Source organism: Marmota flaviventris, chromosome 2 (genome assembly GCF_047511675.1).
Source record: "Marmota flaviventris isolate mMarFla1 chromosome 2, mMarFla1.hap1, whole genome shotgun sequence".
In the NCBI taxonomy this organism is placed as follows: Eukaryota; Metazoa; Chordata; class Mammalia; order Rodentia; family Sciuridae; genus Marmota; species Marmota flaviventris.
The window spans coordinates 106,702,342-106,846,520 of NC_092499.1; the positions used below are offsets into that span (position 1 = coordinate 106,702,342).

The 144,179-nt window shown below is 39.1% G+C and overlaps 1 non-coding gene and 1 pseudogene across 1 annotated transcript; one reads left to right on the forward strand and one right to left on the reverse strand.

Annotated features, from left to right (window-relative positions):
* Window positions 1–14,430: 14,430 nt before the first annotated feature.
* LOC114082317 (high mobility group protein B1-like) lies at window positions 14,431–82,334 on the reverse strand (annotated as a pseudogene).
* An 11,405-nt stretch (window positions 82,335–93,739) lies between these two features.
* Window positions 93,740–93,811, forward strand: Trnaa-agc (transfer RNA alanine (anticodon AGC)). Its single transcript has one exon. It is a non-coding gene; the product is annotated as a tRNA-Ala (tRNA).
* The last annotated feature ends 50,368 nt before the right edge of the window (window positions 93,812–144,179 follow it).

The following is a 144,179-nucleotide window of genomic DNA, read 5'->3' on the forward strand; positions in this document are numbered from 1 at the left end:
GGGCCTGTGTCCCAGAGAAGCTACAGAGGGCCCTGGGAGGCCTGTGTCAGGAGACAGGCCGTCCTCACACCCCAGGAACTCTGCACATTCTACATCAAGGCCTGCTGCTATCAGAAGCCCTAAACAGAAATGTGACACCCGGGCAAGGATGTAAACATTGAACTTGAACAGAAACTCTCTGCTAGATAAAACCCAAAGGATGAAGCTCTAGCACCCTCTGACTCTAGAAAAGTCGGAGGAAGCCAGATATTCCCACAGTAGCAGAAAGACCTTTCTTGAACTGCTTCTATCTGAATGAGCAGACTGGGAAGAGCCAGCCCTCCGTCAATGGGGATTGCTGAGGTTTTCCTGATCACTGTCCTCCTCACCAGTGGATGGTGAGAAACGAGGACACCAGACCTGGAGCTACCAACCCCAGCAAGTGCGCTCCCCGCCCGCTTGCTGCAGTAACGACACAATCATCCTCAGGTAGGAAAGGGCTATCCGGTTAAATTCCCTTTCTGGTCTTCTTCATCATAAGGATGTTTGACTTCATTGCATTTGAAAATAGTGGGGAGATAAATTCAGAGCAAAATAAATATTTCCTAATTTTAAATAAATATTGCTAATCACAGTGATTGTGTTCCTGAACCCAATGCAGTGGGAGAAATACAAAGATCAAAATTAGAAGGAGAAAAGAGAATATATACATGTTTAAATATAAATCCAAAGTCTGAATTTATTGTGTTCAAAGCATCTGGTCTGATTCTATAAATGTCACCGGCTGCTGCTCACTGTCCATCCAGCACTACCTAAATGGCAGCAGAGGAGCTGGCCCTTCCCTGTGTCCAAATCTGAAGTAAAGATCAAGGACCTCAGCACAGCAATAACAATGACCGTGTTCCATTGAACACCTTTATTCTGCATTTCTAGCAAAGAAATGAAAGTTATCTGAGAGGTGGGAGGTTAATGCTCTATATCCCTCCCCTAGGCTCCCCTGACCTCGTTCTATTTTCTTTTCTTTGTTTTTTCTCAGGGGTGGTTACCAGGGATTGAACTCAGGGGCACTCAACCACTGAGCCACATCCCCAGCCCTATTTTGTATTTTATTTAGAGACAGGGTCTCACTGATTTGCTTAGCACCTTGCTTTTGCTGAGGCTGGCTTTGAACTTGCGATCCTCCTGCTTCAACCTCCCAAGCTGCTGGGATCACAAGCATGCACCACTATGACCGGTCCATTTCCTTTTCTTATTGCAGAATGTATACAGAATGTGCACCCTAAGGAGTCTGGGATATCACTGAGCCTGAAAGGCCTTTTGCCTTTAGGTATGTGCAGTATAGTGGGAAGAAGGGAGACAAGACTGCCTGCTGTCAATGTCATCCAGAGAAGCTGACATTCACTAGGATGTATGACAAATACAGAAAGTGACATAATGTCTATGATGTATGTATATACGTATATATATTCCAGTTCTTCACACATAGATACATGTGCTATTATCCCAAAAAATTTCCATATTGGACTCCTGTTAACCATTAAAACAAGGGTCCTTTAAAAAAAATATGGAGCACATGGTATAAGTTAGGCACTGTGTTTTTGCCTTAGTGAACATCATCATGAGTCAGTTCTGGAAGCATTGTGTGAAATGGAGGTTTTACCTTAATTACAGAGAATAAAGCTGTGCTCCCAGAGAGAATATAATCTTCCCTGGTTACCGTTATACCAGCCTACATCTGCTCTTTCTTGAAAGTGATTTGAAGTAAATAAATGAAATGGCCATTTATCCCTAACAATACAATGGTACTTTTGTACCCACTCTGAACAACTAACTGGGTGAACTCCTTGAAAGAAAGCACTGGAAGGGAGTTTGGAGATCTACATACTTACCACAAAGGGCACGTGCAATGGGGAGAGAGAAGAGAGGTTGTAGCAAGGACTGGGAGCTCTTGTGTCCACAGTGGACACAATTCCATTGTCCAGGGCAGTAAAGAATTATACAGAATTATTCTCACTTGGAAATGCCAACTTCCCTCTTGCACTGAGGAAAATCAAGAGGAAATCAAGGCCCCTAGTTGAGTCCTGGATTCAAGCTCTTCCCTCTTGGTTCAGAATAGTCAGTGTTTCCATAGATGAGCGATTGGAGAAATAATACATTAAGGTAGCTAGACAGACACACAGATAGATATTTCAATGTTGTACCTGCTCTCCTGCACCTTCCACTTCTGTTAATTGGCTCTGAAAATACCCATGGCCATCCCTTATACCTGCCTTCCTCTTGGGGAGAAATATAATTCCTAGCAGTAATTTACACAGATCTTTTTCTGTCCTTCTGAGTTAGGACTTCCTTTCTAGAACCTGAATTCACCAGGAAACTTCAAATCACTCCAGATATGACCCTTCGATTCAACCAACACCTATTGAATATTGTTGGATCCTGAGCTTGGCCCTCATCAGTACCTTGTTTCATGTAATTGCAACTCAACCCTGCAAAGCAGATACAAACTCCAGTATACAGGTGAGAAAACTGAGGTTTTGAGTGGTTTATACCTAGTGACTGACTAAAGTGTCTATGTTTCCAGTGTCTTGTTAACACTCAAATCTCCCCACATCTCAATTTTGTCACCTCTGCGCATTAGTGCCTTCTTCTGCAATGGAAGGAGGGTCATAGGAAGTACCTCTCAAGACTCATTGAGACAGACTTTCTGAAAACTCTGAACGCATTTCCAGGTGAAAATGGCAGACTTTGGTGAAACATGTAATTCACTTGCCAGAAAACAAAAAACACATCCAAGGTGAACTGAAACCTCCTGAGAAAGAGTTGATACAGAGGAAAATCAACAGTGAAGGTCCACAGCCATTTACCAGAACAGTCTTTTTCAGTCTTGCTCTTGCTGTTTCTCTGTCTCCTGTACCACCATCCCACCCCTCATTGGCACTTTCTCTCCCCCCTTCACACACACACACAAACACACACACACACTCACACACTCGCATACACACGGCTATAGATTGGAGCTGAAGTGTCTCCCAAAGCCTCATGCATTAGAGACTTGGTCACCAGCCTGTGGCATTATTGGAATATTGGAAGGCAGTGGAACCTTTAGTAGGTGGGACCTAGTGGAAGGAAGTTAGGTCTCTGGGGATGTGCCCTTGAAGGACAAACCTGGACTGCAGTCTTTTCACTCTCTGCTTCCTGGCCAGGTGAGTGACCTACCCACCACATGTTCCTACCATGATACAGTTCCTTGCCACACACAGAAAGTCAATGGCACTGGTCAACCATGGACTGAAACCACTGAAATTGTGAGTCAAAAACAAAACTTTTCTCCCTTTAAGTTACTTATTTGAATATTTTGTCACAGCAATGGAAAGCTGATGGACACACAATATATAGTATAAGCACACTGAAATGTTAACCTGCACAGGCTCGCAAAGGAACAGGAATGAGGAAGGAAGGAATACATGAAATGAGAAGTGTGATGAACTTCACTGTCTTCTTCTGAGGTTAAACTTTTTAAAGTCAATTTATGAGAGTTTAAAAATATCCTACCAGTAATAATTAAAAATGAAAAAAAAAGACTATGAAGAAAATTCCTAATTAAAAATGACCAAATCCCCAGCACTGACAATTTGTAACTGGGGTGTGGGAATGGGCAAGAGGAAGAAAAGATGAACTCTCCACTTGCTAACAGGAAAGTCCTCCTTAGGAATTCCATAATTATGTGCTATTGCTGTTCATTAATTGCAAGGAAACCAACCTGGCGTTAGCTCTCCTGCCTGCTGGGAGGGCATGACAGAATCACTGACTCACATGAAGGATGGCACTCTAATGGCACCTATCAGCATGCACGGTTCCCGGAAAGAGACTGCAGGTCAGGGATGGTCACCCTGATTCAGGATGCTCTTAATTAAAAGATGTGTGTGAAGTAGATACCAACCCTCAACATTTAAGGCATGGCATGGGCTACTCATTTGAAGCAAAATTCTAATTGTTTTTCCTTTGCTCTAGATTTTAAAGTGATGTGTAGAAATCACATTATTGGCAAAATAAAATGCAAATATGCTATCATGTGGTCAGGGGTTGTGGTGCAGAGGCTTTCTATGACTGTGTAGTAAATACGCATGTGCACACACACATACACACATACACACATACACACACAGCAGAGCAAATAGTCTGACAAATAAAAATGTGAATTTGAGGGCAAATGAGGCATGAAACATATTGGCCAATAAACAACACAAAAGAAGGTCATACTAAATTTCTTATCTAACTAGACTGGGAAGCATTTGCACCAAGAGTACCTACCAAGAAAAGACTTTCAAAGAAGTTGTCTTTCCTAACAAATACAAAGGATTGGTGTTCATTTATTTTGTTGTAACTCAGACACAGAGAAGCCTAGGAGCTCACTGTCCTGTATTTTTAAGATGAGAATCTGTGAAGGCTTAAAACATCTAAAACACATCCTTAACCTATCATGAGAAAATAAAGTGTGCCTCGAGTACTCTGTAATCACAGCTCTTTTTTTGAAAATGTGCCATCCAAGAGGTTCTTAAGTTGGTAAAGTACTTTTCAGTCCACAAAGCTCCTTCAAAACCATCTTGTAAGTGGGAAAGGCAGGTCATATTTTTTCCATTATCCAATGAGAAGATCAGCTCAGAAAGTTCAGGGGATTTTCTCAAGTTCTTGTGGTCAGGGAGTAGCAGAGTCTAACCAGGATCTGATACTTCTGACTCCTAGTCTATCTGTGTCCTGCCAAGCTGTCAGTGCTGTGGTTAAAAGGGCCACGGTAAAATGTGCACTATTTGGTCCCTTCTGCTTCCATCTTCTAAGGCAGAGCTGAACTCAGGAGGTTGTTTCATACCAACGTATCTCTTATCAACCATTCTTATTTTTTCCTTTGATACTGGGGATTGAACCCAAAGGCACTCTACCACTGACTGAGCCATTCCCCCAGTCCTATTTATTTAATTATTTTGGTACCAGGGATTGAACTCAGGGGCACTCAACCACTGAGTCACTTTCCCAGCCCTCTTTTGTAATTTATTTAGAGAGAGGATCTCACTGAGTTGTTTAGCATCTCGTTTTTTGCTGAGGCTGGTTTGAACTCGCAATCCTCCTGTCTCAGCCTCCTAAACCGCTGGGATTATAAGTGGGCGCCGTCGTGCCTGGCAGCCCTTTTCATTTTTGAGAGAGGGTTTTGCTGTGTTGCTCAGGTTAGTCTTTATCTTGTGATTCTCCTGCCTCAGCCTCCAGAGTAGCTGGGATGACAGGTGTGTGCCACAGTTCTGGCTTCACCCATCCCTTTCTCAAAGGATGCAAGGTAGTACCCTGGTGGCTGAGAGCCAGACAAACATGCCTACAAATTCTGTCCTTTTAGATACCTGCTGTAGGGCCTTAGAAGGTATCTAAGCCTTTTGGAGCTTCAGTTTTCTCTTCCATAGTATTGTGATGACAATTTCTGTCTTCCAAAGCCCAGGGCACAATAAGGCTTTGGACCTTAGTAAGCATTCTTGCTTTTTCTCCTCCCCAGTATGCAAGGTAATGCTGGAGAGGTATACTTTCAGGAAATGCTCAGGAGTCATGTACAGGGGAGTCTGGATCTTCTCTTGGAATCTCTAGCAGAAAAAACCAGGAATGCAAACTTTTCTGGGCATAGACTACATCAGACCCAAAAGAAAAATGAGAATGATTGTCTCTGAGAAGCTTCCAACCTACCACACACCCAGAAGCACCTTAGGTCAAAAGAAATGAGATTCTTTCAAGATTTCCAGACCAGTCTGTGCAAAGTGAAAAGGTTTCCAGCCCTCCCACTTCTGAGAAATACCTGAGCTTTGCAAGGCTGAGGTCACTCCATGTTCCTCGAGGGGCAGGGTGGGGGGCTCTCTGCACTAATTAGAGAAAGCAATGTTGTCTCAAAACACTCCCTTCATCTGTCACTCAACTTTGCTTTGCTCCAGGATTTGGGTGGTTGCAGGCCCAGGACCAGTTCATGCAGCCTGCCAGCCTTTCAAAGGTGGGGAATAACAAGCTCACCAAACAGATGGTGATCAGAGACATGCCCAGACTCTTGGTTGTTCCGCCCTGCACCTTCACTCCCATTATCTTTATGATTTGTCAAGCAAAGGCAGGCTGGTGACCCAGGGCTTCCACACCTTCAAAAGGAAATATTGACTAAACAGCAAGTGCTGCTGCTTCCATGACCTCCCTGTACCTGCTGGATACCCGCAGGGACCCACGTCGTCAAAAGAGGAGCTGTTGTTAGACTTGTGTCACTGACATCAAGTGGCCCAAGGGAGAAGAAGACAGATGAAGGGCCAATCACAGGAGGAGTTATGGAACACACAGAGAAACTGGAAAATTCAAAATTAAATTTCAAGGGTAAGAATGTACTGACGGGACCAATTCACTCAGAACCTGAGAAAAATATACTCTTTGTGATGATAGATGAGTCTAAAATTCCCCAGGAATTCAGTATTGATCCTATTGGTCAACAATACCTAACCTCTTTGGAGGACTTGGGTTTTCCCTGTTTCCACATACCCCTAAAACTCTCCACTTCCTAGAAAGTAGGCAAAGGATCCCTAACTTGTGACAGGGATAACAGGAAGTTCTCATGGAATTGACATGACAATGGGTACAAATATAGTGACCAGAGACATCCTCTGCAGGAGAAAAAGAACACAACTCTGTCACAAAATGGGTTTTGTTTTATGAATTACAGAAGAAGTTCTTGGATGGAGCAGGGAGGAGAGAAAGGAAGGAAGCTGGGGTGGGAAAGGAAAGTGTTGTTATTTTCTTTTTCTGGGGCTAAGGGACAACCACAAATTGGATTTGCTCCAGTGCTGTGGGTAACAGGAACTCAAACAAGCCTTGGGGGTTCCTGAAGTGTGTTTATGGACTTGAGCTCATCTTAAGCTAGACACAGTGATTTGAAGATTAAGATTTGAACAGAGGTCAGGTCCCTTTGACCCACTCACTCTTCCTTTAGGTGTTCCCAACTCTCCTCTAGAGGCTTCCTGGAAAACAAACTTCAGGACCATTCTCTTAACTACCAGTTTTGTCCCCCAAGTCACCTCAGTCTATGACCTTCTTTTGGAGACAGAGCTCCAAAAGGTTCCAGAATTTTTTCTGTTCTCAGTTGGACTTGATTGAAGGCAACAGAATATGATCTTTTTATGGATGTGAAGGACATTCCAGCATGGTGGCTCTTGTTGTTCATTTATATATAAGGTTTTCTCTCTCTCTTTTTTTTTCAATGAATAAAAACTTCATCTACCTTTAAGAGTCACCTTGACAGATCTGCTCAAACAATGAGCCCTCACAAATCTGTTTCTCAGTAACAACATGTTTATATGAGAATGCAAAGGCTAATCTGAATAATCACCTCCTCTGAAAAATATAGAGAGAAATGAAACCGCTCTCCTTTATAGTATTAGGTTTCATCGGTAAAGCCTGTGAATTCAGCTAATAAAAGACAGATTAACAGGAGAAAATAAAATGATTTATTTATGTGTGCAATGCAAATACATGTGGGAGAACTTAGTGATGAGTTATGCAAAAGTGTAGCTAGAATTGAGATCTTCTATACCATCCTAACAAAGGGTAATGAATATAGAGAAGAGGCTGGATAAAGGGAAAGGGGCTTGGAACATGGAAGGGTAAATTATGGAAAGCATACTAGGAAATGATTCCTGTACTAGGAAGCAAGGGCTGTTTAATAAAATTATGCAGATAAGAGTCATTCTCTATTTTCTGGTAGAGGGGAATGGAAGACCTTTATAATGGCAATGTATTCAATTTTCACAAAGAGAAATTCATGTCCTGTTTTTAGACAGAAGGGGAGGGGGTAGAGAGAGCTAATTGCTTCCAGCTCAAAATAATCCCTGAAATTTCCCATTTGGGGGTGGCATTCTCTGATCTTCAGTAACATAACTTTGATGTTAATTGACACTGAAAAACTCTCAAATATTTTTTGACATCTTGTTCTCATCGATCTGTCTGCCTCCAGTCTTAAGGAAGAGCTAAAAAAATTAAGAGGTATGAAGGTGTGGTATGCCAAGAATGGGTATTTCTACCCAGCTGGAGATCAGAGAAGGGTTAGGGGAGCAGGTCATGAATGCGGGCAGAGTTATCAGGAGGCCCTCCACATATTTTCTAACTTGCAGTGAGGAGTCAGTTAAGGTACTAAAGTTGATAAAACATCAGTTTAGTATTTTAGTTCTGGTGATGTTCCTGGAAAGGGGAGAAACTAGTGATAGAAGGATGAGACAATCCTTCATTTTTGAAGGAAACACCAAGCACCTGCAGTGTGTCAGGTGCTCAGCCAGGTAGGGAGGATGAGCTGATAGTGAGACCAATACCATTACTATCCTCTCTCTCCCAGAGCTTGCAATCTAGTGGGATATGGGGACAGCAACAGATACCGCTGATAGTCCCAACTGGCTTTTGCAAACCACACAGGGCATGTTTTCAAAGTAGAGAACCTGAGGTGTGTGTGAAAAATTAAGAGGTTTGAGGGACCCAGAAGCAACATCCATTCCCACCAGCTTAAACATGGAAACAGAACTTGTAAAACTAATTTGATCTGCTTTCCCATCTATGAGTTACTACTCAGATAAGAATATTTCCCCTGGGTGAGAGGAAAGTGTCCAAGTATCAGTGCCTAAGTGTTAAGCCCAGGTCTGGGCTGCAGCATGCCCCTTTTATCTACTAGGTAAAGAGTAAAGTGCCTGAAACACAAACCTAGGCCTGAATTCCATTTGTGAAACTCACTACCTGTAACTCTCTGCTATGATTTGGATGAATATTCCCAAAGGTCCATATGTTAAAGGCTTGGTTCTCAGGGTGGCACTACTGGGTAGTGAAGGAACCCTTAGAAGATGGAGCTTAGTAGGAGGTTCTTAGATCATTGGGGGTGTGCCCTCAAAGGGGAGAGTAGGACCCCAGTCTCTTCTTTCTCTTTTGCTTTGGGCTTATGAGGTAAGTGGTTTGTTCTGCTATGTACTCCTGTCATAAAATGCTGCCTTGACACAGGCCCAAAACAATGAGGCCCATTGGTCATGGACTGGAACCTTTAGAACTATGAGCCCAAATAAACCTTTTCTCTTTACAAGATAATTATCTCAGGTATTTCATTATAGTGATAGAAAACTGACTAATTCAGTGATGCAATTCTAGAGAAAAGATGGTTATTTTTGCCCAATGTTTCACAAAAGTCAGTGAGAGATCTGACAAAGAACCATTTGTTGACCATCAATTTACTAGTGATCTTTTCTATATCCCTTCCAGAGTCCAAAAGCTCTTCACCTATGGAAACCATCTATGCTTCATTAATATTAAATTCCTTTAATGAAATTAACATATTTTATGTTTCCCTTATTCAGCAAACCCTCCTTCTCTTTCTATTCTGCTCCAAATGGGTTAGCTAGTCCTTAGCAAAAATAACAGGTTTATTGCTTCAGTTCCCACAATGCACATGTATTTATTAGGTCCTGCCTTAGAGCATATTCAAACATTTTCTATGATCATTTTTTGCAAATGTCAGAGATCTGACAATTCAACTTCAGGATGACTCTTAATATGCAGACTACCATTCAGAGGCAGGTACCCCAAAATTATAATATTTCAGTGCCTTCCAGGTACTCTATATGACCTGCTAATTATCTGTCAAAATGTGGGCATCAGACACAAATCAAACAGGTTTAAAAAAAAAAAAACCTGATCCAATCTCTGCCTTTTCTAGTTTCTAAGCCCCTGAAAACCATATACATCAAGCCCATGTTTTGGGATGGGACAGCACATACTTTAATGTATTCCCCAAAGCCCACATTCTCTGCAAAGAACTGTTTCTTTTGCTGCTGGAATTAACAAGCCAATTCACTTTCCTCATCTGAGAACATCTGAACGGTGTGTAGCTGACCTGGCCCTTCCTTTCTGGAGGGCGTGTTGCAGTGCCATGATAAGAATGTCTCTTGAACTTGAACATAGCACTTTCTGCTTGGAGGGGACTCCTGACGAAGCTGTCTGATTCCATTTATCCTGTCCTATGTGGATACCTGTCCGAGAAGACAAGAGCTGCCTTTGATATTTAAGCTTTATCTCGCTTCCTGAATTCCAGGAAAGTTCTAACATTTGGTAAGCAAACCAACTTCAGTTACTACTACTCATCAGTCAGTCATTCAACCAATATCTATTAAGTGCTGACTCTGTACCAGGTCCTATGCTAGATAGAGTTAATAAAGTAAGTAAACAGACTCAAAATTCTAGGGTAGCTATCAATATTTTCGGAGGATTTTATATGACATTAGTGGCCTTTCTTTGATAAGAGTTTGGTGTACACAACCAATATCCTCAGTTGTAAAAGGTAGTTCACCAATTAAAAAAAATAAAAGCATTCCAATGTATCTCTATCAGGACAGGGAGTTTTGTCCATCTTATTCAGGCTACATCCCTAGCACCTTTACTAGTATCTGACACATAGTAGGTTGTTAATAAATATTTTAAAGGAATTAATGATGTCCTTGACCCACAGAAAGAGAGAAAATTATATCTCACAACTTTTCACCAAGCAAGTATTTGAGCAATACTAGCATTGTCATCTAACTAACCAACTTAGGAAAAAGATGTTGTAGGTAAGTTTTCAATGACATGAACAAATGTCAGTGATATTTAGTCACATGAAAAAGCAATACAAATCAATATACCTTGTATAAGTTCTTTTTTTTTAAAGTCAAAATGTAGATAGTAGCCCTTTTGAGGTTTTGAGATAGTGTAGTTTTTATTTTCCTTTTTTTGTGTTTTTATTTTGTTTTTGTTTTTGTTTTTGCTTTCTGCTTTTTCTAGATTCTCTACAATGAGCATATGTTACTTTTGTAATCACATTTTCAACACTTCTCTAAAAGAAAGCCTATAGTTCAGTTTTGGACCCAATTTTATTTTCGGTTTGCACTTTAAGCCCCTCTATTGAGCTGTACAGGGCAGAAATTCTGCTGTAGGAGAGAGAAGCAGACAGGCTTCCTAACGAGGCTGGTGTTTCCCACCAGGTCTGTGAGAAGAGAGGCGGCTCCAACTATTGCCAATCAATGATCAGTGTCAACGAGTTAATTGTGAGAGTCTGAGCTCTGAGAAGTCCACCTACCCAGGCAGGAAAGATGATGGACCCACAATTAAAAGAATTCTTCTTATGTTTCACCCAAATCCATTAGTCATTAGCTACATTTTAATGGATTCCAGACTTCTAAATATGACAAGGAATAAGAAGCCAATTTAAAAAATATATATATATGATCCTCTCTCTTTCTCTTTTTCTCACCTAGGAAAAAGGTTTAACTAGGATTTCAAAGCCTCGCATGGCTGCGCTTCTCTGGAGTTTGGCAGCTGTTGGATGTTGGTGTCTGTGTGCCAGCTCTTTGCTCTGCCAGCAATGTGTTAGGATAATCACCCACTGAAGGATCTCAACACATTACATTTCCCCAGAAGCCTTTGTCTGACAAGGTAATTTATGACCTGTTCAAGAATCTAGTCTTTACAAAACAGTAAATTCACACTTGCACTGGACTTCAAAGCTACCATTATGAGCCTCAGTAGCAGAAGGCATCCTGCAGCTGAGAGCCAGATCAACAGATAAGTGAGTTTTTAATGATCTCTTTCAGGCCAGCCGAAAAGGGGACAAGACTGACGGCCACTGCAGCATTTGGCCATTCTGACTGCAAAAAAATTCAACTCTAAAGGTGGGTCCTTTTGACAATGTTAAAACCGTTTTATCTGTTCATTTCAGAAATGGGAATCTGTAGAATGTTGGAAGGGTTGGGAAGGAACCAAGTAGTCCCCGTGGGAAGTCAGTTTCTCCAGTCCCTGACAAGTACTTGCTGCGATGCCAACAGAAGCCCACTCTCCCAACCCTACAACCAGCTTTAGCCCAAAAGTCCCTCTTTAGAAAGTAGCGGGTGGGAGGGTAGGTGCCTCAGTGTCTTGGACCATTTCAATAGACTGCTACGTGGAAAGAGCCCCTTGGCTCCAAGAATCTGTTGAAATGGTCCAAGACACTGAAACTCCTCCACAGTCTTTGAAGGCCCTTCCTTGGGGGACCATGGCTAGCAGAATGGAGGGAGTGCAGAGCAGAGAGGCCACCGATATCAAGGGGGCAGGGTCAATGGTGACACCAGTACTCACCTATGGTGCAAACAGGACAGGGAGCAAGGAGGGAACGAAGTTTCTCAAACATTTAGTTCACAGTGCCATAGAGGCAGCCAGGTGAGGACATTTCCTAAGATGTTGGAAATTTGAACCTAGAATTACAGGTAGAGGTCTAAGCACAAATAGCAATATTTCTGCCTTCTTTTCAAATCAGTGGTTCTCAGACATAGCTCTACTTGGGGGATCTTTAAGCAGTACAGGTGCCTGGTTCTCTCCTCTGGATTCTGATGTCATTTGCAGGGTTGTGACTGGGCATTTGCATTTTGAATCTCCCTGGGTGATCCCAATGGTTAGCTCCATTTGGGAATCACTGCCTTTTGCATAGACTAGAGAATTTGTCTTTCATGTAGGCATGACTATGCAGATATAACAAGTTTTACTCAATATATATACCCTTGAAATACAAAAAAAGTGGGGATTTAAAAGTTAATTATCATCATTAGTAATTAGTATTAGTTTCCTATGTTAATTATAAGAAGCTGCCACAAACATGGTGGCTTAAAACAACAGAAATATATTCTCTCACAGTTGCAGAGGCCAGAAGTCTAAATCAGTGTCACAGAGTTGAAATTAAGGTGTTGGCAGGGGCTTCTCCTGGAGACTTTAGAGGAGAAGCCACTGATTGCCCCTTCCAGGTTCTGGTAGCTGCCAGCATTCGTTGGGTCCCTCTCAACATATCCCTGCAGTCTCTGCCTCCACAATCACCCTGACTTCTCTCATGTGGGTACAGGTCTCCCCCTCCTCCCTCAGATAAGGACACACAGGATTGCATCAGGGCCCACTTGGATAATTCAGGATTATCTCTCCATATCAGGATCTTCACTTGACACATATCTGTGATGTCCTTTCTGGACATAAAGTAGGATTCACAGATTCTAGGGAGCAGGACCTGATATCTCTGGGAGACTCATTCAGTCTACCACCATGATCCTTCAGGGTTCATGTTCATCCCATATGCAAAGTAAACTAATTCCCATTTTAAAACCTTCCACCAGGGGCTGGGGATGAGGCTCAAGTGGTAGCGCGCTCGCCTGGCATGCGTGCGGCCCGGGGTTCGATCCTCAGCACCACATACAAACAAAGATGTTGTATCTGCCGAAAACTAAAAAAAGAAATAAATATTGAAAAATTCTCTCTCTCTCTCTTTAAAAAAAAAAAAAAACAACCTTCCACCGTCTCAACCCATTATAACAACTAATTATATCAACTAATGTCTGAAATCTCACATAAACATGACCAACCCCAAAGTCCCAAATGCATCATTTAAATCAATCATATGTGACACTCTATGATCCATCCTGGGGCAGAATCCCCATCTGTTAAGTTACCTGTTTCCAAGAGACAATGCTGGGACTGGTACAGGATGACAGACTTTCCATTCTGAAAGGAGAAAATGGACAGAAGAGAGGAGCCACTGCTTCCAAGCAATTTGAAAATCCAATGGAAAATACATTCGGTTTTAAGAACTGGTAATCATCCTGTCTGGCTCAAGACTCCATCTTTAGGGCCCGTTGCTCTATCCTGAGACTCCACCTTTAGGGTGGGTTTTCCTTTTTCTCAAAAGGAAGCACACATTTCCGGTAAGTAGTTTGTTGACATATTTTCTGCCCATGATGGCTAATCTTAGTTGACAATTTGACTGGATTGAGAGTTGCCTAGAAAATTGTGACGCATACTTTGGGGTGTGTCTGTGAGGGTGTTTCCAGAGACTATTTGCATGTGGGTCAGTGAACTGAGGGGAAAGACCTGCCCTGAATATGGGTGGCACCCTCCAATAGGCTGGGGCCTGGATGCAACAAAAAGTGGAGGGAGAGGGAAGCTTCCCTGCACTTACTAACCTGATTCTTCTTTTTGTTTTTGTTTGTTTATTTTGGCTGCTCCTGTCACCATGGACATCAGACTCCAGAGTCTTCAGCTGGAATGTGGATACACACCAGGGTCTCTTCAGGAAGCTTACAGACTTTCAGCCTCTGACTGAGACTACATCACTGGTCCCTCCTGTAGAATGGATGGAGTTTTCCTTAACCCCATTCTTCCAGTGACACAGACACAGAAGAGCTTAGGTAGCTTGCCCAGGGTAAAGTTACAGAGGAGCCAAAATTTGGGTCCTAACAATATGGTTCTACATACTCATTTAATGCTCACACAACCTCTCGAAATAGAGAATATTACCCCCATTTCACAAAAGAGGGAACAGGTTTAGAGGGCAGACTGGTAACTACTAGGAGCTGGGATCTGAGCTAGGATCTCTCAGGTTCTAAATCCACATCTTTCCACAATAACCTGCTGCCCCTGAAGAACAAACTCCTCGGAGCTGATGTTGCTGGTCTTTCCAGTGTTCTTGTTGGTAGCTTGGATTTCTGTCTCAAACTTGCAAGGCTTGGAGAGTAAGAGTTGGTCTCTGTTAGTTCTCTCTGCAGCAGAAGTAGCTGCAGCTGTTCCCTTCCGGGGGAAATGTGTACTAGTCAATGAACATTGCCCACATGCAGAGTTTGCACAACTAGGGAGTCCTTGGATGATATGATCCAAACTTACTAACTAGTTGGTCCTTGGGCATGTTTTTGGTGCAAGGACTCATCTCTAAGGAATCTGGCTTGATGCAAAGGGGTCAAATCTTTGGGCTGTGGAGTCCCAGCTCTTTCTTTTAGCATTTGGTGACCTTGAGCATAATACTTAGCCTGGGTGAGGTTCATTTCCCTCTTATACAGAAGAGGAGTTACGACAGCATCAAATTCATTGTGTTTATACATTTTAAATTTATATTTTGGATATGAGGTGTGCCCCAATATCTTCTATACTAATAATGCAGGAATGTCCAGATATAAAGAGATTGAATTGTGAGAGCTGGAACCTAATAAGTCCATCCCAGTTTGAATGACTGGGTGGTAACTGTAGGCAGGTAGGACATGGCTAGAGGAGGTGGTTCACTGGGTCATACCCTGGGGGGTGCATCTTCCCTGTGACCCTTTCCCCTCCTCCCTCTTTCTGTTTCTTTGCTGCCACGAGAGGAGCAGCTTCCCTTCTTCATTCGCTTCCCCCAAGATGTTGGAGTCAGCCATTTATGGACTGAGATCTCTGATACCATGAGCCAAAATAAACTTTTCCTTCTATAAGCTTTTCTTGTCAGGTATTTTGGTCACAGTGATGCAAAAGCTGACTAAAACAGAGACAATGTGTAAAATGTTTATTTAGCACTGATCTTACATTAAGCAGACAAAAAACTAGTGGCAATGATCAATAATGGCAAACCTATGATGTAATTCCTAGAACTGAGGCCCATATCAGGTTAGAGGAACTACTAGATCTGTTCATCTTCTAATAGTAATATTGCTAATATTAACTAAGAAATATATAGTTTTTATTTTGTGTCAGGAGCTATTCTAAGTGCTTTACAAACATTGACTCATTTAGTTTTCAAAATGCCTCTGACATGAGTAATATTATTATCCCTGTTTTACAGATGGAAAAACTGAGGCACAAAGTGTTTAAATACCTTGTCAGAAGTCATATTATTGATGAACAGGGGAGCCAGGAATTGAATCAGGCAGACTGGCTCCACTGCCCTTGTTAATAACCACTAAACTGTTCTAGTTTTCACAGTAAAAGGGGTCATCTGTGACATAGCAGGAGTCCATTAAAGCAAACTTTCTAGGCTTAAAAGCTGTGATTGTAGCTAGCTGACTTCTAAAGTCCATCCCAGGTTCTGCATTTTAAGCAGAAAGCAAAGAGTGATTTCTGACTTCCCAATTTATGCCTGGATGGGAGAAATTCAGACTTCAGTGGTTCCGGCTGCCAACCTTGTGCAGACTGTGGGTAACTGAACATGTTTGCAAGTCCCCTCAGTTAACACTGGCACTAACCACCTGGTGGCCAGATTAGTGAGAGTCTGGCCTTCCCACCCAGCCCCTCTCTTTGAACAGGCTGCAGCTGCCTCTGAGGTTGTTCTTTGGCCAGGATGTGGTTGAAAAGTTCACACTTAAAAGCCCATTTAAGAGGATTTAAAAGAAACAACAACAGAAGCAGGTGGAGTAGAAGTGACCTAGTCACCTTTTGCCCCTTGAGCTGCTTCAACAGCTGGGAAGAACTGGGCAAACCAGCAATGCCGGACCATAAACCTCCCTGTGACTCCAGACCTGCTGCTACTTTGAATGGAGCGCCTATCAGGGACTCACTCTGTGGCAAAATAACTGCAATTGGAGAGGGAATTGCTGCTAGAACTCGGAGTAAACACCCAGGGGGACAAGAATCTAATTGAAGAATTGGAATTCACCAGCGAAGGCCATTTAGCCATTTCACTGCCAAACCAAGGAGGTGCTTTTACTGCCCAGTGTAAGCCGGCTGCATAGGGACCTTGGGTCTGATGAGGTGCAGCAAGCCTTGCACAAAGTTAGACTGCCTGTCTGCAATGCCCTTTCTCTCATTCCATAAACAAAGCGGTTCAAGCTTCAAGCTTCTGCCCATCTTAGTGGTTTTGTTAGGTTGATATCCTAGGGCTGGGGAAAAGAGATCCAGGAAACCTGTAGAGGTGGATGTTATTCCAAGGGTTGATAGTGATGCCAATCCCGAACCAGGAATACTTAGATTGGAAAGGAAAATGTGATGTCACCTGTTTTAGATATAACCTGCCAAATTCAAATGACAAATGTTTTAGTATTTCTGTCCAAAACATATTGCATTATCCTATCCTTCGGGTAGCACTCTAAATGTTTTTGAAGAGGCATTGGCTACTTTATATCTAAGGTTATAAGCAGGGCGACCAACCATCTCTGTTTGGGTCTAGGGGAAACTTTTAGTGATAATACCAGGAAAGTTCCAGGCCAACTTGGAGTCACACTTGCTACCTAAAACTAGCAAACTGTAGTGACATAGAATGAGGGAGGTTCATATTGATGTGATATTGTTTATTGACTTTTCTCTTTATTACTATAGTGATATCCAGCCACCTAATATCATAACAAAATTCTCTTATTCATTGCCAACACCTCTTCTAAAATAACTGATGTACTGAAATTACCATTAATTTTCTACACTTTTTCACTCCTTCACATCTTTTATGTGAGGATCATGTCAGTTAATCAAATGGTAACCAAAATATAGCTATTACTTGCTTGTTACATTACTAATGAGCAAGAAAATAAAGCCATTTATCCCATTTTAAAGTAAAAATACCTTTCACAGAGAACATAGACTTATGGTTAAAACTTAAATTTCTGAGGGCTGGGGATGCAGCTCAGTTGTAGAGTTTGCCTGATAGGTGTAAGTAAGGCCCTGGGTTCCATTCCCAGAACCCTCCCCCGCACCCCCCCCCCCCCAAAAAAAAAAACCTTTTGAAAACCAATATCCATTTTCTCATGGTTACTGAATTGAATCTGTGTACAAAGAAGACATTTGATTCTGCTGTCTGACATCCAGTTACTCACATGTACGTGGTCCCACACATACAGATGGTAGACATTCATTCTTTCTAAAGAGTACATATTTAAACAGATTTAACCAATGACATATTAAAAATATATATTCTTTGGGATACAACTAATCTGACCAAGAGAATGCCTAAATCTACCTGAAAATTTTCCTCTAACAAAGGAAATTAGGATTCTTACCATAATCTAAATTATGAGTGATATGCTATAAAATGCTTGCTTCTATAAGATTACAGTGACAACATTCTTGCTATAAAATATCTTTTGTCTTTTTTTAAAAAAAATGGTATCAAGTTGTATCTATTATTTAATTCCACTTTTTACAGGAAATTAAGTTTAAAAAAGTTCATATGCAAACAGTCAACCTCTTTTTTACTGTGGATTAAAATAAACTGATGGGTAAAGATTAATTTTTGGTAACAATTCACAACTTATAAGTGAAAAGATTGGAGGCTTTAGAAAGACACTCTCTTCTTGTACTACTGAAAAAGGGTGACTTCTGCAAAGTTGCACTATTGTGATAAGTATGACATCAGAGGTGACATCATCAAACAAAACCGGCACCACAGCTGACCAATACAGATCTAATCTCTATGATGCCAAATGCTTGGGTATGATGATAAACTATGTTTTTGATAATTGAGAGCAGAAGAACATTGTCCATTTTAACTCTTCATGTTGAATTTGAATCCTAACATGCATTTTCAGCTCAGTGTTCTAATTTACTCAACATAATTGAGTCAACCTTTGATTCCTTATCCTGCATTGCCTTTGGTCAATACACAGTTATAGCAATCTTTTTTGAGTAGTGTGGTTGCAGTAAATAGAGATTAAGCTGAAAGTATGTGTACCAACTGCAGATCAGCCCACTGGGAGTCTAAGTGGTTCTTTAAAAAATCTTGTATATTCACAATAGACTATTAGCCATAAATAAGAATGAAATTATGGCATTTGCCAGTTAATGGGTAGAAGTGGAGACTATCATGCTATGTGAAATAAACCAGTTCAAAAAACACAAAGGCTGAATGTTCTCTCTGATATGCTGATGCTAACACACAATAAGGGTAGGGGGGGAGAATAGAAGTTTATTGGATTAGACAAAGGGAAATAAAGGAAAGCGGGGAGGAATGGAAATAGGAAAGACAGTAGATGCATCAGACATAGCTTTCCTATGTTCATATATGAATACACAATCAGTGTATCTCCACATCATGTTCAACCACAAGAATGGGAGCTTTTACTCCATGTATGTATAATATGTCAAAATACATCCTACTGTCATGTATAACTAAAAAAAGGAAAAAAAAATTAAATTAAGAATAAAATAATCTGTTAATCCAAAAAATCTTGTATATTATTTTTGTTGTGATTTAAGAGTATAAGTGAAAGAAATGTACATTTGCTGAGTGACTATGGTTCTAGTTCAGGGGTAGGTAGTCCATTGTGAGGGATTTTATCCACGTCATCCTCTATGACAATGACCAACAGCTTTACTCTTTAGTGAGGAATCAGAATTAGATATCCCCCTTCCATCAGGTTTGATTTTAAAATCCATGTTCTTCTAATAGTTCATAGGGCAAACCTGCTTCAACTTGTTCTATTCAAAAAAGGTTCCAGAAGTCTACGAAAGAGGAAAAAATGCATGACTATCAAGCCTAAACAAAATCTCCAAAATTAAATAATTAGTCCATGTGAAGTCCGGATCTGTTTAACTCCACAGCACATCATCACTACTGTTCACAGTGGGGTATCATCAAGCCTTGCTGGATGCCAAGTACCAGGGAAGAAAGAAATTCAGTCTGCCATTGTTTTAAAACATTAGCCCTCCATACCACTTGGGAGTTCAGTGTTATCTTATTCCCCAGGGTATTTTCATGTCTGGGTGTTAGGAAAAACGCCCAGTTTCTGGATCTATAAGGCTGAAGACAAGATCAAGGTAAGCAAACCAAATCTTCAACTAGGAGTCATTCTCCACCAAAAGCCTGCTTCAACTATCAACTGCTCCTTCTGTCACAGTCCAGAAAAGAGTTAAGATTCGAGGAAAGGCCATTGCACCCAGTCTCTGATAATCTGGAAAGGATTATCAGAGTCAAGAGACTGGCAAGGGAGGGAGAGTGTCTACAAGGTGCCAAGGCTGAGAAGCTGGTGGGCAAATCAAGAGATATTTGCAGAAGACAAAAGAGAAGCTACCTTAGAGCTTGAGGCACCTGGATGTGTTGTAGACCACAGGAAAGGAGCTAGCAGACAAAGGAGAAGAGAGTCAAAATGCAAGAAAGTAATAGTGTCAGAAGAGGTGAGAGGCAAAAATCTCAAAGAAGTTGGTAGTGGTGGACTCAACAGCGCAGGGGGAAAGATTAGCCTGGGCATGGTAAATGACACTCTTCTAAAATGGAAGAAAGAGATCTGACATGGAAAGGCTTTGAGATCAGAAGAAAACCTGAATCCCCAGTATTAAGACAGTGTTCCAGTTTTCCTGGATTTCTTTACTAAAGATTGCATGAGAGGCTTTAATATACGCAAAGTTTCAAGTCCCAGGAAGTGGGTTTGGGGGGAATATTTGGGTGTAATTCTGAATGAAGAGATAAAACAATAAATTCTAAGAAGCTGCCAGAAGCCATGACTAGAATGCTAGAACATACTACATTGCATGCAAAAAAAGAAAGAAAGAAAGAAAAAACAACAACAAAAAATAAAACCCAGAATGGGATATCCTAAGGATCAGTAACATCTAAAAAGAAAGACAAGAGGAAGAATGTCTAGAAATACATAATAAGTTTTGTGTTTATGTCCACTGGTCCTAGGTCACATAAATATAGAAATTGTTTTACCTTCATCCAGTACAATGAAAGCAGTTTAGAAACTATAGAAAACCTTGAATTCTTGTTAAATAGATGAGTGAGTAGATGAATGGTTGAATGAATAAATGCAAGGAGAGTTGCATGGAAAGGCAAATAGAATACTTAGAGAAGAAATGATAAAATGATCTTATATTTAAATATTTCAAATATGACTCCTGGTAGGAAGATCATCTGTGCCGTATCATTACGATGAAGAGAAAGAACTTTGTTCTTTCCTTTGACTTTCTGATGTGGCCAATATCAGGAAAAAGAGAATGATAAGGGGAATTTTATCTGAAAGTGTTTGCTTATTGAGAGCTAAGAGTAAGAGCTGCACGTGATGAGTAGTTTTCACAGTGTAAATACCAAGAAAAGAAGAACCAGGAGCCTTTTTAACTCCATCATTGAGCAAGGTAGGCTTGACCCCTAGAGCCATGGAAAGGGAAACTTGGAACAGAGACTGTGAGTAACATCCATGAGGAACATAACAGCATTTCTCAAAGCAAAATGAAAAACCAACATTTAGATAAGCAAGAACTGTCATTAAGTTAAATTAGAAAGAGAACATTAAATGAGCTCGAGGGTTTAGAGTTTCTAAATTCTAACTCCTTATGTGATTGTCTTAAGTCTGTAATAGGTCTGTAGATAACTAATAACTGCATATTTGTCTTGCTGTTTTCCTTTTTAAGTTTATAATTCTCTTATGAAAAATTTGCATGTATTCTAGAAAAATCATGATTCAGTATGGGGCTGGAGATGTAGCTCAATGGTACAGTGCTTACCTAGTGTACACAAGGCCCTAGGTTTCATCCCCAATACCACAAAAAATAATAATAGCAATAATTCTGTGTGAATGTTTGAGCTATTTCTTATGTATTAGCCAAACCTGGAGAATTTTATTTCCAGAGAAGCAAAGTCATACTTGTTTGGCATAAGTAAAAAGAGAGAAGGTGAATGTTTGCAGAAAAAAAAAATTGAGATAAAGTCAGTGATACAGAAAGAAAAAAAAACTTTATAAGAGAGCCTTACAAAATATCTATATGCTTATAATTCCCTAATCAATAGTAACAGTCCACCTTGTACCTCAGTGTGGACTGAATTGCCCAATTGACACACATGGTTGCATTACACACTTCACAAATGTAGGATATTGAAGACTGAGCTCTTGATCTCCTCTTCCAAGCCTACTCCTATAGCTACATCCCTTTGTATAATTAGCTTTTCATCCTTCTAGTTGTTCAGATCAAAAAACAATGGAGTGATTCTGGACTTTCCACTTTGTTTCACATTCTTCATCTGATCCATCAGCAAATCCTGTCCTCTCTCTTCAAAACATATATCCATCCAGAACCACCCTCATCTAACAGCCTTTGAACGGGCCTTCCTGGCCTCTAGAGTCCATCCTCACCCTCTATTGTCTGACTCTCAACACAACAGCCAGAGTGATGCTTCTGCACCATAATGTCTGCTTACAACCTTCCTGTGGCCACCCCTATTCTCCTCAGAACACAAGTCTAACCATGATCTGGCACTTTCACTTGTTCCTTCTTCCTGGAATTTTCTCTGCCTGTACTCCCCACAGCCACATGGTGCCTCTCTCATTCTCAAGTCTTACTTGAATGTCACCTCCCTAGGAGGTCTTCCCTGGTGACATCATTTGAACTGCAAATTTCTCTCAATGCTATTTCCCATTCCTGGGCACTCCTTGTCCCCTGTTACCTGATTTTGCTTTCTCCATGGCACTGACATTTCCATTTTATTTATTTATTTTGGTTACTGTCTGTCTTCCCTCACTAGATTTGTAAGCTACAAAAGAACTAGAATTTTTCTCTGTTTTGTTCGTTGTTGTCCCCCTGGGACAATGCCTGGTCAGTGGGCTCTTAATAGATGTTTGAAGGAGAGAGGAAGGAAGAAAGGAAGGAAGGACAAATAAATGCATTCCAATAGTGTCAGTAGAGTAGTAAATATAAAAACAGGGGTTGAAGGGTAGGTAAACTCAATAACTCCTGAACTATAAATGCAAAAAAGTTTTAGGCATTAAAAGACATATGAGACCCAAGGGGGAAAAAAAGAGTGCTTAGTATGCATATTTATAAATACACAGAGACAGATACACACACACACACTCACATACACACACAATGAATTTACAAGGCTTCTACTGAAATTGAAAAAAAAATTCTATAGAACAAGAAATTATCACTGGAAACCAACGATTTGATTTCGGTATTACTGGTAGAAATATGTAAGACGTCATTGAGATTGCTTTTGTTAACAGTGTGGTCTCTGTGTTTTAGTTTAGTGAATGTATGACTATTTAGTGGGCTTTCATAGGTTTGTTTCATCTCTTGCTTCCCCACAATCATGGTTTTCCCCTTAAGTTTCTTAATTTCAATTTTTTTTTAAAATAGCAGTTACCAAAAACCACAACCCTAAACCATAGAGAAACTTCTGTGTTCCTTTCTAAGTCAAAAATAAATAAAATGACATCTGAGTTATACAATGGTGATTCTTTCATGAGTACAACTTTTTTGGAGGGAGAGTATGCTGGGAATCAAACCTGGGGCCTTGTGCATGCTAGGCACGTACTCAACCACTGAGCTACATCCCAGCCCCATTAGTACAACTTCTAAGGAGAGTTCTTGCTAGGTAATATTTCGTCTCTCCTCCGCTCCATGAGAGAGCCAATGATGCCATTATTATTTCTTCTTACTAACTGAACATAAGAAAAGATAATAACAGCTATAAAAGATTCAAAGAAGGCAACAGGAATTACTAAAAAAATTACTAAATACTACAATACAGCTTATGAAATGTATAAGAAGTATATAATAGAGAAGATCAATAAAGAAGCACTGGTTATTTAAAAAGGTTAATAAAATTGATAAGCCACAGCTGAGAATGACAAAGAGGGAAAAGAAAAACTAAGAAGGAAAGGCACAAATAAACATATGGAGAAGGGGAACAGCATTACATATATTCAGAAAATCCACAGCAAGGAAATCATGAACTATTTTCTGCCTATTGGTTTGATGATTTATATAAATGGAAAAGTTTGACTCAAGAAGAAATTTAAAAATTAAATAGTTGTAAAACAATAAATAGATCAGTTTAAGAAAAAATCTAATAAGGAAACACTCCAGTGGCTTCTGCAGGAAGTTCTATCAAGTGTAAAAGTAATAGACACTTCTCAGAAGAAATACAATCAATCAACAAATATATGAAAAAATGTTCAACATCTTTAGTAATTAGAGAAATGCAAATTAAAACTACTCTAAGATTTCATCTCACTCCATTCAGAATGGCAGTTATCAAGAATATAAGCAACAGTAAGTGTTGGCAAGGACGTGGGGAAAAGGTACACTCTTACACTGCTGGTGGGACTGCAAATTGGTGCAGCCAATATAGAAAGCAGTATGGAGATTCCTTAGAAAATTTGAAATGGAACCACCATTTAACCCAACTATCCCACTCCTCAGTCTATATACAAAGGACTTAAAAACAGCATACTACAGTAATGCATCCACATCAATGTTTAGAGCAACACAATTCACAATAGCTAAACTGTAGAACCAACTTTGATGCTCTTCAACAGATGAATAGATAAAGAAATGGTGGTATATATATACACAATGGAATATTACTCAGCATTAAAAGAGAATAAAATCATGGCATTTGCAGGTAAATGGATGGAGTTGAAAAATATCATGCTAAGTGAAGTAAGCCAACCCCCAAAAAACCCAAAGCTGGAATGATTTCTCTAATGTGTGGATGCTGATCCATAATGGGGGTTGGAGGGGGAGCATGGGAGGAATGGAGGAACTTTGGATAGGGCAAAGGGGAGGGAGGGGAAGGGAGGGGGGGTAGGGGGTAGCAAAAATGGTGGAATGAGATGGACATCTTTACCCTAGGTACATGTATGATGACATGAATGGTGTGACTCTACTTTGTGTACAACCAGAGACATGAAAAATTGTACTCCATTTGTGTACTATAAATCAAAATGCATTTTGTCATATGTAACTAATTAGAACAAATTAATTAATTAATTAAATATATATATAATTAAGATGTAATTACAGTTTTACACAAGCCTTCAGAGACCAGAAGAAGAGGAAGTACCCTCAGTTCATATGAAACTGGTATAACTTTGATTCCAAAATTTACAAGCACCATACATGAGAAAGGCAAATGAACATGAACATGAACATGTTCATAAACTCATGAGCACTAATGCCGCAGTCTGGTTGGGCACAAAATAACCGAGCCTCCACTAGGCACTTGTAAGTTCAAAACAGGAACTCCTTTATCCCCTGAACTCCCGAGAAGGCCACCCACACAGCCCTTCCAGGAACACCACCAACCGGAAAATCCCTCCTCCAGCACTTCCCCAACCAACACGAACTCTCCAGGAATCCCTGTGAGAACTTCAAAGTAGCGGGGCACCCTAGGCAGACAGCAGGGGTCTAATATACAATTGAATACACAGCTTAACATAACCATCATCATCTCAATGGCTCCCTGACATCACCTCTCAACCACTCCCTTCTGGCAAAAATGCCATGCTTCACTCTGACTGCTCTGTGGCTCTCAGCACACTAATGCAAAACAAATTCTTAAGAAATTATTTATATGCAAAATCCTATAATATTTGAATTCTATAATATTATAAATATATAATAATGTATAATTATGATCAAGTAGGGTTGTTTTAGCCAGCTTTCCATCAATGTAGCAAAATATCTGAGATAATAAACTTATAAGGAAAAAAGGTTTATCTTTGACTCATGATATCAATCCATGATTGGTTGGCTCCATTGCCTTTAGCCTGTGGCAGTGCCATATATCACGGTGAGCGTGTGTGCTGAAAAAGCTGCTTAGGTCATGACAGTTGGGAAGCAAAGAGAGAAAGAGAGCAGGACCAGCTCCCCAATATTCCCTTAAGGGCATGTTTCTGTATGACCTAACTTCCTTCCACTAGGCCCCACCTCCTAGAGATTCCATCACCTCCCAATAGTGGGGACTAGGCCTTCAACATAGAGCCTTTGTGAAACACTTATGGTATAAAACATGGCAGGGATATTTATACCAGTGGGCAAGCTTAATGTTTGATAATTATAGTAACTTTTAGCAAACCAGAACTAGGGAGGAAATTTCTTAATGTGACAGAAAAAATAATCTACAGAAATCCTAGAGCAAACATAATATTTAATAGTCAAGTATTAAAAGCTTTCCCTTTGAGATTGAAAACTGGACGAGGAGGCTGGCTACAACTATTCCTAGTCAATCCTGTAGCAGAGGTAATAGGTGACACATAGCTTGAAAAATAAATATAAAAGTTATATAGAGTTTAGAAAGGGAGAAATAAAGTTCTCATTATTCATAGATAATGATTCTGCAAGTAGAATTTTAAAAAAAAATCTACAGATAAATTATTAGGGTTAGCATAATTTGGAAAGTCCTAGATACAAAGTCAATACATAAAGATCAATTGACAATAGTAAAGATCTACATAAAAATGAGCCATAAAAATGACTTCGAAGAATCAATTAATCTGTCAATTCTCCCTGAATATTATATCCCACTTCAAGTCTCAACAGTTATTTTGGGATAATTAAAGATGATTGTAATTCATGGAGATGTAAAAAGCTTAAAAAGTTCAAGACAGACCTGGGCATGATGGCTCATGCCTGTGATCCCAGCTGCTTGGGAGGCTGAGGCAGGAGAATATCAAGTTCAGTTTCAGGCCAGTTTCAGGAATTTAGTCAGACCCAGTTTCAAAATTGAAATATAAAAAGGTTTGGGGATTGCTAATGGTAGAACACCCTGGGGGTTGAATTCATAATACCACAAAGAAAAAAAGGCATTTTGAAAAGAATTCTTAACAAGTTTGGTGCAGAGATTAAACAGAATCAGACATCTGAACACTTGATATAGAAGTGGCAAAGTGGGGAAATGACAAATTTTCAATTAACAATGCTCGAACAGCTCAGCATCGTTTGGGGAAAATTGAAATCAGACCCCTATCTCATAAATTATGAAATAATAACTTTGGATAGTTTAAAAAACTAAATACAAATGACAAAGCTATGGACTTTAGCAGATAATAGAGGTAATATATTTATGACCTCTGAGAGAGAAGGATTTCTTTTTTTTTAAATAATACATTTCCCTTTATTTATTTTTAATTTGTTCTTTATAGAGAAGGATTTATTTATTTTTTCTTTTTTATATTTCTTTTTTATTACTACATAATAATTATACAGAATAGTGAGTTTCATTGTGGCCTATTTGTACACATACATAACATACTTTGATCAATTTAATTCCCCAGGACCTCCTCTTTCCTTCTCCTCCTTCCTTACCCCAATTCCCTTCCTCTACTTTACTGACCTACCTTTTATTTTCATGAGATATTTTTTTTTTGTACCAGAGATTCAACTAAGGGGCACTTAACCACTGAGTCATATTTATTAGCCTTTTTGTATTTTTTTATTTAGAGACAGGGTCTCACTGAGCTGCTGAGCACCTTGCTTTTGCTGAGGCTGGCTTTGAACTCGCAATCCTCCTGCCTCAGCCTCCCGAGCTGCTGGGATTACAGACGTACACCACCACACCCAGCATATGATATTCAAATCTTCTTTTTTTTGAATATTTATTTTTTAGGTGTAGATGGACACAACACAATGCCTTTATTTTTATGTGGTGCTGAGGATGGAATCCGGGTCCTGCCCATGCTAGGTGAGCGCTCTACCGCTGAGCCACAATCCCAGCCCTCAAATCTTATTTTTTTCCTTCCAGAAAAAAACAAATGACCCTTGACATTCCAAGTCTGGCTTATTTCATTTAACATGATGCCCTCTAGTTCCACTCATTTTTTTGTAAATGATATAATTTTATTCTTAGAGAAGGATTTCTTAAGTCACTAAAAAAATACTAACCATAAGAGAAAAGATCAATAAATTGTACTACATGAAAACTGTATTTACCAAAGATATCTTTATAAAAGCTAAAAAAAAAATAGCTCATTGAATGGGTGAGGCTAATTACCAAAACAGGGTTAATGAGAACCTATTATACAGAATGTGTGTGTGTGTGTGTGTGTGTATTCCTATAAACCAATAGGAAAACAGCCCAAGAGAAAATTTGACAAAAGACCTGGACAGATACACATAGCAGAAAATCAAAATGGTCAATAAACACACAAAAATGTTAGAAATCTATTATCAAGGAAATGGAAATTTTATATCTCTCTACTTGGCAAAAATTAACAATTATGATCATATCAGAAAGTCAGGTTTCAATATATACCAGGCACTTTCATATACTGCTGGTGAAGAGTATAAATTAGAAATAGTAAATTTTGGAAGCTATTTGGAATTATCTCATAAAATTGGAGACATACATGATCTTTGAACCAGCAACTTCACTTCTAAGTGTAGTCCCTGCAGAAAGCAAACTTGTGAACATCAGGATATAAATTTAAGACTTCAGAGTGGCATTGTCTCCATGATTGCCCAAACCAGAAACAACTCCATACCAGCTAAGGATAATCTGGTTTCTGTAACCCCTAACTCCCAAACCTCAGGTACTTGACCTTGTAAAAGTTTATTTCTTACTCCCACACTAGCCTTGTGTGGATACTCCTACCCAGGAGGCTTTCCTGGGCAGCTCTCATCCTAGCAGTGATTGAAGAGTCCTGTTTTCGTCTATCTTATAGCTCCACCATCTTTCACATATGACTTCCAAGATCACCCAGAGATCATCTCCAGTCCAGGTGAGGTTCATTTGGGCCAGGTCAGACTCCATGCCCATATCTTACCGATAGGAGATGGGAAATGCTGTCCAGGCATGCCCAAGAGGGCCCCAAGAGAACACAGGAGTGGTGATTTGCTACTAATCCCCACCCCAAACCAAAATCTCTATAAATAGTAGACATCCCTTACACATGTCTATTAGACACAGTGACCCACTCATGCAATGGGATGTGATCTGGCAGTGGATGTGAACAGACCATGCCTGCCACAAGAGAACTTCACAAAAATGATGTTGAGCAAGAGATGCCAGACTCCCTCAATACTTCATTTTGATCTCTATCTATATAAATATATGCAGCTCCAAAATAGACAAAGTGAAACTGTATTGTTTAGGGAAATATACATAGGTCATAAAAGTAGAGAGAAAAGAAAAGGAATTGTTACAGTAGGAATTGTTACAGAAAGTTGGGAAGGCTGTGAGACGGGGCTGGCAATGTCCTAGTTCTGGACCCAAGCAGCAGTTTTCAGGTGTTCATAATACTTTTCCTCACACACATAGTTACATCCACACACCGAAGTTCAAAAAGCCAAATGTGTTCTCTACCTCAACATTAGTGGGCCATGCAGTTTGTACAGAGAAAAGCAGCTTCCCCTGGCTGGATCACCTTGCCTCCTGGCTGACCACGCTTTCCTGTCTCCCCTGCTGGATGCCAAGCGCCCTCCAGTCCGAATTTCCTCTGATTTACCATGCTGAAGGGGAAGAAAAAAAATCTGTGCTCCCATTTGACATAATTGCCAAACACCTGATTCTGTCCCCCTAGGTTCCTGCGTAAATGTTATTATCTGCTGTTGTCTCCCATAATTACTACCCCTTTCCTGAGTTGATGAACAGTTTCTGCCACCGTCTAGTTTTGCAGTTAACGAAATGCCATTTTGCTACTGGCGCTGCTACTCCCCTCATGATCTCTTTATCTTTGTTTCCTACAGTAACTTGTAAATTCCAGTGACTCATATCTCTCTTGTTCCAGACACTTAACTTTCAAATCTGTATTTTCCACCCTCCAGTGCACAATTTGTTTTACATTCTGTTGGGTCTCTCTTTCATCATCCTTGAATTCTACAGCTGGGAAAAGCCTTCCTCCCGCTACTCAGCCCTGAACACCTTTGTTTTTCCATTTCACAGACTCCAACACTTGGCTTTTGAAGGTAGATGATTTGAAGTATTCCCATGTCCCCTCGCATAAAAGGCGTTTGTACTGGTGTCCTTCAGCAGAAACTTCTCTCTGCCTCCTACTGAGATGCCCAAAGGGCTGGTTGGCTTCCAGCCCTCCCTTCCCAAAATGGTGGCATTTCAGTGGCAAAATTCCCATCACCTCTTGGTTGTGAAAGGAACTGGAACGAACTGTTTGATGTAAGTGGGAATGATGTAGGGATAGCTTGGTTGCTTCCCTTTGTCCTCCAGATAACCCACCAGGTATCTGAGGCCCAAGGCCCAAGTTCCAAAAAAGCAGCTTGGAAGAAGGGCAACCTGCATTCTTTTAGACACCCTCAGAGTGACATCTCCTAGCGACAATCACCTGAGAGGGAAAAGCTGGGGGGGGGGTTCTTTCTTTTCTGTTTTCTCTCCCTAAGTCAACTTAAGAAGGCCTTTGAACTAGCTCTCAGGCTGTTTAGGTTGGACTCCAGCTATGCCGGGACAACTTGGAGGCACACCCTCTGGTAAAATCACCTCTTTTGAGAAAAAGAAGCCAGTTATAGACCCAATACTCACAAGCCCAGTGAGTAAATAAAGGAGCAGGCCAAAGCCTATAGAAATCATGAAATCAACTCTTAACGCATTGCCATTCACCAGTGGTTTGACCGCAGGCACAAATAATCTATTTCAGTGAGTTTGCCTTCAGGTTTAAGGGTCCCACTCAGGGGAGATGTTTTAAAGGGTGTTGGGAAGGAGAATAGTGTTGCAGCAAAGTGAGATTTCAAGCAGGGCTTCCCACAGCTGCCCCCACCCTTTCTATTGTAAATTACCTTTAACAAGTCTGTAGTAGAGAATGCATAGCTATTTTGATTTTAAAATAAAAGTCCTTTTAAAAAATGCATTTACTACTTTCAAAAACAGATTGGCAAAACTAATGTGGTTAGGTTACAAAAAGCCAATCAATCTAGAATGATTCAACTCAATACTTTGGCTTTTTTAAAGATAATTTAAAATGTCAAAGTTGTTAAGGAAAAAAAAAGAGAAAAAAGAAAAGAAAGCCAGATATTCAAAAGTGTGCCAATTAAAGAAAGAAAGCATCTATTTTGTTGTCCCTGCAGATCCCAAGCATTAAAATGATATGACGTTAATGCTTATCATGTCCATATCCTCAGTTATTCATGGCCTAATTGAAAAAGAAAACAACTTATTTTTATGTGGGCCTATGGAAATATGTCCTGTGGAAAAACATTAAAATGTTCCAACTAATAGAACATATTGATCATATAAAGGCTCATCAGTCCTATCAGATTCTTGGCATTTTAACAGTGCTCTAAATTCTCAATGACTGCTTGGAGACAAAGTAATTAGAAAAGAATAGCATAAGAAATATTCAAAATACTCATGTAAGAAGGTGTTTGTTTTGTTTTGTTCAAGGAATTTTCCCCTACCTGAATTAAATAATTTTTAAAATTTGTTTTCTTTATGGAAAAAAACCCAATAGAATTATTTAAATGATATTTCATAAATTAACTACAGTCAGGAAATGATAAATTAAGATTTACTAGCCCCTAGACACTCAAATTAGGCGCGTGCGCACACACATGCACACATTTAACTGATATGTTGGCAATTTTCATCTTAAATTGTCCAAACTTCCCTGTTTAATCTCACGTTGACGAATAACAAAGTGCTCTGGATTGCCCTCTCTACCTTTGCGATCTTGGCTGGTTGCTCACAAACACCGCTCCCTAGGAAGTCTTCCTATTCAGGGGGAAGAAAGGTGGAAGGAATAACATTCACTTTTTCTTTCTGTTTGCTATAACCTCCTCTTTTAAAAGTCTGCTGTCCGATGAAAAATGTCGAAGAAGCCCTAAAATACAATAAATCATAAAATAAAATTTGCATGTCAGTAGGGTATTTGTGGGTTGGGGAAGAGAATGTGTGGGTGGGGCTGTGGGTGGGGGAGGGAAAGGAGTTCAGCAGCTGATTTTCCTTCAAAGAAATAAGGCAAATTAGCGTCTTTTTTCATGCTTCTCCAGGCAAGCATGTCTGCTCCCCAGAACCCCCAGAACACAGAACCGCTCCTCCCTGATCTCCAGCACTGCACAGTGTACCGGTTCCCTCTATCCCACGTGTTCGAGCAACCAGCTTGGGGTTGTGCCCTAAATCTTAGAAAGTCACAAATCACTGGTTCAAATAGACCCGCTTCTTCAAAGGAAAGAATGGGGAGTGGTGAGGGAAGGAGGAGGAGAGATGCTTAAAGTGATTTAAGACCCCCCTAGGAGAGGGGTTTTGGCACCTGGGCCATTATGCTGGGACAAGAACTATCGGCGAGTAACAAGAGACATTGAAATGTACGAGGGGCTGATTAGGATGGTTCAATCTTCCCCGGATTAGTCAAGCATTTGATATAAATAAGTAAACACCCAAATCATCTGCACTACAGCCCAAAATGTCTCCCCTTTCACTTTCTTTCTGTTTTTTTCTTTTTTCCCAATGAGTGAAAGGGACTAGAGATTAGAAAAAAAGAGGTCTTGTGTATTCAAAGTGCTAATTCAGAACTTCTTTCTCTAATGCACTCATGAAACATTTTAATTGTCTGACTTTGCATTCAAAAGCCTTGTTTGCGACTCCTAATTGCAGGCTGCTTTGAACAAATAATTGAAATGCATGACTTGTGGGGCCTGCTTAAACAATTATAATGTGCTTTGCCGCTAGGTGCTGGTCCCCCTCCCACCCTGTCCTTTTTGCATAATGACAAGCAGCCAGCTTGATATTTGCAGCCAAGTTAAAACCCTGCTAATTTGCTGTGCTGCAATCTGGGGCTGTGGCAGTGGCCGTACCTGCATTAGTGCTTGCAGCAGCAAAAAATGGCTCTAATAGTTCAACTGAATGTTAAGAAGACCTTTTCATTTTCTGCTGAGAGAATCCCACTGGGGTTTTGTTTTCAAAATACAAATCTTTCATGTGCCTGTTAGTTTTGTATCTACCCACAATTTATGGAGCTATTTCCTTGAAAATTCTCCCAAACCTGATTTTAGCAGAGTCCTCCGGCAAATAGGTTCCTTCCTCTTGGGCAGCTCAGGTTTAGAAATGAAACAAAAGTGTCCAGATCCTGGGAATGCCCTGTCACTGGCCTCCGTGGGCAGCTGAGGACCACACACAGGGACGCTGGCCCTGAAAAGGTCTCTCACTTTTAGAATCTAGAACACAGTGCCAGATGTGCTTCCAGTCCAACCTCCTGGCCAAGACTCAAAGGTTGAGGGAACTTAAAAACTGTGCTCAATTATATTCTGAACAGTTAAATTTTATTTTAATTTTTAAAGATGTTGGGGGAAATACAGGTAGCCTAAAATTTAGCCACTTAGCCCCTTCTATATACACAGTGCAGTGATCCACACTGTGGGACTGCCGTGGCCACTGTCCATCCACAGAACTCCTGCAAAACTGAAACTCCATAGCCATTAAACAGTCACTCCCTATTTCTCCCTCCTCTGCCCTGGCAAACATTCTACTTTCTGCTCTACGAATTTGACTACTGCAGAGTAAGCATTTTTTTAAAAATCAATCTTACATGTTTTAGAAAAGGATCAAACTTTTACTTTTGAAAAGACTAAATTGTGCTTTCAATGGAATCATCTCATTCAATAATTCACAGTTCTATTATTTTTCTTATTTCTGTTTGGGATGTTATGTGTGGGGGGAGACTCAGCAGATTTTTTTTTAAAGTAGATTTTTAAATTCACTGTTTTAAGGTCCCATTTCTGCTGATAAAAACAGCAATAAAAACGACATCCATTTTCCTGGGCACTTCTTAAGGAGGCTCAGTGGCTTGACGAGGTGGCCACAGGAGGGAGCCTCCAGTGGTCATGGCACTGTTTTATATATTGTCAGTTCTAAGTGCTCACAATGACGCATGCGATTGATTCTCTTTTACAGAGGGGAAGATGAAGCTCAGGAAAGCTGGGTAACTTGTCCAAAGTCACACAGTTCCTCTGTGGGGAGAATGGGATGCAAGCCGGTCAGTGAGACTTCAAAGCTCTTTTCAAGATGCTGAGCTGCACAGCAGGAAGAATCCACAGGAAGTGGTACTTCAAAGACACTTGCTGTTTGGCAGGGGGAGCGGGGATTAACACCAGCTTGTCCCAAGACACAGGTGTAACACGTGTGCAGGGACCGAAGGAGGGGAATTCCTTGTCATTGTTATGAATACCCTGCATCCCACCCGGAGTAGGTTGCACCCAGCAGGTGGTATCAGAACCCTCCTTGGGAATCTCTGGCCTAGCATTTCTTGGTTTTATCAATCTCTAGAGAAGAGCCCCAAGATTCTCTTCATAACCCACTTTTGAGCTAAGAAGGCCATTCATCCCAATAACAATAGCTGGCCTTTCCTGAGTGATTACCGTGCACCAAGCTTTGTGTGTATCACTTGCAAATGTACGCAGCCTTACTCTCAAGTTCACACACTTAAAGCTACCCTAGACAGATTCTCCTAACGTAAAATGCAAATTAAGCTGCAAAGCCCCACTCAAGCTCATGCATGCCTTAAGTGTGTAATCACTAGACTATCCTGCCCCAAGTAAGGTCCTTGGCCCTGGGATGGGGGATCTAGCCATCCAAAGTGTGTAAATTGGTTGTTCCAAGTTATAGCAAATGACAGACAGCATTAGTGTTGCTTTTCTAGGCAGGTGGTCTAATCCCTCCAGATACCCACTAGAGAAGATGACTATAGCACAAATTAAAAAAAAAAAGATATACAGAGCCTATCTTGGAGGAAAACTTTTGCTTTAGTAATATTGTTGCCTAAAACATCACCAATGTTCTTCTGCTCCCTAGAAGCCCAATTTAAAAATTCAAATGTGCACTATGGAAAGTAAATGATGTAGGCTTCTATTATAGATTTCTTTAGGAAGTATTCATCCACAGCAGAATGGTTAAGAAATGTAACTTTGGAGCTCTAATTCAAATTCAAATTCTGTTTGTCATTTATTGGTTATGTGATCTTGAGCAAATCACTTAACTTTTCTGTGCCTCAACTGTAAAATGGATATCAAAACCAGTCCCTACTTCAAAGAGATAGTTGAAAACATTATCTAAGTAGTGAATAAATATGATCTACTGCCATTATTTCAGGTTAAAAGGTAATTAGGTTTCCCAAATATTCTTGTCAAAAACATTTCACCAGAATTTAACCAAGCTTTTGGTCCTACTTGGAAATTTCATAATATGCAAAACATAAAAGAACAAGATAAATGATACTACAAAAGAAAAACAGCATATGATTCCAGAATCATGATACATTCCCTAGGACAACTGGCAAATGTCCTCCTACCATTATTATCCAACAGTAACAAGCCTTTCAATTAGTCCAATTCTATACTGCATTGCTCATCACCTCTGCCTCTGCCCACAGAAGATAGCTATCTGCCTTGCCTTGGTTACTCAGCTGATAAGTACCCAGGGAAGACAGTGTTCTTTCTTCAACACCTGCTTTTCTCAGCTCCTCTCAACTCTACCCCTCCCTCTCAACTACTGTGTCTCAAATGCTGAGATCATTTTGATTTGGCTGCTGTAACTTCAGTTAGGAGAACAGCTGAAATAGGATGAAAACCGAAACCCACTCAAGGCCTCGGTTCTGACTTACCTTTATAGATTTGAGTCATTGTCTACCCACCTGCTAAATTAGCTACCTGGCTGCATCTCTGGGAAGCCACGGATGAGTAAATCTGCCCTATTTGCCTGGTGAGGGAAGGCACATTCAAAGACTCACTCAGCAGTTTGCTTTTCATTATTCACTGAGACTTTTGGGACTTACCTTTTGAGCATTAACCCAAGTCAGTGCACGTGGCCCTCTTCACCCCACATCCAGCCCAAGGGCAGACTGACACCAAGATCTTGGGTGTGTTTTCTGCTGAAAACATCTTTCCATCATTTTCATCTTTAAACACTGACCCAACCCAATGGGACACTCACATAAAGTTGGGACAATTTATGCATCAGAATGAATAATGGACTGTAATGGATTGAAGCTCATCGAATATCTAAAAATTCCTGTGTTCCTAATGATACTCAGGAAGCAAAGCAGCAAACAAACCCCCATTTGTTATCACTAGAATAAGCACTGCACCCTCTCCTTACTCTGGAACTTGATAAATGAAAGGATTATGTTCTGATTCAGTCAGAACTCATAGGGTGACCATGAAGCCCTGTCGATGTGTCCAGACCTATGTGTCCTGTCCCATACCCAGAGGAAAGGAATGAAGATGCAGAGATAACAAGAAGGAGCTGAGCAAACAGGCCTTGGTATTTCAGCATACCTCATTACCATCAGTCCTCCCCTGCTGTCCAATGGCAATGACTGAGCACTCATCACACCTAAGCATAAAGATACACAGATGCTCCTCAGTACTTGGAGTCTGCATTTATAAAGCCTCTCACATTATGTAAGGCTTTGGCTAAATAAACGTGTTATGCATTCTCTTGTCTTTTGTTACAGGATGTCAGCCATGAACTATTGCAGACTGATGAAATTAGAATCACCAGGGTCCCTCAAGAACTAAGATTCGAGCAAAGATCATCTATGGACAACATGGGAATCAGGTTGATATGATATCAACATACTACCCTACTACCCCCATCATCCTCCCCAAGTTGTTCACAAGCCACTGTTTGTGCACACTGGGGCATCAGGCCATCACATCCAAAACCATAATCAGTCTTAGCATATAAAAGCAAGACAGCCAGATGTCATATACTTATTTTTTAAAATTTTTATTTGTTTATGATTTATACATGACAGTAGAATGCACTTTGATACATCATATATAATGGAGTATAATTTCTCATTCTTTTGGTTGTATATGAAGTAGAATCACACTGGTCATATAGTTATATATGTACATAGGGTAATAATGTCTGATTCATTCTACTATCCGTCCTACCTCCAAACCCCTACCTCCTCCCCTCCCTTCATTCCCCTCTACCTAATCTAAAATAACTATTCTTTCCCACCCTTCTCCCCATGAACTGGCATTCACATATCAGAGAAAACATTCGGCTTTTGGTTTGGGGGATTGGCTTATTTTACTTAGCACAATATTCTCCAGCTCCATCCATTTATTGGCAAATGCCATAATTTTATTCTTCTTTAAGGCTGAGTAATAGTCCATCATATATACCAGATTTTTTTAATCCATTCATCTGTTGAAGGGGATCTAGGTTGGTTACATAGCTTAGCTATTGTGATTTGAGCTGCTATAAACATTGATGTGGTTGCATCACTGTAATATACTGATTTTAAGTCCTTTGGTTATAAACTGAGAAGTGGGATAGCTGGGTCAAATGGTGGTTCCATTCCATATACTTCTTGATGAGGTGCAGTACCAAGTACCCAGGACCACCTACAAAACATTCTTGCCAAAAATATCACCCCAATTTAGTCAAGCCTTTGCATATACTTCCAGGTTAAAAAAATACAGGGTGAACAAGATGAATGATATCCTTGGTGGGGGGATCCCCAGATAATTCAAGAATTGTGATACATTCTAGAGGATAAATGGCCTTGTATCCTCAATAGATTAAGTCATGAAAATGGTGAGGTTTCTGAGGTGGATCCTGGCAGAGGTAATCCACAAGAGTTATAATTATGGAATTCTATTATTTTTGGAAGCTGACTTCTTCCTAGAACAAGGCCATATTGGATAGTTGACACATATTTGTGAAGTGTAAGAACGAATGCATGAATTATGCTGCTGAGATCAAAGTGGCTCACATTGGCAGGTAGCAGGTGGGTGGCTGAGCTTGGACTAGAGCTTGATATATCAATTCCAGGTTCTTGTTTCATAGTCCCTCTCTAGTTTTGCCTTTTCATGTATAATTTAGTTCTACATTTTAAAAACCATAAGAGGCATACTAGCCAAATGTAATGTGCAATCCCTGGTTAGATTCTAGTTTGATCAAACTATTAAAGACATTTTGAGGAGAAGTGAGATGTTGAACAGCTACCAGCTACCAGATGACATCCAGTCATTTCCAACGATTCTACCAGGTGAGATGATATTTTGGTTACAAGGGAAGCAGTCTGTTTTTGTTTTCTAGAGATGCATGCTACAATATTTAGAAGGGAAAGCCACGTCATTGGTAATTTTCTTTTAAATACTCTAGCATGAAGAATTTGGTGAACCATTTAAAGGAACAGGTTAACAACTTGTGAAATATAGGAAACAAGTACATGGTTATTTATTTTTTCTTTTTTTTGAATTATTCATAATAATAACAGAAATAGAGAGCTAGAGATAAAAATACTCAGCCAGAAAAACCCTGGAATTTTTTTTTATTTATTTCTTAATGAAGTGAGTACTTTGCCTCATTAGGACATGAATTATTAAAAAAAAAAAATTCAAAGCCAGGCGCAGTGGTGCATACCTGTAATACCAGAGGCCTCAGAACGCTGAGGCATTGAGGATCATGAGTTCAAAGCCAGCCTCAGCAAAAGCAAAGTCTTACTAAGCAACTCCATGAGACCCTGTCTCTAAATAAAATACCAAAAGTAGGGCTAGGGTTGGGGATGGTGCTCAGTGGTCTAGTGCCCCTGAGTTCAATCCCAGGTACAAAAAAAAAAAAAAAAAAAATCAAACAGCTACTTTCTAAGAACCTTAACATTAATATTGATTTGATTCTTATTAGTACAAGTAATTTTATTCTTTAACATCTTCAAGTTACATGTATTTGCACATCACCAAAGTACACCAAAATATTCAGGTTGTGTTTCTCTAACAATGTAGAAATACTATTCTTCATGATATTTCAGTGAGAGAAACCAAGGGAAGAAGAAGCAGAGGGTGAGTGAGTTGAACAAATCCGAGGCTAGAGGAGACTTTACTTTCTGCTGATGAAAAACCTGAGAGGTTTCTGGTTCTCAGTTAAAACATTTTGCATTATATCTGAAGATTCTAAGAAGATGCCAGAGATGGCTAGCAACTTGGCTTCTGCTTAACATTGTGCAGACTTAGAGGAATCCAGCTTTGGACAAATAGAGGGATGAAGAGAGAGCTCTTCTTTCCCTCATGTCTTGTCTACCCCATCTACATGTCCACATTTACCAACAGAAAGGGAAGAAATGGGTCTGTGTGGCTGCAGCAATCACACTCTACCTGTTGGGTGCAGGCACCTCTTTCAATTGTGAGATGATATCATGCAATTTGAACATGAAAAAGCATCCTGAGACCATTGGTTTGTAGTTGCATGAATTAAAAGAACTAAAGTGCACAGGGTGAAGATTGTGGAATGAGCCCTGTGTTGGGATTGGCAGACCTGGGTTTCAGGCCCAGTTTTGCTATCAACTGGCTACCTAAATCATTGACACAGGATGTAGTCTTCTAGTCTAGGGCTCTTTGATCTATTCTATTAAAAACCTCTCTTTTCTCCACCATACTCACATTTCATGAATGCTTTTTGAGGGTCCAGATATGTGTCAAGTACTACACCAGGAAGGAATATGAGATTCCAGGAAATAAGACTTCCAAAATCAGTGTGAATTGCTCATGGGTTGTCTGGGTCAAGCTCCCTTCCCCTCTTTTCCTCCTTTTGCACAATTAATTGGGAATGACTCTAGGCACTTTTGAGGAGGCCAGATCTCAGACATAAGGAAACTATTGGGTGAATATGAATGATCAGCATGACCACAATGCAATAGTTCCTCAAGGTTTTAAAACTGTGTCACTTTGTTGATCTAAGAGGCCTAACCTCCAGAGCACAGGAAGTGAACTGGTAGTCTACCGCCCGCCTAGTTATCTGTGCACGATTTAACTTGCAAAATGTGCCTATTTGGTTTTCCTCATAATAGACAAATATTTTTCTATGTCACTGTCTATCAAAATGGGAAAATCAGAATAGGATTAAGAACAACAGCCAGGTGTGGTGGTGCACACCTGTAATCCTGGTGGTTCAAGAGGCGAGTCAGGAGGATCACAAATGCAAGGCCAGCCTCAGCAACTTAGCAAGGTCCTAAGAACTTATATGAGAGCCTGTCTCAAAACAAAAAAAAAAAAATTAAAAAGGGCTGGAGATGTGGCTCAGTGGTAAGACATCTCTGGGTTCAATCCCTAGCACCAAATAAGTAAGTAAGTAAATAAATAAATAAATAAGTATTTTTTTTTAAAAAAATAGCATTGAGCATGGCATGGGCCCTGTCCTCTTTGTGAGTAGGTGGTGGGGTGGGGAGTGAGAGTGGAGGTGCTGCTTTTACTTGACCTCTACAACTAGTGGGTTTGTGATGCTCCACTCTGGACTAAAGGACAAGTTTGTCTTTACCTTGACTCTCAAAGAGCCCTTTCAGAAGCCTTTTCCTAATAGGAGAGGCAAAGAGAAAAGGGAGAGGGGAAGAGAAGGAGAGAGCGCTCTCTTTCTGCAACTTCCCAGCTATAGCAGAGGTAGACACATCTCCCACTCCTAGAACCCAGAGAGAATGAGGATGATCTGATTCAGCCTTTTTTATTTAACCTATGAAGAAATCAAGCCTCACTTAAATGAAGAGCTTGACCCAGGCCAGACAGCTGAATGGAACAGCACAAACCAGGTCTCCTGACTCTGCTCTAGTGTTTTTTCCTCTCCAAGATGTCTCAGCCTGAAAGTGAAACTGCAACTTCTATTAAATCATGGTTGTTTTTTTTTAAATTTTTTTGTTTAATCATCTTTGAGCACCACAAATTTGTACACATTGTTTCCATTCCAAGTTGATTGTCTAAAGTGAAACCTATCATTCTGTCCTGGTCTTAGAAGCCCAGAAACGTGAGTTCCCAAGAGTAGAATGATTGGTAGTACGCTTTGCAAAGTTTCTCCAGTTCTCCAAGAATCACTCAGAACTCCAGACTCATCTCTCCCATGTTACAAGAGAGTCTGTACTCTTGCAGGAATGTCACAAGGACAAAACAAAGTAAGTTGGGACGACCAGGCGAGTTTGGTGTTAAGAATACGGATTGGGGGAAATTTTGACCTGACCCAGTTTCCTCTTCTGTAATATGGAGCAAACCATAGAACCTATTTTATAGTGTTTGTGTTGGAATTAAATAAGATAATAAATAAAATAATGCTCAGACATAAAGAATGCCCAAAGTATATTTATTAATTACTATAGTGGATCTAGGTAAACACATACAATACATACCTCAACTGTTTTTAGTTGTTTTTGTTTTGGAGAAACAAAACACGGGGCATGCAAAAGCAAGATAGTAATCACCTTCTCTAATATGTTAGCTAAGTGCATCGTGCTCATTAAAAAAAAAAAATCTTTCACTAGCACAAATCTTCAGATAATTCCATCTACATCCAGCTCTCTCCCTGAAAGGCCATGTGGTCTGGAAGTTTAGAGCCTAATGGTCTCTGGATGTTAGGGGGTGCCAAGTAGAAAGCACCCAGATGTTGGGTAGGAGAGCCATCTAATTAAACACCCCGATAGTATGGTAGTATTATAAACCACCTTGCAAGCACAAAACAGGAGAAACAACTGCAGCTTGGAGTTTCATCCTGTGTCCTAACTCCAGCACAGTTATCTTGCTGCCAGGAGTTCAAACTCATCTTCCTTAAACCACAGATTTACTTTCTGTAGAGTGAATTTTTTTCTGACAGCCTCCAAAATACTGAACTCCTACCAAATATAGTTAAAGTAGTTTTTCTGCTTGAGAATATTACTATTTCTCTGATTCTGGAAACTGAGGAGAAATGAAGAGGAAAATCCTAAGTGACTCTTTCCTTTGCAAATGTGCAAAAATGCTGCCCAGCCTCAGCAGTCTCCAAACCTCTGTCCACATGAGCAGCTACTTGCAATGGCACTGAGATGGGGCCTATGTTTAATCCCCAGGGCTAACAACTTCTGCTCAAAGGGATTGTGAATTGTGGATTATTAGGATGAGTAATCTTAATTGATTTTTTAGGACATTTGTCTCAGAAGGCTAAAGTTCATTCTAAAAAAAAAAAGTCACCATTGAAAGCTAAAAGCAGGAAAAATTATAAAAGCAACTACCAACAGTGTTTTATCAGTAAAATATCAAGTTAATTTTTTTTTGTCAATATCTGCAGCTCTATATAGGTATACCCCAAAAGGTTTATGCCTGTTAACATTTTCTGGGTTGTGAGATAATGGCTGTTATCTAACTTTTCTTTTGTCAATCTCTATTTGCTTTTTTGTCTATAATCAATATGTAATTCCTGTTGTAAAAAATCAACCAAAGAAAAATAAATACATTGAAACATCCTGAGGAACTAAGCACCAGGAGGCCAGTTAATTATGAACAGAATAATTATTGTTTCCACTAGTACCTGCCAATGGTCACTTCTGCTAAATGACCTAGCAGGGGAACCTCTAGTAGGACCTGGGGGCCCCATGGGCTGGGCAGTGCCATCTTCACATTCACAGAACACATCTCTAGCCTTCCTACATTCACAAACCCTAATTCTATGTCTCCCATGTTGTTCTTTTCTTTGGTAAAGGGAATTCCTATGAAAAGTGGGGAACACTAGAGTTTTAATTCTGTTTTGGGGGTGTGGTACCAGGGATTTAACCCAGTGTTGCTTAACCACTGAGCCACATTCCCCAGCCCATTTTTGATTTTGAGACAGGGTTTCACCAAGTTGCTTAGGACTTCACTAAGTTGCTGAGACTGGCTTTGAACTTGTGATCCTCCTGTCTTACCCTTCCTAGCCACTGGGATTATAGGTGTGCACCCACTGCACCCAGCCATTTTCAATTCTTTATACTTAGGAATTCTTCTCCATGCGTTGTTGCATAAAATTTTCTGGGTTCTGTGGCCTTTTGTCCTGCTACACTTCAGATTTCTTTTTATTTTTTATATATTTTTATTTTATTTATTTATTTTTTATTTAAATGTGACTTTTGCAAGAATGCTCTCCTCAGATTAGTTAATTCCACTGTGGTACATTATCTTTATCCTTTTGTACTTTGTGATTTCATTGTGTTAAGGACCACTGCTGTAATAAACCTATGTGTTATTGTTTTGTAACTGTTTCTCCTGCTAGACTACAAAGGGAAGCACTATGTCTTTTTGCTTTCATATTCTTGATACCTAGTAATGGGGCTAGAACTTCATTGAGTATTTATTGAATAACTGAAAGAATGAAGAAATGAGATACTTCTTCAGTATCTCATTTCCTGTAAATCCTTCATATTTGTGTTAGTCAGTTTTCCATTACTGTAACATTACTGAGATAAGTCAACTTAAAAAGAGAAAAAGTTCATGTTGGTTCACAGTTGTGAAATTTCAATCCATGACTGGTGGGCCTCATGGCTTTGGGCCTGTGGTAAAGCAAGCACATCATGGTGGGAGTGCATGGCAAAGGAGGCCCATCCACCTCATGGAAAGGCCTGAAAAAGAGGAAAGGTTGGGCTCTTCTTATCCCCTTTGAAGCCACATCCCAAATGACCCAAGACCTCCCATTATGCCCCACCTCTTAAAAGTTTCCTTCACATCCCAGTAGTGTCAAACTGGAGACCACACCTTTAATGCATGGGCCTTTGAGATATATTTGAGACCCAAATGATAACACTACTTTTTAGCATTCAACATCATATTGTTTACTGATCTAATAATAATGTAAATTTTAAAAATTTTGTGCAACTGCCTTATAGTTATTATTGAAGATAAATGATTCTTTACCCTTTTCAAGTACTTTTTTTTAACTTGAAAATGACTTATCCAATCAAAGTCTCAAAGAGCTAAAACCAAAAACTGCAGACACTTCCACACTACCCACTGTGGTCCACCTCATCCCCTGAATCAGACCCCTTCCTCTGGAGAACTTGGGTCTCCTTTCCATCCGCCCCCCCAAGATTCAGAGCTAATAGGTATGGGCAATAATATTTTAAAGTCATCACAGATATCACTTGCATTTTAATGGAGGCCTTAGTATGATTTGAGGTGATACAAACGTCTTTTTTTTTTCAGTAGGTACAAGTTTAATGAAAGTTTAAAAAAATATTTATAACTAGCCAGCAAATCTGTAATTTCACAGATATTGTTTTGACAATTTTTTTTGTTGTTGTTAAGTTTTTTTGTACTGGAGATTGTAACCAGGAATCCTTACCATTGAGCTATATACTCCCAGCCCTACCCCACCTTTTTTTTTTTTAATTTTTGAGACAGGGTCTGCTAAGTAGTTGAGGCTTGAACTTGTGATTCTCCTGATTCGGCCAGGATTACAGGTGTGTGCAACCATTCCCAGTCAATAGATATTGCTTTAGATAAAGCAAAGTATACAGAAGAGTCAATTTAAATAAAAGTGTCAAAGAAATAGAAGAATAAGTAGCCTACAGATCTGGAGAATACCCAGAAGGCAGTATCAATGATAAGGCAATCCCAGAATACAGCATTTGGCCTTTAGGAAAACAGCACAAACCGAAGATCTCTGATATTCCTATACTATTGACCCTTAAATCCTGCCCTAAACTACAGGAGGATCACCCTCTGGACTTTTCCCATTTTTCTCCCCTTAAGACCATTATGTGACAAGTTTCTTACCCTATATCATGAAGAGAGGAATGTCACACAGGGATGCCAAAAAGGACCTGAACAAACAAGCCTTGGTATGCTTCTCTCCACTTATTACCATTAGATCACTGCCGCAGTCTGGCTGGGCACAAATCACTGAGCCGCCACAAAGCACTTGTATGTTCAAACAGGAAACTTTATTTCCCGAACTCCACCAGCACTCCATGCACACTCCCCGGGAACTCTCCCAGTTCTCCATCGGGCTCCGCCCCAACTCTCTCGGAACCGAGAACTCAACAGGAACTCCAAAGTAGCGGTCGCCAGAGGCAGCAAGAGCCGCCCTATTGCCAGGCAGCAAAGGTCTAATATACAACTGAATACACAGCTTAACTAACCATCATCATCTCAATGGCTTGCTGGCATCACCTTTCAACCATTCCCTCTGGCAAAATGCCAGGCGTTATTCCCGTTATTCCCACTTGGCTGTGGCCCTCAACAGATCACATCCTTTTTTCCTCCAATCATACGTCTGTATAACTGTCTGTAAAAATATAATATTTCCCTGTTTCTGAAAGTTCCCATGTCACATAAAACTTACATTTTAAAAATTTGAGTGCTTTTCCTCTTGTTAATTTATTCTTATTATAGAAGTCTCAATTACAATGTTAGTCAACTTTTCATTGCTATGACCAAATTACCTGCCAGGAACAACCTAGTGGAGGAAGTTTATTTTTGCTTATGGTTTCAGTTCACAGTTGGCTGACTCTATTGCTCTGGGTCCAAAGTGAAGCAGAACATCATAGCTTGGTGGAGGAGCACTTTTCCACTCATGGCAGCCAGGGAGCAGAGAGAGTGAAGGGGAAAGAGCCAGATGAAAGATGCACTTTTCCAAGCACACCCCAGAGACCCTCCTCCTCCAGCAGTACCTCACTTGCCTGCAGTTACCACCCAGTCAGACCATTCAAACTATGATGGGCAGATTAGGAGACATCTCTCCTAATCTAATCATTTCACTTCTAAGTATTTCTGCATTAACACAGGAGCTTTTGGGGCACCCCTTATGTTCAAACCATGAAGGTTTATAATCTTGTACTGGGTGAGGAAAAGAAATCCTTTCTCCTTTCCCAGTAAATAACATAAGTTTGGGAAACAATCTAAGGATTAAGGAATCAAGAGCCTAATAGGTACTTCAGTAAATGTCCACTCAAACCTTTATTTAGAAAGAATGTGTTGAGTTCTTGCTACATGTCCCAAGTGCTAGTGTAACAATGGTGATCAAGATCACTAGGATCTCTGCTTTCACCAAGATACAACCATTCACATGAAAGATCATCTGGATGAATAACTGAATGAGAAAGAGAAAGTAAAAAAGGAAGGGGAATGAAAACGAAGGAATTTCAGTGACTATATTAGAGATAGAGAAGAAAACTTCTGAGCTAGGTGGTCTCTAATGGGTCCTCAGATAACACTATCTGATTACACTTCCTATGGAGAGAAGCATGTACATTGTTTTTTTTTTTTGAGGCTTGAGATAGTTCTGTCAGGTATGGGTCTTCTTTAGTAATATCTAGGTCCACATAATGGATATTTTGACACAACATTTAGATGCATTAGATACACAAAGTTCCCAGAAAACCAAAGATGTCATGGTGTAACCACACATGATCCTTATAACTTAGATTCTAGTTCCTAGAACCTTTGAGGGAGGTGGAAGGAGGTCACCCCAGGTAGCCTGGATGTTTTACTATCACATTGAAGGTAGGAAATCCACATATGCAAGAGTATATTCCAGAGAATTTAGGAAGATTTCTAACATAGACTCTTGATTAGCTATTAAAAGGAAAGCAAAAAAACAAAACAAAAAAAACAAAAAACCAGACATGCATATTTAAGAAGCAAGCACAATGAAGCCCTCACATCAGCTCAAGTTCTTAAAGTTTGAATCTCTGCCATCCCATGGAAAATCCACGCTGATGTTCCTTTGCAGTAAGCATTTTCCCCAGTTTACCATTGCTTCTTGATGAAGATGGATGGCTCTGTATCTGGCGTTCTAATTACATTAAAGAATAATGACCAGGAAGATCTTGGGGAAGAGAGAATAATTTATTACTCACATTACTTCCACCCTATCTAAGATGTGTTCAGAAGTAAATTGTCAAATTCTCCCAGAATTCACTTATCACACTTGGAGAACAAAGCACAAGTCGAGAACAAGGAGAGCCTCCGTGCTTTGACTTGTTGCCACAGAGTGCTGGTGGGAGTCCTTAGATATTTCCAACATTTCTGTCAACTTCACCCAGAGAATAATGCTCTCTGAAGGAAAAGGCTGGTGGTGCTGTCAGATATTACAGGTAGACCTGTTCTGGGCATGTGCAATTCTCTAATTAGCCTTATAAAGCAGATGGAATTATTCCTATTTCATAGAAGGAACAAACGGAAAACAACTTGCTCAAAATCACACAGTGGGTTTTTTTTATGGAATAGGAATTTGAACTCAAGTAAGACTCTAAATCCAAGTGATCACTTATATGCTAATTAGCTCACATGTCACCAACAACTATAGCTAGAACACTATAGTACCTAGTAGCAATTTGCTAGAGCCCTTAACATACAACAATAGTGACAAGTAAATATAATAATGTGCATGTCACTTTTGCTCATCCCCTGGCACAGGTCCTCCAGCTCCAGTAGGCAATGGTGCTCTGGGGTGAAGCAGGGCACCCTGCCATTTCGAGAATTAGATCAGCTGGTAGGTTCATTACCTTCCATTTCATCCATCTGTGTACTATTTGGTGGGCAGAGGAAAGAGGTGACTTTGGATGGAAACAAAATTTGATCACTCAGTGGCAGGACTATTTCCCAGGTAGGTCTTGTGATTGACGATATCATTTAACAGTGCTACTTTCAGTTTCCCTATCTGTGAAATAGGAGGATTCATGCAGAGTATCTATCTCACAGATAGGATTAAATATGTGTGAGATAGGCAATACAGGGTGAGCTGATAGGGAAGAAGAAAATTAATATTTATTTGATTCCCTTAATATGCTCACCTTCTCTATATCATGTGCATATAAATATGCATGACACTTTGAAAACATTGTTTCATTTTCCATAACAATTTGTCCAGGTGGGTCACCTCCTTTGTAGATGAGGAAATAGGACTTTGCAAGATTAACTGGCTTAACCAAAGTCCATGGTTAGTTTGTAATAGATTTGGATTTGAATTAAGTAAGGTGAATTGCATTTGATTTCCACAGTTCCAGACTGCCTCGGACTTTAAAAATTGAAGATGTGGTTTTATAATGTGTTTTCTCTCATTAGAAATCATTAACTAGAGATGACTAAATATAAAGTTGAGACAGATTAGCTACCAAGCGCCCTCAAACTCTAGAACTATAATTGTATATTGGAAGTCTAATTGTGTAGTTGTACATGGTAAATCTAATTATCATTGTAATTGTGTAAGTCATATTTTTATTCATTCATTTTAATATAGATGTATGTGCTTGGGCAGTTCAAGGTATCAGAGTGGTAAGTAAGACATTTACTAATAAATGAAAAAGATAATTTCAGGAAGAAAAGTGCTCTGAAGTCAAATAAACAGGGTCTTGTGGAAGATGGGGAGGGAGTTTCCTTTAGGCAGGGGATCAGGGAAGCTGTGTGTGAGAATGTTTCTGAATCAAGCACTGAAGATGAGAAAGAGACAGCCATGTGGAGACAAGAAGAAAGAGCTCTCTAAGTAGTGAGAACAGTAAATGCCAAGCGTCAGAGGCAGGAACAAACTTGCAACTTAGAGGAACTGAAAGGAGACTGCTGTGGCAAGAGGGTGCTAAGGCCAGGGTGGGAAAGGCAGGCAGCAGCTGGACTGCATGAGGCCTGTGGGCCATGTTCAGAACTCTGAATCTTATTCTAGTTGTCCTGGAAGTCTCTAAAACGAATTTAAAATAGATGTTCTTGCCTCTGCTCCAGACACTGGGTGATTCATTCAAATTCCCTACGTGTCAGGATTTGCATTTATTAAGAAATTGTAGTACAATGAATCATCTAGGCCCTCATGAATCCAACATATATCTATCCATTTGCATGAGCAAGAATGTGAACTCTGAGAGGCACTAGCCAGCATCACTGCAAAAACCCTATGCTATAGATCAGAAGCTTCCTTGTTTATCAAAGGCACAGAAAGTATTTGCCTGGGTCACTGCTCCCAGACTTAACAGACATTGGTTCCCATAGGTTCCCAAGCCTAATTCTAATACACCAGCTTTCTGTCACCATGATAAAATACCTGAGATAAACAAAGGGGGAAACGTTTATTTTGGCTCATGGTTTCAGAAGTTTCGTTCCATGGTCAGCTGTTTCCATGTTGTTTTGGGGCCTGTGGCAAGGAGAATGTCGTGGTATGGAGCATGTGGTGGAGCAAAGCAGCTCACCTTATGGCAGCCAGGAAGCAAAGAGGCCAAGGGTCTCAATATCCCCTTCAAGGGCACGTTCCTAATGACCTAACTTCCTTCCACTAGGCCCCACCTCCTAAAAGTTTCGCCACTTTCCAATATCCCCAGAGGCTGCTGACCAAGTCTTTACCATATGTGCTTTGGGAAACATTTAGATCCAAACCATAGCAACCAGCATACTATCAACTCTCCCAAACCTTTCTCCCTTTAGCATCTGGGAAGAGTGGACTTTAGAACTTTGTAGTTGTGACATAAACTGGATTTGGACTCAGATACATGAATAATTTAGAATTCTACACTTGGTGTCAAGGGAGTGAATGTCTTTGAGTTCGGTTTCCTAATCTAAAGATGGTGGTAGAAAAACAAATATCTCAGGATTATCGTAGAATAAAAACATAATCATAGATGAAAACAACCTGCACAATGCCTCCCATGTGCTCAAAAGTCCAGATTTTAAAAACTCAGGATAGCAAAACCTTGCCACATAAACTTAGGATCAGGTGAGGAGCAGCTAGCAATCTTCATAAACCATATATGTCTCTAATCTGTGGAACAAAAGAAGGGGGAGACCAGAATGAATCCAAAGTCAGAACCTTACTTCAAAATACAAATAACTTGGTTGAAAGAAAAAAAAAACCCACAAATTTAAATATTAGAATCAGCTAAACTTGGGAGATGGGAAAATGAATAATAAATGCAGGTAGAAATTTAGAGTTTTGTTTTATGCATACAAGGGGAATAATTAACTAATCTCAAAACATGTAAATTAGGGCTTAGAAGCATTTCAAAACACCACATCTAACTCCAGTTATAGATGCAGAATTTGCTACATTATAATAATTAGGCTTTTTTTTTTTACAAAAGATTTATTTATTTTGAATAGAAGTATTAAATATTATACTAATTACTGGTTATTTTACTTTGTACCCAGGGAAAAGAAATGAATATTCATTAGCTCCTTAAGCTACTGATCCTCCACCAACTAGACAGATTCCAACATCACCACAGAGCTGTGGGTGGGTGGAAAATGCTCCCTGTAAAACCAGGCTCACGCTACAAATCACAGGCCAATCTATTCTGCTAATGTGCACATGCTACAACCCCCTTGTGAATTCCCTTAACATTATACTGCCCAGAGCTCCCAGCTGAGCAGCCAATAAGCGAGAATAACTGTTAAATTGATCACAACAGAATTTTTCTGTCTACAGAATTCAGTGATCTTGAACAAGTCTTAAAATTTAAAACATGATTTTATAGAATAAAACTAACATCTCCATTCCAGTCATGCCTTTATCATTGCAAAGGACTATTTCAACACACATTTCAATCATTTTCTGACTTGGCTTTTGATTCTACTGTAAATGTACACCCCAAAAGGACCAGGCTTGAGGTTTTAATTAATGAGGCATGTTCACTGTTGCTCAATAGGTAAACATTTTTTTTTCCTTCAGTGGAAGGGAAAACTAATTAGGCAATACATTTCTCAAGTACCAACCCTGTTAATTTTCAGAACTTGTTCAGTTTAGGACACACCTCTGGGTTGGAGTCTGTGAGCTGCTTGATTTTTAATTTTTATGGTTATTAAGTTTTGTGCTTGACCAAGTCCCTAACTCAGGAGGAAAGAGGCTCAGGGCTCTGGAGAGAACCTGTTCTTGCAGAGGGGTCTCCTGCTCCCCCTGTGGCCTGGTCTGTGAGGCTGACCTATAGCCTCAGTGGGGCACCTATGCTGGGAACAAGCTGTTAATTGGGCCAGATGGTGCTGGGAAAGGGTGACCAGATCAGGGTGCACATGGTGAGAAACAGAGAAAAGCAGCCCTGAGTCCTGTCTCCATGTGAGTAGAATCAGGAAGAGTGAAATTTCGTAAAACACAATTTCTTGAGAGTGTTCTTTCTAGAAAGCCTTTTTTTTTTTTTTTTTACTAGCGAGTGCACATTCCTTACAGTCTTATCCAGAGGAGAACGAAGAGGAAGGAGGTTTCAAATTTCTGGGGATCAGAAAAGAATAGGATTCATTCAACAGATATTTATTGAGTACAATTCATATGCTATACAGTAAACTCTTACTGTTTTGTGAAGCTCTTGAACCAAGCACATTCCTATAACCTTTCTTACATTTCAAGTTCAAGGGTCTAACTGCAGACCTCCTGAATCAGCATCCCGAGGCAATGCCTACATTAAACTTTGAGAAGGGTTGCTAGACACTGTGCTAATTGCTCACCATTGATCTCCATTTAATGTGTTATACAAATAAAAGCCTAGCCCACACATTTACCAAAACTTGCTCATGACACATTAAGATACAGCTCTCATTCAAAAGAGTACTGCGTAGGCAATTACAACCCCATACGCAGACATTTCCATGAAGACCATGTGCCAAGCCAAGGAAGAGCCTTGCTTCAAGGCAAATGCTGGTGACTCCACCCACCTGATTCAGTCAAACCAACAGGGATCCTCTTTCTAAATTCAGGTTAGAAGACTTTCTGGGGAGCAACTATAGGCACCAGGGAGACCTAGGAAACAAGGGCTGTGCTCACCTGGTTTCCACCTGGCAATGAGAAAGGGGAGATGAAAATGATCCAATTCACTTAGCTGGCTAATTCATTTAGACCCTTCACTAGTCTGTGTCCCTCTCCTAGGAGGAGTCACAGGAAATAGGCACTGGGAATGGGATGTCTCTAGTGATTTCACTGGGCAGTTGTATTACATTTTATCTTCATTTTCTGCTCTAACAGATGCTGGTAATGCCCCTTGATGGGTTCTGTAGTGCCACAGATTTTCCAAAGCCAAATGGAAGTGACTTTAAAGATATTGTAGAAATTAATGACCCGTGAGGCTTTTCTATGGACTTTTACCTAGTCTCCCTAGAGCTTCCTCCAGGTCAATCTTTATCAACTTGTCTATTTCCCAGCATCTTGTATTTACATTAAAAGTGATTGTAATTACAAACACAATACATAAATTTGTATTTTAGGAAAAATGTTAACATTGGTATGCATTTTTGAAATTATGAAATATATTGTAATGCATACATTAACACAGAATAGTTTTGTGTTTGAATTATATTATATTATTCTGCAACTTGTTTTTTTTAAGTTTACTTGCATCCCCCCCGCCTTAATCGATATAATTTTAAAATAGCTGTACAATGTTCCATGGAACAGATGTGCCATAGTTAATTTAATCATTCTCCTATTGATGATTATTTAGATTATGTACAATTTTTAAATAATTATAATAAGAGTTTTGAAGCTGGCTGGATGTAAGAGTGACATAAAAATCAAGAACTCTATATATCAATAGCTAATTTGGAAAATTAAGAAAAAAAACAAAAAAAGTACAAGAATATGAAAATCATTTATAAACTTCATTAACTGATACAAAAAGACCAAAAAGTAAGCTATATATTCTATTTGTAGATAGGAAAATTCAGTATTGCATATATATATTAATCATCTCAATTATCTCCTTTAAAAATCAAGCCAATCTCAAAATGCCAGGGGGATAGTTTATGCGACTTGACAAATAGTGCAATTCTTATAGGACACTTTGTGAAGAATTGCCAGGATAATGAGGGAAAGAGAAAGACAATGCAGCCAAGATGCTACCAAGTTTTTTTTTTTTTTTTTTTGGGGGGGGGTGGGTTCATCTTTATTATCACAATATGGGAGCCAGAGCCACCAGTATAAGCTGTTTCCCAAGTGAAGGTGCCAGGTAGAAAAGGTAGGGGCAGGAGAAAAAGGAAGAGAGATCAAAATCCAATTTAAGATAAATTTGCAAATCAAAATTTAAAAACATTACCATTAAGAAAATAAACCAAAAATGAAACATATTGTGACCAATAATCAATTACAAGAAAAGTTTAAAAGTTGCATGAAAGATTTGAGTTCTTTCTTCACTGGCTTTAAAACTAGGTACATATATTTCACTCAAAAAGAAAAAAAAAAACTTTGTTTACTTTATAATGTTGAATCCTGAGGGAAGTGAGTGTTTTCTTCAGTGTAGGAAAAATTTCTTTGATAACTTTATTTCCCCCTATTTTTTTCCCTCTTTCTCTCCTGGCTGCTGCCTGGTCTTGCCTCCTCCTTTTTCTTCTACCTTCCTATAGAGGATGCAGCATTTGATATTTGTCTATTTACTTCCTTGTAGTGTTGACTGTTCATTCATCCCTCATATTTTCTCCAAATCAAAGTAAGGTTGAAAAGTTTGGTTAGATTCAGACTGAGCACTTTGGTAAGAATACTTTAAAGGTTGTAACCTGTACTTTGCAACTGCATTGCATGTGCACCCCCCACCCCTGCTGCCCTTTTTCAGTTCCTAAAATCCAAGGACATGGGAATCCCTAACTATAATGAAATATGATAATAAATCTAATGGAGATAATATGCATTATTCTGGGGAGATGAATAAAGGATGATTAAATCTGCCTTGGAGAGTCAGAAAGTGCTTTCTTAAGCTATTCTTATTCAAATGTAGCTTACTATTTCTGACTTTCCTTGTTGGCTTCAGCAGGATTAATTACTCCTCTGTCGGTATCTTCAGAACACCATATTTTCATCAGCCACATCAGTTATCATATTTGACTAGTTATTTGTAATTCTCTCTCTGCCTTAGTTGTAAGTTTTTTGAAAGCATGGTAGAGGCCTCACTCATCTTTGTATTTCCAGTACCCAAGAGTGTCTACAACACAACATAAACTCAGAAAATGCTTTTTAATATACATGAATATGTGCTTAGATGGGTGAATGAGGTATGACATTAGTAAGGTCAGCATATAAAAACGACATTCATATATTAACACAGTAACTTATGTAGATGTTGGACTTATAACATGTTAAGTATGAAAAAGATAGTCTTAATTGAACACACAGATGATTAGCAAATATTATTAAGATTCATCTTTGTTGCTTTTAAATAACAAATTGTGAAGACCCATTTGTCTCTATGGTTTATATAATCATTTGCCCCTCTTCAAATATTTCCCTGATGTCTAATAATACCGGAAAATGCTATTTTATACTAAAATTTGTATGTAATTCTTTTGTCTCCTGGTGGAAGTTGGTGGATCATGTGATTATCTTTGAGGCTAACAGCCAGTCAAGGTGGCTAACACAACCCTGAGAAAATGGGTTCAGATGTGTTTAGAATGATCACTTTTAGGAAGAGTCCCAGAGTCATTGCTTACCTGTAAGTCAGAGGGAAACTGAGTCAAGGCTCCAAGGGTAAAACATCAAGTTCTGAAATTTTAATAACACGCTGCACACAGTGACTCTCAAAGATTCTTATCTACAGCTTTGAGACCTTATTCACAAAACACATCCTTTCTATGTTTCTCTTTATAGATGGAATTCACATTCTTATGCTAGTGTAAATGATAAACAGTAAATTCTTATTTTGCTAATAACTCCCCAGGCTCCTTCTTATCCTATGCCATGCAATCATTTTTAGCTCAGAAATATAAAAATAGTATGATACATGTCCATCAGCCTCTATCCTAAGGCTTTTTCTACTACTGAAAACAAGTTTTGGACTTGAGAATAAACTACAGATATCCACTTCTGGGCAAGAAGTACTTTTTTATTTATTTTTTATTTTTTTGGTACCAGGGATTGAACTCAGAGTTGTTCAACCATTGAGCCACATCCCTAGGCCTATTTTTGTATTTTATTCAGAGACAGGGTCTGAGTTGCTTAGTGCCTTGCTGTTGTTGAAGCTGGCTTTGAACTTGAGATCCTCCTGTTTCAGCCTCCCCAGCCACTGGGATTATAGGCATGTGCCATAGCACCCAGCTAAGAAGTATTTTTAACATGGAAATCCATTGCACATTTACATCCATGTTCTTGGATACTGACAGATGATGCATCCATATTTTATATTTATAAAATTAATTTTGCTAAGCACAACATCAATTGTCCTGTTCAACGTTTCAGGGGTAAAGGAGTGGCAGGTGTTGTGTAATTTGAGGAAGCATTGAATGGGGGTAAAAAAAAAAGGTAGAGCTCAAAACAATTTTGAAAATAAATTTATTCTTACAAAAACATAAATGCAAGTGTCAAGAAATTAAATGGCAAAATGATTGCATGGGCAAATAAGCTGATGAACTGTTTCAATGAAGTAGATAACACAATGTGACTGCAAGTTCCCACAATTGATAAAGCAGTGTGACAAACTGGAGTCCAGATTCCCAACCACCTCTGTACACAGAGGAATACCATTTTCATGTCCCATGATGTTCACGTGAAAAACAAATTAGAAGTTCAGCATAAGACCCACTAAAAGTTTCTCAATGTCTTCATAAAGAGCCCACTATGTGCAAAAAGAGATGTTGTATGATACTTACATAAACTTTTGAAAACCTTCAAAGACATATTACATTACTGTTTGTAGACCCTAGAATGTGCATTGACAGCATACACAAAGTGGATAAGAGAGATACATACCAATTCTGGAGCAGTGGATAACTCTGGGGAGTTGGAATGATTTGGAGAGGAGCATTAAACTATATAATATTTTATTTTTCAAAAATAATACATATGGCAAAAAGTCACTTTTTCATGACTACTTTGGAGTTCATTATTTTCTATATGTTTGAAATTTTTCATAAAGATTTGTATGTGTAACATAAGGATGTTGCAATCCATTGCTCATTAAAGTAAATATGAGTACAAGGTCTTCTAGCCATCTTTTCACACTGCTCAGTGCAAGTAAATGGTAAACGCTGAAGGAAATGATTCAGTGTGAACAATTTGGTAAAGCAGTGGGGAGATGGTCAAATGATGGTACTGGGTCCCTGACTCTGGTGATTTACCCAACATTGTACCATGGTAGACAAGGGGAAGAAGAATATCTTGCCTTCAGGAAATCCTCCCCAGATGTGTTTCTTCCCAAATGAGAATTTGATAAGCAACAGCCCTGGGTTCTCTGCCAAGTACTCCTGTCTTCTATTAAGTTCAGTGTCTTGGATACTTAGCTAAGCTGACACAGAGCAGATCCCCTCCTCAAGGACTGCGGAGCTCTATGAAGACTGGATGTGAGGTGCCTGGATGTGCACAGTTGAGGGTACTTGAAGGTGGAGCTTACTGACCTCTAGGCAGGTGAACCGTGAGGCACCAGATTCTACGCAAAGTTGATCACCACCATTCAGACTTTATTTATTTTTTTATTATATGAACAATTTAATCAACCAGAATGATTAGTGTTTTTTTTCACTTGAAGTTTAATGAATGCAATGAGAAGGCCACTTGGGCAACAATATTAAATATTAAATGGCAGCACACAAGAACATAAAGTCTTTACTGTATTCTTCACTGCTGTGCTATTTTCATTGCAACCTGTCAGCAAATGAATAAGCAAGTTCAGTATAGCCTGGACATTTTAAAGCAAATGTTACCAAACTGCCACCTTGGTCATTAAAATCATGACACCAAAAATTTTAGGAAAGCAGCCATAGTTTTAGAGATCTGAATACTGTCTTCCTTCAGCGCCCCCCGCCCCTGTTAGGACAGCAAAAAGATGATGCTCCTATTTTCCCTTCCAACTGTCCTTCTCTGTCCATTTCCAGGCTTCCTCTATAATCATTCTAATTGATAGCACCTGTGTGGTTACTGGGAGCTATCCAGTGATTTTTCTTGCTCCTTATCCCCAGTCCCTAGAAATGGCCATAGCTGTACAAAGCCATTACGTTTACAAGAGGAGTCCTCTATGAGGATCCAAGAAAGTGATTTACTTTTGTACTTTCTGGATCCTTCAGAAGCCTTGATATACAAGTCTACTCAAGTGCTGCAGGTTTGGGTTACGCTATCCAGGTCAGATACTTACTAGCCTTTTTTGGGCCAATGGTCCTTATGGAACCATTTAGTTTACCTCTGGTGTAGACCCCTGATTCTCAAAGGGTGGCCTCCCACCCATCAGCATCAACCTGAGAACTTGTTAAAAATGCAGAATGTCAGTTCCACTCAGGACCTACTGAATCAGAAGCTCTGGCAGCAGGGTCCCAGTCATCAGGATTTTAGCATGCCTACCCAGTGATTGTGATGCTTGTTAAGGTTTGAGAACTATACTTTACTGTCAATCCTGGTCCACGCAGAGGAGGTAGAGTACTCTGTGAAGAATGTGAACTCTGGAGCCAGACTTTCTGTCTTTAAACCCCACATTTTCAACTAACTTTGGATAATAAGGCATAAATCACAACTTTTGTGTGCCTCAGTTTCCTTATCTGTAAAATGAAGTCCATAGTAGTAAATCTACCTATTCAGGATGGTTGTGAGGATCCAATGAATCATTTCATAATTGTTATCTATTTATTTTCATTAAGTTCAACTACTCAGCAAGGCAGCTTCTGTGAAGAGAAGGAGGTCCTGGCCTAAGCTCTGCTGTGGGCAAAACCATTTACCTCTCTCAGCCTCAATAACTTCATCTGGAAAATAGACAATTACATCTGAACCACTTGCTCCACTGAGCTGCCCAGCAGACAGAGAAAATTCCTAAGTGTCCTGTAAGCTGAAAGCCTATCCAGGCAAGGAAGTTAACCTATGCCACACTCATCAACGTGGCCATGTGAGTTTCCCTCATTAGCTCCAGTACAAACCCAAAAGAGCCATCTCTTTTAGTTTCTTTCCACCAGCTGATCCTCCTACCTTCTTTTAAGACAGCATTCAGTTCATATTGAAAGCAGCTACCATTGCCTACTAGTTATTTTTTAAGGGTGTTGTGTAGTGCTTTTTTTTTCAGTATCAGGGGTTCTTTCTCCTCCTCAGTGACATAATTCTTACTAAACAAACACTTGTTATTCCCTTGTAGTTTCCATCTGAGTTGAAAATATGCCCAAATTAGTAGCATGACTGATGGGTTGACGTCCTTCTAGAGTTTGGAGTAGCCACCCTGAAGATGCATTATAATAATACCCATTTATTGAGCAACTATTAGGAACAAGGTACGTGCTAGGGCTCCACAGACCTCATTGATTTCTAAGAACAACCTCATAAGGAAAGAATTACCACCATCTGTATTTTACAAACAAGGAAATAAGGGCTGAGAGATTAAGAAACTAGATCAAAGTTTTCTTTCAAGAAGATCTCTTCAATTCCAAGAGTTCTTGTATCGGATACATATGCAAGAGTAAAATCATCTTGTCCTGCCACTCTTTGGGTGCTTTGAAAACTGAAAACATTAAGACAGCAACAAAGGCAGGTTTTTCGGCTCACATCCCACACCCCTTGATAGGAAGACCAGAGTTTGAGTAGGGCACCAGTGATGTTTTAGAAATGAAGGCTTGAGAAGCACCTCATCATTCTCCATGTGCTATCTTGTCACCAATAAGATCAAGACTCTGTTTTGGATGGGCACCTAATTTCCCCCAAATGAACCCAACCATCCCCTCCCGTCACATTACTCTGTGATTATTTAGTTTAAATGTACCTCTTTATTTGTGGTCCTCCACCACACACATACTGGGGGCATTGCTTTTTGACCAACAATTGAAAGACACCAGTTGTTCATCCAAAACATCTTTGGCTGACTTTATTTTGAATATATTTATTATTAATATTTCTATTCTGCAGTGCTGGGGATTGAACCCAGGGCCTCTTGTGTGCTGGGCAAGTGTTCTATGACTGAGCTATACCCCAGCCCTTTAAATATATTTTTTCATCCCTGAAAGAAGCCAGTTAGCACAGAGTCACTTGGAAAAGTCTATTTATATCTAAAAGTTTATTTTAAAATGTAAACTACATAAGATAACTCTCTCTATTCATGGAAATCTTCTTAGGAGTTGAGAGAAAAATGTCCAAAGATCACCAAATGGGTATACATAAAAAACCCTAGAACTGCAGAAATTTACATGGAGCCAGAAGATCTTTCAACCAACCTCCTCACTTGTCAGGTGCAATCACTGGGAGCGGTGGAGGTAGACTCTACCCACTCCTGCAACTGGCAGGACCAAGACTCAAAGCTCAGTTTTCTTTAAATGGGTTTTTTGTTTTTTTTTTTTTTTTGCTTTGCTTTGTTATGGTGCCTTGAAAAAAAAGTCTATGTTGTTTCCCAAGCATACAGACCTGAGAATTGCCCTATTTGAATAAATTAATTTGCTAACTCAATTGCAAATAGAATGCAATTTGGTAGATCTTTTCACCCCATGCATGAAGTTCTGCTAAGGTTCAGAGTGCATTTACTTCCACTTTGGAAGTAGATTTTGTAAAATTCCTTAGCTGTTACCCATGGATAGTGTGAATTTATAGAGTGCTAGTCTGGACAAAAACAGCATTACAACATAAAATGCATCATTAATACTTTAAAACCCAGTATGATTTATATTTATATAAATAACATAAAAGAAGCCAATTAAACCAAAGTCACTGGAGTGTAAATAACATAAAAACTTATTGTTCTGTAAGCTACTGAAAATAAACTAATAATGAAAGTATTTATCATATGTCTAATAACCAAGCAGGTACGAGTGGGTTAAGCAGATGGCAGGGGAAACAGTTATTTTCCGATACCTTCTAATGCAAGCCTAATATTTCCATCTAATTGATCCATTTAAAATGTGACATTTTATCTGAAAGTTACCTTTTGTCCATTTGAGTAATTAATAATTTAAGTGGAACAAGGACGTCTTGATTCAAACACTTTGTAATCTGACTAGGAGGATATTTAAAATTCATTACAGTACATTAAACTTGCAGTGAACAGTTAGCTTCATTGCAAAATAAATAAATAGCCAATTTGCTTCGATCAGCAGAAATTCTGATAAAATCAGCAAAACACCAATTAAAATGTGAAAAATGTCACCTACCGTAGTTATTCTAATGGAACATGGAGTTAGAGGAAGGAACTGATTCAATGTTTATTTTCATACCAGCTGTGGCTTTCAAATGTAAATCACTCGACTCCGCTAGTATAGCTTGCTCCCCACAGCCCCTGCATGGATCCCATGGTTGAACAATTTGTAGTATTACATAACAAGGCAGTTCTGCCAGGGCTGTGGTCTATTTCCTTCATTCTCTGGCAAAGAATTGTTTCCTTGAAGTATTTCACCAGTCTTCTCATTTCCAGGAGTACTGCTAACTGATTGAAGGAGAAAGCCCTGACAAATATCCAAAGTTCTTCCAGGCACACGTGAAAACTGTCTAGTGTCCTGGCAGTCACTTTGGGAAGAGAGTCTGTTTTCCTTCTTATCATGTCGATACTTTTATTACATTAATACAAAGATCTGCCTGCAACCATTCAGACCTTTGTCACAGAATGACAAGTTCAACTTTAATACATATTTGCTAATTTCTAGCATGCAGTCCAGGACCATGAGTGTCCAACAAGTTCTGGATGGACAGAGAAGCACCACCTTAATGTTAGTCTCTTTCCATTAATTCTGTGGCAGGTGCTTGGACCTCCTTATTTCAGAACCCAGAAACTGGTTTTCAGTTTATCACTGCCTTTGAAGTGAAGGAGAACAATTATAGTGAATGAAGAGAAAGCTACTTAACACTTCATTGCATGCCCTGTTTATCTTTTTTAAAGAACAAAAGTAAAATTGGCTCAGACTGCAAGATGGGTTTCCTTTCCTCATCTGCTTTTTCTTCTATGTTGGCAGTTTCTTCTTGACAGAAACCATGAATTCATTTGTAACAAGCTCTGTGGAATCTCTGTCAGTTCTGGCCACTTCAGAAATCAGTAACAGGAAAGGAATGTGCAAAAATGAAAACAGTTGTGCCGTGTCGTGGGCACTGTTTTCTTCTTTGGGGTTTTCTCAAAATGCTGCTTCATAATCTTTTCAATAATTAGAAGCAATCGATTTTTAAGAAGAAATGTTTACTAGGAGACCCTCAGCATGGAACATGGTCTGTTTGCAAATGAACTTGCTCATTATTCAATTAGGAAATCGAGCTTAAATTTAAGCAAATCTACAATTCACCACCCCGCCTCAAATTAAGCTTTAACATCTTGGGGCAACCCATAATGAATTGAAAATTAAATGAAATAACAGTTTTACTGAATTCAAAACAACTAATTGTTTGAGAACCGCTTTAACCCATTTGAAGTTTTGCCCAATTCCTGCCCTTGCATTGCATGCCTTGAATTTTTATTTTTCTTTGAGTTGGGAGGTTCCTTTTAATAAGGGGAAGGGTCAGTTCATTTGCCAAGAAGATGAGTACTGGATGTATGCATTGAGCACAATGCAAAGCTTAATGCTGAGTATGACCGTCTGATTTTAAGACTCCATCTGTCCCCTTAAAGAAAAGTAGAGTGGTCACAGATTCCCACCTGCAACTGGTCATTTGTTTCCACTTAATTAGAAAGCACAATGGGGTAGTGAAATCAGAAAGGACTCTGTCTCTACCACCACTTATCACTTACCACCACGTTTGCTGAGATTGTAGGCAAATCCTAAGCCTAATTTTCCTGTATTTGCTGAGATTATAGGCAAATCCTAAGTCTCATTTTCCTGTATTTGTATTATGGGATAACAACATATCTGATTGACATGACTGCCGTGAGGATTGGGTGATAGTAAATATAAAGCATGTAGAATAATGTTCAGCACATAACAATCACTCAATGAATTCCAGACTTTATAATTAGTCCCTGCCATGTGTATTTAAAGAACAGTACCAGGTAAATTAATAAGATGCCAAGTCTTGGTCCCCATTGAGGTTACCAGATTCTTCAAATAAAAATATAGAATACACTATCTGGAACATACTTATACTAAAAACATTACTCAGTTTTCTGGAATTCAGCTTTAACAAAGTGTCCTATACTATTATCTGGCAACTTCATATTTAAGTTCTGGTTCTTATGGACCTTAGGATTTCATGCCTTGTTTTAATTTTCAGGAAATCAAGCAAAGGCAAGGTGGGAAATGAAATGTTTAGATCATTGCCTTAATTCTTTCCTTCACTTTGGGCATAGAGGCAGGAAGTTTCCCTTGTCACTTGGATGTCCTTGGGATGCCATGACATGCAATCAACAGCACCTGTACTGGCTGATAATTCAGAGGATGTGATGCCCTTGTTTATAGCACCTTCAATTCCACAGACATTTTTACTTGACTAATTCACTGTTTTATACCAGGCAGGGGGTGGGGAAGAAATCATTCAAACTAAATGCTACTTTGAAGTTCAGTTACTTGGCTGGAAAACAGCAGATAAATTGATAATTGCAAATGGTCTGAAATTTGAATGATTCTTTTTCCACTTCAACTAAATCTATTGAGCACACCCAAATAATTTAAAAGTGCTGAAAATAAGCAGTATTGGGATTAATGAAAGCAATATATTCACTCTGTTGCATTTATTATTTTTAAATTATAGTACTCCCACTTGAAGAAATGCAATGAGGTTGAAATGAAGCAATTTTGTTGTTAAATATTGTCATTTAGAATAAAATGCATGGGACTTGGAGACTGAAATTGCACAAGCCATTGCTATTTTCTGTTTATCCTTAGTTATTTTCAAGTGAACAGAAAAAAATGTAATAATACAAAAGTCTCAGTGACCTCACAGGGAATCAACTAGACTTGGCACAAAAAGTCCTTGGATGTGAAGTCCAGGAAAGTCAAGATGGGCTTCCAGATCCCTGCAGCTCCTTGGGGGTTCAGTTAAGAACTACTATGGATCAGCTCTAACTTAACATCTCACAGACAGAGTGGGTCTTAGGAAACTTTATTCTTGGAATCAGACAAACTGGGGCATTGGAAGGTTCCTAGAGACATAGAACATATTTTGTAGTGGGGAGATAGAAAAAAATCAAAATATTTTATGTCAGATGATGATAAGCGTTTTGAAAAAAGATGGGCTTTTTGGCTGTGTAGCTTTGGGTAAATTACTCATCCCGAGTTTCAGTTTTCATAACTTATGAATGGGAGATAATATTTACCTCACAGGGTTCCCTTGAAGAATAGAGATAATTTATGCAAAGAACAGACAGTTCCTGGGGAGCAGAAACAGTAATTGTTTTTATTGCTCTTATTTTCAGTATTATTTTCCTGCTTTATCTTGTTAGAAAATAAAATGAGTAATGGTAGAATTGCCAGACAAAGTATGGGATGCCAATTACATTTGAATTTTAGATGAAGAATAGGGTTTTTGTTTTGTTTTAGTATAAGTATGTCCCATATATTGTTTTCTTTCAAATAAACAATGAATAGTGTTTAGCATAAGTCCCACATAGTGTATACTTTATACTTATTCTGTATGCTCTATGGGACTTATTTATGCTAAACTTTATCCATACCCATTGCTTATCTGGAAATTTAAATTTATGTGGGTATCTTGCGTTTTCTCCTCTAACTATGGCGACCTGAAGCAAAGGGTCTCTTCCAGGAAACTGTTAAAATTAAGAATCGCCTGAGATAAATTCTCCAGTCCTACTAACTTCTCTGTAACTTTGATGTTTTCTTAATTTTGTTTTCTTTTTAAATCGGTGTGATAGAAAATTTTATTTAAGAAAAGGTGCATAGTGTTAATATCTTCAGGGCAGCTCTGGATTCCTTACAGCAGGGTTCTGTGCATGTGTGGTCACTAAAGGCGCACCCTCCTGTGTAAAACAGAGTGGGACAGAACAGCGACCTACCTTGTAAGGCATCTCAATGGCACACTCTGAGGCGTGCAGGGACGTTAGCACTTGGGAAAAGTGCCTAAGAAAGGGAAGCCACTGTTGCTACTGTTCACTTATTCTTTCAACAAGAATATTTTGGGTTCCCACTACCCCACAGGCACTGGAATACAGCAGTGAATATAACTTCCATTGTTGGGGGGTTCCATATACACACGCTCCCTTCATTGAACTTACTTTCTATCCGTGAAGACAAACAATATACTATGTTGCTATGAACAGAAGAAAGGGAAGGTGAGGTAGAGAGGAGGCAGTTATTCTTGGTAGGGCAGTTGCAGAAAGAAGGGGGTGCTGATGAGTGATATTTGCATAGAATCCTCAATGAAGTTAGAAAGCAAGCCACACAGACACCAGGGGGAGAACTTTGGAGGGGAAGGGAAGAATGCAAATTGTTATCACAGTCTATCAGGAAAACAGAACACACACTTGGACGACCCCTCCTAAGTTGCTCCAGGTCTGAAGAGGTGCCACTTTGGGAGCCTCTGCTTATTGGGAGCAAACACTGCCACCTGCAGCCAGTGCCTTGATCTAGCTCTGCCAGCCCACTCCATGCTGGACTAAAGGCTGGACCTTCACCTCCTCCAACTCCGTTTTTGCTTTCTATTCAGCCGTGCTCTTTTCTTAGCTCTCACTATCTTTTCCCATGTTGAATGATTACTACAAAATTCAATCCCTTCCAGTGACTAGTCTGGAGCCAGGCTTCTGGCATTTGGGACTCACCTCTGTTTCTTGTCATCTGGCAGTGTGCATAACTCACTGAGATGCCCTTCAGGAGAAGTGTAGCTTATTGAAAGTCTAAAAATGCAGCTTGACTAGTGAAATTTAGTACCTTCAAATTTTCCTTCTCCTAGAGCTCTTGAAAGTACTTTCGAGAGCAGAATTCTTTCAAATTCCTTGGTAATATGCCAGCACTATATTTAAGTGGTTCTTGAATTTGGCAATTTCACTTTTAAGTAGGGTGAACGTTTCTTTATGACATTATTGTCTTCTATTAAAAAGTAAAGACCAACTTCAATAAATTAATGTGTTAGGATTTACACATTCAATATTGTAAAGGGCTTCTTGTTTTTAAAGTTCTCGCTATTCCTTTTGGTAAGTGTATTACCACTGCAGTGGTGGATAGAAGAGATACCAAGACATGGTTCCTGCCATTTCTACCAGAATTAGCGCTTATACCTCCAGGATACTGGGACATAAAAAGTTTCATCTGAGAGGCTTCTGAAAGTTTGGTAGGAGCCATCAAAGACCTGGAAACAATGATTTTTCAAGCTTTCTGCACAAGAAAGCTTTGACGTCGTCTATCAGCAATTTCTGGTGCTATTGGCAACACAAGAGCCCACTAAAGGGAAAACCATTCAGGCTAGAAATTCCTTACACTGAATTCTTCAACCTGTTGAGAAAAAGGCAGAGTGCATTGTTAAGCTATGGTAGCTTGCTAAGTGCTACAGTTAGGAACTTGAATGTCTCCCAAAGGCCCATATGTTAAAAGTGCTACTGGGAGGGTGTGGAAACCTCAAGAGGTAGGTAGGGCCTAGTGGAAGGTCCTAAGATCATTGGGAGCATGCCCTTGAAGGCGATTATGAGACCCTAGCCCCCTCTTTACTCTCTTTTGCTTCCTGACCATGAGGTAAATAGTTTCGCTCCACCATGCACTTGAGCCATGATGGGGTCAACTGCTTGTAAAGCTTACTTTAACTACCAACTTATATGTATACTGAGGTCTGAAAAGCTGCCACAGGTAACCGGGCAATGCTAACTGATCATGGATCTCTGAAACAACCCTTTTCTCTTTATAATGATTATCACGGGTACTTTGTTATAGTGATGGAAGGCTGACTAACACCCTAAGTCATCCTTTAGGCAAATGAAACCTTCTTTTGCTTTTGCTAAAATTCAAACTCCCTCCACCTGCTTACCAAGGGTTTTCATTTCTATAAAAAATGGCCACCATCTCTCATTTTCTTATACTGAGATTCTTGGCTATAGCTTCTGCCATTCTATCACCTTGGATCTCATTATCTCCCCCAAATAATCTTTAAAAAAATAAAAACAAACAAACAAACAAATAAAACTCTCAGCTTAATCCACCAGGCTAGTTTTATCTAGAAAATGGCTTTCAAAAATAGCATTATATTAAGAATCTATTTCACATTGTAATTACCTACCTTTAAAAATTCTCCATGAGGGGCCGGGGCTATAGCTTAGTGGTAGAGTGCTTGCCTAGCATGTGTGAGGCACTGGGTTTGGTCCTTAACACCACATAAAAATAAATAAATAAAATAAAGATACTGTGTCTATCTACAGCTAAAGATATTTTTTTAAAAAGTTTTTAAAAAAATTCTACATGAGGGTGGAAATGATCCTGGACCTTTTATTTTGTAGCAGTGAAGATGAATCGCAACTTCCCCAAAGTTCTTCCATGTCACAACAAAAATCGAAAGCAGAACATCAGAGCAGCAGCACTAACAGCTTCCTCCCATCCCCCTCAAAGAACCTGAAATGGAAAAGGGTAGCTTCCCAAAGCAAACACCATGAAAAAAATGTATTTATTAGTGAAGAAAAATAAAGTTTCCTCTCCATGCTGTTCAGTTATCCTGCTCATTTCTTAATAGTCCTACATTCATAAAAGGCCAAAGGACTCTGACCTTGACAAGCTAACTGAGCAAGAAAAGGCAATCATGTGTACAAGGCTGTCACCCACCCCACAAATTATGATAAAATATACCTCAGGATTGGAAAAAAGAGTTGCATATCTCCAGTGACATCCACAGTAGTACATTTAAGGATTTGAATAGAATAGCAATTTATTTTGCACCAACATGTTTTATGGTTATCATCAAGCATTATGTCTTCAGAGACTGAAAGGTGATGTTTTTATGGACTCTGGCTCCTTGTTGCATTATCTTCACAGCTCAGAAATGATCTCTCATTCTTTTTTTAATTTCCCCTTCTCACCTCCTGCCTTTGCCCCTCATTTAACAAAGCAGCCATTTTTTTGTAAAGGAAAGGGGAAAAAAAAAAAATGAATCCGCATCAGACAAAGGGCACAGACGAACAGATTTCCAACCCTGCGTAGTTTCAGAATGAATGATTATCTGGCTAATTAGTGAAATAAATAATAATAATTGCCTGTCCCTCTTCATTAGTGCACTTAATAGCAAATGGAACCCCAGTGCAGAGTTCCAGAGAGCTGGTTTCACAGCATAGGACTCAGTTCCGAGTTGGAAAAAGACTCAACTCTGTTGCAGACATCCAAGGGTCAACCCTAAAATCAGAAGAGCAAGAACTCTTGGGAGATTTAGGATATGCAAAGGAGCTGGTTTGAGACATACAGGGAATGCTTCTAGTTTCCTTCCAAGTTTAAGAATTATACCATGTTCCAGACATCCAAGAAGTAAGAGCCAAGATCTTCCAGCACAAACCACTGGGGTCAGAAACGGAAGAAAGGATTCTAACTGTTCCAAGTTTATCAACCATGTCCATGTACTTAAAGTCTGATCCAAGTCCTCTGCAGCATTATGTGCTCAGGATTCTTGTTAAACCTGAAAGTTCTAGGCTACCCATTGATCCAGAAGCTCTGTGCATGAGCCTAGAGTCTGCTTGCTCATCTGGATCCCCAGGTGTTCCTAATACACCTGCAACTGAAGAATCTCTGCAAAAATGAGTGGCTGTTGAGATTGGGTATTGCTGTGAAATAAAGCCTGTTTCTGCCTGGTGGAGAAGATGTAGTAGCAAGAAATATCATCAGATTTGACCAACCTCTTACAGAGCTTTACCCTATGGTGCAGCCACAACATCCTTATTGCCAGAACCACTCTTGCACCACCCTTGAAACAACATCTGAAAATACCATGAAACCTCGTTGCTGTTCTGCTCCCTGGAGCCAGCCCAGCCAAACAAATTACTCAACACTGAAAGCATTTGATTGGCTTCTAATGAGGCAGCAGATCAGCTTTTAGGGATCTGTTCTCCGTGTGATGTATGAATCGAGCTCCTGTTAATGTTAATCAGTGGGGAGTTCCTACTGCGCAGGCAACTGTCTTATAAAGCTACTTGACTCTCGAATTATCTTGTCTACTCTTCTTTCTGCGTTTTGAAGTCCACAAGTGTTCAGATGCCAGTAGGAAGTGGGAATAAAAAGTCTGTCTTTAAACACTGCTCATTTTCTGAATTAACCTCCTTAAGATGTCCTTGGCCCCATTCATGCATGCTGCTTCCCCGACTGTGATACCTTTACCCAATCAAGTGGAATAACTCATTAATTCTACTACACTGTGCTTACCACTGGGGAGACAGGGGTGTTGCTTGAACTTGAACTGAGAGTCTAGCCTGAAAACAGACTGGTAAATAGGAAATTCTAATACTGTGGCACCCACAGATGGACTCTCCAATGATGAAGGGGAGCTTCTTGAGAGGCAGAGGAATGAAGCTCCAGAGAAAATGCCCAAGAGAAGAGCAATTCTGCAAGGAAAGGAAGAGCTTAAGCTAGGACCAATTACCCAACACACTCCAGCCCATCTAAGCCTCCCACATAGGCACCATGCCCAGACATGATTCTTTCAGAGGACCACAGAAAAATGTCATAGTTCTGAGTTATATTAAAATAATAAGAAAAAAAACCCTGAATGCTATGATGATAAACACAGCCACACACTACAGAACACTTCAGTTAAGGAAGGGCTGTATGTGTAATAATGATCCTCTAAGATTGTATCACCTAGTAACATTGTAGCATGTTAGTATAATCTATGATGATCAAATGATGACAAAATCACCTACTGACACAGTTCTCGAAATGTGTCCCCCATCATTAAGCAATGTATGACTGTATATAACAATGAATCCAGAAGGGGTTATGCTCATTTTATACCAAGACAGTTGTAAAATATGTTTAGTTCTTTTTTAACAGAAGAGGCCCTGCACGCATATGTGTCCAAAGCCCTCAAGTGTGTGCACCTTCTCAACCAACCGGAGAGTACACTTTGTGCCAAGCAACTGCCTATCACAGGCAGAGCTGGGGGCATGTCTGAGCTTCCCATCCATAAAAGCCTCCAATTTTAGACTTTTGGTTCATCCTCAAGTGAAAGGATATATATCAACACTGAGGCACACTCCTAGGATCCAAAAGAAGATGTTCATATGGAGAAAAGAAAATTCTTGTACATTGGTGATGGAGGTGTAAATTAGTATGGCCATTATGGAAAACTAAAACAGAGTTACTATGAGATCCAGAAATTCCACTTTTGGATATTAATCCAGAAGATTTGACATCAGTTTGTCAAAGAGGTATCTGCACGCTCATGTTTCATTAAGGCACTATTCACAATAAACAAATTATGAAATCAACCTAAGTGTCCATCAATAGATGAAGGCATAAAGGAAATGATATACATACACACACACATATATACAATGGAATAGCATTCAGTGTTGAAAAGAAGGCATTATGACAACTTGGATAGAATGGAAGAACGTTATGCTAAGTGAAAGATGTTTTGGTGTTACTTCATTCAATCCTCTACTTGAGTAACTTAATATCTGATCTTAATTCCACCATGTTTTCATTCATTCACTTATTTTCTTTCTGTCAGAAATTTTACCCAGATAGCACGGTTCATTTGATAATGGGAAGTAAACTCTTTTTCCACTAAAGGAAATAAGACCATGGGATTTGGGGTTTTAGAAGTTATTGTTAATGAAAAATTCTGTAATGTTTGTTGTAACTCAGGTAGCTAATCCTTTAATGGTAATTGTGGAGAGAAGGGCAACTTAAGTTAGAGATTCTACTCACAGGAAACTAGGGCACATAAATGTCCTCCCAGAAGTGGCTCAACCCAACCATATTGTTAATGCCAATATGGCACCCCTAAGAAATAGCGAGACCTGCCCATGGGAAGAACAGAGCCTCCTAAGAAAATATAAACATATGTATTTTCTTCCTATCTCCATAGAATTACCCTGTGGAGCTGCCATGAAGCTCAGAGATATCTCATACTGAGACAATAACTTCATAGTGCTCCTCTAAGTGTTTTATAGATAAATACCTTATTTAATTCTCACAACAATCCCATGAAATAGGAACTATTGGTTTACAGACAGAGAAACCAAGACATTGAAATTGTAAGTAACTTTTCTAGAGTCACACAGCTAGTAATGGGACCTGCTGGGATTTCAATCTGGCTGCACAAATAAGTAGCAGCAGTAGCAAATTTATTGTATTGATTTGACCTACATTCTTTGGTTAAAATAGCCCATTGGAGGGTCTTCTTTTTTTTTGAGACTATCACCAGAATTTCAGATTCAAGAGCAAGCTAGTTATTAGCTTAAAAGAATAAAAAACACTTGAAAAAATGAGAAATTATACTCCATTTGATTCAAATGTATGATATGTCAAGATCATTGTATTATCATAAAAAAAGAAGAAAAAAAAAGAAGAAAAACAAACATGTTTTAAAGAGCATGTGCATAGTAAGGAACTTTCATTTATATTATTTACTTCTCTAAAAGACTGAAATCAATATTTTATTATCCCTATATTACAGATGAGCAGAGGATAGCTCTGAGAAATTTTATAGTTACCACATAGTCACATAACTGATTTGGACCTGATGATATATTTGAGCCAGCCACTTAACTGCAACATTGACACTATTCCTATTTCTCCTCTACTCCCTAACAACCATTCTGTGGGTTTCAAGGACAAACTACTCCGGTCCTGTGCCCACCCCCTCTCCTCCACCACTTCCTGAACAAACACAATTTCTCTAGGTTCTCTTTGCTCACCATCTCTTTGTCATGGTTAAAGTCTAAAATGCAAAATATTTAGAGAATTTAAAGATTATTTTAGGGTTGGGAAACCTTCACTGTGAATCAAGTAGTCCAAGGAGCCTCCCCCAAGGCATAATTTGTATAAGCTGAGCTTAAACTAAGGAACCAACTCTTAGCACAAATAATTACTGAAATGTGTTGAGCATAACAGAAGCTTGGTAAAGTCCAGTTTTTCCCTAAAGGACAAGTATAATAGGCCTATAACTTCAAACATGTAAGAATAATAATTTGTTATTCACATTAATCCCTCCTGGGCCATTGCTAGCTACATTGGTTGTTTTCAAAGGGGGGCGGGGCACTGGAAAAACCACTAAAGTTTGAAGGGAAAAGAATAGATACAAAGTGGCAGCAGCAGATAGCAAAGCAACTCTGTGATTCCACTGGTTGCTGCAGGGTCTCATAGTGTTTCCTGAGTGTTCACCTATTACCCTGTGCCCACTTGGCTAATTCTGCAGTGAAACAAGAAGGTGGCCCCAGGGGAGGGAGTGGATACCACCAACAAGCCATTTCGGGGTATTCCCACAAGAATATTTTTCAAAATGTTTACCACAGAGGTCCAGGCAAAATTATCAATCCCTGTGAAAATTAATGCATTTTTTTTATTCACTTAAGATCACTTTCAGCTCAGAAAATATGCACACACCTGACAGCCACACTCATTTCCAAAGTTGTAGAAGAATTTTAAGTAAAAAGGTGCATAGGAACAGGCAGTCAGTGACACTCAGAGGAGGAAGATGCAGCATGGACTCAAAACCAAGAATTAAAATGGACTGAGCTCTATCCTGTGGGCCAGCATCTTCTGGGAAAAGAAATAAATGGTGTTGGTAGTTTCAATGGCACCCCTTCACCCTCATGACTTAAATCATGGATGAAGATTTATGGGATGCTTTATCCACTCACAGTCACAGATGAGCCTCCACATACCTTCACTTTCTGGTATCCTGCACATGAAACAGAAAAAAATATTCTTCTGCTTTGAACTGCCTTGACCTGGCACCAGAATGTAGGAGCACTAGTGATATCTATCTTTTCCAGCCTTTGGGGGAAAGCAAGGTACCTATCAAGGAAGACACTGACCCAAGACTCCAAAGGATGGGGATCTTAGCCTTTCCTGGCTGCTATAATATTTTAGATGGGGGTAATTTATAAATAATGGAAACTTTTTTTTTCTTTTTCTCATAGTTCTGAAGGCTGGGAAATCCAAGGTCAAGGCACTGGCAGATCCAGTGTCTGGTGAGGGCTACTTTCTGCTCCACTTTTGGTACCTTGTTGCCACATCCTCACGTGTTGGAAAGAATGAACTTGAACTTTTTATAAGGCCACTAATCCCATTCAAAGGGCTCCATCCCTATCACTGAGTCACCTCCTGAAGGCCCCACCCAACATCATCACATTGGGTATTAAATTTCAACACATGCATTGGTGGAGTGGGGAACCCAGGCATATTCAGAGTACAGCACTGGAAAACTTGAATGTTTGATTTCTAAAACAGGAATTTGTCCTCTCCTCTGTGACTGGCATAGAGCAAATGATCTACCCTTCCAGGTTCACAGAAGGGGAACCTCAGCCACCAACCCCTCCTGGGTGTTTCTTGAGCCAGTAGCCTCTGCAGTGTATGGGTCAGCTATCTCCTCCATCACTGTTCATAAAAAGCACAGGAAGTGGAGTTCCATTAGAATGGGAGATTATCTGGGGCCCCAGATTGTCAGGGGCAGACCCAAAAGGCAGAGGGTGGGGCACTGGGGCAATGTGGCGATGGAAGCAGAGCAAGTACAAACACTTGTTTAAATAAATTATTCTGGATTTCCCAGGTTTGTATCTCAGTAGCTTTTTTGACTTCTGGGGTACAATTATCTCTTTAATTATTTTTATAGTTTTTTACTTTAAAAAGTCATAAGCTATCATAAAATATTTTAGCAATATAAGTACACAAATTAAAAGAGTGCTTGGATATCTTTCCCACAGCACCTGCTCCTCAGCGCTGTAACACTTGGGGCATATTCTTCCAAAACATTTTCTAAGCACAGATACCTGAATATATTATCGTAGGTTTTTGTTCTTATTGTTCTCTATAGATTCTGCCTCTGAAACCTGTATCACTTTGAATATGATCCTTCCCTTTTGCTGTCTTGGCCCAAACCTTAGATACACCTTTAACTTCGTATCTGCCACAGGACCTTGGGTCAGGTTCTTACCCATTACAGCTTGGGCTTGGGCAGCTTGTCCAAACTGTGAGTCGGTTCAACCATTTATCAAGTTCAAGTGTGTTTTCTGCAGCTTGAACACCTTTTATTTGTTTTTAAAGAATTGCCTGCCTGTCCCCTCATCAGCCAAAAAAAGAGATTTAACCATGATCTTTTTATGGGCCCTATATGCAAATAATTTGTGAATAAAACTTTCTAGCCAGAGAGAATGAACAGTGTTTTCTGAATTCCAAGAAAATATTGATTGTAAGATTTTTTAATAACAGACATTTATGGAGAGAATAACAAACTACTACATTAAGCATACTTATGAACTCAACAGGATTTCATGAACTATTAAAACATTGAAATGTTTTATGTGTATTATTAAATCCAGATAATATGGTAGTTTCACTTACTCATCTTTCATGTTACGAATTAATCTCACAAACCTCCCCCTGCCTGTTTTTTTTTTTTTTTTTTTTGTACCAGGGATTGTACTCACGGGCACTAGACCACTGAGCCACATCCCCAGTCCTATTTTTTTTTTATTTAATTTTCTAATTTTTTAAAAATAATTCAGAGTCTCACTGAGTTGCTTAGTTCCTTGCTGTGGCTGAGCTGGCATTGAACTCACAATAGTTCTGCCTCAGCCTCCCAAGCCACTGGGATTTCAGGACTGCACCACCATGCCCGCTCTCACCTCCTCTTTTTGGCATGGTCTAACCCAATGTTTTCATAGGTAATGAAGACCTTAAAAGATAAATAGCTTCAAATATTGGACATTTAACATGAGCTGGAATCTGAATTCATCTAAACCATCCTGACATTTGTACTGGTACACTCATTTTTGCTATGAAAAGGCCATCTGGGATGATTTCTCCATTAGGAATCCTGCATATGGCCCTTTAAAAATAAATCATACCTATAGGTGACTGGTCTCTTCATGGTTAATAGTAGAAAGCATGGATTTCAGTCACAAGTCTAGAAGTCAATGGCATGGATGGGGTCTGGAAACACAAAGATCAGGCAAAGAATAGAAACTAAGAACAGCTTCTCCTGTGTCAGGATGAAGTTCCCAAATGAGGTCCTGTGACTGGGTGATATCTGGTTGTATGTTGACATGTACCACACAGATCACTTCTTAGTCTCCCCTCACCAGGCAACTGACTATTCCTGGAAAATAGAATTAAAGGTCCCAACACACATGGTAGGATCAAACCAAGAAGCTGGCCTGATGAATGGGTGAGATTTGAGAACTACCAAATACCACAACCCCACCCAATTGATTATGATATCCCAAATCCTCCCACCGGCAATGAATTTATTTGCAGTCTTAGAGACTGTTCGGTTCCAGGCAGAACAACGTCTTAAGTTATTGCTACTTAACTAATGTATGCTGTAAAAGCTACCAGGACCAAGTTTTTGAGGAATAAGATAGAAACACCTGGAAAGTGACATTGGATATATAAAGGGAAGTTAAGGTGTCAAATCCCAACTGCAATCCCTTCTTCATATCTCTTATGTTTTGCGAAAATTCTTCCTAGCAGGGGAAAACCCTCAGAATGAAAAGTAATTCTCTCCAAGGAACCTGGAAGAGGATTAATTCTAAGTAGAGACATACACTTTTGAACCAAAAGAAATCTTTACAGATTCTAACCATTCTGACCCTCTTTGCAGCATAACTATGAATATCAATGGCGTAGTTAATAAAGAGCCTACAGAGGGGAACACAGCTTGGATTGAATCCAACCAAAAGACAACCTGCTTGATTTCAGGACCCTCCCTGCTATGGGGTCAATTCCTAACAGAAAATAACAAAACTTGAAAAAAATTAATAGAGTAACTAATTAAATATTTCAGAGAACCTCATTAAAACATTTTACTATTTGCACTGATTATCATGTGGCTGCTTATACAGATGCTCATAAATCTGACTGCATTAGGTTCTCAGGCCTTTATTTCAGTTAATTTCTTCTCCCTATGTGGACTTGCCCAGGAAATGAGATTTAATGAGTCACCGTCCTCCCTGATAATCACAGGAGAGCTCATTAGCTTTTTGTCAGATTTGTACCTACTATCTGCCCCCAATATGCCTATGACTTCCTTTGAGTTAAATATGAAATTACCAAAAGGGAGAACTCCAAAGAGCATTTCTGTACTGAATGCTGTGGATCTGAAAAACTATATAAATATTTTTACATATGTTAAAAGGCATCTGAGAGCAAAACATAAGAAAACAACAAAATATAGCATTCCCTATTGATGGCATCACTATTTAGATGACACACATCATTAAAAAGAAATAGAGTTTGACACTTACATGTTTGCAAGTCTTTCCAAATCTCTTGAAGTGCCTGGGCTAAGTCAAGGGGATACAAAGGATAGAAGGAAAGAGCCTGTGATTTTTTAATACCGGGCATTGAAGCAGGGGTAGGGAGGGGTAAAGGGATGGTGGGGTCTGGGTCTACCACCAAGCTACATACCCAGCCTTTTTATTTTGAAATTAAGTTACTGAGACTGGCCTTGAATTTGAAATCCTCCTGAGTTTCTTGGATTACATACACATACCACCATGTCCAGCAAGCTTTGTGACTATTAACAGTTCATCAAGTTTGGGGAGTTTTCCAGCATGTATCCTGGTATAATTCAACAAGGCCTCCTAACCTTGTGACATTCAGTTTTCACTAGGAAGACCAGAAGGCTCATGGTGTTTCATGAGAAGAGGAAAAAATTTTATGCTACTTTCAAGTAAAATCTTGAAATGAATCTTTAGTCCTTTCACAGATAATCATAGTAATAAGATTGCCTCACCTGGCAATGAAATTGACCAGAAAGGAACACATGGCATTAATGGCCTTCAGCAGAAATAACCTGGGTGCATTTCTGGGCTCTCATTTAGGTCCCTCAGTAGGCCACCATTTCTTCCCTAAGAACACAGAGAGCTACCTGGATGATGACCAGTGCCCATCTCCTCATCAGTGCTCATTGAGCTCAATAAGGGCCAAAAAACTGTTTGGAATATTAAAAGTATTTAGTTCTGTGATCCTGAGAGTCCAACAAAATCTTAAATTTGAACTTGATAAAAAATATGAACTGTCTGCCACGGAAAATGTGCACTCTTCCATAACAAGCACATTCATGTGGGCATGTGTGAGCACACATGCACTTATACACACACACACACACACACACACACACTCACACACAACACTGTCCCCCAAAAATCTGGGGTTCAATTTTAGAGAGTTCTCAAATACTGATCTCTAGATTTGCTTTGGGTTCCTGAACCTAAAATTAATTCTCTTCTACAGATCATGGTGTTAAAAGATATGATAAAAACCTAACACTTACTAAGAACTTACTATATGTCAGGCACTATGCCTTCTCATTCAAGTACAACAATCCTAAGAAGAACATCTGTTGCTAACCCCATTTTACAGGTGAGAAAACTGAAGTACAGGTAATTTAAACAAAATGCCCAAACAGTTAGTAGCAGACTTTTAGCTTCAAACCCAGTGTGGCTCACCATTTGTACTCTAAACTATTACATTATGGTGCCTGCCTAACATATCACATTTTTATTTTAAAGCATGTTCACATCTCCTTTTTCATTTAATCTTGTAACCACCCCAGGAGTTAGATCAGGTGGACAGCTCCAGTTTAGAAGGTGTTGAGGGCATTTCCTAAGTGGAACAGGGGATTCGCTTTCCATACTCTCTTCAGACAACCAAGTCACAGTTGATGAAATTAAAAATTAAAAAACAAAACTTTGACTGGAGCCTTTTCCTTCCATTAGCTACAGGTTGATACACCCTGGGAACATCTTTGATTCCTTTCTTCACAATCATCCATTGCCTTGAGAACTAAGTCAGCATGGTAAGGTTTTGAAGTGATGTGGTGTTTCCTGTAAAAACCTGGATTCCTGCAGTTCACGGAGCAGTTTTGTTTCTACAAAGGAAAAGACATAGGGAAGAGCAGGAAGAAGAGGAGATGTGTCAATCTGTAGAAAAGCACTATGCACATGTGATCACACTGGACATTAGACGCATAACTTTCTCCTCCCATATAGTCCTATATCTAATTGACATGTAAAAATATATTAAAAAACACTTTAATCCTTCCCTTCTCTGAACTCTCTCTAGCATTCCTCAGTGCTCAGCAAGCCTACTCCATGGTGAATTTCTCCCTCCTGAAAACCTCTATCAGCATGTACCGCCCATTCCTCACAATCATTCAATGTCAGACGCTGGTCCTGGTTTCTGTTCCAGTGAAATGGCAGACTGTATAAGGACAGCCCCAACCCTTTTCTTATTAAAAAAATGCATAAAAATGCTGAGGGAGATGTAGTACCAACTTTTCTGAAACAAAACCCAACTCTTGTGAGAGAGAATAAGAAGAAAGAAATGCACCGATCCCAGAAGTGAAGAGCAACGTGTAGCCAGAGCTGCCATCTTGTCAACTGTGCAGCAGTGCTCTGGTGGTCCAGTAAGGCGTGAGCTAGACACAGACGCTAATGTCAAGTCCAGAGCAAAATGCCTACTTCACAACAAGAGAGGCAGAAGGGGGGCTGTACAAGGGAAAAGCTGCAACTGACAGCTCAGTATGAAATCAAGATTTCTAGAAGGCACATCCAAGGGAAGGCACAAGGCACTTTGTCTTTTCCTAATTCCAAGTGGTACAAAAATCAACTATAAGAAATAAAAACTCCAAGCCTTTTAGGGCAGGTAGGGTGGCTCATGTCGCCTACCTGTAAGGAAATCTTAGTAAAGAAATTAAAATAAAAATTGGCTACAGACCAATAAATCCACTGAGATACCATCCTAAGAAAAAATGAAACTACTCTATAGAAATAGTTTTACAATCCAAGGGGCATGGGAATCCTCAAGGTGTGGAAAATTCTTGCTGAAAGGAAGCTCACAATTAAAAGGAAAAAAATTATAAGTCACAAGTGGAAATGATCTTCCCTAAGTGAGAGTAAGCAGACAGAACAGGAAACAATAGACTGAGAATTTAATGTAATAGAACTATATGAAGGAGGCAATGAAACTGTATTTAAAATGTATTTAAAATGATTAAACAGATAAAATATAAAACATGTTGCAAGAAGATAGTGTATAATAAGAAGAAATATATTTGGAAAAGAATCATGTTGTCCTTCTAGAAATTAAAAAAAAAAACAAAACAGAATCACTGAAATTTAGAATGAAATAAATGGTGTCATAACACCATGGCTGTCATGACAAAGGACCGCAGACTGGACACCTTAGAACAGAAATGCATCACCTCATTGTTCTAGAGGTTGCAAGTCTGAAATCAAAGTGTTGGCAGAGCAACGCTCCCTCTTAAGCCTGTGAGGAAGAATCCTTCCTTGTCTTTTTCAGCTTCTGAGAGCCCCAAGATGTTCTTTCACTTATAACACTGTCACTCCAGTCTTCTCATGGTGTTCTCTTTCCCTCTTCTCCCTAATCCTCCCTCCAGGCATGTCTCTGTGTCCAAATTTCCCCTCCTTATAAGAATACCAGCCATAGTGGATTAGGACCCACGTGAACAACCTTCATTTTAATTGTATAACCTCTATCCAAGACCCTGTGCCTATAATGGTCCTTTTCCATCATCCCTTTGCCTCAGAGTGGGAATCTTCAACTGTCCAGATGATCAACAAGAAAGTATTCCCCTCCTTGTGGCTAAGTCTCTACCACCGCAATGGGCTGCTTCCATTACAGCCAAAGATCCTGTCTGTTCATTTTTCAGTGGCAGATATTGTGGCTTCTGATTTAACCTAATTACAGTTCCCTTGCCTTAGTTGGAATAGAAGGTATCAAGTTCTTCCTAATATATATATGGAGACACATGTTGAAAAAATCTCAGAAACTGGGATTCTAAACTAATAGGACTCTAAGCAAAGAATTACGTATTTCTCATTTCCCCCATACAGTTCTTTTATGGGAAACTGCAACAACTTTGCTTGTTATCTAAAGATTAATAATACCAGTCATGCTCTTATCTGTTTGTACAAGAAAGAAAAATCTTTACATGGTCGCACCCAGAGCTTTGGAAACTTTCCCAAGTTTCTGTTGTAACTGTCTCATTTCAGCTGTTAATCCTGTGTTATCTCCAAATGATCTTGATACACTGTTAGAGGATATATCTGAGCCCACAGGAACAGGGCTATTGGATAGAGAACAAGGGCTTTGTAGTAGATGGCCTGTGCCTCTGTGAACTAGTAACACACCACCTCCCCCTGTGGCAGATACAAATTCACCACGGTCAACCTGTCTTGTCATCACTGAATGACTGTGTCTCCAGACAGATGCTTGGAGAAAACATTTTGCTAGGGGCTGAAGTACAGCTCAGTGGTAGATTTTGTGCTTAGCATGTGCAAAACCCTGGGTTTGAACCCCATCATCATAAAACAAAAGCAAATGTCTTCTAGATTAAGAATAAAGGGGGGCATTTTCCAATTGCATATTATTTCTGTTGGTCAAAGATGTTCCGAAATAAAATACAAATCTCTTGGTCTAAGATCATTTTTTTAAAAAGGCCCTATTTTCTGCAAATCAAAGCTACAGTGAAATTTCATCTCACTTCCATCAGAATGGCAGCCATCAAGAATATAAATAATAATAAATGAGAGGAGGTGAGGAAAAAAGAACACTTCCACAGTGTTGGTTAGATTATAAATCAGTACAACCACAATGGAAATCAGTATGGAGATTTTTCAAAAGAGTAGACCCAGCTATACCACTCCTCAGTATTCATCCTAAAGAATTAAACTGATCATACTCTAAACTGCATACCTATGTTTATAGCAGCACAATTCACAATAGCCAAACTATGGAAACAGTCTTGGTGTCCATCATTGGAATGTATTGGTAAAGAGAACATGGTATACTCACACAATGGAGTTTTATGCAGCCCTAAAAAAGAATGAGAATGTGTCATTTGTAGGAAAAGGAGTGGAACTTGAGAACATTATGTTAAGTGAAATAAGCCAAACTCAAAGTCAAGGTTCATAGGTTTTTTCCTCATATGTGAAAGTGACAGAGAAAAAAAGGAAAGGGAAAAAAATGTACAAGGGAGTGCTCATAAAAACAGAAGGGAAACTGGTAGAGGAAAGGAACCAGGGGAGAGAAGAAGAGAGGGAAAGAAAAGGTACTAGGGAACAGCCAAATAATTGACTAAATAATACCATTATATTGTGTACATGTACAAATATGTAACAATGTGTAATTATCATGCACCAATGAAAAATGTTTTAAAAGAAAGAACTCATTCCAGAAGATGAACACTCTTTTTGTAGGACAGTACTCCCATCCTGCATTACTGGAAGTTAGGACATATCTTTTTTAATTTCTATTTTTAGTTTTTATCAGACGTTTTATTTTTCAACATATCTTTTCTGAAGGACTCAATTTAACCAAAACAAATGGGGTTAACAGGAGATCATATACAACAGGAGAGAATCAACAAAAGGGAAGACAAATCCAAAAATTATACAGAATATAGTGTAGAAAAAAAATTATCTACATACATACATACATACATACACACACACAGGGCGAGGGGGCGGAGGATACAAGAGAGAGAGGATACAAAAGTTAGAAGTTATGGAGGACAGATTATGATCCAGTATATATTTCTAAAGAGTTCCAGAAAGATGGAGTAAAAAGTATGAGAGGAAGCAATATTCAGAGAAATAGTGGATGCAATTTTTCTAGAACTTAGGAAAACATATTTTTAGATCCAAGAAACACAATAAAATAGAATAAAAATAATTCTACAGCTATACATATCATAATAAAACTTCAGATTATCACAAATAAGATCTTAAAAGAAATTAGAGGGTTTGAAAGGCACATTGACTACAAAGACTAGACTTATGGCAGGTTTCTCAGCATCAATAAAAAACAAAACAAAAGTAATCTTTGTTGTAAATAAAATCTGATTATATATACAAAGGAATATTATTCAAATATGATTAGATACACAAAGGAACATTATTCAATCATTTAAAAAGAATGAAATGTTGTTATTTGTGGCAACCTGAATGGAACCGGAGGACATTATGCTCAGTGAAATAAATAAGGCACAGAAAGACACATACTGCACAAATCTTTCTCACATAAAAAAGTTGATTTCACCTAGAACATAGAACAGTGGTCATCAGAGGCTAGGAAAACAGTTCGGAGGAGGAATTGAGGGAAATTGGACAACAGTTGTCAAAGTGCAGTTAGATAGGGTGAACAAGTTCTACTGTTCCACAGCACAGGGGATTTGAATGCTCCCAACACACACACACACACACACACACACACACACACACACACATACATGATAACTATTTGCTAGGAAAGTGCTGATGATCCTGATTTAATCTTTACACATTGCATACAGGTATCAAATCAAGCTGTATCCCATAAATATGTACATTATGTATTGATTTTTTTCTAAAAAAACCTTATTTATTATTTGAATTAAGATTTTTTAAAAAAATCTGTGTTGGTAGAAGTCTAGATAATGTTTAGCCTTTGGGGGACAGTAGCTAACAGGGAGAATGAGGGCCTCTGGGGTGCTGTCTACACATTGGATTTCTCGATTTAAATTCTGATCACATGTATGCATTGACTGCATTCATGCGGTATGTGCTTTCTAACATGTACGATGTATTTTGACACAAATATTTGAAGACCAGAAGAGAAACGAACAGTATCTTCAAAGTGCTGAGAAGAAATCAGCAAAAATGATCACTCATGTAGAATGACAAAATAAAGACATTTTCAATCTAATGAAGATTTTGAGACTTTCCTCTTCCCTACCTTGCTGAAAGAACCACTAAAGGAAGTACTGTGGTAGGAAGAGAACTGAATTCAGAATGAAGGCATACCGTTGCCAGGTAGTGAGGCAAGAAATTAATAAATGTGTGAGATAAATCTAAAGCTTTCACTGAAAAACCAATGGTAAACATGACTTGTTTTTAACAAAGAATCAAAATTCTGGGGGAAAATAGCATTGATGGTAAGATGAATCTTTGGATATTATTTGGGAGAAGGGAAAATACTACATTTTGACTTTAAGAATGCATGTTAAAAAGTCAATGACCACTGAAAGATAAGAAATAAAACAAGCAGGGGCAGGAAAAAGGAATAAAGAGAAAGTCTAGTTTATCTAAGAGAAGCAAATGAGGGTGGGGAGGGAGGGAGAGAGGGAAAAGAGAAGGAGAAGGAGAGGGACAAGGAGGGAGCAAGAGAAAGAAATAAGCCAGGAAAAGGCACAGAATACTGAAACAACAAACAAGATGATTGAAAAGAGTCCAAAGAAATCATGTTTAAATCATGAAATTCAAATGACTAAACTGGGCAGCTAAAGACAAATGTTCTTTTCTTTTACTGATATTAGAAGCATTCAGAATGTCAACAAAACAGCTACAACTTTTTTTTTTTTTTTTTTTTGCAATTAGAGTGGTATTCAGTTAATAGAACAACAATTATTTTGTATAAAGCTGCATCAGAGACAACTGAAGATGAAAAACTACTGTCCTCATATACAACTAATCGTGCTATGTTCCCATCAAGAACCTACCTTAAATTTCCATATACTACAAAGCAAGGTTAGTGGTCATTGAAAATACCACCAGGACAGGGCTATGGAGACCCATTCAGTCGTGCAACTCTACAAAAAAGACACTGTACAATTTAAAAACAAATCTTACACAGCCTTACATTTAAAAACCTTTTTTATTTAAAAGGAGTGAGTCTGTACAGGGAGGTTAAATGCTTTATAGAAAAAAAAAAAAACTTGTATCAGAACCAACTGATTCATCATCATCATCTTCACTTTCTTCATTTTCTTCTTCCTCCTCCTCTTCATTTTCCTCCTCTTCCTTCTTTTGCTTGCTTTTTCAGCCTTAACAACTCCCTTTATTGCCGCATCCAGCGTGTCTTTAGCTCGGTAGGCAGCCATATCCCTTCTGTATTTTTCCTTCAGCTTAGCAGCTTTCTTTTTGTAAGGCTGCTTGTCATCTGCAGCAGTGGGATTCCACATCTCTCCCAGTTTCTTTGGGACATCACCAACAGATAGGCGATACTCAGAACAGAACATGAAGAAGGCCCAACGGAGGCCTCTTGGGTGCGTTGGGATCCTTGAACTTCTTTTTCGTTTCCTCTTTAGGAGGGATATAGGTTTTCATTTCTCTTTTATCATAAGACTTGTCCACCTTTGCCATGTCTTCAAGTCTTCTTTTTTCTTTAGCAGACATGGTCTTCTGCCTCTGTGAGCACTTTTTACAAAACTCTGAGAAGCTGACTAAAGCATCTGGGTACTTTATGTGCTCCACCCAGCAAATTTGCACAAAGAATGTATAGGATGGCATTTTGCGTCTCAGCTTTTTAAGACTCTCCTTTGCCCATGTTTAGTTGCTTTTCCTCAGCAAGGCACAGAGTCTCCCAGGGTCCATCCGGCTCCAACTTGCCAGGTGCTATCTCCATGGACCTCTATGTATTGCAATGGCTGTCATTCTTGTGTTTTTAATAATTCAGTTATATTCTTACTGGAAGAGACATACATGAAATATAATGACCCAAAAATCTGGGAGGGAAGAATGGGGAATAGATATATCAGTCAAATACAAACCCAAAGAAAGTTTAAAACTATTAAGATAAAAAAAAATTAAGGGGACAAACCCTCATTAGAAGTTAAGAAAGTCTCCAGTTTATGAGAAATAAAAGGACCAGTTCTCCAGGGATATATAACAATCATGAGATTGAATGAACCAAAGAACATTACTTCAAACTTTTTGAAGCAAAAAATTTAACCAAATTACAAAGAGAAATTGATAAATTCTCTAAAATGCTGGGAGATTTTTAACACTCCTGTTTTAGACTCATAAGTCCACTTAACGTGCAGACATCTCATCTTCATAACCAGACTTTAAGATCCTTGGGAGTCGGAGCGATTGTCTTCTGCCATGTTCCCCAGTACACAAGATACAAGTCCTCTTCCTCTAAGAATTCCCAAATATAACACCTGCTCATATAGATGTGGAAAAACTAAGTGCTATAGGCAAGTGCAAAGTACAGAAGGAATGTGCTAATAATTTATTACTGACAGTAGACACTTCTTTTAGCAAGCAAAACTATTACAAATAGAATAATTAATGAAGACATAAAATAATGGATTGAAAGGAAAAAGAAAATTATGTCACTGTACTTCTGCAGCATTTATGAGACACCAGGTTCATCTCTTAAATAATTGAATTACTATCTAAAAATCGCTGGAAGATCACTTATATCCATTCTAAATGGAGGGAAAAAAAATGCCCCTAGAAAGATTAAGAACTGTAAACAAAATTTGCATTGACTTAAGTTGAAACAATAGCAATGCTGCTACCCCCTAGTGGCAGAGTACAGCAAACCAAACATGACAGTGAAGATAATTAGGAGTTGTCTTCCTAACAAAAGTATTAAGCTGTGGACCAGAGTTGCTGTGATATGTTTAATCAATGTCCATTTTTACTGTCATCTTTAGCATCGTTTTTATCGTGCCCAGCCTATAGCTAAGTACTTTTGTAATGATAGGAATTTCTAGGCCGTCAAATGGGACGAGGGCTGCAAGGTCCTTCGTAGCAGGGCAAACAGTGTTCAGCACACAGCCTTTGGCTATTTTTCTCAGAAGGGGACAGTGCAGTCATCAGACACTTGGAGGCTTCTGGCTTTAAGTTCTGTCCTTGAGTTCTTTAAGTTCTGTCCTGAGGATATCCATCCTGGAATAGAGGGCCATTTTCATGTGACCCATGAGTGACAGAGAGAAGGAATAGAGGGACTTTCATCACAACTCAGTAGGTCCCATTCCATACGCAAGTGGGTCCCACCCAGTGGGCTGAAAATTGTATAAATTCATTTTAAAGAGAAGTTAAAGTTCTGATTTTTATTTGTCAAGAGATTTTTATGGCGAATGCCAGGCAGCAGTTTCATTATTTCTCTTTATAAATGTAGTTCCCAAATGGAATTTGTTGAGAAGGCCTAGCATGCTTTTTACCCTAGGCTATCATCTCCACCCATGCCCTAGGGTGGGCTTTGGACAAGCCACTTTTTAAACAGACAGTTTTAGGATCCTTTCAAATCTTCTCTTCTACATAAAATAATACTCTTTTATAATTTGCGTCATGTTCCCTAAAGTTTGAGTCATTTTATTGTGAGATTTTTAGACCAATCAGACGGAATCCTCAATTAAATGTGTGTTAAAATCTTTTATAAGAATTAGGTCTACAAAGTGGGCAAAGGAGCTGGAACTGGAGACAAATACTAAAGGAATGAGAAGCCAACCTGAAGATGGTCTGGCAGTCTAAAATGCAGGGATCAGAATATCCTGCCTTAAATGTTCAATCTGTGAACTTTACACAAAAGGAAATTTGGGAATTGTGAAATCCAATCAGTCACCAGTCTACCTGTTTGGTGATTTTTATGTTTATAATTGATAATTAAAGATCCAATGAACAAGCTGCCTGCTCAAACGTTCTGCTACCAGAACAGCCCAGAGAAACGTACAACACTAAGTGTTGAAAAGGGCGTGGCATATGTGGAATACTCTCGGACAGTTGGTGGAAGTGTAAGATGCATCAACCATTGGAGAACCATTGGCTATTTCTTAAATATCTCCCCTGTGACCTAGTAAGTGGTGCTTCAGATGAATAAAAGTGGATTCACAAAAAGACTCATACACAAAGAGCACAAGTTCTTTATTTTGATGAAGTCTCATTTATCACTTGTTTATTTTAGTTTATGTTTTTGGTGTCTTATCTAGGAAAATTTGTTTATCCCTAGGGTTATAAAGATTTTTCTCTATTTTCTCTTAGCAGTTTTATGCTTTTAGCATCTATATCTAGGTCATGATCCACTTAGAGTTAACAAAATATTGGTACATGTTTATAGCAGCTTTATTCATAAGGGCCCCACATGTGCATCAACAAGAAGATGGATAAACTCAGTGTGGTATATCCACACAGCAGCAAAAAGGAGTGGATAATAATCACACACCGACATGAGTGACTCTCAAAAATACGGTGTTGAGTAAGAAAAAGGAGGCACAAAAGCGTACACTGCATGTTTCCATTTATGTGGCGTTCAACAAGCAAATCCAATGGCAGAAGTCAGAACAATCATTGCCGGGGCTGGAGAATGAGGGATGCTTAGAGGAATGGTGCACAAGGGAACTTTCTAGAAGTTGAAAATGTTCCATAACTTGTTTTGAGTGGTGGGTTCCAGAAATTGACTGGTTAAAACTCTTCAAACTGTATACCCTTAGGAATTGTGCATTTTATTATGTGTACATTAGATCTCATAAATAAGAACATTGCTAACTTCTCTACTGATATTGCTCTGATGTATTTAATTCACCAGAAAACACCTTCTAAGGCACAAGACTATCTTGCCAGAAAGTAAGTAAAAGCATCTTGAGCCTTTTGGGTCTTGTCCTTGCACAGTGCAGCTGCAGAAAAACTGTGAGGCAGAAAGGCAAAACCAAAGCAGGGTGCACTCACACCTCCAAGGGAAGAGCCAACTCTTCTGTATTCTGCTATTTAAAAAATTAGTAACAGCAGGTTCTTGAATCTCTGCCACTCTCCCTCACTAGGACTGGTTAAGTGACAATGAATGGGATCCATTTTTTTTTGTTAATTTAATATTGAATAGTTTTATTTCCAAAACAGGGACATGCAGCAGATTCCCAGGTTTCATTTTGAATTCAGTGTTCCCACTTCATCCATTATTCATCCACGCTGCACTTTTCTTGGTTTATGATTTTACTAAATTTCTTCATTTGAATTATGGCCTTGTGGTCAACAGCAGGCGATATATTATTCTTATATAATTTTTAAATACAAAGGCAAATGGCATGGAACAATTAGAATCGATGGCTTGGGAGTCAGGCACTTGGATGTCATAGGCAAACACTGTGCTCTTGACTTTAACCTATGGGTTCCACTTCACGTGGGTTGTATTTTTCATACATCAGGGGTTTTTATAAATTTACTATTCAATCCAGCAGCCCTACTTTGTTCACAAAATATAAGCAAAACAAATATGTCAGGGTAATGATGCCAGGATTCTCCCTTATTGAAAAAAGCAGTTTATTAATACCTTATTGCTACAAGCTAGATCTTATTATCATCTTGGGTCATTTAGAATCTTATTAGGTATTCTGCTGGTGGATGAATAATCCTGTGATAAATTCTTTGCCATGTCCTTCACAGTTGTCATAGCAGGATCATAAACAGCATTTATAACAATCTAGCCTAGAGGAAGCGGCTGACAATGGTCTGCTTAGCATGCAGGAAATATTCAGATCGGCTGTGTCTGGTTAGACACAAGCCCATGAGAGAGCTCCTGAAGTTAAATGTAGCGTGGGTTTCTCTGAAGATTCCCCTTTGAAAAAGGCATGAGGTCAGGGACGTGGGGACCCAAAGCACTTTGGAAGCCACAGATAGCTTCTTGCCACCAAATCTGCCAGGCAGCGGGGGAAGGCCAAAGGCACAGGCTATATTATTCCTGACAGGCTGTTCAGGTCTTTATTCAGACCAAGGTACCAATTATTTTATGTTGGCTGGGTTTTTTTTTTTTTTCTCATTTTGACTTCACATACAAAACTGATTTGCCCATATTACTGCTGTGTCTAATTAGTACATTTGATGAGGAGATCCAAAGAGGAACAAGAGTGTGGGTATAATTCCCAGCCTAAGCCAGGTACTTCTGCTGTATTCTAGAACTGCATATTTCAGCATTGAGGAAAACCCATGATACATACATACAGACAGACTTATATTCTTGTTCGCATACAGAGAACTGCAGATAGAATGGTACAGATCTACTACCACTATTCCCTGGAAAACCCATACAAGAGACAAACAAGCCAGTCTGATATTTTTCTAACCTCATTTCCTAACACTCAGATCACAACTTATCCAAAATTAATTTCTTACACTCAAAACAAGTCTGGGCTTCTTATAAAAGCTGTTGTCTTTGTCCAGAATGACCTTGCTCTTTTTTCTTTGCCAGATGTCCAAAGTTGCAGAACCTGAAACAAAGGTTTCAGGGGATGATGTCAGGAAGCATGTGTAGGGTGGGTGTGGATGTGAGGTGGGGAAGAGAAGGCAGCTGATGATGGGTGACCATTGAATGGGTTCATATCGTGACCAATGGAGGCTCCATCTCCCTGGGGGATCTCAGAAGCAAGGAAGCTGGGGTACTTATCTACTTGCTCCCATTAGTCATTGGTTGTGGGCTGCTCCTGGGAAGTAACTTAACTCCCCAGCACTTTCTGCCTGCCAGCCACAAAAGGCCTGCAGACATGTAGAAAGAGCTGAGTTGGAGGCACAGTGACGGTGAATGCCAAGATGATGTGGGTAGGGCACTGGTAGCATTCACTCCCAGGCCAACTCCCCTATGTTTGAATCTTCATCTGATGGTACTTTTCTCAGGGAAGGCTTCCTTGATTCTCCAGGTCTGAGTTAGACAGGCCTTCATTTGGTTCTCATAGCAGCATGCTGTATGCTGGCACTTGCCAGATCATTTTATGAATGTGACTGTCTTCCTCTCTAAACACAGTAGATTCATACACTCCACAAATATTTGTTGAGGATTTACATATGCCAGACATAGCTTTAGGAGTTAAGGTATGGAGCAGTGACCAATATATTCTACTCAGGGATCTTATAAAAGACAGGTAAGAAAAAACCATGCAGCCAAATTGACATGATAATTCCAAGTATTAGAAAATGGAATAAAATAAGGGGTACAAAATGTCCAGGGCCAAGAGAGACTGCTATTTTAGCTAGGCTGTTGAGGAGGGGCTCCTCTGAAAAGGTAGATAACTAAATAGTAACCCAGGGGTTGGAGGAAGAGAAGGATGAAGAGACGGAGTACAGAGAAATTTTAGGGCAGTGAAACTATTCTATATGATGCTTCAATGGAGGTTACAGGCCATTGCACATTTGTCAAAACCCTTAGAATGTACCAAACCAAGAGTGAACCATAGGAATTAGGGTGTTGATCATGTCTCAGTGTAGGTTAATTATTTGTAACAGATGTACCACTCTGGGGTAGGTTGTTGATACTGGGAAGGCTGTACAAGTGCAGGAACAGGATAAATGGGAATTTTCTATACTTTCCCCTAAACTTTGCTGTGAACTTAAAACTGTTCAATAAATAAATAAAATCCATTTAAAATAATAAGAGTCAGAAGGAACCAGCCTTATGAAGATATGGTCAAAGGAGAGTTCCAGTCAAAGAGAAGCAAAGTGCAAAGGCTTGTTGGTAGGAATAATCATGGCATATTCAAGGGTCATAAAAGCCAGCTGGACCATGATAAACCAGGACGAAAATTGCAGAAGAGCCCAGCGAGGTTGGCAGGGTCTATACCACGCAGGAAGGGACTCTGGGGTGCTATAAACTAAACCAGTCTAATGCCCCAAAATCAACAAGAAGAAAATTCAAGACTACATTGAAAACCATTTCCCTTCATTGTCTGGATATTCAGGTTAACATTGATTTCTGGATTTATTTATCATACCACTTATTTGTCATGCTGTCTTTAAAATAGCCAAAGCCATGAAAAATAAGTTCCTAGTTGGTTCTTTCATCAGCTCTCTTGCTATCCATTCTGCAAACCTCTTCCCATCATCATATCTTCTGTTCCCTCTCAGGCAAAGAAAAGGATAGGAACTAAATGGCTATTTTAGAGTATTTGTCAGCCCTACAAGTCTGTGAATCAAAATGTACAAGGTGAGAATATCAGTTATGCAGTTGATTATTTTATTTAATGTTTTAATAGGAACATTTTTAAACATTCACAGAAGTGTAGAGAATACATAACGAAGCTAAACGTAGCCATTATCAGTCTTCAGAATTCATCTGCATTGTGTCAATGGCTGGTATTTTTTTGTTCTACACATATCAGAATTCATGCCATTAAATGATTCTAATCCCTTCAAGGTGGGTATCCTGAGAACCAACCCATGTATATAGAGTGATACAAGCACATTCTTGTGCATATTCCCTACAGGAGCAGGTTGACTTGGGGACATTTTTTGGACCAAGTTTAAATAATACGATAAATGGCCATTCAATGACAAATACTAAGTTTTAAAGAAATTCACATTTTGAGCAGTGGTTTAGCCACTCTGAGAACAAGTGTTTTATATATTCATTCAGTAAATGCAGCACATGAGGCCAGGGCTAGACTCTATAAGAGATACAAAGACAGGTGTGACCCAGTCCTTCCTTTGAGGAATTCACAAACCAATGGATTCAGAATATATATGAGTCTATGCTCCATCCAATACCAACATTTCCAGAACGCTTGCCCACACAGCAGTCTCATGATATCTGTGCCTTCCAATTTGCCTTTGCTTCCCTTTCCAAAAGGCAAATTTTATTCTAGTTGACAGTTACCTCTGTCTTTATCCTGGTGAGCAAATACACTTAATTCTAACATGTTTTCCTTCAGCTGCACAGGGGATCGGGCAATGTGCTTTTCCTCAAATTCTGCACACAGATAGGGTTGAACTGCCACAGCACTGACCAGAAATTCACAGACACTCACTGCCAGGGCCCTCTGAAACATATAGTTTTGCTCTGAATAAGTGATTTCTGCTGAAGTGTCTGGTGCTGACTAGATCAATTGCTCCCACAATTCCCAGTGAGTGTAGGTTCAACTCTCTCACTGATTGATTGACTTAACACCAGCCAATTAGAGCTTAAACTGTCTAATTAAGCCAGAGATGAAGCCATCAACTCACTGAATTCTGAGGCCTGTTAACTTTACCTAAACAATAGAATGAGGTCAGGTGTGTATTAGCATTGGGAATAACTAGCAAAACCAGAGTAAAGCAATTTGCAAATATAAAACACTCTGGGAATGTTAACAAGAATGAGCAAAAGATATGTCTAGATTTAAAAAAAGGGGTCAAAACCTGTGCAAAATTCATACTTCTTTATAATATCCTCTTCAAATACACATACTTTAGAAAATCACTTTCTGTCTAAATAATGCAGAGCTAACTGGGCATCATAGAATTCAACCATAAATGATCTTCATTTGATGGTGTGTGTGTGTGTGTGTGTGTGTGTGTGTGTCTGATTAACAGTGGTTGAGGTTGTTTACTAAACTATAACTATCAAGATAGCTCTATTAGGGGCTGGGGTTGTGGCTCAGTGATGGAGCACTCATCTTGCATGTTTGAGGCACTGGGTTCAATCCTCAGCACCACATAAAGATGAATAAATAAAATAAAGGAATTGTGTCCATTAAAATTTAAAAAAGATAGCTCTATTATACTGATTTAGCTGCAATTCACAATTAATATGTGCTTCTTTCTTAACTCTTACACCAATATTATAATTACTCCCCATTTAATTCTCCTCTAAGTAAAAAAAAAAAAAAAAGAAAGAAAAAGAAAAAAGGCTGCAAAGAAAAGTAATTACACACAGAGAGATGTTGGAACCTGATGGATTCAGCCAAGCAGAAATGTTTATAAACACCATTGCATACAGCAACACTGTCCCAGTCTGTCCCTAAAGCTACAGTTGCATTGGCTTCTGAGATAATATTTAGCAAAGAGGCATTTTAAGAAAGTCAGCATGAGAGAGAGAGAGAGAGAGAAAAAAAACCTTCTCAGGTATGTGTATGTTATTAATCATAATTAAAGCAGATGTGACAGCTTCTTGGCAATGGAGACAATGAGTTCCTTTCTCCGACATCAAAATCCTAAAGGAATACTTGCTATTTCATTATCAACTTCACTGGTCTTTACACCTATAACATCCACTTTGAGAAGATGAGGTCTTAGAGAAATCTGAGCTCTGACAATTATTGTTTGCCCACTGCTGACACTGGGTAGAGAACAGCCTAAGCCAGGATCTTACTGAGATAAAGTACAGGGAACGACACTGGGGTTAAAACATGAGTCCCGGGAAAACACATGGCCTGCCCCAGAATGCATTTCCACTGAAGGGTCATCCTTCAGAGTTGTTGGTTTTCGCCTGTGCAGGTGGCTCTGTGCCTTTGATTTCCCATTAAATTGGAAAGGGAGCTCTTAGTCCCCACTGCAATGGCATCCTCTGATAAGATGTTGAGAAATGGGAAATGGATCCATTTCACGAGATGGACTCATTTTAATAAAACCAAACAAGAGAATCGCTTCCATTTTATCACACCCAATTTCATTAACATGCTTTCTAAAATGACATTGCTTTGGAAGGTTCTTTGGATGGTTAATATGGGTTTGATGTCTAGGTGAATTCAAAGCATTTATTCTGATCATCTACTGACTATAATCTTCAGCTGAATTTTTCTCATCCTCGGCAGGGAAATCTGGCCTGTCATAGGGACACCTCCAGCTCACTTTCTGATGTTTTCTCTCACAGAAGACATGGGCTCAAAAGATCTGTGTGTTTGGGACTGATTTAAAGGCATAGATTATTTATTTAGGTACCACTGAGCCACATCCCCAGCCTTTCTTATTTTTTGACATAGGGTCTCACTGAGTTGCTTAGGGCCTCAATAAGTTGCTGAGGCTGGCTTTGAACTTGTGATCCTCCTGCCTCAGCCTCCCTAACCACTGGGTTTACAAGTGTGAGACCGTACCCAGCCAGCATAGGTTATTAGATGTTTCTCAAACATAGTATGTTTCTATTTGAAAAATGGTCACAGCCCCCCTTGCCTCTCTCTTTCTCAGTCTCCCTCTATGTTCTCTTACTTTCTCTTCCTCAGTGCTCTCCCTCTGTGTACCTTTTGCTAGTCTCTCTGGCCCCACTCTCCCCTTCTTGCTATCTCTTTCAGCCTTCATCTCTGCCTGTTCCTTTCCTCTATCAGGTTGAGCTTTTCTTTTTGGGCCTGTCTCTATGTCTTTCTGTCTCAAAATTGTGCTTCCCAGGACTGAGTGCAGTGAAAGGAAATGTTCACTAAAATCTCTAATCCTCTGCAATCTACAGGCGTTTCCTTAGTGTGGGAGTAGAACAGGATTGGCTAATAGCCAGAAAGCTATTTTATTGATAAGAACAGAGGGTCCTTTCCACGCACTGATTAGGGATAAGGAAGCACTTTGGGGGAAGTTTTTCCAATGACTTTCAACTCAGCATGTTGTTTAAGACCCCCCCAAAATGAAACAAAAATTAGCAAGAGCAGCGGAAACCAAAAGCAAAGAAAAATTGACCAGTTTTATTCTGGAAATAAATACTACAAGGATATTGTTCATCCTCAATGCAACTAAAATCCAGACTAAAAGACAAGAAAAGGGGGAGGACATAGGAAAAAGGATAACCTTGTACACTTTTGGTGGGAAAATAATAGGAAGTATTTACCAATTTGCTTTAAAACCAGATTAGTCAACTCAATTCAGAAAAGATTAAAATTATCATACCCAAACATTCCTTTTTTTTTTCCACTGTAAAATTAGCAACTGCAAAGCTATTATGGAGAATGGTTCCACAAAAGATTAAATGTTGAACTGCTACTATATGATCCAGTAATCCCACTTTGGCTGTGTGTCCAAAGGAAATGAAACCAGTATGTTGAAGAGGTCCCTACATTCCCACGTCTATCACAGCAGCATTCACAATAGCCTAGAAATGGAAATGACTTAGGTGTCCACCAACTAATGAATAGAGAAAAAAAATGTGGTACCTATATCACATTCAGCCATAAAAGAGAGTGAAATCCTGTCATTTGTGATATGATGGAACTAGAGATTAATATTTTAAGTGAAATAAGCCAGGCACAAGAAAGACTAGTATCACATGGATCACATTTAACTGTGAAATTTAAAGAAATTGGGCCCATAGAAGTCAAAAATAGAATGATGAATACTAGAGACCAGGAGAGCAGAGCAGGGTGGGATGGGCAGAGGTCTGTTGACAGTGTTAAGTTATAGTTTGCACACCAGGGAGACTATTGATATTGTGCGAGATAGCTCAAAAAGTTTAGAAGAAAGATTTCGAATGTTTTCATCATAAAGAAATGAAACATATTTGAGGAGATGCATATGTTCCAACCTATTTAAACATTAAACTAATAGACATTTATATTCAAACATCACAGAGTACTCCATTAATAGACATTTTTTTGTGTTTTCATGTATCCATGAAAAAAAAGACAAAATGATGAAAAAGCAAGATTAGAAGACAAAGAATGGTTGTCTGAGGAGGATTAATCCAGCACCTTGAAAGCTCAACAGTGATGGAAAAGCTCTCCCCAAGTGGCACCAAGACATCAGGCCAGGTTATGAAGGGTAAGCATGGGATACAGACAGACAGCTTTGTTTCCACCACGCAGGGGAACTGAAAGAAAATGTCATTTTAACTCCAAGTGACTGAATCTTCAGCTTGATTTTGCCCACAGTAATCTAGGAATGGTATGATATTCTGGAGTTGGAAGTGACCTAAAGGGGAAACAGAAAAGTTAACTTCCTGCATCAGGACAGGTTGCTCTCACCCCACTCAGGTAATGATTAACGAATGGCCTCTGCCTCTACCAACTTAACAGTCATAGCTATAATGAATATGGTCTTAAGATGTTAAAAGCACCACCTCTGCTGAATTGGAGTTTCACTCTTGATTCTTGGCTGTATCTCATCTTAGTGAGATCCCACAGGATTTAGCAATTAGCATGGACATAGCAGTTTGATAATCAGAAGGCATTAACGGCATCGAAACACAGTCCTGCCTGTTTCTGAGAACTGGTGATACACATCTAGGCCTTCCTGTTTAAAATGAGCAGTTCAGGGCTGGGAGTGTAGTTCAGTGGTAGAATGCTTGCTTAGCATGCACGAGGCCCTGGGTTTAATCCCCAGCACCATCAAATAGATACATAAAATGAGGACTTTATTCATGTCGGAATAATCATCTGCCACAAAATGCTATTTAGACAAAACAATTTAGCTTACTGTGTTGACAGGTTGAAAAGACATTGAGAACCAAGAAAAGAAATACACAAGTTGCTCTTTGCAACTATATACACACAATATTTAGTATGGGAATTTATGGTCTTTTTGAAAAGATAAAATTTAAAACAGGAATTCTATCAACTGTCAGGTGAAAATTAAGAAAATTATATGTATTTTTTTTCTTTCGCAGTTCTTACTTGATATTACTAAGGACAGGAAAAGGGGAGAAAGACATTTTATTCTAAGGTCCAGTTTACCATGAATCAAATGAAAACCTTCAAGATAAGTGAAATTGTTATTCAAGAGCTTTGGGTTCCCTTTAAAATTGATGATGCTGATCTTGTTTTCTTATCAATAGGGTTAGGAAAGGGAAGTAGGTTTGCAAATAGCCACTCTTTCTTGTCAGGAGAATGTTTTTAATTGTCTTTTCTTTTAAAATTTCCCATGTTGACAGACTGAAGCCCAGCATACATGAACACATTCAGTTCTCCACCTCTGTAACTCATTTCTATTTCTTAAAATCTTCATGATGTTTGCTTTAATTTCAAACCTCCCCAAGCACCAGGGACATTAGCTTCACGCAGCTTGGTAGCATTATTTATAAAGTTAACACTTGGGCCTTTAAAGTAGAAGAAAAAGTAAGAAGACACTGAGGTGGCTGGCAGCTACAGAAATGAGAAGTTCTTCTGGAAGCTTCCATGCTTCTTATTTCTATTTCTAGTATCACTAATATTAAGATACACATCAGGCTTCAGAAATTTGAATGAATCTCTGATATCATCTGGTGACTCTTCCAGACCACACAGAGTCTAAGTATGGAGTGTCCTAACAAGGATTATGAAAATATGCTAACATGAAAAAATACTTATATTTTAAAATTCACTTTTCTTATATTTGCAAACCATTCTGAAACCAAACAGTTTCTGGAGCTTAGTGCAACTAAGGGACAGAAAGAAACTGTGATACACACACACACACACACACACACACACAGCAGAGTTCTACTCAGCATGAAATTATGGCATTTGCTAGTAAATGGATAGAAATGGAGACTATCAAGCTAAGTGAAAGAAGCCAAACTCAAACTCAAAGCTTGAATATTTTGAATGTTTTCTCTCATATGTGGAAGCTAGAGTAAAATAAAGGAAAGGAGAAGCAAGGATTACAGAAAGAACCAATCAAATATAATTTAATAGATGAGCAAAAGGAAGTCTAATAGAGGAAGAAAAAAGGGGAGGCAAGGTTTGGGTGCTTGAAATGAAATCTATTTCCATGAGTGTGAGTTTGTTGGGATGTGCCCAAGTACTGTGTATGACCATGAAGCTCTTAAAAAAGAAAGACAAAGGGACTTGGATGCACTGTCTCCAATCTAGGGAAGGGGAAACATGGCAAGTTACTGATCCTTTCCAGGAAACTAGGTAACGGTGTACCTTCCAATCCAGCCACCCTACTCCCTACAATAGTCAACCATCGAGGTGAAGACAGCACAGTGAGTCCGATGGCCTTTGTGGGCAGATTTACACCGGCACCTGGCTTGTAGCTGCAGTTGTGCCTAATGGCAGCCCTAGTACCTTTCCTTCTGATACATCTCAGAGTTTTTGTTATGACATATGTAACAGAAATAGGGACAGAAAATCATTTAACAATCACACATGGAATTATTTCACTATTAATTTTGTTACAGCTTAACATTTTGTTCTGTTTGCCTCAGATCGATCTATCTATCTATCTATCTATCTATCTATCTATCTATCTATCTATCCTGGGAATTAAACTCAGAGGCACTTAAACATTGAGTCACATCCCCAGTCCTTTTTTGTATTTTATATATAGAGAGAGTCTCATTGAGTTGTTTAGGGCCTTGTCTCAGGAAGCTGAGGCAGGAGGATCATATTTTTTCTTAAGGAAATAAAATATTACAGATATAGTTGAGACCCCTCAAGTTTTCCATGCTCCCTCCTGCCCCCCCCACCCCACGAAATCAACCCTAGACAGGGCAGTTGTGTTGTATAATTCACATTTGTTCCCAGAGTTGTGCTAGCAGCAGCCCTGATGCCGGGATTACATCTTCTTGGTTTTCCTCATTCTCTTTCCATCACCAGTTCTTCTCCATTACAGTAAGGAGGTGGGAAACAGCTAAACATAAAAATACCTAGCCAGCCACAGTGGCACATGCCTGTCATCCCAGCAGCTCAGGAGTCTGGAGCAAGAGGATTTTGAGTTCAAAGGCCAGCCTCAGCAAAAAGCAAGGCACTAAGCAACTCAGTGTGACTTTGTCCCTAAATAAAATACAAAAAATAGGTCTGTGGAAGTAGCTCAGTGGTCAATCCTGAGTTCAATCCTGGTACCCTGACCCCCTGACCAAAAAAAAAAAACTAAAAAGGAATTGTATTCTCAACACAGAGGCTGATATTGGACAAACCAGAGGTGAGCATTTGGGGAATGGAGACTCTAGGTAAACTGTCCACCAACAGGCCCTTTCCTTTTCATCTTTCTTCACCTTGCTCCATTCTATTTCTCTTCTAAAAATATGATTTTGTTTAATTTCAAAGGATTTCATTCTTTAATTTTTTTCTTTTTTATTGGTGCATTTTAATCATACACCATGGCAGGATTCATTGTGCTTCATCTCTACACACAGATAACTTAAGCAATCTCATCCCCAGTATCCATACTTAATTTCACACTTCTAACTTTTGTAAGGTAAAAAACTTGTTCTCAATGCACCAAAACACATATTCCACAATTATTATTTTACTCGATTTCCTTCTAATTCTTTTTCTTAAAGAAATAAGTTATTCAAAGCCATCCTCGGGCCCTAAGCAACTCAATGAGACCTTGTCTCTAAATAAAATATATTTTAAAAGGGGCAGGGGGCTGGGGATGTGGCTCAGTGATTAAGTACCCCTGGGTTTAATCTGTGGTACTAAAAGAAAGAAAGAAATTATCGTTTGAACTAACAGCGGTTAAGGCACCATTGGATCCTTCTAAAGTGACTGCACCCTAATGCTCTGCCATCAGCAACTCCAGAAAACACCAACTTCTTCATATTGTGATTCCTCAGAGTGGTTTATACTCCCCACCTCATAACACACAGGAAGTCTTTAAGATTTCAACCCAAAGAGGTAATTTTAGTCACTAGTGATTTGTGGATATGGAAGATTTAGAGAATATGCCTTTCATTATCTCAACAGTCATTATTTTTAGCATTTTCCCAACATCTTTCCTCTTAGTTCTCATCCATCCACCATGTTCAGCCAGAGTGACTTAAAAACACAATCTCATCACGCCACTCCTCACTGTCAACTCTTAGGTGCCATCCATGGCATTAAGGAGAAACTTCAAGCCTCTGACCCACATGGCCTGCCCTCTTCCCTCACCCCTTGCTCTCTGCATTAGCCATACTGACCTTCCAAATTCTTAAAGGCAACACATTCTTTTCCACCCCAGCATTCCACCTGGGGTGCTCTGAAGTTAGCTGACTCTAAGTTATCTTTCAGGTATCAGCCTACAACTTTCTTTAATAGAAAATTTTTCCCTAATTTCTTTCCTCTTCTAAAACAGGTATCCCTAATATAATTTAATTCTACATTTTTATCATAATTTGAAGGGGCATATTTATTTATATGAGTATTTGTTTAATGTCTATTTTTGTCTTAATACATTGCAAACTCCATGAAGATAGGCATCATTATTTTTTTTCACCTCTAAATTTACCATTGTAGTGCCTCCTATAATATCCACATTGTTGGTTGAAGGAGTAGAATTTCTCTGCTCCAGACCTCAGAAATTAAAGCCCCCTTTCCCATACTTGCACAATTGCCCCAACCCCTCCTCTCTACTAAGTTAAATGTATCTCTACTTCACCTCTTCCTCCCCATCCCACAACATTTGCACCTTTTCTCCCACTTAGAGAAATTAACTAACAGCTAGTAATAAAAAATGTCTTATGATGATGATATATATTCTAACCTATTTATAGTAGATATGGCAACATAAAATGTCATTACATGCCACATATACAATGAAAGATTTTAGAATATCAAATGGCTATTTTTGAGACATGGAATGAGACAACAATTCTAAACAATAAGCTTGAAAACCATGCCAATCCATGAAGTAACCATTAGAGTAAAAAGAAAGCTTTGAATAGGACCACAAGGATCATTAATTGCAAGGGAACAGTCATGTTCCCATAGGAACTACTTACAAATACTGAAGTATGATGCTCCATTTTGCCATCTGAGGTTCAGAGGCAAATTTGGAGGTTTCAAATGGAATTTTGATCCTGGATATAAAATTTCTCCAGTCATAGAAAGGAGGAGTAACAGTAAAAGGTGGATCATGACCAAATTAAAATCTTGTCCTTCAAATTAAACAAATCAACTCTCCAAAGAACATTCTCTTTTAAGAAACTTTTTTTCTAACAGTCCTGGGGATTGAACCCAGGGATGCTCTACCCATTAATTACATCCTAGCCCTTTTTATTTATATTATTTTGAGGCAGGCCCTCACTAAGTTGCCCAGTCTGACCTTGAACTTGCAGTCCTTCCCTCAGACTCCCCAATAGCTGAGATTATAGCCATGCACCGCAAAAACACACTTTTCAAACTTCTTCATCCACCCTTATACAATTCCACCCAAAGACCATGTGTTCTCTTTTCTTCCAAGAATCCAAATATGATTTAGATGTAATTTTAGAGCTTGCACTTCTCTCCCTTCAAAACTGAGACCAGTAATGATCTTAAGGTTGGAAGAATTGAATGGAAAGGAGACAGGAGAGGAAAAATTGTTCCTATTCCAAAAGTAGCTGAAGCTATTCATAAAACAGCATGTTGAACTCCAAATACAAAATTTTGACTGGGAGATGTTGCCAGGTGTGTTCTTCTGGGACTTTCTTTGGTTGCCCAGCAACCCACAATCCCCATTTTTTATTGAGATGCTCCAGAGGAAGGAACAAGTGGGCTTCCAATCTTGCTTTCAAACTAGTGACTAAAGCTAGAAGGGTGTGAGGAGTGGATAGAGGACTCTCCAACCAACTCTTCAGGACCTTCGTTCAGTCATTCAACAGTGAGCTCTTATCATGTGCTTAAGCCCTGTTTCCACAAGAGAAATGATAGTGAGCAGAACATTCCCCACCCTCATGAAGCCAACACCATACAAAACAATGACTCAAATGAATATAAACACAAACATAAAGTGGTGAATGCTGGGAAGGAAAGGTGTGAGCTCCCATGGGAAATTATAAAAGGGTGAGCAGACTTTATCTGGATTTTTAGCTGAATTATTAATAAAAGAAAGATGAACAGGCATAAAGGGATAAGGGCATAGGGAATGGCAAACACAAAGGGGCTGAAGTAGGCATGCAGTGCACACAGCTGCACCCAGGAGGGCAGAGGAGGGACAGGCGGACACTTGGAGGAGAGGCAGGCCAGGGCCAATTCCCAATCATCAAGGGCCTGTGGGGCATTCTAAAGACTTTTGTTCTTGCTCATAAGATGAACTTGAAGTCACTTGAACGGTAGGAATAGAGATATTCATGATCTAACTGAATTCAGATCATTCTGATTGTCATGTTGACATGATTCAAAGAGGTCAAAGAACAGAAGCAGGAAGAGGGTTGACAACATGGATCAAGGTACGATTCAGCCCCGTGCCTCCATGCAGAGAGTGGGCAGGAGGGAAGTCCCAGTGCAAGAGGTGAGTTCATCAGCAGGTGCAGCAACCCAGGAGAGAGGGGCTGGAGGTCTGGTCAGGAGGGAGGCAGCATGCCAGAGAACTGTCACAGTGACAGAGTTGGCTTGCCCAGACTCTCCCTTTGTGCTGTTTGGGCCCTGGGCTGGGGGGCTGCCCTCCAAAATGTCCACACGTCCATAGAGAAGCTTCTTTTAAGAAGACCCCTAAGAGAGAGTAGCCTTTGCTATAAGGACCAAAATCTTGCTTCTATTGAGCAACTGACTTATTTCAGCCCCCACCATTTTGTGAGACAACACCAATTATGGTGCCCTTATGTTGGTGGAGAAAACAAGTTTGATGCCCATGCTTCCCAAGTGTGCTATCCTTCCCTGCCTGCCTCTTTGTGGCCAAACCCAGCTCTTCTCAGCTTACCTTTCCTCTTCTCACATTCTCATCATTTCAAGTGGTTGTCTGTTAATTACTGAGTAGGTGTACATAATTTTAAATACTTATTGCTATTTATCATTTAATAAGATTTTGTAGGAAATTACTTTTAAATGAGTTATTATTTAACACATAAATTTAAAATATGATATGCATTCATATTTTGTGAAATACAGAAAAGCTCAAAGAAGAAAATAAAAGTAATCCAGAATCCCACCATGGAGAGAAGATATTAGTTATTCTAGTAGTTTTCCAATCTTATCTCTATACCTATCTATCATATCCTATTTTTTCCAATAGAAAACAGTATATAATAATTTGTGTGTGTGCATTTGTATAAGACTCAGGTTCATTTTGGAACAATGAGAGAAATGGATAAAGAGATATTTTCTTGCATTTTGAGTACTAGCTGATTTAAATACTAGGCTATTTTTTACAATTTCAAAACTGTTTCTTTCCAACTATTTCTACCAATAAATAATACTCCTGTTTGCTCAATCAGAAGCCATTGCTTGGCCAAGTGATGAATGACAATTTAGAGGTTATGTGATTCCAGACTTTTCATCTTGAGTCCTAAGAGTATTCTAGTTGATGGAAGACTGACCACAGGTAAAAAGTAAACTTTCCCTGTGGTCATGTCACATGCTATCAGACCGTATAGCACATTATATTTTAAATTGTTTATACAGCAAAACTAGATTGCTTGTGGACATGACAAATCTCTTAGCTTTCTTGTTTCTAGTGGCAACCTGAAAAAGCAGAAAATTGCTCCCAAGGTATATCAAGACTTAGTCTTATTTTTAATTGCAAACTAAACTGTCTCCAGCTTCTAAAAGGAAGGCACAACTGAAAACTACAACCATCTGCACCACCTACCTTAGGCAGATAGTAACAGTAACATCACTAACAAGAGCCACCTGGAACTTGCCTGTCACCAAATTACTCTTCAATCAGATGTTCAACCTTGCCCCAATCTCTCTCCTGATAATCAATTGAGACTATCCAAAAATGTAAATATCAAATAGCATATTTAATCTAGATTGTTCAGTTTAGCCACATCTAGGTGGCCATTCTGTACTGAAACCCATAGAAGTTGTAGTCGCTATGCTGTTCTCCAGCCCCCAAACTCAAAGAACATATCCAAGAGTCTCCAACAATTATGGACTGTTTTGAGCAGGAGGGATTTCTTCTTCCAGGGCTCTATGCCTGAATTCTTCATTCTTCTCTTTCCTTACATTATTTATTGATCTAAGTTTAACATTTTGACAGTTTTCTATTGAGATGAATATAGTTTTTTTTAATTAAATAATTTAGTAGCATATTGGTTTATACATAGAAAACTTTATATTATAGACTTACCACAAAATCATCTTCTAATCCCCTAACCCTAATTAGTCAGGCTGTGTTCAGGAAAGGTAATTGTATTGAAGTATTAATTCACTTCAATTTTAAGACATTTGTTGAGCATTTAACTTATCCCAAATACTATTCTAAGCACTGGGATGCCAAAAAGAAAAAAGAAACACAAACTCATCCTAAAAAACCTCCGAGTTTAGTGGTACTTTATAAACCCTAAGTGAATGGAATATCCTAGTTTTAATAAATTATATAATTTGACTATTTCAAAAATTCTAATGCTTAATTGAATTTTAATATGAAAACACAATGGGTTCTTTCTTTAAAAAATTATGTTCTAATTAACCTAATAACTATTGTTGAAAAGTAATAACAGTCAAATGTATTTTGAAATGGATATTTTCAGGAGCATCTGTCTAGTTCAGAGTCTCCTTTTCTACACACAATCTCCCTCTCTTTCTCCCCCCATCTCTCTCTCTCTCTCTCTCATACACACACATACACACACACACACACACACACACACAAACAGCATATCCTGTAGAAGGGCTAATACATTTAAGTAAGTAGATGATGTAAGAGAATTTCAGCAGAGATTTGTATTTTTTTAAAGACTTACATAGAAATAAGAGTCCCAAATCCAACAACTAAATTTAAAAATCAAATGAATTTGTTTAACAGCCAATTAGACACAGCTAAAGAAAATATTAGAAAAGTGGAAAATTGTTCTCAAAAAATACATCCAGAGGGACAGATTAAAAACCAAAGTCAGAAACTTTTCTAAAAATACTATGTACAAAAATCTTTTGGATGAAATTATAAAACTATCAAAGAAAGATCTAAATGAGTGAAAATATATACAGTGCTTATTAAGGAAAGACTTTAACATAAATATGTCACTTCTCACCAAATTTATCTCTAAACACAATACAATTTCAATCAAAGCCCCAACATGGTGTGTCTATATGAAGTGGTGGGGTATGTGTGTGCAATTTAACATGCTGACTCAAAAATGCACATGGAAGTTAAAGACTATGAAATAGACAAGACAGTTTTAAAGAATAAGGACAATAGGAATTCACCAGCTTTACAGACCCATTAGAGATTGAGAATTTGAAGATGTATTATAAACCTATAGCAATTAAAAAGTATGCTGTGATTTCAGGGATAAATAGAGCAGTGAAACAGGATAAACAGCCCAGAAACAGACACATGCCTCCCCAGATAGATGGGAACTTGCAGGTATAACTAAGGAAGAGGAAAGGAAATTATGCAACAACTAGCTAGCCACATGGGAAAGAAATTTTTTTTATCATACCCTGATAGTTAATTCAAAAATAAATTTTAAGTGCATTAAAGACTAAACATGATAAAAAAAAAAACTTAAAAAAACATTTAGAAAAAAATACACAAGCAAAAATATTTTTAGGACTGAAAAGCATAGAAGCAATTTTTCAAATATATAAATAGTAACTAATTTTAATGGAAAGAGATTGATAAATATGAGTACATTCAAACTTCTAACAAAAAAAATCACAAGCCAAATTAAAAGGCAAAACAACAAAATAGAGGAAAAATCATCTAGGGCATAAAACCAATAAGAAATTAATACCTAGAGTGTATAAAGAACTTTCATAAACAATAAATAAAAGACAAATAATAATCAAACTAAGAAAAAAGTGAAGGATATGAACAAGTAATTCACAAAAGAGGAATCTCAAATGACCAAATACACAGGAAAGGTTGTCTAGCCTCAGCAATAACAAGGAATATGCAAATTAAAACAACAGGATATCAATTCATACCACTGGCATGTCAAAAATTTTGTTTAAAAATATAAATGTAGAAAATGAGGCAAAGTAACTGGAACACTCATTCATCATGATTAGGAGCATAAATATGTAAAATTCTGAAAAGCAATGTGGCAACATCTAATAAAGTTAACTATAAGCATATTTCACAAACCACTAATGCCATTCCTTGGTAAATAAAAATATAAACCCCCATACATGTTTATTATGCGCCAGATCCTGCTCTAAATGTTTTGTATATTAACTCATTTAATCCTTACTACTCCAAGAAAGAGGTACTCATGGCATGGAGATGTTAAGTGATTTTTCAAAAACTACCTACCTCATCGATGGCACATGTAAGATTAAAATCCAGCAATCTGGCAGCAGAGCTCATGCTTACTCATTATGCTAGCTACCTCTTTAGAAGTCTTCTTCAACATGTGCATAAGGAGATAGCTACTGGGATATTTACTTAGTATTATTTATAGTGGAAAAAAAAACTTGGAAATAACCTGAATGCCATAAGGAGAAAAATGAAAATAAAACGTGACATCTTCATTAAATAGGGGAGAGGTGTTAAATAAATGAGACTTAACATGTGTCAATAAATCTGGAAAACTCAACATTGAGTGATGAAAAGAATGTTACAGAAAGATAAGAACCGTACTGTCACATTGATCTAGAACTTTCCAATGTACATAACAATGCTATGAGAGGCAGAGTTACTCCAGTATTGATGAAACATAAACTTCGGTGTCCCTTAAGCATTTGGGGGTCCCTTCCAAAGTCCCAGGAAGGATTCTGCCAGTGCATTCACATGGTCAAATGTTTTGTAAAATTTGTACCAGTAAAACATTTTTAACTATACTTTGTTAAGACAACTGTTGGTCCCACACCAACTCGTGTCTCTCTTCCCTGATGTCACGTAGCACTGGAGTGACAATGGGCATTTTTTTTTTATCTGAGTTAGGAGTTCCATTGGGGACACATTTAGTTGAATTTTGTGAGAAGGGTCCACATGCTTCACTACCCTCCTCCTGCAGGAAAACTTCTGTCCACCCTGCTGACCCACAGGTACAGTGTCATGACTCAAAGGTGTGCTGCCAAGGTCAGCTCAGGACATAAACATACTCTGTACCACCATGTACTGGAAATGTGGAAGAGCTCAAAAGCAGCAAGGTTTGAAATGTGTGGAATCAAAAACTGGGTTTCAAAAAAGCTTATAGTTGTCAGACATGTAAAATTATCCATGGAAGATTCAATTTTCATAGATATCTAATCAAAACACCAATCTCTCTTGTCAAGAATAGACTTGAGGGGTTGTGGCTCAGTGGTAGAGCACTTGCCTTGCACATGTGAGGCACTGAGTTTGATCCCCAGCACCACGTTAAAAAAATAAACAAGTAAAACAAAGGTATTGTGTCCACGTTCAACTAAAACAAAAATTCAAAAAAAAAAGAATAGACTTGAAACTCAATATAGGAAATTATAAACACACTGCTTTGTTTTCTTTGGGGGAAACCCTTACAAATGAGAATCTATCCTAACTTCTGTGTGTATAGGGGAAAAACCCATAACAGTATCACAAAAAAAGAATATTTCTGCATGTAAAGTTTCACACTTTATGAATTTCACCTATCAAAAATAAAGACATTTTTGGTTAATCATGCTAAAGGAAAAATTATCTTTGTATTTAGATTATTATTTAGGTAGATATTTCTCTAAAACTTCAGGAAATAATATCCATTTAAAAAGTTAATTCAGAAAACCATGTCTAGAAAACATTACTAAATTAGAAACAAAAATATTACTAAATTACAAACTAAATTTGAACAAAAAGTTCAAAAATTGGAGAAAAAGTATATCAGAAGTGTGTCAGTTAACAAAAATATTTTTTCTAAGTGTTTCTGATACTCTTTGTTTTTTTAATTTATAACTTGTGAAGATTTATTTCCTTATTATAAAAAAATTCACTTGAAAGACTGCAAAGATTTTACAAGTTTCTGTTGCAAAAAAACTAGAATCAGTCCCTGACCACTAGCTATTATTTACTTATGACTTAGATACAGTAAAAGGTGAGACACAGATGGGATGATCATGCCACAGGTGTGGAATTCCATTCACCTTGGGAATGGGAAGAAGGGCCTGGGAGATGGTATCAAATTGTCCCTGTGTTCACTGTATTTTCATGCTCAGTACTAGAATTCTTGGATTCTAGTGTGTGGTGAGCCTCAAGCTAAATCTGATGGAATTATGTTTTAAGAAGATTGGGGGATAACATTTGCCTGATTTGGTAAAGCTGGATATCTCATCTCTATTTTTATGAAATGGATGCAGTTAAGTAAGTTCATAGAAGAGATTTGCACATTATAAAATAAAATGTTATATAGTTCATAAAGTGACAGTCTACAGTTATGCCATATTACTAATGAGAATGTCAATAACATTTTCTGACATTTATTGACTACTCAATATATGTCAGGTAGCCTTCTGTGAGCCTTGTTTGCATTTATGTCATTTAATAATTCCATAAACCTATAGGTGAGTTTCTATTATTATCATTTAACATATCAGATCAAATATATAAACTTTTTATGGGCACATAAAATATGAACCTGTATTTATTTATTTAATAATAATATTTATTTATTTAACCTGTATTTATTTATTTATTTAATAACTATAATGTAGTTAAATAAGTGAGTCAGTTGTCTCTCCTGAGTCAGTGGGAAAAAAAATGTTATAGGGCTGGGGCTGCCCAGGAGACTGACGCAGCATGAAGACTTCTCTTTCAAATCCTTATTCTTGCAGTCAAGTCAGAAAAATTTCAGATGTGTCACTCAGAGTAACAGCATGAATTTATTGAAGAGATAGGAAAAGGGAAAGAGGACACTCTCAAGGGGGAGAGTGGGTCCTCTCAGAGAGAAGAGGAATAGTGCACTCTCCTTCACTGTAGTTTTATTGGGGATCCCTAAGAAGTTTCCAGAGGGTCCTGCCCAGGTTCACCCCTTGATTTTGAATTGACAGCAAGATGACATTAGACTTTCAAGTCCCCATTGCCATGACAACTCTAGGTCATTTTGGCCCATGCTGACCAGTTCTAATTGGATTCTTAACCATCATTCTTATAGGTTTTATGGTTAGAGGGAATTATCCTTCTCTCTCTGAATTTCATGATCTGGTCTGTGAAACACAAAAGTCTCCCCCTTCAGGGTAACTTGGGGTCCTCTTATCAACATTATTTCAGGCCTGCATTTCTCCTTCAGGTAGTTTGCTGAGGAATGTGACAAAGCCTGTCCATTTAGGCCAGGTAGTCCTGTAGGTAAATTGCTTCTTGGAAAAGAAAACATGTGGGGGTCAGGACAATCAGCCCATTTTATAGAATTATTCTATTAACCTCATGTTTCTGCCATTCTCATCTGTCCCCTATCAAAATCATTGGTCCATGTATACAGGAAGGGGGTAAGAAGTTAGCAAACAATTATCAAATGAATTCTTGGTTGTTACTGAGTCATATATATTCAATACATGTCATGATCAATTTCAGTTTGAATTTTGGAGAATGATGTGAAGTAAAGAACTTTTAGCATCTCACTTAAATTTTAATCCAGATTCTACACTATTTCTGCTAAAATCAGAACACAGCAAGCAAATTTGAATTACTGTGTTATCAAACTCAGAAGCTACATTTGGGTTTTGATTGGGGAATTCTTTTTTTTTTTTTTTGGCCTCAAATATTACAAAGTACCATGATTTTAATCAAATGAAATAGAAAACACCATCAAAAGCCTACCAATTAAGAAAGGCTTGGGATTCAGACAGATTCTCAGCTTAGCTCTGCAAGACCTTCAAAGAAGAATTATACCAATACTCCTCAAAGTATTCCATGAAATAGAAAAAGAAGGAATCCTTCCAAACTCATTCTCTGAGGCCAATATCACCCTGATATCAAAACCAGACAAAGACACAGGAAGGAAAGAAAACTTTAGACCAATATCCTTGATGAATATAGATGCAAAAATTCTCAATAAAATTCTGGAAAATCACATACAAAAGCATATTAAAAAGATGGTGTACCACAATCAAGTGGGGTTCATCCCAGAGATGCAGAGTTATTTCAATATACAGAAATTAATAAACATAATTCATCATATCAATAGACTTAAAAACAAGAATCATATGATTATCTCAATAGATGCAGAAAAAGCATTTGACAAAACACAGCACCCCCCTCATGTTCAAAACACTAGAAAAAACTAGGGATAGGAGGAACATACTTAAACATCATAAAAGCTATCTATGCTAAACCCAAGGCCAGCATAATTCTAAATGGAGAAAAATTGAAAGAATTCCCTCTAAAAACTGGAACAAGACAAGGATGCCCTCTTTCACCACTTTTATTCAATATCATCCTTGAAATTCTAGCCAGAGCAATCAGACAAAAGAAATTAAAGTGATACACATAGGAAAAGAAGAACTCAAATTATCACTATTTGCCAATAACATGATTCTATATTTAGAAGACCCAAAAAACTCCACTAGAAAACTTCTAGAACTCACAATGAATTTAACAAAGTAACAGGATATAAAATCAACACCCATAAATCAATGCATTCCTATACATCAGTGTTGAATCCACTGAAAGAGAAATTAAGAAAACTATACTATTCACAATACCCTCAAAGAAAATAAAATATTTGGGAATCAATCTAACAAAAGAGGTGAAAGACTTCTACAATGAAAACTACAGAACACTAAAGAAAGACAGAGAAGAAGAACTTAGAAAGACCTTCCATGATCCTGCATAGGCAGAATAAATATTGTCAAAAGGCCATAGTACCAAAACTATTATACAGATTTAATGCAATTACTATTAAAATCCCAATGACATTCCTTATAGAACTAGAAAAAGCAATCATGAAATTCATTTGAAAAAATAAGAGACCCAGAATAGCCAAAGCAATTCTTAGCAAGAAAAGTGAAGCAGGAAGCAACACAATACCAGACCTTAAACTATAATACAAAACAATATTAACAAAAACAGCATGGTATTGGCACCAAAGTAGGCACATAGACCAGTGGTGCAGAATAGAAGACACAGAGACAAACCCACATTAATACAGTTATTTCATACTAGACAAAGGTGCCAAAAACATTCACTGGAGAAAAGATAGCCTATTCAACAATGGTGCTGGGAAAAATGGAAAGCCATGTGTAACAAAATGAAATTAAACCTCTATCTCTCATCCTCCATGAAACTCAACTCAAAGTGGATCAAAGACTTAGGCACTAGAACAGAGACCTGGCACCTACCAGAAGAAAAAGTAGGACTAAATCTGACTTCAAAAACAGGACCCCTAAAAAACAAGAAGTAAAATCAAGAAACAATAAATGGGATGAATTCAAACTAAAAAGCTTCTTCTTCTAAGCAAAATAAACAATCAATAATGTGAAGAGAGAGCATATAGACTGGGAGAAAATCTTTACTACATGTTCCTTAGATAAAGCATTAATATCTAGGATATATAAAGAACTCAAAAAGCTTAACACCAAAAAACCAAATAACCCAATCAATAAATAGGCTAAGGAACTGAAGAAGACACATCAAAAAAGAAGAAATACAATCAGTCAATAAATATATGAAAAAATATTCAACATCTCTAGCAATTAGAGAAATGCAAATCAAAACTACTCTAAGATTTTATCTCACTCCAGTTAGAATATCAATCATCAAGAATATATTCAATAATAAATGTTGGCAAGGACGTGGTGGGACACACATTGCTGGTGGGACTGCAGATTGGTGCAACCACTATGGAAGTGAGTATGGAGATTCCTCAGAAAACTTGGAATGGAACCACCATTTGACCCAGCTATCCCACTGCTCGGTTTATACCCAAAGGCCTTAAAATCTACATACAACAGTGACTCAGCCACGTCAATGTTTTTAGTATCTCAATTCACAGTAGCTAAACTATGGAACCAATGTAGGTGCCCCTCAATAGATGAATGGATAAAACAAGGGCGTGCACTATGAAAGAATAGAGTTACTTTAGATTAGGTAGAGGGGAGTAAAGGGAAGGGAGGGGATATGGTGTTAGCAAAGATAGTAGAATGAAACAGACATTATTACTTTATGTACATATATAACTGCATGACTGATGTGATTCTATAACATGTACCTTTAGAAAAATGAGAAATTATACTGCATTTATGTATATCAAAGTACATAAATGCATTCTACTATCATGTATCACTCATTAAAGCAAGTAAAAATTATATAAAAAAGGAATTTTCAGTGTTATGAAGTCAAGAGATGCTTTAAGAGTCACACATCAATAACTACCTTTGGATGCAGCAAGAACTATATGCTACAAATTGGTGATTAACAGAGGGGGAAAAATACCCTATTCTCACAGGGCTCAGAGATCCAATTTAAACCATCCAATAAAATAATATGTAGTAGAGAGAGGCAATTCTAAAATACAGCCACGTGGGCAGATGTTTAGGTGAGGAGATAAGGAGACAAAAACAATAGAAGGAAAAAAAATCAGCAGACCACATTCATCATAGACCTCATTGCTTCACCTCTAGGCTGATCCGAAGCCCAACAGCTTCATTACCAAGGAGGGGAGTCAGGAGCAGGAGCCTTGAAGTACCACATCATGGTGGCAAATGGAGGGTGGCGGGGAACTTTGGTAAAGCAGGGGAAAAAAAAAAAAAAAAAAACCAGTTGGACTGAAAATTTCCTGCTAGAGACAGTGGGGAGCGTGCCGTGTTTGAGCCACAGGCTCCTGGTGATGGAACTTTAGCGCTGAACAGGAAGATAATTTCAGCACCCTACAATTATGTGCCTAATTAAAATTAAGAAATTAGAACACAGTTAAAAGGAATAATATTTTGCTCACAGCTAATTTCATTAAAGTATTAATGAACAGGACTCTTTTTATGGCCAGAGGGCAACCACTTTCTACAGAGTACTTCCATGCTCGCTAATTTATTCATGCATGAAAAACAATCCAATGAGAAATGAGTGAGCTGAGAACTGCTGGTCCTAATTAAAATATTTAAAACACCATGTCTATTTTCTTCCATCTAGCCAAATACCTAAGCTGGAACCAGCATGGTGCCAATTAACATGGAAAAAGCAAACACAAACACCCATGGTTTCTGATTAAAGTGCACATTATTGTACCATGCAATATATTGTTCAGCACATATATGTAAATGTTTAATTAACCCATGTCTAAATCTCAGCAACATTCAAAAATCGATACCTTAATCCCTAAACAAGTGGCAATCTGTGTAGGGAGACACTTACATATTTATCACAGCATTTTATTCAAACCTAATTTGAAGCAGTCGTGTGCTAGATATGTTAAAGTGTTACTTAAGGGGAAGAGCGGGAAGGAGAGTCTTTGCTTGGCAGACTTCTCTTCAGATGGCAGTGAGATTGTTAGTCGCCAAAGACTTGTGAAAGGAACTAGGTTAGCCTCAGGTGATATGATATTTTTCATTAATAATGTAGGGGGAAGTCTGGACCCAAACCCATTTGTCAGCCTGGACAGCAAAGACAATAACACTCTCTCTCTCTCTCTCTCTCTCTCTCTCTCTCTCTCTCTCTCTCTCTCTCTCTCTCTTTCACACACACACACACACACACACACACACACAGAACCTCCTCTCTTTGTTCACTAGAGACCTGTCTGTCGAACAAACTCCAGAGACATCCATGGAAGGAAATGGCTGAAACTCTGAAAAGTCAAAGATTTGAAAAACCTCAAGAGTCTTCACTGGAACTTTATCAATATGTTAAAAGCAACTGTAAAATGAGAATTGACATTTTTGCAGCAGCCACGGTTTCCAAGCACTTTTACCTCAGTTACTTCTATCTTAACTCTCCTGTGGCAGAGGAGCAGGGGACCAAAGCTGAGAGCAGTGAAGTGACACGCAAAAGGCCACACGCAGCACATATGGCGTCCAGAATCTGACCCCAGGTCCTCCAACTCCAAAATCACTCCACTGCATACTGCCTTGGTTAAGATAGCTACTAACTTTCAACTTACATAGGAGGGAACAAAACCTTTAAAAACCTTATAACTAACCTATTTAACTATTAAAAATCATTTATCCTCTGCCTTTGAGCATTTTGGGGAGGCAGGAAGGGTGAGAATAAATCACACAAGTTTTCTTCTTTCTGGGGTTTTTTATTGATTTCAGCAACTAAAATCATGGAATTTTAGACCAAGATCTTAGAAATCGTTTAACCAGAGGGTTTCAAAATGCTGGTAGCAGCAGAATCCTTTTCTCTCCTAATATCATCTTTCACGAAACACTAATATGTTTACATAGATAAAAACAGAGCCTTCTGAAGGAGGGGGCTGAGGCACTGTCCCTGAACCTAGCTTCTGAAAACTCATCAAAGCCTTTATTAAACAGCTGGAGGATCTGAGGTCCACAGAGGTGGGGGCATAAGCCACATACTTAAGCAACATAATAGAAGAACTGGTACATACCTAGAATGACCCTGTCCCCCGACCCAGTGCTTTCCCCACAGCAACATGGTCCCTGCTGAAATCAACCTAGACTATGATACCCCAAAAGTTAAAGAGTCAAATAGGAGTGAGAGCATTCATGCAAAACTACAAGCAACAACACAGGAGAGCCCAGCGTGAACCAGGTCAGCCTGCTGCACAGAGCAAGACACGAGTTCTGGAAGCAAGAGATTTCAGAGTTGCCTTTGCCTCGTGACTTCAGTTCATTTCCTGGGTTACAGATTCCTCTTCTGAAAGTAGTATTACTATCGCACAGAACTGTAATAAGAACTGGGTATGAATTGTGAATGCACTGTTACAAAAGTACTTGTCCACACCATATTATAATTGCTCCTTTATCTATTTGTGCCACCAGACTCTGAGTAGTGTTCCAGGATAATGTCTGTGTTTTACTGTTTATTTTCACTGTCTGTCCAGAGTTAGTGCTCAATTAGTATTGGATGATGTTGCTGAATGTATAAAGGCAGTAACAATGCCTAAGCATTTGTTTATTATGTGTTAAACATATTGCTAAGCATGTGACATTCATTATTTAATCCTGGTAACAACTCATAAGAGTGATCCTAGTTTTGTCCCATTGCAAAACTAAAAAACAAACATTAAAAAAAAATTGACTTGCTTACCCAGAGTTCCAGAATTAATAAGTTGTAAAGAAAAGATCCACATTGTCATGGTCAAATATAAGCCCATGCTCTTAATTAGTGCTATGTTCTTTAAAAGCAGCAAAGTAGGGTAACAAACGAGAGTTATCAGCTAGGGGATGAAGCAAGTTTCATAGATGAGAAAGCATGTAAAACACACTGAAAAAGATGAAATGCAAATTCCAAGAAGAGTTTTGTTCTCAACGACTGTTTTAACAAGCATCTAGGGATAATTAGAGAACACCCTACAGAGCTTAGAAAGCATCCACGGCTGAGGTTGTAGAAACATTTCCACCATTCGACTCTCAGAAGGGACCATTCATATGATTCAATATGTCTATAAGAGAAAGACTCTCAGTAGCCGCAGAAAGAGAGGAACCAAAAAGGGAGGGCTTGAAGGAGGGAAAACAAGACAAAGTCCACTGTGCACAGAGACATCATCCCTGCCATCAGCAGCCTCACTGTTCTCTATTATAAATAGACATACACACCAGAAAACCCCCACTCAACCATGCAACCATGCAATAATATGTGTGGTCACAATGCAGTCTGATGAGAGTCAATGGAAAGATGGCACTGGTCCCCTCTCACACTTACCATTGAATCACCATCTTAAATGAATAAAGAGTCAACAAGAGTCCCAGAAACTCATCAGTGAAGCAGCCATACTTAATACTTAAGGAGAGCTGTGCACATCTGGGCTTACATCTCAGACATTTTCAGGTGACCTTTTTGAAGGATGGGCAGTCATGGTTCATACCACAGTCAGAAAATGAATAATGGTCTGGATGGACCATGGGTCTAAAACTATGTGATACTCTGTATGGGAACTAGACATTTAATAAGTAACCAGTTCATATATACAAGTCCCCGCCTCTTCCTTCCACTCTGATTTTTTATTTTTTGGTGCCAAGGATTGACCTAGGGTCTTGCATATGGCTAAGCATGCACTCTACCACTGATCTGATCCCCCAGCCCCCAATTCTCTCTTCAAAGACAAATTGGACTGCATGTTCCTGGGTTCCAGATTTGCAGCCTGCATGGACTGAACCTTTGGTGATTGTCATTTTCCAATTATTGAGACTATTTCAAAGAGCTAGCTAATGTTCCATCAGATTTTTCCTTAAAATACTTCTACATCATAACATGTTTCTCAGTTACTTAGAATCCAAGGTAATCTAATTAAACATGTTTTTTTTTTAAACACACATACATGTAAGTTGGTATTTCAAACATTTGGTATAGTCTCCAAAACAATCATTGTGAGATAACCGGATTTTTTTTTATACAACGTTTGTTTGTTTTTAGTTCTTTTTCTAAAAGCAAGTTGTTGTTGTTCTGTTTTTTTTTTTTTAATTTTCACTATCAAGGAAAAAAAATGGAAATAAGCAACAAAGCAGATCTCCAAGACAGAGCCTGCATTTTTATGCATATTTAGCCAGACAAACATTAGTCCTTCCCCAGAACTGGAGTAGCTGTTCTGAAGAATGTAAACTTGCTGCTTTCTCAATATGCAGATAGCTTGTTGTCATAGATCCCCATAGTAATGAACAACTTCTCAATATTTAATAAGGCTGGCGTTTCTGTCCCCAGGCAGAGAGCACAGATTGTTGGTAGCCAGCTACTAACTGACCATTAAAATATAGAATCTCTCATTGAAAATGTGCTTCCCAAACAGGTTACATCACCTGCAGTGGAGAGTGAGGGCCACCCTCTGAGGTGAGTGGCCTGAAGAGAGAACTGGCAGGGGCAAATGAAGTTAACCAGGCAACTTCAAACAGGGCTACAACAGAATCCTGCTTTGTGATGGTTTTTTGTTGTTGATGATGTTTTGTTTTTCCATGTTTTTATTGGTGAATTATACATAATGGTGGGATTCATTGTTAGACATTCACACACACACATGATGTAACAATATAGTTTGACTGATAAAATTCCCCAGGATTTCCCCTTTACCTCTGCGCCTCCCTCCCCAGGTCCCTTACCTCTGCTCTACTGCTCTACCTTCAATTATCATGAGATCCACACACACACACCTTTCCTTTCCTTTTTCCTCTCAGGCTTCCACATATGAGAGAAAATATAAAACCCTTGTCTTTCTGAGTTTGGCTTATTCCACTTAACACAATGTTCCATCCATTTTCTTGCAAAATACATAATTTCATTCTTACTTATGACTGAATAAAACTCCATTGTTATAATAATACAATGGAGCTTTATTGCACACACATTTTTAAAAAATGTATTCATCTGTTGATGGACACTAGGCTGGTTCCATATGTAGCTATTGTGAATTGCACTGCTATAAACGTTGATGTGCCTATATCACTACAGCATGCTGATTGTAGTTTTGTTTTTTGTTTGTTTGTTTTAGTACAAGGGATTTAACCCAGACACTCTTTACCCCTGAGCCACATCCCCAGCACTTTTTATTTTTTATTTTGAAATAGGGTTTTGCTAGGGCTGGGGATGTGGCTCAAGTGGTAGCGTGCTCCCCTGAAATAGGGTTTTGCTAAGTTGCTTAGAGCCTCGCTAAGTTGCTAAAGCTGGCTTTGAACTTCCAATCCTCTTATCTCAGCCTCCTGAGCCACCAAGATTATATACATGCGCCAATACATTCAGCCTGATTTTAATTGTTCGGGTAATTACCAAAGAGGGGGATAGTTAATGGCAGGGTGTTTTAGGAACGTGCACGCTAATTTTCAATGTTTGCACTAATTTACAACCCCACTAACACTGTTCCTTTTTCTCCGCATCCTCTCCAGCATTTATTACTACTTATATTCTTGATGGCTGCCATTTTAACTGGGACCATTTGTATTTCTTCTTTTGAGAAGTGTCTGTTCAGTTCATTAGCCCATTTCTTTATTTTTTGGTACCAGGGATTGAATCTAGGGGCATTTAATCACTAAGCCACATGCCCAGCCCTCTTTAAATATTTTATGTAGAGACAGGGTCTCCCGGAATTGCTCAGTGCCTCACTAAGTTGCTGAAGCTGGCTTTGAATCCACAATTCCCCTGCCTCAGCCTCCCAAGCCACTAGGATAATAGATATGCAACACTGTGCCTGGCCATTTGCCCATTTATTAATTGAGTGATTTGGGGGTATTTTGGTGTTAAGTTTTTGAGCCCTTTTTTTATCCTGGATATTAATCCTCTGTCAGAAATAGCTAGTAAAGATTTTTCTCCCATTCTGTAGGTTCTCTTCTCATATTCTTAATTTTTTCCTTCTCTGCAGAAGTTTGTTTTTTCTTAAACTAGATGCCATCCCATTTATTAATTTTCTTAGTATTATTTCCCGAGCTTGAGGAGTCCTATTAAGAAAGTCATTGCCTGTACCAATATGTTGGAGTGTTGACCCCACATTTTCTTCTAGGGGTTGCATAGTTTCTGGTCTAATTCTTAGGTTTTTGATCCATTTTAAGTTGACTTTTGTGCATACTGAGAGATCAGGGTCTAGTCTCATTCTTCTACATATGGATAACCAGTTTTCTCAGTACCATTTGTTTAAAAGGCTGTCTTTACTCCAACATATGTTTTTGACACCTCTGTCAAGGATCAGGTATCTTTGTGGATTTGTCTCTATGTCTTTTATTCTGTTCCATTGGTCAATGTGTCCATTTTTTGTGCCAGTATCATGCAGTTTTTGTTACTATAGCTCTGTAGTGTGATTTGAATGCTGCCAGCATTTCTGTTTTTGGCTTACAATTACTTTGGATACTATGGGTCTTTTATTCTTCCAAATAAATTTTAGGATTGTTTTTTTCTGGTTCTGTGAAAAATATCATTGGTATTTTGATGGGGATTGCACTGAACCTGTTATATTGCTTTTAGTAATATGGGCATTTTAACAATATTAATTCTGCTTATCCATGAACATGGGAGGTCTTTCTATCTTCTTATGTCTTCAATTTTTTTCTTCACTGTTTTATAAGTTTTCATCATAAAGGTCTTTCACCTCCTTGGTTAGATTTATTCCTCAGTTGGTTGATTGGTTGGTTGGTTTTGAGGCTATCGTGAATGGGAATTTTTCCCTGATTTCTTTCTCAGCAGATTTATTATTAGTGTGTAGGAAAGTTCTTGATTTTTGCATGCTGATTTTGTATTTGCCATTTTTTATGGCCTGCCACTTTGCTGAATTTGTTTATTAGTTCTAATAGTCTTCTGGTGGATATTTTTGGATCTTCTAAGTATAGGGTCATATCATCCGTAAACAGTGATAATTTTACTTCTTTCTTTCCTGTTTTTATCTCCTGAATTTCATTCTCTTGCCTAATTGGTCTGGTTAGAATTTATAGCACTACATTAAGTAGGAGGGTTGAGAGTGGACATTTTGTCCCAGATTTTAAAGAAAATGCTTTCAGTTTTTTCCCATTTACTATGGTGCTGGTTTTGGGTTTTTCATATATGGCCTTTACAATGTTAAGGTAAGTTCCTTCTGTCATTAGTTTCTTTAGTGCTTTTATCATGAATGAGTGTTGAATATTTTTGAAGGTTTTCTCTGCATCCATTGAGATGACTATGTGATTTTTGTTCTTAACTCCATTTATATGGTGAATGACATTTATTGATTTGCATACTTTAAACTATCTTTACATCCTAGGGATGAAACAAACTTGGTCATGATATACAATCTTTATATGTCAAATACAATTTGTCAAAATTTTATTAAGAATTTTTGCATCTAAGTTTCTCAGGGATACTAGTCTGTAGTTTTCTTTCCTTGATGTGTCTTTATCTAGTTTTGGAATCAGGGTGACAGTGGCTTCATAAAATGAATCTGGAAACGTTCCACCCCTTTCTCTTCCTTGAAATCACTTGAGGAGCTTTGGCATTACACACTCTTTAAAGTCCTCATAGAATTCAGCTGAGAATCCATCTGGTCCTGCTCTTTTCTTTGTTGGAAGCCTTTTTATTACTGCTTCTATCTCATTTCTAGTTAATGGTCTGTTTATGTTTTCTATGTCCTCTTAATTCAATTTTGGCTAGGGATATGTGAGTGAGAGGGTTTTTTAAAGGGATAGGCGAAGGTCTTCTATAGCCCTTCTATTTGCAGTGTTGTTTATGCCAAGAACTGACAAACAAGTGGAAATTAGGAAAATAGCCATGAGATTTTTGTAATGTAGATGAATGAATCAGGTTTGGAACTGTTTTTTTTTTTTTCATTCTTTTCATGCTTTGCTTATACACAGGAGTGCTTTGTGCTGTCTCTGGTGTACTGTGTGAGTATAAATATATTGCAAAAATAATGCTCACTAATTAGACCAAGATGCCATTGATTCAGAACAATAGTATTTGGGTACTATAGCATCTAGTGTTATTTTTTTTTAATTCAAGAGCAAAAACAAATGCTAATGTAATCATATGGATATTTAGTAAAACATTAATACAATTAGAATTGGTTTTGAATAATGGAAAAGCTAACACTGAGTTCTCCTTGCTCTTATTAACCATTAAGAAATGATATTTGGGGGCTGGGGACGTGGCTCAAGCGGTAGCGCGCTCGCCTGGCATGCGTGCGGCCCGGGTTCGATCCTCAGCACCACATACAAACAAAGATGTTGTGTCCGCCGAAAAACTAAAAAATAAATATTAAAATTCTCTCTCTCTCTCCCTCTCTCTCACTCTCTCTTTAAAAAAAAAAAATCATGATTCTCTTCTTAAAAAAAAAAAAAAAGAAATGATATTTGGCTGTAACTATAATTTCAGGTTAATACAAATATTTCCATGATCACATTAAGCAAAGGGTTTAGATGTTGTTTTTTGGAGGAAGGGTACCAGAGCTTGAACCCAGGGTGCTTTACCACTGAGTTACATCCCTAGTCCTTCCTATCTATCTACGTATTTATCTATCTATCTAAAGACATTGTCTTCCTAGGTTGTTTAGGGCCTCGCTATGTTTTTGAGGCTGGCCTGGAACTTGTGATTCTCCTACTTCAAACTCCCAAGTCACTGGAATTACAGGAAGTGACCACCAGACCTGCACACCTTCACTTCATAAGACATGTTTGCCTTTTCTTTTCTTTTATCAACACCAAAAGGAAAATTTGCATATGGAAACAAGAATTTTTTAAAAATTTGGAAATCATTTCAGGAGAGTGGTTGCATGCATAAATATTATGGAAAAAGGAGAAAGGTGCCGATGATGGATGGTCGACTTCTTAGTAGATGCCTGGCTCGCTTCACCATCTTTGGATGGTGTCTGACCTAAATCCTTGCCCTGGTCAAGCTGAAATGACAACTTCATGGCCCTTTGGGACACTTTCCAGGAACATTGATTCAGAAAGCATTGACCACCTTGTGCTGCCAAGCAGCACTAGGAGCAGACCTGCTCTGTGCTGTGCCAGATGACAGGGGCACAAAAACACAAGGAAGCAGGGTTAGGTCCCCAACCAGAAATTTCTGGCCAAACTGCCCAGTGAAAAAATGAAGAGAACAATCTACAAGGTAGAGATACTCAAACAGAGGCTGAAAGACTGTCTATCGTTGATGCTATTAATAGTATTTTTTTCAACTTAGTGTAATTTTTAAAAAATCTATGTGCAACCCCAGAATATAACACAAAAATAGTGCTACTCTGGTTAAAGTAGAAAATGGGGATCCTAGAATTCCTTTCACATATTTCAAACTTCAAACCTGCACTGTTACCCCCATGGGGAGCCAAAGAACTCAGTCTAAAAACTATTACTACAGAAAATAGTTAAAAACTATATGGGAGCTCATGCAAACTCAACAACTCCAAATTAACAAATGATTGGATCCCATGTGTATAACCAGAGTAAAATATTCCTGAAACTTTAGTGAGGAATTAAGGAACCACAGGAATCCTCAGGCTCCCTAAGTGTTAAGGTACTAAAGGCTTGGCTAATGTTGTGATGCTTCAATGAACATGGAGGACAGGGGTCACTTCAGAATCCCAATTTCAACTCTTCTGGCTGTATACCCATAAGTGGGATTTGGAATCACAGGATAGCTTGATTTTTAATATTTTTAATATTTTAAAATATTTTTAATATGTGAAGAATACCAATGACATTCTTCACATAATTAGAAAAAACAATTCTTAAATTCATCTGGAAGAATAAGAGACCCAAAATAGCCAAAGCAATACTAAGCAAGAAATTTGAAGCAGGAGGCATCACAATACCTGCTCTGAAATTATATTACAGAACTGTAGTAACAAAAATAGCGTGGTACTGGTACCACAATAGACATGAAGACCAATGAAAAAGAAGACAGAGAGACAAATCTACAAACCTATAGCCATCTGATATTTGACAAGGATGCCAAAAATATATCTTGGAGAAAAGATAGCCTTTTAAACAAAGGGTGCTGGAAAAAACTGGATAGGTATATGTAGAAAAATGAATTTAGTCCCCAATCTTTCACCTTGCACAAAACTCAAATTGAAATGGATCAAAGACTTAGGAATTAGACCAGAAACTTTACAACTGCTAAAAAAAAAAAAAAAAAAACAGAGTCAACACTCCACCATGTAGGGCTTCCTAAACAAGACCTCCAAAGCACAAGAAATAAACCAACAATCAATACAGTGGGATGCCATTAAACTAAAAAGCTTCTGTGCAGCTAAGGAGATGATAAAGATCATGAAGAGAGAGCCTACAGAATTGGAGAAAATCTTGGCCAGCCACTCCTCTAATAGGGATTATTATCCAGAAAATACAAAGAACTCAAAAAACTTGACACCAACAAAAAACAAATAACCCAATCAATAACTGGAAAGATAACAGAAACTTTTCAATAGAAGAAACACAAAAGGCCAATAAATACATGAAAAAATGTTCAACATCTCTAACAATCAGGGAAATGCAAATCAAAACTACTCTAAGATTTCATCTCATTTTAGTCAGAATGGCCATGATCAAGAATACACTCAACAATAAATATTGGCAAGGTTATGAGGAGAAAGGAACACTTGTACATTGGTCATGGAACTGCAGACTAGTACTACCCCTCTGAAAACAGTTTGGAGATTCCTCAAAAAACTAGGGATGGAACCCCCTCCTGGATATTTTCCCAGAAGATCTAAAATTGGCATAGTAGAGTGACATAGCCACATCAATTTTTATAGCAGCACAATTCACAATAACCAAATTTTGGAATCAACCCAGATGCCCATCAATAGATGAATAGATTAAGAAATTGTCACACACACACACACACACACACACACACACACACACACCATGGAGTTCTACTCAGCCATTAAAAAGAATGAAATTATGGCATTTGCTAATAAATGAATGGAAATGGAGAATTACATTCTAAGTGAAATTAGCCAAACTCATAAACTCAAAGGTCAAATGTTTTCTTTCATATGTGGAAGATAGAGTAAAATAAAGGAAAGGGGGAGAAAAGGATAAGATTATATAAAGAACCAATCAAATACAATTTAATAGACAAGCAAAAGGAAGTCTAATAGACTAGAGGAAGGGGGGTGGAAAAAGGGGGAATCATGAACTGAAATCTATTTCCATGCATGTATGTAGGAGTTTATCAGGATAAACTCAACTACAGTGCATAAACATAAAGCTCTAATAAAAATATCTATATTTGAGGGATTTGTTTTTTGCAAAAGCTGTACTAATTGACTTTCCCATCAATAGTATATAAGGGTTCTAGTTTTTCTGCATCCTGGTTGACATTGGTTACCCTTTATAAAAATAATAACTATTCTAATAGGTAAGGTAATAAAACATTGTGATTTTATCTTCATTGCCCTGATGATGTTGAGCACTTTTTCATATACCTAGTGATCATTTACATGTCTTCTTTCGAAGAATGTTATTCTTTTACCCACTTTTATTTATTTATTGGTTTTTATATATTTATTGGTTATTTATATATATTTATTTATAGGCTATTGATTTATTGCTACTGAATCAAAAGAGATTCTTACCAATTTTGGATATTGACCTCTTAGCAGATAAATGGTGTGCTGATATTTTCTCTCCCATTCTGTAGGATGCCATTTTCACTTTTTTTACCCTCTCATTTTTGCTCTTTTGATAATTTCTCTCCTTATGCAGAAGCATTTTAGTTTGATAAACAGCCACTTATATATTTTTGGTTTTGTTGTCTGTGCTATTTGTGTCAAGTCCAAGATATCATTGCCAGGACCATTGTCTAGAAGCTTTTCCTGTTTTCTCCAAAGACTTAACCATTATATTTAAGTCTTTAATCTATTTTGAGGTGATTTTTGTTTCTGGAATAAGATATGGAAACACACCAAATGTCCATTGACAGATCAAGGATAAGAAAATGTGATGCGCACGCATGCACACACACACCATGGAATATTATTCAACCTTAAAAAAAGACAATCCTACCACTTGTGACAACATGGATGAACTGAGAACACATTAGTTAAGTACAATAAGCCAGGCACAAAGGGACAAACATTGCAAGATTCCACTTATACAAAGTATCTTAAATAGTTTAACTTACAGAAGCAGAGAACACAGCACTTCAGGGATTGTAACCACGGACTGGAGAACCTGGATAAGATAACTGTACCAAACAATGAGCCAGAGCTGGTGCTGCTAACATTAAAGCTAGGTGGACATTGTTATGCAATTGACAGAACCATTTTGGAACACCCAAATGTTTAGAATTTTATATATGAAAACAAACAGTTGGGCTGGGGCCTTAGCTCAATCGCATGTGTGAGGCACTGGGTTCAATCCTCAGCACCACATAAAAATAAATAAATAAAAATATTGTGTCCATCTGCAACTAAAAAAAAAAAAAAACAGTAGTCAATTGCTCTCTATTCAACCAGAAGTTTAGATATCATATAAAAATTAGGCTGATGAAATTTGCCTGCTCGTGGTTAATCTTTCAACATATTCAATTTCATAACGAGCATCTTGGATCTGCCTCGGTAGCAGAATTTAAAGCACAGGTGTATCTTTTGAATAAATAACTTGAGTATTTATGGTGTGCCAGGCATGATTTTAAAAGCTTTACATGTGTTAACTCATTTAGATTTTCACAACAAGCCCATGATATAGGTATTACTGTTACTCCCTTACTGCAGATGTGGAAACCGAGGCTTACGAGGAAATGTAAGTGGTTACATCAAGCTCTACCCCATAGCTACATTGTAGAGCCAGGATTTGAATACAGCCAGAGCTCATGAGCTTAACCATTATGCTATGCCAGAAGCCAGAATGGTACTATTTTCCAGAAGGAGCCAGAAGAAGTAATTCCCGAAGTACCCAATTCTGGAATTATTATACGAGCTGCCCATCTCTGCTCCATGTTATACAAGAGCAAAAAAGAAAAAGTAAAAACAGGATGAGAAACTAGAGCAAAGGGTGTGGCTGAGCTATTCTTACTGCAGAAGACAAAATATGTCAAGAATTCAGATTAGTTCATCAAAAGGTCAAAAGAGCATTTTCTTTCCCCCTTGCCCTTTGAGATGGTAAAGATGAAATGCTGGCCCCAAGGCCGAGGAATAATTAGGAACTCTCTTCTGTAGCTAACTGAGCAGTCAAGCGCTGGTTCTCTTTAGGCCCAGCAGAGTGCTGGTAGCCTCCTGGAGAGCCAGCCCCAAGCAGGACACAGAGAAGGCCTGCGGCTCACAAGAAGGGGCTGTCCTCCGCAATGTGACATCCACAGTGGTCACATCATTAACCAAAGATCTAGAGAATTCTTCAATATTATAAAGCCTCCTGGTCACCAGAGAGTTTGATCCTCACAACCGACCTGTGAAGTGTACATTATCAGGGAAATCACAGGCAGAGCAGCTCCTCTGCTGGTGATGGGCACAGTAGAGACTCTGGTCTTGTGATACCCAAAGCCCTCCTCTTATCACGGCCCTTGGTATAGACATCATGCATTCACCAGAGGGCAGCAGAGCCTCCGGGTCAGATTGGGCATCCCGCTCCACCCCCACAAGTGAACCTCTCTAAGCCTCTGTTTTCCTAGCTGTAAAGTGGGAATTATACCATTCCACGCCTCTCAGGGTTTCTGTGCTAATTAACTGAAATGGAATGAATTTATGTGTATGAAAAGTGAAACATGGGAGTCGGTAATAGCAAGATTCACAATGTTAGCTTTTATTTTTACTCATTCACTCAATGGACAAGCTTTGATGACACAGGTATTCTGGGCCAGGCCTGTATGCTTGGACCTGATAATATATGACAAACCCTGTGCAGAGGTCACCCACTGTCCTTCTTGGGAGTCCAACACAAAGAGCGACTTATAAGACAGAGAGGGAAGTGATGACAAAGGATGTCACATAGGCACACAGGATGACCTTTCTTCCAGAGCAGCCAGAGCGAGGTACTCAAAGAAGAGTTTATAAAGCAAATTCTTCTAATATCAAGGAAGAAGCTACAGATATAAATATAGTTCTGAATAACAATGTCATATATTTCATAAAAAAACAGACAGCAAAACACTGTGATTTAAAGAACCTTATTTTAAATCCCAGTTCCAGGACCTACCAAATGATGTGACTTCAAGTTAAATAATTTAACTTCTCTTGATCTCAAGTTACACATCTCTAAAATTGGAAATAACGTAGTAATGAACCTACCTGGCTGTATAAAGATGAAAGAATGTAATGTATGTAAAAGTGCTTTATAAATTAGAACAAAGTCCTTATAATCATTACTAGTTATAGGGAAGAGGAGAGGATGAAGTCGAGGAGGAAATAGAAGAGAGGAGGAAAGAAAGCAGAGAAGAGAAATGCCTCAGCATTTGTGGAGGTGTTTGGGCAGCGGGAGGGGCAGAAGTCCTCTCAGCCTCAATTGTGCACAAAGGTGATGTCTCTAGTGGAATAGGTCAGTGATTTTGCCCAAATGTTACATCTATACAACTGGCCTCCTCCAACCTTCTTATTTGCAGTCTCCATGGACTGTACTGAGCTTTGGGCATCTTCTCTCAGGGAAACTACACAGCCTGCCTGTACTCACAAGAGACTGTAGCCATCTGACTCTAGCTTGGAGTCCTTTTGTCCCAGGGGCTCACTCCCTCACTGCAGGACTTGGGAGGACAAGGGGGCAACCCACCCAGCTCTTTGCAGACTCACCACAGGCCTTCTGAGGCCCAGCCAGGCAATACTGAATTGTGCCACAAGAGGAGCACTCAAGAGTTTGCCAGTGGACAAGAACTAGGAGTGTAGGGGGCACAGTATGAGGAAAGACATAGTATCATAAAGGAGACTGGGGCTTGGAGAGGAGGACCAGCAAAGGAGAGAGGGTGTGGGAGGTGATGGGCCACATGTGCCAGAGCAGGGAGTGCAGACTCTGTCCTGCACCATGGCAGACCCCCAAGGGGAAAGCAGAGGAACATGACTTGTTTGAGAAGGTCCCTGGGACTGCAGAAGAGGGTCCACTAGAAGGCAGAGGGGCCAGTTACCAGAAAGGCCCATAATGATGGGGAGAAAGGAGGACTCAACAGCACACCATGGGACACAGCCAACAAGACTCAGAGACTGGTTGGGTACTGGGGAGTGAAGCAAAGAGAAAAATCAATGATTATTCTACTGGGGGTGGCTGGATTCTTGAACTACCGTTTTGCTAAAAACATGTTCAATTTCAGTGGAAATAGTATCTTCTTACCTTGAAAATGAAGTTTATTTATTATAAATCTCATACAAATTTGGTGCAGCTCATGTTTAGCTAAGATCGCTTCTTTATGGATGATGGTTGAGCTCAGAGAGACTAATGTTTGCTTAAGTTCACAGGGACAGCTAGATCTGAGAAGAATTAGTGTTATTCCATTACCCTGGGCATGACAGACAGGCCTCAAGTTGCATGCCAGCCCTGATGAATTGGTAACAACCCCTGAAGCACTACAGTGACAGTCTGATATTGAGCCCAACCTTGGAGAGCTAGATACTGTGACAAATTGGCCATGCCTGCCATGCTCCCAGGAAATGAGAGCCAGCCTTGCTCCAGAGGGTAGTGATGTACTAGAATGAGACAGAACAAGAGACAGATTGGATTGGATCCAGCATATGGCTCCTAAAACCTCTTTGGACACAGATCAAACTTTAGACTAACTGACGAAACCAACATATCCCAGTCCCTCAAACCTCCATTCTTCATCATTTCATTACTTGCAGATAAAAGGTCCCATTTTTATAGAAAACTAGAGACCTGTTCTGACTCTAAAAATTGGTCGCACACTGCCCACCAGCTGGCCTCCCCTGAACTTTAGCCAATGCAACATTTCACTCATGCCTCATCATTAGCCCCTTTCTAGAAAGCAGTGAGAAAGGAAAGAACTGGCCTAGATATGAGAACTTCTGCTCTTTATCAGAACAAATTTCAGAGCTGTTGAAAGGATTAAATAATACATGGAAGTGCTTGGCATGTAGCAAGCATTCTACAAATGCTATAAAATGTGTACTTATACAATAAAGTGAAGGGATGAAGGGAGTGGACAGTTTTCTCAGATAGGACTTTGGTACCCTTAAAGACCCGCATCAAGTAACAAACAATTGCATGACCAGATTTCTGCACAGTTTATTTCAGACAAAAGAATCCAAAGAATCGCAGGTGTTTGATGTTCAAAGCCAAAGATCAAGATAAAAATAATTCCTAAATCCAACTTTCATACCTTAAGGCAACTCAATCAACTCAACAAAACCAATGACCAAACTTCTTCTAATCTAAAAATTCTAAGGGTCTGTGACTTGAAGAGGTTTCCACCCCTGCCGCCTTAAAAAAGCAAAGCATACTCTAGAGCAACGTGCAGAAAGAAACGGGAGATGGAGCCTCACAGTGGTTAGGAGTACATGCTTCAGAATCAAGCAGACAGGAGTTAGAATTCCAGCTCTGCCATTTACCAGTTAGGAGGATTTGGAAAACTTACAGTTTCCCCCAGACTCAGTTTTCTCATCTGCAAATTGGGTATATTAATACTTTCTGCAGAGGGCTTGATCCAACTAAAATGAGATAATGTATGAAAAAGCACTTTAGCAAGATGGCTGGCACATAGTAAATACTACAAGTTGCACTTATCATTAAGTAGATGGATCAAAGCAACATGAAAACATGATGGGCTTTGCTCACCTACTGGCTAGCATCCATAGGCATCGTATTGCAATAAGGCAGGGAGGGAGAAAATTGCAATCTGGGATTCTCCTTAATTAACGTGACTCTTCACTGCTCAACGTTACCACATGTGGAGATCTGGTCACAACCAGGACCCCTATTTCCTGGAAGCCTACTGCTAGACTACTACGTAGGAAGCATCTCCCCTTACCCGGCTCCACTCTGCCATTACAAAATCCATTCGACAGCCTTCTCCCTTGGAGAACTAAAGGGCTTACAGGATGTTTCACACTTCCTTGGCGTGGGTTTGAAATTACGCACAGCAGTGCCAAAGGTAAAGCATTTCTAGAACTTTTTTCTATTACAGTTCCGGGTGTTTTGTTTTTTTGTGTTTTTTCCTTTCTCCCAGCTCCCTCTCCCTCTTGTGGTATGTATTTGTGGCCTACAGCAATCACTTTAGACTTTTTAGACACGTCCGGATAGAGATAGATGACACAAGTGATCTACTTATCTTCCTTTCCCATCACCAATAAAAGTGACAGCCCGCCTAATTAGGCCTAATAAAGCCGCTGCAGAAAGAGTGGCACAGCAGCGATCTAAAGAGAGATGGCATTGACCCGAAGATACAGGTGCTGCCTTAAGGCGTTGCTGCTGTTACTTTATCTCCAATACATTACATCTCTGCTCATGCCATATTCAAATGCAAGTAGCATGTTTTTCTCCTCAATTCTTAGATCAAGAACAAAAAAAAAAAAATCCCATCTAATCAAAAAAGGCACTGACAATTTTTCAGCCCCACATTAAAAGCAAAGAGTCATTCAGAACAGTGCACTCCATATTCTATTTTATAATATCACTTTAAGCTATTGCTTTGAATCTCAGACATTTCTTTGTTAAGAAGGAAAATCAAAAATTCATCAGAAGAAGTTCTTTCTTCCCCCTCTCTCTCTCTCTTTTTTTTTCTTCCAGGGCTAGCATGGGGTTTGAGCTGGAACCAACATTTGTAGAAGTTAGGGGTCCTTAAGCAATTATTAGCGATGAGAGTTTGACACGCTTGAGAGTTGTCAACAACTGACTTTAAACAAAGTGGAAGGAAAGAGAAATAAACGGTGCTCTCAGCAAAATTAATATACAGGCCTGCAAATTAATGATGTCGTGTATTTTTTAAACAAGGGAAAAAAATCTGAACTTTGCATGAAACAGCATTTTAAGTACATCTTTGCAAAAATTATCAGATTGTCAAAGGGCATCAAAGCGAGTTGAGTCTTCAACCATTCATAATATTTCCACATACGCTAAATACAAAATTTATCTTACTTTATTCGCCTGTTCTGCAGCAATTATTTAAAGCTATTAGAAAGGGGAAAGTGTCCTTGATCTGAAGTGCCAGTGCTGCTCCACAGCATTTATTATAAGAAACACAACCCCCCAACCTTGCCGGCATACACACACAAACACACAAATACACATTCGCCGGTACTCACCACTAGTCAAATACTACTTAGCCCTGTGCATTCTGTCTCACTTTAAACTTATTGCTGCAAATAATCCATCCATTCGCATGATTTTAATTGCTGCATGTATGCAAATAAGTTTCCCCAACTATTACTTCTTTTTCTGCATCCAAAATGAAATCCATGATCTTCTTACCCCCCTCAACCAATCTGCACCCTTTTAAAATGTTCCTCCTCTTTGATGTCCCCCATTATAAAGAATAGTTATTGTTCCCCCGCTGAGAACCATTAATCCATCCCAGTTCCTTTCTCTATGCTGTTCTTTTCCAAGACAAAAGTAATGTGCTTAATGGTAGCTATGACTATGTATCTATGGAGACCTGCCAGGGGTTATGCATGATGACATATATGTTGCATATGGTAGTTTATGACCATAACATTATGAAAGGGCTTTGGGGGGGGGCGGTGCATATGTTTTAACCAGCAAGGAAAATTTGAGAATTTGTGCAAGGCTAAACAGTCAGTAAGTGGTAGAACTGGAATTCATGCTGTTATAATAAATCTGCGAAAACCCAAAATTTTTAATAAAGTAGGGAGGGGTTTTGGAATCAAGAGCCAAGTTATCTCATTTAATCATGGATATCTTCACAATTATGTCTTTTAACCACTTCTCCTGAAATATTGGAACAGGCCCTTTGCTTGATTTCTATCTGGTTTTCACTGTAATATATCATATCATGAGACCAACCCCATTTCCTTCACACAGACCTTCTGGCCCTGCCCACTCCTGCTGGGCAACACTGACAGACTCGCCCTCCCTGAGATGCAGTTCCCTGTTCCACAAAGTGGGATTCAAGATGCCCACCTGGAGGCCCCTGACCAGGGTCAAAGAGGATACATGGCTAGGGCTTGGTCTATTCCCGTCACCTGACAAGCTCAACTAATAGCAAATTGCTACTGCTAGGGCCATTCCTTCTTGTCAAATCATATCTTAAACTCCTTCAAAGCACAGTTTAGGAAGTCTCCTGAAGGTCGAATGTCAAAGAAGAAAAATTCTGAGCTCAGAAAGTCACAGACCTAACTGGGATTTCTGAGTCAGCCATATATCACCTTGTGACATTGGGCAAATCATTCACTTCTCCAGACCTTAGCTTTACTAAGAGTAAGATAGGACTGATACTGCCCTCTGATCACTGGTGAAAGCTTGAAATGAGACAACAGAGAGCGAGCCCCTAGTACTGGCTACACCTAACATGTGGGTCACCATTTCTAATGTCGGAGGAATCCTAACATGCTGAGCCTGCAGAACAAACAGGCACCTGTTAAAAGCTCTCTGTATATTCTCTGGTCCAGCTCTCAACAACCCTTTGAGACCACTAGTGGAATCTGTTTCTAAGATGAAAGAACTGAGGTCTAGAGAGATCATGCAATTTCCCCAGATCACACGGTCATTAAGTAGCAGGCTGGAATCTGAACCCAAGTAGCCCTTCTCCAGAAACCATACTCTAACTACTTAGATCATAAAGGTTCCCTTTTTCTTCTTCTAGGAAGACTTCACTACAGTTGCACAATCTCTACTGACCTGGAATATGTACGCTCTTTCACATGCTCTCTAAACTCAGCCACATCAGGAGAGTCCCTTCAGGCACACACCTGCTGCTAGCATGTACTGGTGTCTGTTTCTATGACTTGCATATCTGTATTCCTGCCTCTTTGTCCCCATCAAAATGCAAATTTATCAAGGGCAGGGATCATGTCCTTTGCTTCTCTCATCTCTTCAGGAGCTCAGCCTCAATCAGGAAACCTTCAGGAAAGGTTGACAGAGTAGATGTGGACACAGGATTGGTACCGTCATAAAAGGGATGATTCCTGTATGCCAGGGGCTCTGAAGATGAACAGAACCATCTGTTTTTAGCTCCGATTTCTGTCTACTACAGATTCTGAGGAAGATGGCAAGCCATTCTCAGGTATATAGAATATAATACCTTTGTCTAAATTTGGGGTAATGATGCTCTTTCAGATGGTCTACTCCCAAAATATAGCTGTGACCCTCCCCCAGGAGATGTCAGTAGTCTCTTCATTCTGAAGAGCAGTCATCAGAAATGGATTTTTACCAAGAGATTTCACATTTTTCTCACTTCCATAAACTTTTTGAGATATTTTCTAATATTCACAACAAAGTGAAACAAGTAAGGGGTCTGTGACTCCTTCCAAGCCTATCCCAAAAATGAAGTGCTGGGCTGCCCAAAGAAGGGATGACCTTACACCATGTTGCCATGCCGGGCATATCATCCTCTCTTACGCACTCACAGGAGCTCAGCTTCTGCACACAAGCAACTCTCAACAAAATTGATTGAGTAATAAAAATAGTGGATGGTGTGGCAGAAGCAGCCAGCACTGAGATGGTAATCCTCGAGTGGAAGAAAGAAGAGGGGGTGCTTGTCTGGAGGCTGTCAAAGTCCTGCATGGACGAAAGCAAGGGCAGAACATCAGAATTCACTGCCCCATCTTTTTGCCACACATTTCCTGTTACTGGTTTAGCATCTTTTCAATACCTCAGTGACTCAAAGATCCAATGATTGCTTCTCATTTCTGTTTCCAGTCTCTACAGTTTTGAAGCGCATAAGAGGAGCCTAATAAGTTCACTTTCTTGTATAGTCTGGTGATCTTAGCCAGAAGAATTAAGAGAGCCGTTTCAGTACTTGGTTTATTTCCAAATGCATAATCATGATTTGAGTTTTGAAAATCACTGTGTTCACTCTTGGGAAGAATCCTTCTATCTACTCAGAGGCTTATCCACAAATGGGTGGGTATCCTCCTGTACCCCCGGCTACAAGAGCCATAACCTGCCCCACAATTACATCAGGTACATAACCAATCTTGCTGAAGGACCAGGCATAGTAAACAGCACTGCTCCTCTTTTCTTCATCAACCCTTGAACCTGTAATTGGCAACTGGTTTTTGCATTTCCTGCTCATGGCTTTCTGCTCCCTCTTCTGAATACACCTATTTAAGTAACTGATCAGCAAACCTAACACAAAGAAATACCCTTCCTCAAAACACTTATAGGCATTGCTGACTCAGCATGGCCCCTGCAGAATCAACTGGTAATAAAACTGAACTAAAACCTTTAATAAAATTAAATAACATGTTTCCTTCCATAAACCTGCACCTCTCCTTTCAAGGAGGGAGCATCTACCCATATTCTCAGAAATAACACTATCATCATCCTTTTAGAGAGAAAGAGAGAGAGCTATAGAAGAAAACAAAACCAAAATTGCCCTCACCTGTAAAGAGGCATAAGCTACTCCATAGCAAGGCTGTGTCCTTCCCATTTTTGAAGGTCATGTGCTCAGACATCACAAATTCCAGAACTGTGAGTGAGCTCCAGAGCAAAATGGGAAAAAGATGGTCCTGGGGTTTGAGTCACTGAGTAATGCTACCTCGAGAACATGTTCCCCATCACAAAGAGCAGGTTCCATCTAGCCTATCATGTCCCCCTCCTCCCAATGCTGACATCACTTCTTGCCAGAAGGAAAAAAAATTGCTTCTTAAATATTGACTTTCTCAGTCACTGCCAAGGCCAACCAGTCAGCCGTGAACCACATTTGTTGCTGCCATCTTACACAGATCTCCAAGACCGCTGCTTGCCAAGAAGCACCTCTGGGGCTCTAGCAAAATCGCAGTTAGCTCTCCCAAGCTGAGATTCCAGTCACGAAGCCAGGAATGCAGGGAATCATTCCTCTATGTTAGGTTAGGAGCCACACCATTCAACCTCCTAGTGACACTCCTTAGCTCTGCACTCTGAGATCTTGCCCTTCACAGCAAGGCTCTGGATCCAGCCTTACCCTACACCAAGCTAATAATAAGAATCCAACTACTAGCATTTATTTAACAGTTACTATGTGTCAGGCGTGGTTCTAAATTATTTTACACTGCTCACTGCCACTATGGATAGCAATAGCTAACATTTTGGACGTCAGGCACTGTTTTGATAATTTTCCACATCCAATCCTCACAGCACCCCTAGAGGATAGGTTCCATTATTATCTCTGTTTTACAGATAAGGAAATGAGCCCAGGGTGGCTAAATAACTTACCAAAGGCTGCATCTAGTAAGAAGAGCTGCTGTCTACACAGACCCTCTGTGGGAAAGACAGCCCTGGAATCATCAATCATCGGTCCCTCCAGAGAGAGGCCTTGAGGAGTTTATGAGACCTGGTTCACCTTCCTAGAGGAAATGACTATTGTGTTAAGTCTTGGAAGACCCCCCAGGAATATGCCAGGGAAGAAAGAAAGGGAAAAGCTTTCCTAGTCCAAGGACTAAGGCAGACAAGATGGAGGCGAGGGCACAGAGTAAGGTGTATGGAGAACGTTTTTCTTGGGAGATTCTAGGAGTTCTATATAGTTAGCAAAGGATGCAAAGGGAAAGGATTGACAAATGGCAGTGAAGGAGTCCTAAGGCCAGTCCCCCACACACCTTACCTGCTCTATTTTTTTATTGTTTATATATAACTGTTGAATGCATTACAATTCTTATTACACATACAGAGCACAATTTATCATATCTCTGTATACAAAGTATATTCACACCAATTCGTCTTCATACCTGTACTTTGGATAATAATGATCATCACATTCCACCATCATTAATTACCCCATGCCCCCTCCCTTCCCCTCCAACCCCTCTGCCCTATCTAGAGTTAGTCTATTCCTCCCATGCTCCCTCTACCTATCCCACTTGAATCAGCCTCCTTATATCAGAGAAAACATTTGACATTTGGTTTTGGGGAGTTGGCTAACTTCACTTAGCATTATCTTCTCTAACTCCATCCATTTACCTGCAAGTGCTATGATTTTATTCTCTTTTATTGCTGAGTAAAATGCCATTGTGTATATATGCCACATTTTTTTTATCCATTCATCTGTTGAGGGGCATCTACACAGTTTAGCTATTGTGAATTGTGCTGCTATAAACATTGATGTGGCTGTGTTCCTGTATATGCTGTTTTTAAGTCCTTTGGATATAGACCCGAGGAGAGGGACAGCTGAGTCAAATAGTGGTTCCGTTCCCAATTTTCCATGAAATCTCCATGCTGCTTTCCACATTGACTGCACCAGTTTGCATTCCCACCAGCAGTGCCTCACCTGCTCTTCTAAAGAATTTCACTACATTCTGAGAACAGCAGTAAGCCTCCAATGTATGTGAAGCCATGTGTCAGTTTCCTTTTAGAAGGAAACTTGGCAGCCTGGTGGCAACACTAGATAAGAAAATTAGCAAGCTGTGAGCCTAATCTGGATAAGAAATGATGAGAACCTAACCTAACAAAATTGATAATTATAAGAATAAGAGGAAATGCCGAGTCTGGAACATTTTGACACTGATTGATTGATTGATTGTAGTATTGTTGATGGAACCCAGGAGTGCTCTGCTAAGCTACATCAACCCCATTTTTATTTTTTGAGATAGGGTCTTTTTTCTTAAATTTAATATTTAACATAGAAAAATACTATAACAAGACTAGAGGAATAAACTAAAGGAATAAACTAAAAGAATTAGGTGTCCTTTATATAATTGCTTCTTTACCACCAAAGACATGAGTTCAGACAAGATTACTTGAAATTTAAAGGATAAAAACATTTGGGGGTTGAAATCAATACATTTTATTTATAACAACATTTTGGACTTTATAAAGATGAGATTAGGATTTTTCTACTTTTTCCCACCCCACTTTCTCCAAATCCCATATTTAGTTAAAGTCCCATTAAATAGGGTCTTGATAAGTTGCCAAGTCAGGCCTCGGATTTTCAATCCTCCAACATCAGCCTCCTAAGTCACTGGGTTACAGGCATGTGCCACAATGCCCAGCTAAATCCCTAGAATTTTAAAGCTAAAAAGAGACCATCCTGGGAAGGAGAAGAAATTTACCAAAGGTCACACAGCCAACCAGAGCCAAAGTTCAGACCAGGATGTGTGATTCTTAATGCCCAGACCTGTATTATTTTCACTGTTCCGTGCTATCTACTCATTTTGTGTAAAAATATTATTAATGTAACTTGGAAGTTTCATGATCCACAAAGCAGAGATGAGCAAATAATGCTGAGATGGCAAACAAGCCTCAGAAATTCTGATGTTTAGTCCTGATTCGCCTCTCAGTAGTTAGTCAGCTCATCAATGGCAGTGACCTTGCCAGTGCTGCTTCTCTTTGTCCATCTATGCTTAGAAATCTGTTTGCACCATCCCTGTCTCAAGGGCTCCTCTCCACCTACCACCTTCTCTAACCAAATTCTTTCAGAAGAACATACTATCTTTCCTGCTGCGTGCTCTGGTTAGAAGTGGCCCCACCAATTCTTGGCTATGTAACATGGCTCACGTCTTTTAACCTTTCTAAGCCTCGACTACCTGGTTATAAAGTGGAACTTTGAACAGTTCTCATCTCTGGATTGTTGTGAGATTTAAAATGAGATGACCACATACACACGAGCATTCATTCAACAAACATTTATTCAGCATCTCATTCACCAGGCAGCATCCTCGGCACTGAGGCACTGAGCAGTGCGGCACTGAACCAAAAGAAATGTGAGCTCTTGTCCTTCATACGGCATGGTAATCCCATCTCTGAGAGTTTTCCTGCATCCCCTCACTTTCGTTTGGGTGCTCACAGTAAAGTCTTCTGGTATGGGATCAACAGGGTGTTTCTCTTTGCTGTCCAACTTGAAGCAGCTGAGAACTGCAAAATAGATGAAATGCTGCGTCACCACCACATGAGAGGACATTGTATCACCGCTAAGCATAAGGACGAATCTGGCAAGTCAGCCCAATATGGCCTTTTCTTCTTGGGATGTTAGAACTGGAATCTTCCTCAGGCAACAAACCAAGGTACCATCCTAGTAAATTATTTGCACTTCCTATTTGAATCTCCAGGCCGCCAAATTTGCAAATCTGTTGACAATGAAATCTCCCTCAGCACAGTTTCCTTAGGACTTTTCCTCTTCAGATGTATCTCCTCACGCTTGCCAGTTCCTACTCGGGGTTGGTTTTACACATATCACTCCCATGAGTGCTATAAGCTCCTGGAGGGTAGGGGCTGTGCCTGCTTCACATGGCCACAGTGTCCCTTCCAGAAACCTCAACTTGTGCCTGGCACAGAGTAGGCTCTTGATAAGGCTTATTGGTGACACTAAAAGAGCCACTGGGAGCAATGGGGAGGCTGGACCTTTCTAAGGGCAGTGCATGGCAGTGGACATCCCTTCTGCCCGGCTCATTCTGTTTTCCTTCTGAGCCCACCAGTATGCTTTATAAGTAAATAGAAAATGCTAACCTTAGCATATTCAAGAGAGCGTTTTAGCATGCAGCAATTAGGTTATCTCTTGGTTATTTATTTCTTCAGCTTGTTATTAGCTCTGCGCAGAATATTATTCTAATTATGTCAGCCCAATCAGCAGTATTGCATGTCCAGGCTCATTTCCATTAGTTTGAGCTTTGTCTTTCACACTGTGATACTAATTCAATGAGACATCAAACATTTAAATCGACCCTGGATGCCGAGGTCAGGCAGTTTTGCCCTTCCACTCTATTAGCACTCGGGTGTAATTGTGTTTGTCACTCCCCACATGACAAATAGTATCAGGGTGACTATCAGAGCACAAATGAGCAATGCGCCAATATATTATTTTGTTCTATAATATCAATATGTGTTTATTCAGTGCTCGTGTTAGCCAACTTGAAACAGTCACTTTAATACAGTCATATACACGGCTCTATTCGACCAAAGCATTTCTGGGGAACATTTGCTAGACTTTGGCTGGAATTTGGCTGAAGGAAGGAGAATTGAATGTCCTGAAAAAAATAACCATAAAGGTCTCAAAGTTCAGAGCTTCTAGTAAGAGCAGCAAGAACTTGGAAACCACAAAAAACCACAGGTAGAATGCACCTTACCAGCTCTTCTGTGTGCTTTGCAAACCTCTCTGATTATCTGGTAAAAATCAAGGTGCAGCCTATAGGATTTAAACAAATATAAACTTGGAGTTAGCTGGAGCTGATCTCTATGACTTATTTTTGAGAGCGAGGAAATGAACAAGCAGTGAAAATATTTTTTCTCGATTTTTTTTTTACTTGATTTTGTTTCCATGGTAGGACAGATACTTGACAATGAATTTCATCCTCTGAGAGACTAACAAACCCCATCACTGCTATGGCCATATGATTGACCCTATTAAAAGACTAAAATTTGAATATTAATAGTGTCACTCATAGTCTTTTAGTTTCATATTTCACTTTCGAACATCTAAAAAATAACTAGAGAAATTGGTTGGGTGAGAAAGCCAAGCCAATATGGCACACTCTGTTGATTCTAACAGGCATTCTATCCCTGGGTCTTACTGCCTTTCTACAAGTACCAGACTTTGATATTTCCATGGTATAAATGAAAAACTTTGGTCTACAGAGACTGATGCGCCAGCTCAAGGTCTCACGGCTTGTGAATGGTAAAGCCCAAAACTAGATGCTTGTATGGTCAGGACTTGCTTCCAAACTCCACAGTCTGCTACATCCTTAAATGGCCTGGAATTGGGGGTCACCTCTACTGTGCATCATCCTTATGCAGGCTCTGCTTCACTATGGGTTCCCAGAACATCCCATATAGCCTGTGTTTGGCACTCTGCCCAGGTTGACTTATCTATCTTCAAATCATAAACTTCTTAAACTAATGCTTGCATGTGCAAAGATATGCATTGAAATAAAGAGGAGGATAAATCATTCCTAACCTCTGTGAATAGGCTCAATGAATTAAACCAACACATGTTAATTGAAAAAAACCACTCTTCATAAATACAGATAAACTTAAAAAGACATTATTAAGTACTTTTTAATAACTTTTTAAAAACTCACCTATGCTTTAAATGACCCTTAGAGCTATTTCTGTTCTATTGATTGTATTATTTTAAATGCAGGTGCATCTTTTACTAATTACTCAGGGGGAATTAGCAGAGAAGTTCTTATTTTCCATTTGGGTCTCATTTTACGTGCCAGAACCATGTGCAAGCAGATGCCACAAAAGCTCCACAATTTAAGACACATAATTCTATAACTGATTCTACCATGATGGGAAGTGGAACCTAAGATTTTGATAAACTGGAACAAAAAAACTGATAGGTAACCCCTAAATAAAAATTTGATACTATGGATAAATAATGACTTTTATATTCAGGAAAGAAAGAAAAGCTGAATATACTTTGGGAACTGATTCACAGCATTTTACAGTTAGCCACTGCGAGATCTGCACTTCGAAAGCTATAAGACAAATTTTGTTCTCAAAGATTGAAGTTGAAACGAAGTACAAGGAGGAATGAGAGAACAACTCCAAGGCTGAGGATCAGCTACCCTGAGATGCAGAAGCACACACCCTTTGAGTTCACAGCACTTTGTAAAGGTGACAGGAGCAGTAAATAAGCCATTGGATTAGATCAGGGGTCAGCAACCTTTTAAAAGGGCCATGCTGGAGAGTTGACCCCCATCCTTCTGGCATGCTGTTCCCTTGCTGACCACATCTTTGCAAAGTAGAAGAGGCTAAATTCCCAACCACCAATCATTGTGGGGAGGGCAGGGCTGTAAACCCTCATGGCCGGGTGGCCCAGCCACACAGGTGCATGTTAAGAGCTGTGGCTTAAACACCACCTCTAGCAGGGAGTGGATAGGCTCACCCTCACCAATATGGAAGCTTGTGATCGAATGAGTGGGACTCACCAGGTGTCTTCCAATACAGTTCTCATGACATGGTATTAGTATTAGTAGAATATAAAATGAGGTCAAGAGAAGAGGAGAAAGACTAACAGGAAAGATACCAGAGAGATTTCTGGTCATGTTCTACCCTTCCTTACCCTATCAGAAATAAATAAGTCAAACAGGAAAGAGCAAACAAATTTTCTGATTTTTGGTGGTGGTAGCATGGGATCATAACAGAGAAATAAAGGAAAGAAAAAGAGAAACCACATTCAACGCGATCTGCAGAAGTAGACTTTTATTTATGCATTCTTTCCATTTATAAAAGATGTGTTTCAGCCTCTGGCTGAATGTACATAATAATTAGTGCTAATGAATATAAATGATTCTCATGACTCAACCTGTTTACAGAATCCCCCATGTCATTCAGGAAAGAACTGAGTTTAGAAATGAGATATATGCAGTGTTCTTAGGCTTGACAATGACCCAGAGGTTACAGAAGCAAAAGACGATTAACTCGATTAGCAATTAACAAGGCAAAAAGAGTCAACCCCATGGAATCTGGCACTTCCACTCCTAGGTTCTGTCACAAATAAAAGACACTCCTCTCTCTGTGACCACAGGGTAGCATGTTTAGTTCTTCATAACCCAGGAGCTGAGAGATGCTAAGGGTGGGAATTCAGAGAACAACTTGAAAATCATGTGAGGTCTGACAAAAAGAACAGAGAAAGCAAAAAAGATGAAAAGGATTATACTTCCTTAGCTTATGGGGACATTTCCCTTTGGGAAAAGGAATGAAATACAGGGCTCCTTGGCATTCATATGCCAGGCTAAGAAATGTCATCAATTTTGAGGTTGCTTTTTAGTCATTCTTGATTATTTATAATGTAGCTGAGTATCCAAAACTCAAGCTAAAAATAGCTAAACAAGATGTTCAAAAGTCCTGCAAAGCTTATTTTATTCACAGAATAACCACAGGGCTCATCCTCCTCTCCTATTTACTCTTAGTTTATATACTACTCAAACAAGGAAGCCAATCTGATTTCCTAGCTCAAGGCATATTTGAAATAAGAAACATATATATGAGAATATCAACGATAGACACGCAGTGACGAGAAGCCGCATATGATGCACCAGAGAGCAAAACCACAGAAATAAGATATACGATTTATTGAAAATCATCTTGTGTGCATTAAAAAAGTGTATTCAATTTGGGTCTAATTCTTGGCACAGAGCTTTAAAACCTTTGGAATTCCAAGTGATAGGAGTGTGTCTTGTTATGTCCCTTCAACTGCACTTGGAGTTTATCCTAATGAGACTCAGGATGTGACTCAAACGTGTGACTAGAGGGTAAGAACTTTCATCCCCACTTCCATGTGCAGAGGAGGAAGAGGAGGCTGGAGATGGAGTCATAAAACGTTTTGAATAAGGAGTTTCAGAGAGTTTGTAGGTTGGTGAACACAGGCACATTCTGAGAAGGTGATGTGCCCTGAACCTCCCGCACCTCCCCATGTATTTCTTCTATTTTGGCTATTCCTGAGTTACATCCTTTCTAATAACCAGCAATGTGGAAGTGAGGAAAGGACTTTTCCGAGTTAGTGTCAGATAATAAGAGAAATATCAAGAGGCATTAAATGCAAGGGAAAGCATCTTTATGTAACTCAATAGATATAGCTGAGAATTTTACAGAACAAAAATGAAGAGGATTATAAGTGAAAAGAGTCAATGATATTTGGTATACTTGTTCGAAAGGAAATGCAAAAATTGTCAGAAAGATCTCTATGCTTAGTTACATAAAATGGACTGAGGGTTTACACAGGCAATCCTTAGCTATTTGAAAAATTCAGACTCCATGCCTAGTATTCTGAGAATTCATGACTCTGTCACCTAAGAAGCAGCACCTGGCTTTGAGGACACTGCAATCTAGTCCATTTCACAAGTGGAAGAGTCATAAGGTAGCAGCAATGTTCTCAGTCAGATGAGGCAAAACCTGAGGCCAGGCAAGGGCAGGGACCCTCTGTAGGTCCTAAAATAACTCTGGGGCAGAGATGGACAGAACTAAGGGTCCCATATCCAAACCTTCCACAGTTTCTAAGAAATTAAATACAGGACACAAAGGAAAACCATGAACTTGGCCCCTGCAAGCTGCCTGCCTCACTCCTGCTTCTGAAGGAATTAGGAAAGCAAAGTCAGGTGTGAAAAGGATCTGGGGAAGTTGGAAGTATGTGCCCAACACCTCTCGTGCTAGATCCTCCAGCCCAAACCCTCACAGTTGCCTACGCACTTCTCTTAGATCCAAGAAATCAATGAAGAAACCCAAAAATAATTTTCAAGAGATCCAAGTCTCTCTCACACACCTATCCATCTAGTTTCTATTCCCAGCAAGTTTAGACCAAGCTTACTGAGAATGCTTTTTCCCCAAGTGAAAGAACTATAATGGTTTTCGAAGCTAAGAGAGAATGTGGCTTCTGTATTGCCAGCCTTCCTCCCCTGCTGGGCCTGGGTACCCTAGAGTTGGGTTCTCCCAGCAACTCTGCCTCTCCTTCCACATTTCCTGTGACCCACCTCCAAGCCTGACTGGTTAACAGCTCTCCTCCCTGCAGACTGTTTGCATGTACTTTGGTCATTCTATCTTATTCTGCCTTCTGATACTTTTATACTCATGATTTCTGTTGATTAATTGGCCTTTGTCTTATTACTGCCCAAACCTTTGCATTTCTTGTTGTGATCTTGTTCTCTCATACCCTCAGGCTGCTGCCACATTCAACATGACTACCATTTCTTTGCAGAATTCTTTAAAGGCAGACCCAACACATACTACTTAGGCATCAGCTTCCCTCTGGTCCTTCTTTAATCAAAAGCTATTTATTGAGATCAGCAATCATCTAGAACTGTGTCTTTTTCTTGATTTTTTTCCATTTATTAGTAAATCAATGCCTTTTTATTGTGTTAAAAAAAAAAAAAAAACCTGCTTTAAACTTGCCTTACCCAGGAAGCCCCCACAAGGTCACCTGCTTCTGACCTCTGCAGCATCCCTGCTGTTCCACTGATTAGCCATGTGACATTTCCCTGGTTATCATGGAGGGGAGATACTACCGGACATACTGAGGCCTACTTCCTGGGATAGTTGTGAAGATGTAACGAGATAATGTGTGTAAAGGACCTAGGATAACATCTAGCAAATAACACACTCAATTAAAGGAAGGCGTTAGCACATACAAACAAACCTCAGGGAGCCAAGTTGTCACTTTAGGGCCTATTGTAACATATTTAGTCTCATTACTTTGGCACCATTTCAACCTCACCTACCATGGGCTCCCAGAGATCGGGCTCATGCATGCACATGTTGAGTTGAAGAGCTCCTCCTCTCTTTCACCTCTCCTCTCACTAACTTGGAATCTCTAGAATAGGGACTTACTGACGTGAACCAGCTCCCTCGCAGCTGACTATGCCTGAGATGATAAATAGTAACTAACACTTTAACAGTTGTTAGAATCATTGACAAGGCAATTTCACATATAGAATTTCATTTGATCCTTGCAATTACCCTGAAAGGTGAGCAGGACACTTATTATTATCCCCATCTTAGAGAAAGAGGAGAAACCGGAGGCTCAGAGAACAAGAATGACTTGCCTCTTACCTCAAGTGGAGCTGATACATTTTTGGAATCAGCAACATCCTTGTCTGATTCATCAACCCTTAAGAGAGGACATCAGCCCTTCTTTGGATGACCATTAAAATATGTGACTGCTGCTGTGCTGTGTCCACTTGATGGAGATTCACTAAACACATTTCTCTATGATTTCAGCATCATGACTCTTGTATCTCCCCACTAGAAATTTCTTTTTACATTACTGACAGAGAGCATCTATCCAACAGAGGTCAGTAAACCACAGTGAAATCTGGCCCATAGCTTGTTTATGTAGAATCTATAAGCTAAGAATTTTCAAGGGCTGTGAAAAACAAACCACACCAAAACTAACAGACAGAAAAGAAAAGTCAACAGAGACATATGAGGCCCATAAAACCTTATTATCTACTATCCGGCCCTTAAAGAAAAGGTTTGCTGGCCCTCAAATCAAACTGTGGTTCCCTTTTGCTTTGTAAGCTCAAAAGCTCTGAGTCCTCTTAGTGGTCCTTTCTCAGCAGTCAACTAAGACTTCATGCATTGTACTTTGGGAATCTCACTCTGAACTCCATTTTGTTCTCAAAAGAAATATTTGATGTGACTCTTTTGATGCTGAAGAAATTGGGACCACTACGGACACATAAAGCGTTAAATTTTTCAGTTTCTATGTCACCAAGTAATGTGTGTAAATTTGACACCCTCGCTTCTTTCTTTACTCCAGTGCATCCTAGAGCCCTACCCCTCCATGATCCATTTTTTTGGGGGGTAGAGGGTACTGGGGATTGAACTTAGGGGGCACTCGACCACTGAGCCATATCCCCAGCCCTATTTTGCATTTTATTTAGAGACAGGATCTCACTGAGTTGCTTAGCACTTTGTTTTGCTGAGGCTGGCTTTGAACTCACAATCCCCCTGCCTCAGCCTCCTAAACTGTTGGGATTACAGGCGTGTGCCACCATACCTGGCTTCAGGATCCATTTATAAGGTTGCTTCAAAATGTCCTAAAGGGCTGAAGATGTAGGTAGCTCACTGGTCGGGCACTTGCCTAACTAACCCTAGAGTTAATCCCCAGTACTGCAAAAATAAAAAATAATGTCCTACCCAATGTTTCTCTTTGCTAATTTTTAAATTTATTCCCAGAGTTTTATCTTGCACCAGAATAATTTATCTTGCACAACATCATCCTGAAGCAGGCCTTGGACTTTCTCTTAATATCATCATACAAGGCAGACAGGCCAATCAAGCATTCCCCTAATAGTTTTGGATTCAGCTATTCACATTTCCAAAGGAAGAGAAGTAGGATAAGAACCTGTTCGTAATTATTTGCAAGGAATTGCTGGGAGGTGGGACCAAATTTGAATTTGAGTCCTGCCTTCACCACCCACCAGCTCTATGACCTTGACCTAATCACATGACCCCCTTTGAATCTGCTTCTTTATCTGTGGATAGGGAACTATACCTACCTTAACAACATCCTGGAGCTGCCAGGATTGCATGGGTGACAGTGGATGATGAGGTACCTAGTAACTTTCAGAAGTCCCATGCAACTCTGCAAGATTGTTTTCACAGTAGCAACTCTTTCACAGTCAGCCTGAGACACTGGGTTGCAGTTGTCAGGCCCCTTATATCTCTATCATCAGCTCAGTGGCTTTAAGAATTTGGGCAGGTGAATTTTTCAGAAGAAAGCAAAAGAAGATTTGTTTTTTCCTCCATTTGGGCTTCTAGAGGCTAGAAAAACCCCTTTTTGACAAAGAAGGCAGAAGACAATGCATGTATCCCCCCAAAACTTTAAATGATACCCAAGATTTCCAGGGAGAGTTTTTGACTTTAAAAATAGCCAAAGGGCTGGGGATGTGGCTCAAGCGGTAGCGCGCTCGCCTGGCATGCGCACGGCGCTGGGTTCGATCCTCAGCACCACATAAAAATAAAAATAAAAATGTTGTGTCCACCTAAAACTGAATAATAAATATTAAAAAATTCTCTCTCTCTCTCTCAAAAAAAAAAAAAAAAACTCTAACCCATGTTCCCAATTAGACAAGATGGAGGACCCTGAAATTCAAAGTGATAATGACCCCAGCCTGGCTCCTGGGAATGGCCAACATAACCTTAAACATTGTCTACTTAAAATCTTCATGATTATGTCCTGCATATATTATATACCTCCACACAGAATAAACATCTTATTTGTGTGTTTTACTTTCCCTCCCCAAGTTCAGTAATTAAACCCCTGTGTATTACATTTATTCATTTGAGAATGTGCCTTTCATTTGATAGATCAAAAAATTTAGCATGTGTTTCTCCTCTTTTTTCAAGCCAGCCATTGCCTCTATGGAATATTGTTTTTTGCAGTGGCTTTCACCTTGGGACTAAGAACCATCTCTTACCCTCAGACTTGGTCATAGCCCAGGCTGTTCTAGGACAGGTGTGGTTTGAACCCAATGGGGCCAACATTGTCTGCGAGGAGGAGGCAGTGGCGTGGCTTCAAGACTTCTGGTGACCTAGAGGGAAAACACTGATCCACCAACATGACTATTCTAAGTCCTCAATGGTCTCCAAGCCCCTTTAAAAAAAAATAAAACTGTACTGTATTTACATTAGACCAACTACCCTATATCCCACATTAAAGGAGATATGCATAAAATTATGAGTTGAATTGAGTAGCAAGTGATTTGTAAACATGTTTCACTTTGTAAGATTTTAATTAAACTTTTATTACTATCAGTTTTTAGAGTTTTATATTTGTATTCAGTAATTTCCTTTTAGGATTACAACATCGGGCTCCTGCAAATTCTTAAGCCCCAGGCTCTATGCTTATGGATACAAAATTTAAACAGTCCTGTAGTCAACTATCACTTCTTGAGTTCTAAGCACTTTATACTGGAAATGTGTGACATTCTTACCCAGTGTGGTTACTGTTCCCTTCCACACCATAGCTTCATCAATGCTGCAGTGTTACTAGGTCTTAGTAGCCCAGAAAACC